At 43.3% G+C, this 144,179-nt stretch overlaps 1 long non-coding RNA gene and 1 other non-coding gene across 3 annotated transcripts; one reads left to right on the top strand and one right to left on the bottom strand.

Moving 5' to 3' along the window:
* Positions 1-71,787: 71,787 nt before the first annotated feature.
* On the bottom strand, positions 71,788-71,857 carry TRNAA-AGC (transfer RNA alanine (anticodon AGC)). Its single transcript has one exon. It is a non-coding gene; the product is annotated as a tRNA-Ala (tRNA).
* Positions 71,858-83,840: 11,983 nt separating this feature from the next.
* Positions 83,841-141,293, top strand: LOC133369216 (uncharacterized). 2 transcript variants are annotated; one of them, XR_009758839.1, is made up of 4 exons: positions 83,841-83,927; positions 85,221-85,264; positions 97,868-97,983; positions 140,297-141,293. It is a non-coding gene; the product is annotated as an uncharacterized LOC133369216 (long non-coding RNA). The 2 variants fall into 2 exon arrangements; XR_009758840.1 differs by lacking the exon at positions 97,868-97,983.
* The last annotated feature ends 2,886 nt before the right edge of the window (positions 141,294-144,179 follow it).

Here is a 144,179-nt window from a genome sequence, read left to right as displayed (position 1 = left end):
TTTTCGGGGACCAGTTTCATCTCATCCCAAATGTGGGCATTTGCCGCAGTTCATCAGGGCTCCTAGGGGGTGTTTTGAGAAGTTGATTCAGAGTGCTCACAAGCGCAAGCACCCCTTTTCCATTCCTGAGCCTTGCAGGTAGGTTTGAGCTGACCCAGATCTTGAGCACCCATTGCTGCCACCACTGCTGCCCCTGAGGAACCAGGGATGCCACCAGGTCAGGGCACTGAGGCAGACGTCCAGGGCCTCCCTCAGCAGAATGAGCAGGACCCCCAGATGTCAAAGGGCTGGCCTGATCTGTGGTGAAGCAGTGTGCACGGTCATCTCAAGAGCCGCCTCTTTGGCAAAGACCATCAAGGCCAGAGTCTAAACCGGGTGGGGAGCTTCAGGCCTGGGGGCCAGAGGAGGCTCTCCAAGCCTCTCCATCTGGCTGGCCCTCCAGACTCTCCCCAGTGTCCAGCCACACCTGCTCTTTCCAGGCCACACCCATTTTGCACCCTCCCTGAGTGTTTTTGTCTGGCTGGAATATGTCCATGAACTCTCACCGTGCCTCTTGGTTGCCTGGAGGGAGGACACAGAGGAGTGGGTGGGAATGTGTAGATGCTAGCCTACTGTGCAAAGGTGGCGCTTATGTTCGTTGCCCACTTTTGCCTCTGGCCCTCCCCAGCACTGGCATGTGGCCCCCGAGAAGTTGCCCAGAAGGGAACGTGGCCCCCAGGCTGGAAACAAGTGACCTAACTGCACCCGTGCCCAGGGGCAGCAGTGAGGAATCCGCATGCCTGGTGGAGTGTCCATTCCTGCCCAGGATGGGAGATGTCCCAGCATCCCTCAATGGCAGTGATGCTGCTTGTGTCAGTTTCCCCCAGGGATGCTGAGACGTTCCCCCAAGGCCCATCCTCAGCAGATCTGCCATGCCCGCTGCCACTGTCTTTCCTGCCACTGCAGGAAAGTTGCTGGACCGTTGACGGATGCGAGTCAGTGGAAGTGGCCCAGGCAAGCGCGTCATGAGCTCCTTCAAGCCTTTTGCAAGTGACAGAGCCGGGTGCCCGTAAAAGCCTTGAGCTCAGCGGCAGAGCGCCTGCTTTGCATGCAGAAGAGCCCAGGTCCATCTCTGGCACCTCCAGGTAAGGCCGGGAAAGGCGCCTGAAACCCCGCAGAGCTGCTGCCAGACGGTGTGGACAATTCTGAGCTTCCCAGGCTCCTTTTTTAGAGTGAGAAATGAACCCTTGGGCCTTGAAGTGTGGGCTCGCTGGGCTGAGAAGAAAAAAGATCAGCTCAGCTCAGATATGCCACTGATTTAAAAAAACCAGATCAACTCAGGATGGAGCGTCCTGGAAAGCAACAGCAGGCCCAGTCAGCGCTGGAGCAGGCCAGCTGTCACAGCACAGGGTCCCTGTGGAATGTAGGTTGGTGCAAGGAGAGCTGAGCCCCACCCTTTCCGCCACTCTGGGTTGGGAGAAACCGCAGCTAGAAAGCTGCCCTGTGTCCTTGGGAATGCGTTCCCAGAAATATCCTGGGCAATTACAGGGAGCTGCAGTGCAAATGGGGATCTTCGAAGAGCAGCCGGAAAGATCTGCATCTGCTTAAGTGATAGTTATCCTTTTGCCAGAAATGCACACACACACACTGGCAGGTCTATGTAGCAAGAGCTTAGCACAGTCGCTGAGAGGGTGAGGGCCAATCTAGTCGTCATGGAGGAGAGCTGTGATCAGTTGCCCAAGCTGATTTCTTTTTAGACTTACAAGCAGCAACAAGAGCCCCCAAATTGGTTCAGAGCTATGGGGCTGGAGAATGAGACTAATAAATTAGGCTAAAGGCATCCAGGCAAGTGGCCATCATCACTGCATCTTTTGAGAATGAATTCCATAGTGCTATCTTGTGTCTGCCCTCAGTTTTCCAGGGTTCCCCTGTATTATACGATCCCTGGTTAGGATTGTTATGAGGGGAGAAGGATCTCTTTGTATCCACTTTCTCTGCAACAGGCATACTTTTATACACATCTATCATCATGTCTTCTTCGCCTTTCTCAGGTGAAACAGCCCAAACACTGTAAGAGACACACTATGCTGCTGTTTCCAGTGTGTCTCCACCTCTCCTGAAAACGGGCACACAACACTAGTCAGATCCCATCCCTTTTTAGTGTAAAACCTGGTGGGAGCAGCCTGAGTGCCATTAAAAAAAATATCTGCTTCAAAGATTTTGCAACTGATCGGCAGATCAGCCCATTCCCCCTTCAGGTGTGGGCAACTGTAACGCTTTGCTGTAGACGACGAGTCTGTTCACAGCCAAACTTTTCCTCATAGGGGAGTTGCTCCACCCCCTTGATCATTTGGCTTACCCTTTTCTGCACACATCATGGCTAGTTTAGCCCTGAGCTGGGAATCGGGAAGTCTTGGGTTTAGATCATCTTGCCTGTGCCTGTGTGTGATCTCACTGGGTAGCCTTGGATGTAGGCTGCGATCCTATGGTCTCTGGGAGGGCATCCCAGAGGTCATAGGATATTCCTTAGAGGGAACACCAATGATCTGCTGTTGGAGCCACCTTCCTGGCTGCTGTTGAAGCCTCTGATGCCCTGGCCCAAATGATGTTGGATCTGACAGTGATAAAGCAAAAAAGGGAATGTCAGGGACGCTTCAGGCAGGACTGAGAAGCAGCCTGAATCCAAAGGATCAAAAGCTGCCTTGGTCCCTTGACGTTCTCCTGAATGGGGGGGGGGAGGAGGAGAAAGGGAGGTGTTCCACTCCCGCCCGGCCAGCTTGAGCTTGGCAGGGCTTTGAGCACAGTGGTTGAGCTGCCTTCAGGCTTTTCAGGCGTCTCCACCTAAGGATTGCACCCTAACTCCCCCCCTCAGCCCCTTCCCCTCTGCAATGTGGGGATCCAGCAATGTTTCAGGATTGCAGAGTGGTAACTCAATTGTGTCCAACTGGGGAGAGGCTGCTGCTGTATCTGGTGATGTGCTCCCCAGAGGAAGCCCCTCACCCCAGCCAAGAAAGGACTCTTCTTCACAGGGGCAGGCTGCTTACTGGTGGGGTGACATGGAAGAGAATTGTCCCTTATGGGGGTGCGTGAGAGAGGCCCAGGTGGGAAAATGGACAGAGAGTGCTTTTTCCAAGAATGCTTCAATGCTTGGATTGTGTGGGGGAAGGCAAGGGGGCCTCAATGAAACCCACAAACCCCACCTCCTCCCCCAATTTCAGCCAAATCATTGCCCCCCGTAGCCTTTTATAACAGTAGACAAGGGAGCCAGCCCCCTCTGCCCTCTGTAATCTGAGCACCATGTAGTACTCCTAATCATAATGGCGTAAACTAAATATTACCTACGACAGTATGCGGGAAGATTCATTTGTTCTGTTTTGCCATTTATTGGTGCAGCTCATCCTGTTAGGCTGTGTTCCCACTAACCTGTCTGTAGCACGAAAATGACAATTTTTCTCAGTCTGGAGTCATGCAAGTTCATCCTCAACATGCTGCTTTTCAATCAAGATTGGTGCTAGATCCTGCTGTCCACAAGGGTGGGGGTGGTTACTTAATAGGCATTTGAAAATGCTCCCCATGCTTAGGGTTTCCACACCTTTTCCTCTCTGACTGTGCCCCAGGTGAAGGAAGAAAGGTGGTGCAATGAGCTTTTATTTTCAGAATGAAAGCAGTTTCTCGAGAAGCGCTTTTCAGGGACAAAAAATATGTAATAGATCTAGTATGTGGACTATGTAGAAAAAACAAGTACTCGGTGTCCATTGATTCTAGAAAAAAAATGTTGTGTGTGCACCCTTAGTCTTCCCAGATGCCAGTTACTGAGTATAGACCCAGGCATCCTAGGGGTACTCCATATTAATGTGGGCTTCTGTGAACTTTTCATGGGGCATGACAACTGTTGCAAAAGTGTGGTTTTCTTAGGGCGCTTCCAGACAACTTGTTCATTGAGCATTCATCCTGCGCGGGAGGTGAGATGACGCCGCGTCAAAGCAAGTGTTATCCCACATGCTCCAGTGCCTTTTCCTGTCACTTATCACAGCAAGTCCGATCTTTTGGGGGAAGCGAGTTTGTTGCACAAGACCACACGTGTCATAAACACAGCACTTTGCAGGAACTGGTCAAACCCCATCACTTTTGAAGTCGCGTGGCTATCACAACAACGGTGATCCCTGGGAGACCTTTATCATGACAGGAAGAACGGTCAAGGAAGCCTGTTAGAAGACTCTTCGCAGTGGCCAAGACAGGTTCCTTTCCTTGCTCCATTCTTTCTTTGGCTAGAGTGGGTCTTGTGGCGAGTATTATTTGTTCATAGAGTCCACACTTTCCATGAAAGGAAGTCTTGGTGGTGGTGGTTGGGGGGGGGATAGTTTCTAGTCAGATTCTAGTCTGTGGATAAAAGCACAGACACAATTCTGGACTTGCTTTCATGGATTTATTGAATGCTCAGTGCTGTCACTGTAAAGAAATATGTATAAAACAATGAAATACCAGCCACGAGTATTTCTCTGGAGAGTGGTTACATGATTAGAAGCAAGTATCAGGCAGAAGTGTTTACCAGACATCACATGAGAATGCGTCACCTCCACTGCCAGGCCCCCACATTATCGCAAAATCGCTCTTGTGTCGTGTGTCCCCCCACCAGGCAACCACCCGCGCCGTTCCCTACCTCGCCCTCCCCGCCTGCTCTTCCCCTTCTCCTCCTCGGCTGCGCCACAACCTTTAGTCGGAGACGGACCTTCCGATTGGTTCCGCACAAGATGCCAGCAAACTGCTTTATTTTCCAATTGCAACTCCCCACCTCAATAAAAAGAAGCCTCCCCCCAAGCCATTCACACATACACAGACAAACGTCTAGAAGTGCCCTTGGTTTGTTTAAAGCATTTTTCTGGCTTAACCTGGCTCGTGTGGTGTAGTGGTTAAGGTGCTGGACTACGACCTGGGAGACCAGGGTTCGAATCCCCACACAGCCGTGAAGCTCACTGGGTGACCTTGGGCCAGTCACTGCCTCTCAGCCTCATGAAAACCCTATTCATAGTGTTGCCATAAGTCGGAATCGACTTGAAGGCAGTGCATTTACATTTAACCTGGCTAATATGCAGCCCTGGTGATTAGGACTGTAATGATTCTCGATTATCTTAAGCCAGAGTAAAAGGTTGCAATCTTCTGTCATAAAAAAAGTGGAGAAGGCTATAGCACAGGTTTGCCTTCAGGGCATAGTATACTTCCTCAGAGTTCTTTTCCACTTACACACCTAAAAAACCCAGGAAGATGCAACGGCATCATGACGGCAACCTCAATAAACACATCAGGATATCGCTTGTTCCCCCCACCCCCTCACGGCCCCTGCTGAAACTCAGCATTGCTGTTCATAAAGGGGGGGGGGCTTCAGGAGACTGACAGGAGAGGCCAGTTTTACAAAGAAACACTCAAGTGAGGATAAAACATTGATTTGCTACCTGCTTTTCTCACTTTTTCCAATGACATGAAAACACAACCCGTTCACCCCACCCCTATCCTAGCAATCTACATGGAACCTGCAACAATGAAGCCAAAGTGAGGAGGGGGACATTGTGTTACATTGGTGCATTTCAACGGGACATGGTTACTGAGGGAACGTAATAGAGTAAACCCACTGAAAGTAACCGGCATGAATAACGGAGGTCCGTTAATTTCAGTCGGTCTGCTCAAGTAAAACTTAGATGGATACAATTCAGAGTTTCTATTCATAGTGCAATGAAAAAGGCAAAGGAGGCAAAATGGATTTATAAATACATTTATTGTAATGTTATGCCAATTGGATTGTGATTTTATTCCAACTGAATTGTGATTATGGCAGTTGAGTTGTGATTATATCTTGATTATTTGCAGTCTTAACTTAACAGCTGACCTAACAAGTGACCCCTGCCGGATGCACAGAGGAAGGCGAAAAATCTCAAGGGATTCTGGCCAATCTTCCTGACCCCCAAAATGGCGATCAGTGCTATCCTGGGCACGCAAGCAAAGTTTTGTACTCATCGTCAGGACACAGATTCAAGGTCACTTAAAACCAATGTTTTATTGTTAGTTTTACTCCTATATATGATCAAAATAGTCATCAAGTGGAAACAGGGATAATCTTTTCTTAATTTCAATGATTGGTGAAGCTGTTATTGCCACTAAATGTCAATAACTGATTATCAGAGCCAATAACTGATTATTAGGCAGAGGGCATGAGAGTGAATGAATATAGATTTCTATGACCTTTTCCTGGGTGGGGTGTTCTAATGGTTAGAGTTGCCAGACCTAGCACGTGCCAGATGTTCAGAGGAAAGCAAAATTCCTCCAGGAATGTTGGACAGTTTGCCTCAGAGGAAAATTCCTTCCTAGCCCCAAAAGTGGCGATCAGAACTACCCTGGACACGTGGGCAAGGGCCTAAAGGAAACAGCACGGCAGAGGGGGTGAAGGTGGCCAGCGGGCCTCAAAGAAGGAGAAGAAACTCCCTTGGGTGGAAGTGCAGGAGGCCAGTGGTCCTGGAACAAAGAGAAGAGGGCACCCTTGTGTGGTTGTGGAGAAGGCTAATGGGTCTAGAAAAAGAGCCTTTCTGGGATGAAGGTACAGGGACCCACTGGACTGAACTTACTCTTAGCTTGGGAGATGCTCCTTCAAGCTAACTATAGAAATTTATTTGGGGGGGCAAGGGATGGTAGGAATGATGAGAATGATAAAATATCTGTTTATATATCACAGAGATTTTTAGTGGCTGATACCTAAAGGCCGCTGGATGAGGAAAAGAGAATCTGTCAATTCCTGAAATTCGGGGGGGGGGGATACTTTTTCTGAAATAATATCTTTTGCTGTTGATGTTTTCAAATCAACCTTCCCTTCCCTCCTCCACATGCAGCGACCCTCACTTGTGGACTGAGGAAAGATGAGTGCATCGTAGTAGAAAGATCGCTGGAGATGTAATTATTATTATTAATTATTATTATTAATTAAGCTTATAAACCGCCCAACTAGCAATAGCTCTCTGGGCGGTGAACAAAGTGCCACATCATGCACACGTGTATGTGAGTTAGGGTTGCCAGGTCAGAAGCATCCCAAACCCTGAGAGTTCAGTAGCGGCCCCTAGTGATGTCAATAAGCATGATACATTAAGCATCAGCCACAGTTCCCAGAGCTGAGAAGGGGGCCTGGATGAAGAAATTAAATTCAGGACCAAGTCACATATTAAATGAGCATGTTTAAGCTGCCCACTTTTATATTTTGAAAGGAAAGCAGGTGTGCAGGACCCTGATCCAAATTATCTGGATCTAGGGCCTACAATAGTTTCCCACCAAAAACCCTCCTGGTTGCTATTTGCTCCCAGAGGTACTGCTTACTGCTAATAGGACCTTCGGGCGCGCGGATAACATCCAGAAGATTCTTGTTGAGAATAGGGTTGCTAGGTCAGAAGCATCCCAAACCCTGAAATTTCAGAGGAGAACCCTAGCGGTGTCACGGGGGCAGGCCCTAGTGATGTCATTAAGCATGATACATTAAGCATCAACCAAAGTTGCTTGGAGCATACCACTCAAACAAAAGAAATTTCTCTGATTGGAAATTAAGATAGAAATCTTAGCTAAATGAGGGTGTTCCCAGGTCCAGCTGAAGTGACAGGATCATTCCTTCTCACCTGCTTATGGAGTCTGGGTAGGGAACATTTAATCTAGCCTACTTACTTCTGGCAAGAAGGATTTAAGTGCCCTCAGGCCAGGCCAGTCACCAGAAGGCCATTATAGGAAGAAGGGAGCCTAGTGTTGTGGAGATGTTGGATGAGAGCATTCAGGAGTAAAGATGGATGCCCTGAAGGCTGCAATTCTAAACACATTTACTAAGGGACTAAGTCCCATAGAACTCAACAAGACTTACTTCTGAGTAGATATGTTAGGGTTGTGCTATTGGTACATGAATCCCACCACAGAATCATGGGAATTGGAGCTTGTTAAGCATGGTGGGAGCTATAACTGTGAGTGGCAAACTACACTTCCCAAGATTCTTTGGAGGAAGTCATGTGCTTTAAATGCAGGTTGGATATGCTTTGAATGTATTATGTGGGTCTGCATTACTTTATGAACTTTGCCTGCATATAAATAATTTAAATTAAATTTTAAATTGGAAATTACCTACAAAGTTTACTGGATGACCATGGGCTACACACCATCTCTCAGTCTAATCTGCTTCTCAGAGTGAAAACAACTGAGGGGGACCATGACCACACCAAGGAAGAAGGGCACACTTAAAATGTAAAGGGAATAATAATGTACAAGCATAGTGTGAAATCAGATACTTATCGGGACATAGTGTGAAGAAATATTTATATAAACACGACTGTCAAATATGTTTATTGTTTACACCAGCCTTTCCCAACCAGTGTGCCTCCAGAAGTTGTTGGACCACAACTCCCATCAGCCTCAGCCAGCATTGCTAATGGTCAGGAAAGATGGGAGTTGTGGTCCAACAACATCTGGAGGCACACTGGTTGGGAAAGGCTGGTTTACAGAATCTGTAATGATATTTATAGTGCAATCCTATGCATGTTTACTCAGAAGCAAGTTCCAATGTATTCAGTGGAGCATACTCAAACAGGGAAGCGTACACAGGACTGCAACCTCAAATGATAAGGAATTGTATATGAAATGCTTTCTCTGTTGTACACCGCCCTGAGAGCCCAGGCTATGGGCGGTATAAAAAATTAAATAAATAAATAAATAAATAAACTTCACTCACCCAACCCAAAATTCAGAATCATGCCACTTTAAGCTGTTTTGCAACTGTTTTATGTTTGTTTCACGGTTATTGGATTTTAAATGGCTTTATTTCTTGTTGTGAGCTGCCATTGTTTCCAACCCTTACCTCACTGGGTTGTTGGAAAGATTCCATGTACACACACACTGGAGATACCCCATATAACAGTTTATTGTCCAAACCAGTTGGCCATTGCAGACCATTTTTTTTAAAAAAAAACATCAGTATTAGTTTCCTACAAAACAAAAACAGTGACACCTAGGTAAGCTCTGCCTAATTATTTTAAAAATAGGATTGGAGGTGAGAAAAAGATTTACAACACAAACACAATCCTTTGCTATGTTCACTCAAAAGTCCCATTGATTTACACACAATCCTAACCATGTTTACTCAAAAGTAAGTCCTATTGAATTCAATGGGGTTTACTCTGGGTATGTGGGATTAGCATTGCAGTTTTACTCCCAGAAAAGCAAGTACAGAATTAAAGCTTCATATTGGGAAGGTTTTCAAAACAGGCTATGGATTAGACAGATAAACTGCCCTCTTCAACAGCCCAGAAAAAATTAAACTTGTTTGACTCCTCATAATTAGAAAAGTATCATAAAGTTGCATGTACACTTCTTTTAAATTTCTGTTCAAAAATTATTTGAAAGATAAAATGTATAATATGCAAGTAATTAAAAAAACCCTGCATGTACACTTTTATTATGAACATAAATGAAATTATTTACACTAAACAATTGCCTAACAAGATCCTGCTGTAACATTTTGTTTTACATCTGCTGACCTCCACACAATTTATAGATTTTCAGACAAGCAGGAAAAGATAACTGCTTTCTGGCCTTGCAGTGGGCCCTATTGCCTGGGGATCAACAAATCCCTTGTCAATCACAACTGTGACTTTACTTATTGGCTAAAAACATGAAAGAGTGATGTTAGAGCAGCCAGACATGAATGAGCTCATTTAACAGAAGTTGCGTGGGGGAGGAGGTGGCTGACGTTTGGGTGTATATGTCTTGAACCAGACCACCTAGAAACCTTTTTTTTAAATGGAAGCTGAGAGTCTGGACATTTGGATGACTCACCCAGAGACCTGGAGAGGACCCTAAAAATTTGGAGTCTCCAGGCAAAAAATGGAAACCTGGCAACCTACTTGAAAGGTAGGTCTGAAGAGATAAATCCTTCAGGGGGAAAAGTCCCATTTGCAGATGTTTAAGGAGGTCAGAGGATGAAGAATAGAGGTACTTTTTCAAGATTTATACAAAGAAGCCAGCGGGCGATGAAAAGAGACCCTCTGAGAGGATTGAGCAGCTCAGTGGGCCAGGAAACGAGACCATTTTGATAGGTCTGAAGAGTCCAGTGTGCCTGGAAAACAGATTGTTTCTTCTTTTCAAAAAAGCATTGTTAATTGCTTTTTAGATAGCAAAACAAAACTATCCTGGAGGAGTACAAATGCCAACCCAGAAGCAAACTGGGTAGACCCTCAGGTTCTTTATTTTTTTTAAAAAAAATTATCCACAATTGTCTTTAAGCTTCAGGAGGATGAAGCCCATGTGGACCACAAAAAGAGAGTCTTGTGAGATGTTTGTCCGAGAACACTGGTGGGATAGGAAATCCTTGAAGCGGTTTGCCTGAAGAGGCCAGTGGGCAGGAAGAGAGAGGATGCTGTATGTTATTGTTTTGCCTGTATGCTCCTAAACTGGGTTGCCGTATTTTAAGAGTAATTGGTTTTAACATCTTAATAGTTTTAATGCTGATTTTATATGTTTATATGTTTTATATTTTTATAGGTTCTTAATGATATCTACTTATTTTTATCTGGAAGCCGCCTTGAGTTCCAGTTTGGAAAAAGGGCGGGGTGTAAATACAGATGATAATATTTGAGAAGCTTGTCAAAAGAAGCCAGCGGGCTAGGAGAGTGAGCTCTTTTGGAGGTTTTCCCAAAGAGGCTGGCAGGAAAGTAAAACACCCTTTATGGAAGTTCCTCTGAAGAGTCCAGAGAGCAGGAGAACATTTGGGAGGTTTGCCTGAAAAGGCCCATGTCTAGGAAAAGAATAACTTTTGAGAAGCTTGTTTGAAAAAAACAGCAGTCCAGGAAAAGAGATGGTGAAGTTTGAGCAGGCCCATTTTTTAAAAAAATGTGCTTTCAAATTCAATTGACATGAGAATAGAGGCTCTGCAAGGCATGCTAGGTGTGCTGTTTTAGCCTGGAACACCTTCCGCTCAGCTAAATCTTGTTGGTGGCAGGCAGGAATAAGGCAGAGTATGTCTCTTTTTCCACTGCAGCTCTCATTGCGGTATTAAAGTTGTTTAAATACAACCATACACATAAGAGCATAAGGAAAGTCCAGGACCCTGTTCTGGCAATGCATAAATAGCCTCTGTAAAGACTGATCCGCCTCAAAGACTTTTCTGTATTTTTCTGGCTCTCTAAAGAATCTCACAGGGACATGTTTGTAAGATTCCAATTCTTAGACTAAGGGTCACTGTTTTGAGGTGGTCATCTATGCATTTTCAAAGATGAAATACACGACTAAAAAAAAGAGGATGAGAGGTCACAGATTTGCATAAAAATGTGTTAACCCAAATATATCTATTCAAATTTAGAAATAATTACTATTATTTTAATTTAAATGCATCTCTCTGTAATGGGGAATTGTGCCTGCTCAGTCGGCTACCCAAACTTTAACTGTGGATGAAGCAATATCAGGGCCCCAGCTCTTACTCCCTTAATAGTTCTTAACCTTTATAGAAGATTTGTGCAAACAGAGGACTGTCCTCTGTAAAGTAGGACACAGGACCACCCTATTACTGTCTGACTTTGGCCCTGAACAACTCTACAGTTTCTCATCATCACCAGGACACAAGGTCACATAAAGTAAATGTTATCTCCTGCTTGCAGTCAGAATTGTTGCCAAGTAGCAATAGGATTCATTTTCATCCTTTCAACGATTAGGGAAGCTTATATTGTCACCAGGTGTCAATAACTGGGAATGAGGGCTACTGAATATGAATGAATGTAGACTTGTGTGATCTTTTTATGAGAAACACCACTGCCCTAGGCATGTGGACAAGGGCCGTCAGCCACTGGGAAAAGAGACCATCTGGAGTGGGAATGCAGGAGCCTGCGAGTCTGGAAGAAAAGAAGCGGCTACTCAGAGTGAAGGTGCAGGAGGCTAGCAGGCCTGGGGGGGGGGAAACACACGAGTGGGGGTGCAGGATGTCCATAACTATTGACCACAGGCATGAAAGCTACTCGGTGTGAACTAACATAGATTTTGTGGGGCATCCCAATGGTTATAGCTGCCAAACGGTTGCATACTTAACAACTGTAAAGTGCGGTTCTGGCTGAAGTGTGGATTCTAATCAGGAATGGTGATGAGGAGGTCTGCAGCTGGTGCTGGAGGCCAGCAGCACCAAGGAAACCATCTGCAGCGAGGGTGCAGGGGACAAGCAGCCCTGGAAATGAGACTGTATTGGGGGCGGTGGAATAGAGAATACATTGATTAAGCTTCCTCTACACCTGGAATATGCCTTTTCAACCTGGAAAAAATGACAACGTAAAATGCCTCTTTCTTTTGTCTGTCCTGTGTTAATTAATTCATTGCTCTTTATCTCCTGCTTTTTCTCCAAGGATGAGAGCCAGTGTGGTGTAGCGGTTAGAGTGTTGGACTATGACCTGGGAGACCAGGGTTCAAATCTCCACACAGCCATGAAGCTCACTGGGTGACCTTGGGCCAGTCACTGCCTCTCAGCCTCAGAGGAAGGCAATGGTAAACCCCCTCTGAATACTGCTTACCATGAAAACCCTATTCATAGGGTCACCGTAAGTCAGGATCGATGTGAAGGCAGTCCATTTCCATTTCCATTTTTCTCCAAGGAACTCAAAAGTATTATACATGATTCTCCCCACTTATCCTCACAAGAACCCTGTGTGGTAGGTTAGGTTGAGAGATAGCGGCAGGACCAAGGTCAGCTGGTGTGCTTCCTGGCCGAGGAAAGATTTAAGCTTGAGTCCCCACAGTCCTTGCCTGATAGCCTAACCATGACACCACACTGGCTCGAAATCCAGTTCCAGAATTATGAGAGGGAAAAAACCTTTTCTGCATCATGCATAATTTTATAAAACATGGCTTTGAACACATGGAGGTGAGATCCAGCTGGTGTCATCCTGACTCTGCACCTGCAACAATTTCTACATACTTTGGCCAGTTACCCAGCACAGGGCACATGTCTGCAATGCAGTTTGAGAAACTGGGCTCCTAACAATAGCGGCTGGTTCCCATTGGACCTGGTGGAGCTGCTAGGAGGTCATAGGGTGTGGCAAACAAAGTTTCACATCCCCACTTTTCTCTCTTAAGCATTACAGTCTTACAAACAGCACCTAATGAAACAGAGAAGTGTCTTACTTTGGTTCAGAAAGGATCCCTGCTGTCTCAGCATTCCACCTCGTGGCCTAACAAGAAAAATCTCACCTTCTGCAGAAAGAGCATCCATTGCATTTTCACTTTGTATAAGCAAAGCAGAAAAACTGCAGAAGGCTGTGGAGGAAGAGATGTCGGTGTGGAGGAATCAGGCTGAAAACACTTTCCCTGTTCTGAAAACACATATATGTCAATGTTAATTTTCTGGAGGAAGCTCTGAAAGAACAAACAAAGCCTTAAAAAAAAAAAAAAACCTGACCCTGCAAGATTCCAGAATATTGGGGCAAAACCAGCCGTATGGTGAGCATCTTGTTGAATAGTGCCTGTGACATCATCACCAACATATACCCTCCCTTACTATCCCCAGAGAAGTTTTGCAACAGTTTAAAAAATGTGTGTAAATTGGGGGGGGGGGGAAGTGAGTGGTGGACATATTTATATATCCTGCAGAAAAACATTACAGATCAGGCAGGCAGCCTGAAGGGTTAGGAGAAGGGCAATCCTTATGGACGACCCAGCATTCAGTTTGCTGCCTGTACTGTACATGTGTAAGGCAATTTGGGAAGCCAGGTTCATGCTGAAGGTGAAGAACTTTCCATGACCACGATTAAGAATGCAGTATTTCTCTTCATCCCGTATTTGTTTCCAGCCTTTCAGCCTCCAGCAGAGTTATGTAAAAGCAAAGCTCCACGTGCTCCAATGCTAGCATGACCCAAATTCTGGTTTCAAGACCCCGGGACATACACCACACACTCATTTTCAGCAGCTGGGGGAAAAAATGCTATAAATACACATTTTGCAGGGAGCCTGTAATACAGGAAGGCCAGTGTTTGTTAACAGGCATCCAATGTCCTTTTCACAGCTCTCACATTCAGCTTCTTGGCATGTGTAAATATTGTTTCTGTGAAAAAGCCACTGCTGTAGGGTTTGTCCAAGGAAAGGGAGAGATTTAGGACAGTGATAGTTGGGGTGCATTAAAACTGGGGCCGCATCCAGACTCAGTAATTTATAAGTGAGATTCAGTTGCATACCAGGGAAATTCAGATTGTGCAAAACCACTTCCAAAAGCAATTAGACTTTTTTTGTAAGGAAACTGATGGGGAAATTCTCCAGAAAGTGTGGGATAATGATTGCTCAACACAACATTGTCTAACCTCCCCACAAACAAATCAGAACAAATGCTCAACAAAGAACAGTCTCCCCAATGAGGTGCGCCTGGTGCCTACTCTTCTATCTTTTCGGCGCCAGGTTAAAACCTTTTTATTCTCCCAGGCATTTTAATTGCTTAATGTTAAGTTAATTTTATATCAAGTTGTTAAATGCTTAAGCTGTCTGTTTTAGGGATTTTATCTGATTCTTTTTTACTGTATTGTATTTTATTCCTTGCTGTGAACCACCCAGAGAGCCATAGGCTAGGGGCGGTATAGAAATGGAAATAAATAAATAAATAAATAAATAAACAACCTCCCTGCAAACCTCCCTACAAATTTTGTTCAAAAATATCAGCATGAACGCTCGCTGAACAGGTCATCTGGAGGTGACCTGGATCCCTACTATATCAAGGTTCAAAAGCCTTGAACTATGGGAAAATGTTTGTGTCATCAAGTTAAGAACCATTGATGTTATAGGGATGCTAGTGTGGCTAACTCTCTATGCTCTTTACATGTATTTACTACATTTATATCCTATCCTTACTACAAGGAGCTCAGGCACATCTGGTTCTTCTCCACCTTTTGTTGTTACAACAACCCTGTGAGGTAAGTTGGACGGGGAAATAGTGACTAGCATGCACAATTAAAGTTGATATGGAACTCTCGTGTAACAAACCCACATCCTCAAAAAAAAAAAGGACTTATTGGGAGAAGGAAAGTAATGGAAAAATGCACAGAAAAATATGGGATAACATTTCCTTCATGCAATGTCCTATAAGCTTCCTGGAAACAGCCCTGAAGCCAACCTTCCTTGTTAGGTGGGGCAGCCACATTTCTAGGTGGGGCATTAAGTTGGATTCCTGCATTGAGCAGGGGGTTTGACTCGATGGTCTTATAGGTCCCTTCCAACTCTTCTATGATTTTTTTTTGGGGGGGGAGGTGCATAATACCAGCTAATCCAGACCCCCCCCTCCACTGGTGGAGATGATGTGAGGGCCAGGCCAGGAGAAGGGAAAGGAAAAGGCAGTGACCTTCCCCTCCTCCTCCATGCAGAGAGTGTCTCACCTTACATAATGGGCTATGTAAAGGTCAAGTTAACAGAACATTTAGTATGAACACCAGGAATTAAATTACTGGCATATTTTTTGCTTCTTAAGAAAAAAGGATGTTAAGGATACAGTGAACAAGGGTATACCAAAAGATGTAAAACAAAATGAGCTTGACTTTGCCTATAGCTCAGAGCTTGGAAGATTACTTTTAAAAATAATAAATTACAGTTACAATTACATGGCCTAAAAAGTAGTAATTACTGTTACAATCACAATTGCTCTGGAAGTAACTGATTATTTTGTCTCAAAAGTAATCACTACAATTACATGTCAGTTACTTTTTTTAAAAAAAAATTGCCTACAAGGTGCTGCCCTTGGCTGCTGCACATCTAAGTAGCCTAAAACAAAATTAAAAATAAACACACACAGACAGAGGGTAGTAGAATAATTTTTTTATCTGTAAGATTAACAGAATGGCATAACAAAACCTCACATCCCCCACTCACCCCCAGCAATGATGATACCTCAACACACATAAAATTCACTTGAAATAACATTTTACACTTGAAATGCTGCTTTTATAATACATTTCTGTTATGTCTCAAAAGAGTAAGAGGCTCAAAGTGCACGTCAGACAAGGAATGTCTTTTTACAGTTGCCACCAGTACTGAACAGGCGTTCTACTGCGGCGCTTGAAGGCATGTCTGTGTTGTGCTGCAAAAAACACTGCAGCACACGTGGAAAGCCATGGAGTGATGACACTTCCCTGCTGGGAGACCTCAGGTTCCTCAACAGTTCCTCATCAGCAGTGTCCACTGCTGACTTCTTGCCCTGGGGCAAAGAAGTCATCTTCTGAGTCATCTCCTTTCCGGTCTTTGTCTGAAGACTGATCACTGTCCTCATTAAGTACACCCATCTTTATTTCAGCTTTCAACAAGGCTTCCATTGTGTATCTAAGAAAGAGAGAGGATATGTTAACACATATATGTTAGGAAACCACCATCTGCTCTTCATTTCCTGATGCTTGTCATGTCCCCTGGTTCAGGGTCCAGCCTGAGCCTGTGGGTGATGACATGGAAGGTAGGAAGGTGACCAAGTCACCACACTCATGGGGCAGCACAGCAGGCCCTTAAGGATTACCTGCAGCACCCAAGGTTGTGATGAGGAGCCCCAGGAAGAAAAGGCCCAGCCCCTGCCTACCACCTTAAGCCCTCTGATGCCTCCCTTGAGACAACATTTCCACCCAAAGGGCTTCCCTAATGTTCTTACTTGTTGGTATGAGTGGTTGCCTGGCATGATCCCAGCCACTCTCGTTTGAAGCAAGGGTGTAGGCTGGCTGCCAGAAGAAGCCTCTTGTCCTCCCAAATAGCTGCAAACCGCTTTTGTAGCACTTCGTGCACACCTCTCAGCAGCCGAAAACAATATGTGTACCTCTCAGGTTTGTTTTCCAGCCCTTCTAACTTGCGGTCCCCTGGAGGGAGCACCTTGCTTTCCTGGCCCAGGAGCGAGCAGCTGGCGGCCTCCTCAATGGCACACATGGGCAGGAACCCTCCGCCTGCTCACCAAGTTAACTTCATGCAGGCAAGTTGGGGTGCAATGAGGTGGAGCTATGATTACGGGGCAGCCCACTGCTTGGTCAAAGCGACCTGTGACCACTACACCTAGATAGTCCAGAGATGGAGGCGTGAAGCTGTTGCATTTATTGTGGCCTTTATATCCCCCCCTTTCCATACAGAAGCTCAAGGTGGTATACATAGCTCTCTCCTGCTCCCTATTACCCTCGCAACATGCCTGTTGTTGGGCAACAAGGATTCAAAACAAAAAGGAAAAAGACAAAGTACCTTAAATGTCATAGACTGGGATGGTACTGAGAGCCATTTACTTACTGTGTCATTTATTTATTTATTTATTTGATTCTGTAATTTTATTTCCCATCCTTCCTTGTTTTCACTCCTAGGGCAACTGATAAATCATCTTGTTACATGCACCACATTTCTCCAAAGGGTAAGAATTTCCAGGAGGTCACTGGTGGCTTATTGGCCTTTAAAACATTTGCTTGAATTTGCAAATATGCAGGTTGAGCAGGGTTGGGAGGGAAACCCTCAACACCAAGAGATAGGCAGAGTCCACTGCTCCCCCATCAGATTTCTAGGGAGACAGCCAGCAGCTCCGAATTCAACCAGCTTACAGAGTCCAAAGCTCAGCTCAGCATCTTTCTCAATTTATCTCAAAACTCCGATGGTTTTAAAATCTGAAATATTCCAGAAAATGATCCTGAAGCAGTTCCTATGGCAACATATTGCCTGTGTTTGCCTAACAAAGCAATTTCTTCAGGACTATAAAGGAAGCATCCAGCTGTACTCCTGGATCTATTAACTCTTGCCTGTCCAAGCCCTAATCCTATGACAATTCCAAACAGTGAGGTACGAGAGAAATGGAATGCAGATAAAGATTGTGATGATTATGTTATTCACAGTGCCTGTTCACAAACCTTCAGCTGTTGCTGATAACATAGGCCAGTGTCATAAAGCCAGTGTCATGAAGTCTGAACCTTGGTGGTTCTCAGTTGACGACGGAGAGTCATGACAGCACCAGTTCAGGAGCCAGACATAATTCCTGACCCTGATGCTGGTGAGCCAGATCCCTCAGCACCATGGGCTATAGAGCCAGAGCTGGGACCCTAGTGGACACCTTCTCCTGGGCCCAAGAACCGAGTGCCTCTCAGCTGACCTCACCAGTCTACTGGTGCAGGGATCGCAGAAGAAGTGCCTGCCTGCAAGATCAGAGGGCTGGCCCTTTACGGACTGTAGTTCTCAAAAAGCAGGTGGCGCCTCAGAGAGATCGACTGGAGGCAGGCAGAGGCGCAAAGGCCCTGGCTTCACCTCTAGCCTCTGTCAGGGCCGGCTGCTCACTCTGTGGTGCCACCGGGCCCGATGAGCTCCTCTGCAAGACCCAAACAGGAGATAGACAGATGTAGCTTGTGTGGTCGGTAGCGTCAAGGAAGGATCCCTTTGCTGCGGTGGAAAGTGCCAGCCTTGCGGCAACAGGTTGGGTGGGGTTCTTCCTCTTGCAGCTGGTGTGGGCCCTCCAGTAAGGTGGGCTGCGGGAAGCGCATCTGACCTTGGGACCATGAGAGGAGAGAGATTTTAGTCTGCGCCTCCTCTCCAGGGTAAGGCCAGGCCACTCACCAGTCTACTGCTAGGAACGTGGGAAGCTGCCTTGTAGCAAGTCAGTTCAGACCAGGGCTCTCTTTAGCTTCGTATTGTCAGCAGTGACGGGCAGCTGCTCTCCAGGACTGCAGGCAGGAGTCTTCCCCAGCCAAATCTGGAGAGGCCAGGGATTGAACCTGGCATGTGCAGTACCACTGAGCTTTAGCCCTTCACCAGACAAAATCATGAAACACCACAGCCCCTAATTCCTTGAAAGTGGAATTTGCTCTTTAAAAGTCTGTTTTTATCATTTTAAAAAAATGAGTATTTTTCTGAGTAGTTGTGTTTTCGGGGGTTGTAAAGTTTTTTAATGCCACTCAGTGTGAGAGACTGAACTGGTATAGAGGAGTGGTTGCGTTGCTGATTGTATGATATTATATCACCCTAGATGGGGTGAATGGATGAGCTGGTTGTAAATTGTGCTTCATGCTGCCAGGAGTGGTAGGGCAGTGGCAAATCCAGAAGTGGAGGGTCCCTTCACAGTAGTCACAGACACGCCCTGTTCTAAGATATCATATAGAATAATCTGGCCAGGCTTGAATGCTGCTTTCTGCTTCTCTGTCACTATCACCATCTGACTGTCCTTCCTCGCTGTCCGAGATATTGTTTGAATTACTGAATTTGGTGTTTACATGCATATCTCCAGCTGCTGTCAAACTACCTGATGATGTATATAGTATGCTGTCATCAGGATTCACTGTCTCTTCTGCAATTACAGAATTCCCACTATCCATGGCTTGGCTTTTTAAAGTAGGAACTAATAGGAACTCCTTTCACTCTGACTGGCTCCAATCATCACGAACCAACAAGGAAGAAAGTTAATGCTGATTGGCTCGCAGGATGCTGGAGACATAGGGGTCCTGCTGGGACATGGCTCCCAAAAATGTAAGGCCCCCTGAGGCCTTGGACGACTATACACTTGGCCAGTTTTGTTTGGTTTGCTTTTTGTAGACCAGATGTTTGCTTTGTGATAAATGGTTGCCTGGGGATTAGCCATGTTCACATGGCTTGTAAACCGCTTAGTGTTCTCTCCTTTTTTTAATGTAAAGCAGTATAGAAATAGAAATAAAGCAATATGAATAATACTGTTTCCAGCAGATGTCCCAAATGCAAAGGAAGAGAGAGAAAGCCCCTAGGGTCGGAGGTAGGTTGCCTCTGAACAAGGAGGGTTCATTTAGTTGTCATGGCAACCACCGACAGACAAACCAACCGCACAAGTCAAGGGAAAAATAAACAGCCATGAAGAAAGAATATACTGCGTTTTTCACCTTTTAATAAAATTAGCCAAATACTATAGTGCCAAAAAATGCATTCGCAATACTTATACAAGCATACGATAAAAGTTGCATTTATGGTAAGGTCAAATTCTAAAATTAAGACCATGATAGACTACACATTTATCTAACTCATTTTTAAAGCTTCCAGCTACCACTACCTCCATGCAGTAATGAATTCCCTATATTGTGTATGTATTAGGCAGCATGGGGAAGACATAGTTCTAATGAGGACTATTTTTTTCTTTGGTAGAATGCTTGGTTTTCTTAAGAATGAGTTAGGAGTAGGAATGTTTGAGGAAGCCTGTCTCTGTGAACAGACCCAATAACATATCTCTGGATTAATGTGCCAATTGGAAGGTAACTATCCTTAGTATTTCACACTTCTCTGCATTCTCTGAATTTTGCGATGCAGATGTTGTCTCAAACCCTTCCCCCCTATGCATTTAAAAATGTTTTAAGGAATAAATACATTAGGAATATGTATATTGAGAGGAAATAGATATTTAAATCTGGATTTTTGTCCAGAATTTTTAAAAACAAAATTATCACCTTAATGCTGAAACAGTACAGAATGGGCTTATGACCTGCAAAACTGACACAGCCAGAAATAGGTATCTGTCCATACTTAGTTAGGGGGTATTCACAGAGCATGTCACTCATCAAGAAGGGAAGGGGGAGGGGAGCTGTGATAAAGGAATGTCTGATCATTGGCTAAAATGAGGTTGAGTGACAATGGTGGGTGGGTTAAACAGGGCCTGTTAGAAGAGTGACACACTTAGTGTCAATCAAGTTCAACCCATAGGGGATTTGGACTACAACTCCCAATAGCTGCAGCCACCTCAGCTGGAGGGTCTGGCCCTTCCTGGCACTCATGCAAGTACTTCATTCCATGTGCCTCCCCATAATTCATCCTGAACAGCCTTACATGCAGCCAAGTGGGTGCTTTGGTGATGATCCTGAAGCTTCTACCTGGCCCGCCATTCTATGAGCCAGAGGGAGCTGGGAGGTGGCGGAGAGCCATCCAGGAACCCAGATAGCTGCTGTGGGAATGTCATAAGAAGAGCCCTGCAGCTGGGCCAGGCCAGTGGCCCCCTAGTCCAGCATCCTGTTCTCACAGTGGCCAAGCAGATGCTCATTATGAGAAGCACAGAAGCTGGACCCGTGCACAGCAGCACTCGCCCCTCCTGCGGTTGCCAGCCACTGACATGCTCCAGCAACGTTCTATCCTGTGGAGCAGGGAGGTCTAGAGCAAATGACTCTTCCAAGGTCACTGACAGTTTGGAGATTTTCTTCTGGGGGGGCTCCTGCTCCTCCTCCTGAGGGGACCTTAGGTTTGAGGTCTGGGCAGGACTGAACCTTGACACCTAGCTGTCCCTTGATGCTACAGTCAACAGGCACTACAGATGGGTATGATGCAGCATCTCTTCTATCTGCGTGGCCAGTGCAGCTGATAATAACCCGATTACCCCTTCCCGCCCCCAAACAATGGGCTCAATTCAGCATGAAATTCTCCTGCGCAAGTTCTACTGAAAAGAATAGAAGCTACAGAGGAAACCGTCTTGCACACCTCTTTGAAGTAGGCATGTATAGTGGCTCCACAGGAAATCCAAGCCATGAGGCTTATCTGTGGATAATCTGTGCATCAACAGAGCAAAATGGAGCTCTCACGAGGTGCAGCAGCCACCGCACAGAATGCCTTGTGGAGCTCTGTGACTCAGGTGTGTGTGTGGGAAAACACTCCTTAAAGTGCCCATAATATTGTCTCTTGTCAGATAAAAACTGTTTCACTATTAGGAAAATGCAGGGGTGGAGTGGGGGTGAGTTGTAGGAAGGGCAGGAAAACTTCATTTTCCAAGGCTACTAGGACTTCATGGTCTCCTGCCAGAGTCTCCCCATGACTACTTCCGGTCACCAGAGCACTGTCAGTAGAGATGGGGAAGAAACTTGGTTCAGTCTGCATTTCAAGCTGAATCTGTTAAGCCATTCTTCAGAATTTGCACTTATTAGAATTTTGCAAAGCAGTTCGCCAACCAAACGATTCTTATGTTAGGGGAAAGAGTGCATATAAATGAATATATGAGTGAAAATAACATACAAAAATGCATTATAGGATAAGAAACAGCTTGCAAAAATGTGTACATTAGTCAAAACTGCTACAAAAATGTGTTTATTAGGAGAAATTAGCACTAAAATGCTGGAGAATTTTCATGAGATTGCTGCAGAGTTGTGGAGAACTGAATTTAAGACTGGAAAAAATGATAAACAAAACTGACAGATCTTTCCATCCCTAACTGTCAGTCAGTTAACTGGTGGTATTAAGGAACAGGGAAGAGGATTTTTTGGGGGTAGGTGGGGTCTGGTGAAAAGTTTGAGAAAATATTACAAGCTCCCTGAAACTCAGACTTCTGTGCCCGGAAAAATGAGCTTGGCCACATCTTTCATCTTAATGGATTTTGATCAAAAGAGCATCCTGGTAATGTTATGCCCAGGGGCTGCCTAATGCTGGAATCCAATGTAGTCCAGCAGATGGCACTGTGACTCTGTCATTTGGTGGCTCCCTGGCACTTTAACTTGCAAGCGTTGTTTCAGAAGCTTATTCAGGTTCTAGTGGCCTGAAAGTCAGGACCATCCAAGATCTCCACTTTTGAAGAAACAACACACACACACACACACACACACACACCACACATGCTGTAAAATGTAAAAGGGGGTTCTAGGTAATGTCATGAAAACTGTTTAAATTATAGAATCATAGAACTGTAGAGTTGGAAGGGGCCTATAAGGCCATTGAGTCCAACCCCCTGCTCAATGCAGGAATCCAACTTAAAGAATGTCTGATAGATGGCTGCTCAACTTCCTCTTGAATGCCTCCAGTGTTGGAGAGCCCACCACCTCCATAGGTAGTTGCTTCCATTGTCACACTGCTCTAACAGTTAGGAAGTTTTTCCTGATGTTCAGTTGAAATCTGGCTTCCTGCAACTTTCTGTGTCCTGCACTTTGGGATGACAGAGAAGAGATCCTGGCTGTCCTCTGTGTGGCAACCTTTCAAGTACTTGAAGAGTGCTATCATTTCTCCCCTCAGTCTTCTCTTCTCAAGGCTCAACATGCCCAGTGCTGAATAGAGGGGAACCAATACTTCACCGAGACGTGAGAGACATCCACCCAAGACTCTTGAAGGGCAATACCATAAGTCTGCTTTCACCAAGGTGGTTGTGCTGCTTGGGGGGTGATGTAAGTCAAATTCCAAAACATGGAGAATACCAAGTTGGGGAAGGTGGATCTAGCGAGTGACCTCCAACCTGGAAGCCCATTTTTATTAATAGCTGAAGTTCTCTCTGCAACAACAGGGACAGTGAAGGATCAAATGTCTATGATCACACGCCATATGGTAGACTTTATGGAAAGGGAATTCAATTTAAGAGGAGATTTCAGTGCAGTTGTGTATTAAACAGCAGGAAATAGAGCTCAGTTCACTCCTTTGTCTAAAATGTTTGAAATAGGAAGAAGTTCATTTAAGTTGAACAGATGTTTGACAGTTTCTCAGTCAGCAATTTTGTGGATGTCCCTCATAAGTGCTGCTCTATGTAAATGTGCTCTTTATGACCCCAGAATGGTTACAAGCAATAACAAAAGCAGAAATAAGTCCCAGGGATATCTTAAGACTTTGCTAAAGCTTTGATACTGCTTTCAGAGATTAAGCTATAACAAACATCCCAGCATTTAAAACACTTTACTGTTACAAAATGTCTCAAAGAGGTGCCATTATATTTTCAAGAAAATCGGGTAGAGAGGGGTGTGTGGTCCAGAATATATTTGGAATGCTAGAAGAACTGTGGTCAGCTAATGTGCATTCTGTCTGTACTGCTTTGTACAGAAAAAATAAGAGTGAAGAGAGATGTAAAATGTTTAAAGACCTACAGCAATGTGGGCAGGAGTGTAAGACACTGAATATAAGGTCCCTGCCAACATTAATCAAATGCTTCCCCTTAATTAGTCCTGCCCTTTTACTGCTTCCTGTTGAGCATGAAAGCATTGGAAATTACGACTCACCTCCTTATTGTCAGTTCCTCTTCCCATGTAGTGGGAAGTCTTTAATTGCTGATTTTTACTCATTATTTTTTTCTTTTCATTTTTTTGTAAAGAAACATTTCAACTTTGCTATAAAAGATCCAATGGGTTTTATTCCATGAAGTCCTACTGAGAGTAGACCCACTAAAATTGTTGCTAAGTTAGTCATGTGTCCATAAGCTTCAATAGGTCTACTCTGAGTCATTTCATTCATTGGCTATCACTCGTGGCCGAGTAAGATGGTATTCCAAGAGAAGGTCTTTCACATTGTGTCTGTAAGTGACTGTGGAGGCCAATTCTGGATCCACACAGCCTACCGCAGTGAGGACATAAGTTTCCAGATGGAAGATGGTCACGATGAGGATTTGCTTGATGTGCCTTCCGCTTAGCTCGTTTGTCCCATTCGCCTTGTATTCGTGCTTCTTCAAAGTCCTTAGCACCTTTGATAATAGCCAACCTCCATTTGGGACGTTCATGGGCCAAGACTTCCCAGTTGTCGACGTTCATGTTACATTTTTTTAGATTCGCTTTAAGAACATCTTTAAACCTCTTTTGCTGTCCACCGATGTTCCGTTTTCCATCCTTAAGTTGGGAGTAAAGTAGCTGCTTTGGAAGACAGTGATCAGGCATTCGAACAACATGGCTGGTCCAGCGAAGTTGATGTTGAAGGATCATTGTTTCAACACTGGTGGTCTTTGCTTCTTCCAAAACACTAACATTAGTCTGTCTGTCTTCCCAAGTAATTTGCAGAATTTTCCGGAATCTTTCAAGAAGTTGGGAGTAGGACTAGCATGGAATACCACCTAGTGAAAGGAAATAAGTAACACAATCCAGCTTGGCCCTGGAACCAAAATAAAGGGGCAATTAACAAGCTATTTATCAGTAATTTCACTGCCCCATCTTGCCAGAAGCAATGAAAGGGGCAGAATTGGCAAGGAGTAAGCTTTCAATTATAAAGGCACAAGAGCTCTGAAGAGCCTCAATAGTGCATTTTGTGAACACTTTGACTGGCATGACAATTATCTTTTAAATGTCAGAAAACACCACAGATTAGGTCTGGGAAAAACACACACGTATGAGAATGACACTGAAAACACTGGAATGCAACAGGCTGCCAATAATATTGCCTGGAGTCTCTCTAAAAAGTGAGTGAACAAGTGATGGCAATTTGAGATTCGTATGGAAGCAGCCATGGAGAGCGTAACCTCATTGGTTAGCCTAACGGAAAAGAAAAATAAACATTCTTAACTAGATGGAGATTTTCAAAAATGGCTTCTTGAGGATTTACGCCTGCAAGTATGGTTTTATGGCCTGAGAACTGGGTTTGGACTGAAAGTTCTCTTTATCATGAATACACTTTGTAGCGAATCCTGTGGTCTGCGTGGGGATATTGCACACTCATTGTTCCTTTCAAGTTCATTTTTGAATTATGGTATGGGTTCAATAGGTGGAGGAGTGAAATATGACCTTTGCGTGTTTTGATTCAAACTATTATGTTTTAGGATAAAATACATACACTTAGATCAAATATGCTTATAAATGCATATTCTGTTATGAAATATGTTCCAAGATATGTGTTTATATACAGATTTTTGTGCAGATTTCGATCCATCCGATCTCAATTAAAAAAGACATAACTTCCCCAGAAGAAGCCCTCCCTGCTGCATATCTGTATTATACGGCCACGAGAGTGGATTTTTCACATTTCGCAATGTTAAATGGAAAATACCCCCATGCCATTCTGAGGCTTCCCATAAGCTCATTTCAAAACAAAACCTTGCAAAACACATAGTCCTGAGCTCAGAAACGCTGGCTTAACAACCCTCTAAATTTTCATGGCAATACACAAAGCAGTCAGAGAGAATAGAGAGTTCAAAGTCTAAAAAGAGAGGGAAAAAACCCAGAGCCCTTTTGGACTTTTTCCTGTCAGAGTTCTCATAATCTGTTGAAATTCATCACAGAGTACCTGTTATCCTATTACTTGCCCCATACTCTGACCTTCATCTTCTGCAGTTTAAAAGTTTTAAAAAATGCCTGGCTGATTTTTAATTAATTTAAGAAATTATGGCTTGAACTCAATGATAATGTCGGGCATGCTCAGCAAGAACCAACTGTCAGTGTTCTAAAAGCCAGACTCACAGCTGCTGGGCTTGCCTAATCAGGGGGCCACACCTGCACCAGACTTTGATTACATGTGAGACAGTCATGGCTTCCCCCAGAGAATCCTGGGAAGTGTACTTTGTGAAGGGTGCTGAGTAGGGTTGCCAGGTTCCTGGCCTGAGACTGATCCTGTATCTTTAGGAGAAGAGAAAGTCAGCCAAGTGCAGTTGTAATGGGAAAAACCAGAAGGTGGAATTCTCCCTTCCCTCTGCACAACTTTTAAAGATACAGAAGACCTCTTGGAGGCTGGGCCTGGCAACCAAGAGGTCTTCTGTATCTTTAAAATTTGTACAGGGGGAAGGGAGAATTCTACCTTGTGGTTTTTCTCATTATAGTGTTGCAAGAACACCTGCACTTGGCTGACTTTCTCTTCTCCTAAAGATACAGGATCAGTCTCAGGCCAGGAACCTGGCAACCCTAGTGCTGAGAGGAGACTCCCTTTCCCCTGACAGAGCTTCAGTGGCCAGAGTGGTTTAACAGTCAGCCACTCTGATTGAAGCTCTGTGAGGGGAACAGGGCATCTCCTAGCAACTGTCAACACCGTTCATTAACTACACTTCCCAGGATCCTTTCAGAGAAGCCACGACTGTCCAAAGTGAAATAAAGGCCTGGTGCGGTTGTGGCCAGGGACAGCTTTGGTTTAAATTTAGGTGGGAGGCTACATGTGTCTGCTGTAGAATAAAATGGTGGGGAAAACCCTGAAAAGCAATGATACTGTTCACAATGTTTTCTTTTTGGAAAGGAAAGGGGCTTCCCCTCTGCCCAGTGCTCACCCACCCAATCTCCTACCCTTTGCCTCCTCCTATTCTCCCTGCCCCTCCCCCACGTCAGTGTTTGACTACGACCTGGGAGACCAGGGTTCAAATCCCCACATAGCCATGAAGCTCACTGGGTGACCTTGAGCCAGTCACTGCCTCTCAGCCTCAGAGGAAGGCAATGGTAAACCCCCTCTGAACACCGCTTACCATGAAAACCCTATTCATAGGGTCACCATAAGTCAGAATCGACTTGAAGGCAGTCGATTTCCATTTTCAAACATGATTGCACAGAAAGAAATCCCACTGAACTCAAAAAGTATACAAATGATTAAACCCACCTCCCTCCTCCTCCCTCTTGCCCCTTCCCTCACCCTTCCTTTGCCCCTCCCTCCCCATATCCATTCCCTTCCAATCCCCTCCTTCCCCTTCCCCTTCCCCTTCCCCCTCCTCCTCCTCCCCTTACTCATCCCCATGGTCAGTTTTACCTATCTTAAGCATGATTGCACGGGAATAAATACCATTAAACTCTATAAGCATGCAAATGATCAAACCTGCCCTCCCCCTTCCTTTGCCCCCCTCCAATCTGCTCCTTCCCCCTCCTCCCCCCCTCCTCCTCCATGGTCAGTTTTACCTATCCTAACCATGATTGCATAGGAGTAAATCCCATTGAACTCAATAAGCATGCAAATGAGCAGACCTGCCTTTCTCCTCCTCCTCTCCTCTCCCTTCCTCCTCCCCTCCCCTCTTCCTTCTTCCTCCTCCCCTACCCACTCCAGCCATCCCTTCCTCCTCCATGGTCAGTTTTACCTATGCTAAGCATGATTACACAGGAGTAAATCCTACTGAACTCAATAAACATGCAAATCAAACCTGTCTTTCTCTGCCCCTCCCCCTCTTTCCTGCTCCCCTCCCCCCTTCCTCCCCTCCCCATCCCTTGTGGTCAGTTTCACCTATCCTAAGCATGAGTGCAGGGGAGTAAACCCCACTGAACTCAATAAGCATGCAAATGATCAATCCATTTTCAGCAAGCCTGCACAGGATCCCATTTCTTACCTCCCGGATTAAAAAGCAGAGAAATTCACTAATAGGCAAAAAACCTTGCGGTTTAAGAACGTACCTATAGCCCACAGATATTTCTATCAAACTATTAAAAGCAGGAAAATTGGGCAGCTATAGTGAATGCACCAGGGGAGCAGGAGACCTGACCTCCTCTCTGAGATATTGTACCGCCCTACAAATTTGTCAAAATGCAAACACAATTTGGGTTGGTCTTTTACAGTCCAATCCACTTCCTGTATAGCTTAGAAGAATTTGGTAACATGTGCCTCTGAGCATATGGTGAGTGGTGGCAACACCTGCAATCAGCCCATATGATAGAAAGAAGACGTGCTGTGCTGACCTTATTTTAGCAGGGAAGAAGCAACATTATTAAGACAGTTGATATAGTTCAGAGGGTCACTTTAAATATATCTGATTTACTTTGCAATTTTAGTGAAGTTTCCTATAGGAAATCATTTTCTTTTGCTTTTATTTCTCTGAATATGTGAAGTACAGCAACACTTTGCAAAATTTACACTAAAAAAACCTCAAACATATTTGTGGAATAATGGCACTGACCATTCTGCAAAATAGTCTCTAGCAGACTAGATACAACAGTGGGAAGTGAAATATATTCTAGCAAAATTCTAGGTGTGCTCTATGTTTTTAATTGGCCATGCCCACCTTTCCTTAAGTGGAGCATTTTAACCATAGCAGGCTGAAAACATGCATCTTGGGCAGGACAAGTTTGTTTTTTCCAACAGCTAGAGTCATTGCTTAAATAGCAACATATTGTAATCAGTCTGATTTTACATCAAACTGCAGTTTCAGATTCAACTGTTAATGCACCCAAAATACAAATAGAACATAACCTTCAATTTGAAACACAAAAAGCTGTCTTCATCATCATATGACACTGACCAATAAAAAGGCTTTGAAATTAATAATAATAAATTTGACACAGATTTCTAAGATAAATAATGAGGGAAATAAAATTTTCTAGATTAGATCTCTGTAGAAACATGAGTAAAACAGGAAAGAAGCAAAGTAAGAGCAACAACAAGCATTGTTGTTTTTGTTATGTGCCTTCAGGTCGATTACGACTTATGGCGACCCTATGAATCAGCGACCTCCAAGAGCATCTGTCATGAACCACCCTGTTCAGATCTTGTAAGTTCAGGTCTGTGACTTCCTTTATGGAATCAATCCATCTCTTCTTTGGCCTTCCTCTTTTTCTACTCCCTTTTGTTTTTCCCAGCATTATTATCTTTCCTAATGAATCATGTCTTCTCATTATGTGTTCAAAGTATGATAACCTCAGTTTCATCATTTTAGCTTCTAGTGACAGTTCTGGTTTAATTTGTTCTAACACCCAATTATTTGTCTTTTTCGCAGTCCATGGTATGCGCAAAGCCCTCTTCCAACACCACATTTCAAATGACTTGATTTTTCTCTTATCTGCTTTTTTCACTGTCCAACTTTCACAGCCATACATAGAGATCAGAAATACCATGGTCTCAATGATCCTGACTTTGGTGTTGAGTGATACATCTTTGCATCTGAGGACCTTTTCTAGTTCTCTCATAGCTGCCCTCCCCAGTCGTAGCCTTCTTCTGATTTCTTGACTATTGTCTCCATTTTGGTTAAGGACTGTGCCAAGGTATTGATAATCCTTGACAAGTTCAATGTCCTCATTGTCAACTTTAAAGTTACATAAGTCTTCTGTTGTCATTACATTAGTCTTCTTGATGTTAGCTGTAGTCCTGCTTTTCCGCTTTCCTCTAACTTTCATCAGCATTCGTTTCAAATCATTACTGGTTTCTGTTAGTAGTATGGTATCTGCATATCTTAAATTATGGATATTTCTCCCTCCAATTTTCATGCCTCCTTCATCTTGGTCCAATCCCACTTTCCGTATGGTATGTTCTGCGTATAGAGTAAACAAATAGGGTGATAAAATGCATCTCTGTCTTACACTCTTTCCGATTGGGAACCAATCAGTTTCTCCATATTCTGTCCTTACTGTAGCCTCTTGTCCAGAGTATAGGTTGTGCATCAGGACAATCAGATGCTATGGCACCCCCATTTCTTTTAAAGCATTCCATAGTTTTTCATGATCTACACAGTCAAAGGCTTTGCTGTAATCTGATTTTCTTCTGAAATTCTTTGCTCCATTCCATTATCCAACGTATGTTTGCGATATGATCTCTGGTGCCTCTTCCCTTTCTAAATCCAGCTTGGACGTCTGGCATTTCTCGCTCCATATATGGCAAGAGCCTTTGTTGTAGAATCTTGAGCATTACTTTACTTGCGTGGGATATTAAGGCAATAGTTCGATAATTACTGCATTCTCTGGGATCCCCTTTCTTTGGAATTGGGACTTATATTGAACACTTCCAGTCTGTGGGCCATTGTTTAGTTTCCCATATTTCTTGACAGATTTTTGTCAAAATTTGGACAGATTCAGTCTCAGTAGCTTGTAGCAACTCTATTGGTATGCCATCTGTTCCTGGTGATTTGTTTTTTCCAAGTATTTTAAGAGCAGCTTCCACCTCACATTCTAAAATTTCTGGTTCTTCATTATATGGTTCCTCCGTGAATGAATCTGTCATCCTGTCATCTCTTTTATAGAGTTCTTCAGTGTATTGCTTCCATCTTCCTTTTATTTCATCTCGGTCAGTCAGTGTGTTTCCCTGTTGATTATTCAACATCCCCACTCTTGGTTTAAATTTCCCTTTCATTTCTGTAATGTTTTGGAATAGGGCTCTTGTTCTACCCTTTTTGTTGTCCTCTTCTATTTCTATACAGTAACTATTGTAATAGTTCTCTTTGTCCCTACGTACTAGTCGCTGTATTGTTGCATTTAGAGTTCTAACGGTATTTCTATCTTCTTTTGTTTTTGCTTTCCTTCTCTCTTTAAGAGTTTCTTCAGTCATCCATTGAGGTCTTTCTCTCTTTTTAACTAGAGGAATGGTCTTTTTGCATTCTTCCCTAATAATGTCTCTGACTTCAGTCCATAGTTCTTCTCTGTCAACTAAGTTTAAAGCCTCAAATCTGTTCCTTGTTTGATCCTTATATTCTTCTGGGATGTTATTTAAATTGTATTTTGGCATTATGATTGCTTTATTCTTCTTCTTTAGCTTTACTCTAATTTTCGATACAACCAGTTCATAGTCTGCTCCTGGTCTTGTTTTCGCAGAAAGTATGGAACTTCTCCATCTTCTCCTACCAATTATATAATCAATTTGATTCCTGTATTGACCATTTGGTGATGTCCACATGTACAGTCATCTTTTCGGTTGCTCAAAAAAATTGTTTGCAAGAAACAGATTATTGGCTTCACAGAATTCAGTGTCTTTCTCCTGCTTCATTTCTATCTCCTAAGCCCCATTTCCCCACAATTCCTAGTTCTTCTCTGTTCCCTACTTTTGCATTCCAGTCCCCCATGATTTTCAGCACATCTTGTTTTGATGTGTGATCAGTTTCTTCCTGTACTTCTGTGTAAAATCTCTCCAATTCTTCTTCTGCGTTTGCTGTTGGAGCATAGACTTGGATGATGGTTATGTTAATTGGTTTCCCATTTAATCTCATTGATATCACTCACTCAGACCGTGCGTTGTAGCTCCTAATTGCTTCTGCTACATCACTTCTCACTATTAAAGCAACCCCTTTTCTTAATTTCTCATTTCCTGCATAAAATATTTTGTAGTTGTCTGATTGAAAATGTCCCATTCCCATCCATTTTATTTCACTCATGCCAAGTATTGTAATGTTGATATGTTCCATTTCTTGCTTGACAATTTCTAACTTTCCCTGGTTCATGCTTCTCACATTCTGTGTTCCTATTGTGTGCGTCATACAACTCCAGACTCTCCTTTCGCATCTGTGCGCATCAGCCTCTGGGCTTCCTTTTGGCTTTGACCCAGCTGCGTCATTAGTCACAGCGCTACTCGTACTTGTCCTTTGTTCTTCCCCAGTAGCTCGGTGAGTACCTTCTGACCTGGAGGTCTCATCTTCCAGCACTATCTTGTGTTGCATTTTGGATTCTCTGTTCATAGGGTTTTCATGGTAAGAGGTATTCAGGAGTGGTTTACCCTTGCCTTCCTCTGAGTTTGGATGCATCCTAGTCTGGTGTTTCAGCTTTGACCATTCCACCTTGGGTGCCCCTGCTAGGAGTCAAGCATCTTGGTCTAGACTCCTGATGGCATTGCCCTCAGCTTCTTCAACACTCTCAAGCCCCCTCACCATGTTAAGGTGTGCATCGTAAAGGGGGGCAACAAACATACAAAAATATAATTCTCCATCTTTGGAGATGGCAGGTGTTGCCACCACTCCCCATCTGCTCAGAGGCACATGTTACCAAATTCTTCCAAGTTACACAGGAAGTGAATTGGACTGTGAAAGACCAACCAAAATGGTGTTTGCATTTTGACCAATTTGTAGGGCAGTCCAGTATCTCAGAGAGGAGGAGAGGTCTCCTGCTCCCCTGGTGCATTCACTGCCCAATTTCCCTGCTTTTAAAAGTTTGATAGAAATATCTGCGGGCTATAGGTATTTCTTAAACCACAATTTTTTTTTGCCTATTAGTGAATTTCTCTGCTTTTTAATCCGGGGGGTAAGAAATGGGATCCTGTGCAAGGTTGCTGAGAATGGATTGATCATTTGCATGCTTATTGAGTTCAGTGGGGTTTACTCCCCTGCACTCATGCTTAGGATAGGTGAAACTGACCACAGGGGATGGGGAGGGGAGGAAGGGAGGAGGGGGAGGGGAACAGGAAGGAGGGGGAGGGGCAGAGAATGCCAGGTTTGATTTGCATGTTAGTTTGATTTGCATGTTAGATATTAGTGAATTATCTAATTCACTGGTATCTGATTCACTTTTTCTGTCTTGGAGGCTAGCCCAGAGCAGAGATGCAACAGGCAGCTCCTCCTGCGTGCAGGTGATTCTGGTGTATCTTTACTCTGAGAATATCTGAAAAAATAATCATACCTGATGCAAAGATACAGGAGAATGACTTCCCCTCCCCTGAGGCTGATTGAAAGGAGCAGGTAATCATGCAGAGACATTATAGGCAGCCTTCTCCTCTCTGGGCAGGGCTGGTGCCAGAGGGTGGCCAGGTTGGGCCCTCACCAGGGGTCTCTTTGGCCCAGAGGGGCCCCTGAAGGGCCCCTCCTTAGGGTGGAAACACAGAGAGGGAGCTCCTAGCATCCCTCGCAATAGAGACAGTGCGGACTTCACACTACATCCACCTGCTGCACCTACTTCTCCGATCAGTGTAAATGCAGTGTACACTGTGCGTGCATCCTTGCCATCACCCAGGATGGTGCCCAGGGCTTCCCTAAGGGCCTGACATCCCCATTGCCATCTTAATTGATGGCAGGCATGCGCGCTATACATACATGTAATTCACATGGCATGAAAGGTAGGTGGGGCACGTGGGTGAGCTTATTAGCCCCACGTTGCCTGTATCAGAGGGGTGTTGGGCTACAGGAGCACGGGCATGGGCCAGGCTGGTGCCCAAGGGCCCAGTCATTCCTGGCATTGGCCCTGTCTCTGGGCTTATAGAAGCCTTCAATATTTAATTAATTCTCTACAACACACGTTCCATACTCTCATGACAAAGAGTTTGGGAATTATGGTTCTTGATGGATTGATGCAAATAACTTTGAATGGCAGTCTGAAGGTCCGTTACTATGCTGTCAATCTGGGATAGGGGGAGTTGACCCAACACTAGTGATGACCCGTAGAGGCAGCGCCATACATATCCCTGTCAGCCTCATGGCTCCAATCCGGGGGGGAGCAGGCTGACCTGCTCTGAGTCTACTCATCCACCCACCCACTCTGGCTCGGAGCCACTCCTGAATAAGTTTGGGGTTGGGGCTCATGTTCAAATAGGGTAAAAAACTCCCTAATTAAACATATGAAGGGAAAGGGGAGGGGGGAGGAAAATGTGGTCAATTTATCCTTTGCGATGATGGTTGCTGCATAGAGGCATCACTCAGGAGGGAACAGTCCTGGGGAATGAAAGCCCTTAGCAAAACAACATCTGTCAGGATCGTTCCCTGGACCTTGAGCAGAGGGTGCTATCCTGTGCAATGCTGGGGGATTCCCAGCATTGAGTGGGGGAAGAGAGGGAGGGATCCTGCACGATGGAGGAAAGCCCCTTACAAGCAGCACCCACATTCCTGGAGGATCGCTGCTTCTTCTTGCTGCCTGATGCCCTGCCCCCTGACAGCCCCTGGTTGCTCTGGCTCATTGAATCCGACCTGTAGCGATCTGTGGCTGTCAGAACCGGGCTCAGCTGAGGCCCCAAAAGATCCAGATAGGCCCGATTTGGCTCTGGCCTTGGCTGAATCTGGTGCACCGCCCTGCTGTACAGGGCAAGAGCCTACACCAGTCTCCCGCAACTGGCACTCTCCAGATGTTTTGTCCTGCAACTTCTATCAGCTCCATCTGGTATGACTGCGCTAGCAGGGGCTGATGGGAGTTGGACTTCAAATCATCTTGAGGGCACCAGGTTGGGGAAGGCTGACTTACACAGTATCATTCCCCATGACATTGCAAGGCTCTTGGTATATGTCTCTGACATCACATGCAGTGCCACTAGAAGCCTCTTGGGTTGCTTCTGCTGTGGGGTCACCTGTGTTCTCAAAGCACAAAATGTTGCAGCCTGAGTGCTGCGACAATGCAGTTGCCTGGCAAGGGAAGTGCTGCCTCAAACAAAGTCCACACTGACTAGGCATCAAACGCTCATCTTGTGAGCAAGCAATGCAAGCAGTTGCTGTTTGATTGTGTTGTGAAGCCCCCTGGACCTTCTGTCTGAAGGACAGCTGCCCCCAAAGAACACAGGCTGTGCTCATCCATGTTGTTAGAACTCACTGTGTTGGTTGTTCTAACAAACCACAGATGGCCACACCATGTTTGTGATGGTTTTCCTGTGGGAAACTATTGCATGATGACTCCAACAACTGGTGGACAACTAACCCTGTACACCTGGAGGGTTGTGTAATTTGCTGTCAATCCCCACTGATGAATGTAACATCTAGGCCAGCTCCACATCTTTGAAGATTATGGGCTGGGGTCTTTGCTGGACTGATAGCATAACTTATGCAACCGATTGCTCAAATGAAACCCTCTTGAGTGAGAGCCAAATAATTATCTATGGAAGAACAACCTGGTGGAACTCTGCCAGTTCATTGCTGTGAATGCCCAGCCTTAATAACACTGAGCAGCGAGCACAGATTATATCAGCTTAATTACATATTACAGTGTAAGCCGCTAAACCACAAATGGAAACATGGCAGAGCTAACAATCAATATTATTAGCATTAACAGAATGAGAATTTCCCATAAAGGTTCCTTTACAGCTGGGACTGGCGCTGTTAAAGATCTCAGGAGAGCAAAGTCATAACTTATGTGCACTTTTTGAGCTAATGCACTGAGGTTCCAGTCAGGGCCGGCTCCAGGTGTGACTGGGCCCTTGGGTGCCAGCCTGTCCCAGGCTCCTTGCTCCACCCACCCCCCGAACAGTGCGGGACCACTCCACCTACTTCTTCTCTCTTTCTGCGAATGACCTGCGTGCTGGGCACTCAGGTCGCTGCCACCAACCAAGATGCATCTGCGCACATGCCTGCCATCGATTGATCACATCAGTGAGAACTATGAACATAAGAAGCTGCTTGGCGTTGCCTACACTGACTGGCAGCGGCTCTTTAGAGTTTTAGACCAGGGTTCTTTCCCAGTCCTATCTGGAGATGTCGGAGGTTGAACCCGGGTCCCTTTGCATGCCAAGCAGATACTCTACCACTGAGTCATGGTCCTTTAACTGGGAGGAGCTCAGAATGCAGAGTCCAGAGCCCAGGCACTATATTTCACTATACTTCATCCTTGCCACTTCAGCTTCCTAGTCACATTTTTAATTGGTCGGGCAGCCTCACTAGTTGGCTGGAATGGAAACTGGCTGGAAAAGAATTAGGATACTCTTGTTAGGATTCTTCCCCCCTCCCTTTCGTTAGCTTCTTCAGTCCAGCCTTTCCCCAAGCTGGGGTCCTTCAGTTGTTTTGGACTACAACTCCTATCAGCCTCAGCCACCACTGTTGTATGATGCTGGGGTTGATGGAATCATGGCCATGCCAGCTGGGACTGATGGGAATTGTAGCCCAAACAACTGGAAGGTGCCATGATAGTGAAGGCTGCTTTGATTTCCTCATTTAAAAAAAATGCAGGTCTCCTATTTAGTGCAGACTTGTGGGGTACTTTTCAACCACAACTGTACTTTTCATTGTATAATCTACACCTAAGTAGGCCTACAGGGATGTCCTTCTAGGACATTGTCACAAACTGTAACCCATATAATGTCCCCACATTTCAGCCAATCTGCATAAGGGTTAAAGATATTTATGACATAAATTATTATAACTGTTTGTATTTGCATGTGATTTGCACATTTGAAAAATCTTAAAATAAAAAGCTCAAAAGAGGGCATTCTAACACAGGCTGCAGGGTTTGGCTTCCCCCCAAAGCAAGAGCCAGAAGGACACAGCAAAAGTTGGAATGACAAGTTCCAGCACGCAGAGCAAGCCTCCTCCTTCCTTCTGCCTACTGTGCAAGGTACCAAAATCCCGATCTTTGCCAGAAGGATGCAGTTTAATATTTTAACCAGCCATATTAGAGCTACCAGGTCTCTGGTTTTTTTTGGGGGGGGGGCTCCAGCTCTCCAGCTAGCACCCCTTAATCTCCAGACTCTCAGCTTCAATTAAAAAAAAATTAAGTTTCTAGGTGGTCTGGTTCCCGAGATATACACCAAAGCGTCAGCCGCCCCCACAACTGTTTAATCTATTTAACTGATACGACGCTGAAGTTGGTTCCTAGTTCCCAGTTCCTTATTTGCTTGAAAGTTCAAAACACTAAAAAAGAAGAGTTGACAACTACAGCAACTTCAAACCAAACTTAACATGTCTCTGAACCCCAAAATATATGTTGGGGTACCCTGTATGATATATCACTGTGATCGGGGGACTCTCCCCGTCAAGAATAACAGTACATTTATGCAATCAAAGTCATCAGGCTTCTGATATTATCATAAATACATAATGATGTCATAAAATCATAAAAAATAAGTACCTGGGGGTGCCCACCCCAAAATCTGCTCTGGGCCAGGACAAATAATACACCCCATGAAAGGGAAGGATGTCCTCTATGAGATGCCATTGCATCCCGCCTGGTCCAGAGCTTCTGCTGGGCACAGGGGAAGGATGAGGGCATCTATGCAGACAGAAAGGGTAGAGAATCTTCTTACTCTTACTCATTTCTCAGACCTCTTTCTGAAGTGAAGGGTCAAATCTGTAAAGAAGTTTGGAGCAGCCACATTAAAAGATCAGGGCAGGGTATTCCAGGCAGGGGGTTGCCAACCTTGCTTGGATATGGATGTCTTTGCAGAGGATCCCTAGTCAAGCTTTACCAACAGCACAATCCAAACTATATCTACTCAGAAGTAAGTCCTGTTGAGTTCTATGGGACTTAGTCCCTTAGTACGTGTGTTTAGAATTGCATCCTTCAGGGGCATCCATCTTTACTTCTGAATGCTCCCATCTAACATCTCCACAACACTAGGCTCCTTTCTTCCTACAGTGGCCTTCTGGTGACTGGCCTGGCCTGAAGGCACTTAAACCCTTCTTGCCGAAAGCAAGTAGGCTAGATTAAATGTTCCCTACCCAGGCTCCATCTTTTAGCTAAGATGTCTAGCTTAATTTTCAGTCAGATTTCTTTTTTAATTGTATGCTCCAAGCAACTGTGATTGATGCTTAATGTATCATGCTTAATGACATCACTTGGGCCCGCCCTGTGACATCACTCAGGCCTGCCCCATGACATCACTCGGGCCCACTCCATGACATCACTCGGGCCTGCCCCATGACATCACTTGGGCCCGCCCCTAAAATCTCAGGTTTTGGGATGCTTCTGACCTGGCAACCCTAAGCCATATTTATGTCCAGAACAGGCTCCCATTTATTTATTATTTATTTATTTATTTATTTTATTACATTTTTAGACCGCCCTATAGCAATAAGCTCCCAGGGCGGTGTACAGCATAATAAAACAGGTTAAAATACAGGTGGATGTAAATACAATACACAATGAAACATAATTAAAATTTCCAAATTTAAATACAAATTTTAAAATTTTTAAAATGCCTGGGCAAAGAGGTAGGTCTTTACCTGGCGCCGAAAAGATAGCAGAGAAGGCGCCAGGCGTATCTCGTGAGAAAGGGCGTTCCATAGTTCGGGGGCCACCACTGAGAAGGCCCTAGCTCTAGTTATCGTTCTCCGTGCCTCCCTATGTGTTGGGACACGGAGAAGGGCCTTCGACGTCGAGCGCAGCGACCGGGCAGGTACATAGCGGGAGAGGCGTTCTGCCAGGTATTGCGGTCCGATGCCGTTAAGGGCTTTATAGGTAAGAACCAACACTTTGAATCTGGCCCGGAAACACATTGGTAGCCAGTGCAGCTGGGCCAGGACAGGTGTTATATGATCAATTTTTTTAGTCCCAGTAAGAACTCTGGCCGCAGCATTCTGCACCAGCTGAAGTTTCCGAACCGTCTTCATAGGTAACCCTACGTAGAGTGCATTACAGTAGTCCAATCTAGAGGTTACCAGAGCATGGATAACTGTGGCGAGGTTCTCCCTATCCAGATAGGGTCGTAGTTGGGCTACCAGCCGAAGCTGGTAGAATGCATTCCGTGCCACCGAGGCTACTTGAGCCTCCAGTGACAGGAGCGGATCTAATAAGACCCCCAAACTACGGACCTGCTCCTTTAGGGGGAGTGTAACCCCATCTAGGGCAGGTCGGACATCAACCATCTGGGCAGAGAGCCCCCCCCACCAACAGCATCTCAGTCTTGTCAGGATTGAGTCTCAGTTTATTAGCTCTCATCCAGTCCATTATCGCAGCCAGGCAGCGGTTTAGTACATTAACAGCCTCACCTGAAGAAGATGAAAAGGAGAAGTAGAGCTGCGTATCATCAGCATATTGCTGGAAACGCACTCCAAATCTCCTAATGACCTCGCCCAGCGGCTTCATATAGATATTAAAGAGCATGGGGGACAGAACTGAACCCTGTGGGACCCCATATTGGAGTATCCAGGGATTCGAGTAATGCTCCCCAAGCACCAACTTCTGGAGACGATTCCCAAGATAGGAGCACAGCCACTGCTATATTTAACACCACTATATGGGAGAGACTGGCACTGAGGCAAGGAGGGTGGCCATGTGACCTACTTTACAAAGGACAGTCCTCTATTCAAAAGACTGTGAGAGAACAGTCCTCTATTTGAAGGCATCTTCTAATTGAAGGGCTGCAAGGTGCTCCAAGGCTCACTTTAAAGATAAAGAGCCATAAAAGGGGAGGCTTGTAGGGACGATGGCGCTGCCCATCAGACCACCTGGACAGCATGAAGAGAGAGGGGCTGCTGGGTAACTGTAGACCCAAGCTGCACCACTACACATAATTCCCCTGGTCAGAGTCTTCCCCATTATGGGAAGATGTATTTTATTTCTTTTAACAGTATAGTAATTATTTCTAAGTTGGCATCCATACATATACATTAGCACATGTAAATGTTATGCAAACTAGTGTCCTCTCTTGTCTTCTCTTTTGGTGACACCTTTCCTCTCTTTTTGTGATGTGTAGCTAAAGGCACATTGAGAATGACTGATGTGCAAAGTTCTCACTGTTCAGATATGTAGCCCTTGTGTGACACAAACAACAGCAAGAGCAGAACCCCCTCCCCCCCAAGAAACCCTGCTAGAGGCTGCTGTTCAGTATCACATCTCTCTTATTTCCTCCTCCTTCATTAGCACTGGAGGTGTTCAGTGTCTGAATGTGCTTTACTTTGTTAGGCTGCAGGCCCAAGGCAAACCAGAAGCTGGAATTGAGCCACTGTGCTTCTTGCCCTTGCATAACCTTGGAGAAGAGCTTGGAAAAGTTACTTTTTTAATCTACAACTCCCATCAGCCAGCCCCCAGCCAGCATGGCCACTGGATTGGGCTGATGGGAGTTGTAGTTCAAAAAAGTAACTTTTCCAAGCTCTGCCTCGGAGCAACGTAAAAATATCTAGCCTGCCATCTACCAACCTGAGCATATGCTCAATTTATTTCATACTGGAAACAAAACATGGCGTTTAACACTGTTTTAATACCCGGTGCCAGTGGTGGGCGCTTGAGATGGTGGAATGCTCTTCCTACCCCTACCCTCTCCAGTTCCCTCTGTGCAGAAAGCTACAACTACCAGGATTTTTTAGAAGAGAGGGTTCATCTACACAGCAGTTTAGTGTGTGCGCTACTCACATCTCCTTTTAATTCACATGGTTCACGTGACATTACTGGCAAACAGAAGCTATCATGCAGTGTTCCCCCTGTAAATCTGTACTAACCCAATCCGCTGATAATACGAAAAGTTTAGAATGATACGGTTCCACTCTGCTCCACATGTCGTTGAAAATGGTTTGCTTTGATCATTTTTAGTGGGCAGGTGAATCATCCTTTTCAGCTGTTCCCCTTTCTCTGCCCACTAACTCTTCCATGAATTCCGTTTTGCTTCCAATGGTTTATCTAGCAACTTCTGACTGCTCTGTCCTCCCCCCTTCACCGTTTGCCGCAGCTCTCCCTTCTTTCCTCCCTTTCTCCCTGAGCAAACTTCCTTCACTTCTTTTGTTTCCCAAAAAAATTATGTGGTTTTTTTTTTAAAAGTCACCTCAAAAATATCGATATCAATATTGATAGTTTGAGAAAATATCAATATTGGTATTGATATTTTCAGAAAATATTGATATTGATACTAATATATTTTTAAAAAAATATCGATATTATGTTCATTTGTTTTTCCAGTGGGGAAAAATTAACTCAGAAAAGCAAGGGGCAGTGGAGAAAGGGGGGCAGATGACCCCACTTCTTTTCAACTGCCAAATTTCAGGAAGTGGGGGGGCAGGAGGGAGTGGAAATACTGCTCAGGTCAAAAATATCTGCACATGCCCAGTAACTGAGCAACCAACGGGAGTAAAAATGTAAAATTAGCAGGTGGGGCCACAAGGAAACAGTGACACTAATCCTTCTCAGAGGAACACCTACTTGTGTGAATGGAAAACAATGGATTTGAAGCTACATTTGAGCATGAAGTGTGGACCTTGCAAATCTATTACGATGGTAAAAGCAGTGTATTCGCTATGAAGAAATGCTCCTATGTGGATAAGCCCGAAGTCGTGACCATTAAAGAAGCATAAAACTGATGCAAGCTTGAAGTGCAAGGCAGAAGGGCTAAGACGAGGGAGGGAAAACCTGTGGCCCAAGCCCTCAGCCTAGTTTCTTGCAGGGGGCAAGGAGCAGGAAAGGATGGGGCTGGAGAGAAAAAGAGAGAGAGAGAAATGGACATGAGAGGAAAGAGCAAGAGAGAACATGCCAAGCTGCCTTATAGCGAGTCAGACCTTTGGTCCGTCAAGCTCAGTATTGGCTACACTGACTGGCAGCATCTCTCCAGGGGTTCAGGCAGGGGGCGTTCCCAGCCCTACATGGATATGTGCTGGGAATTTAGCCTGAGACCTTTTGCACGCAAAGCATGTACTCCACTACTGAGTTAGAGGTCCTTAGAAAGTGATGGGGGCAAGAAGGGGGTGGCCAAAGTGGTGTGTGTGTGTGTGACAGAAAGAGTGACAGAAAAGGCGCCACTTTTGCCTCTGGCCTCACACATCCTTGGCACGAAGCCCCCATCAGAGAAAAGGCGCTCATCAGGGGATAAAAGGTTCCCCTCCTAATGTCTTCTTGAATAAATTAAATGTGAAGCCAGATCTGGCTTTCTGTTCATTTTCTGATTTCAAATGATTTCAAACTGAGCTTGTAAGCTGAGGACCCACTCCTGTGCTCTAGCAAGGGCTGGTTTTCATCAGCACATCACAGGACACAGCCGATATTTAGGCAATTTTGTGAGCCATTTTGTCAGAGTTGATTCCAGGTTCGAAGAACACTAATCTGCTTTCTCCACCCTAGGCTAAGCAGTTAAAAACCCGGCTTTGCCTTGCCTGAGATTAATATAATCTATTGATTACGTAGAATGTCTTGTGCTTTTATGAAACACAGTTCGAGAACATAGCCTCTGAAGTAGAACTCAGCTGCCACTCCTTTCTTGTTGCAGCAGCATGCCAATCTAAATTCTTAGAAATGTGCTCTGGTACACAGAGATCAAATGTTGCAAGCTTTCCTCTTGCAATAGCTCTTCTCATATGGGACCCTACTGGACCACAATGGCCCTGGGGTAGACAGGCATTGCGAAAGAGCTAGGAACATGTCCCGAGGACTGGTGGCTCTAGTGCGCCAGTGTGGGGATCTGGTACACCCAGCAAGTTGTTCTGTGCAAGCAAGCCTATCATCTGTTGGGGACATCTGTGATCTCCATGGAATGTTCCCTGACCTAGAAGCCAACAAAGAGATATATGTATTTATTTATTTATTTATTTATTTATTTTATTGTATACCACCCCATAGCTGAAGCTCTCTGGGTGGTTTACAGTAACTAAAAACAAATACAATTTAAAATACATCTTTTAAAAAACAATTTAAAACACAATTTAAAACAATATAAAACACATGCTAAAATGCCTGGGAGAAGAGGAAAGTCTTGACCTGGCACCGAAAAGATAACAGTGTTGGTGCCAGGTGCACCTCGTCAGGGAGATCATTCCATAATTTGGGGGCCACCACTGAGAAGGCCCTCTCCCTTGTTGCCAGACTCCCAGCTTCCCTTGGAGTAGGCACCCGGAGGAGGGCCTCTGATCTTGAACGTCGTGTACGGGTGGGTTAGTATCGGGAGAGGCGTTCCATCAGGTATTGTGGTCCCAAGCCGTGTAAGGCTTTATAGGTCAAAACCAGCACCTTGAATCGAGCTCGGAAACATAAAGGCAGCCAGTACAAGCGGGCCAGAATCGGTTTTATATGTTCGGACCTTGGGTCCTCGGATGTTGTTGGACTACAACTCCCATGATCCTTGGCCATTGGCTAGGCTGGCTGAGGTTGATGGGAGTTGTAATCCGCCAACATCTGGGGACCTAAGTTTGCAGAACGCTAGTGTATGTAGCAGAGCCTTGCCAGACTGAGGGCACCATTCCTTCAGGGGCTGCGTGCTGGCAGTGGGCGGCCCACAGTTGATGATGGGCAGAGCCAGAGACAATAGTTGTTTTGGATTAACTAATTTGGATTAAAGACTACCCTCCTCTAATTCACATCATGGCTACCTCAAATTAGAATATCCAAATATAAACAGGCCTGCTCAGAAATAAGCTCTGCAGGGTTTGATGGGGTTGTTCTCGCATAAGCATACAGAGTATTGTTTGTAGTACAGCAGACCAGCTAGTGTTTTGTAAAGGAAGAAAAGTAATTCATTTCTGACTTCAGTGTGCTATGCATGCCCCCCCCCCCCGCCAATGGCAGAAGCCTATCAATTTGTTCTCAGACAGTTGCAGGGAGGGAATCTTATTTTCTCCAAGAAAAAAAGTAAGCAAACAAACAAATTTGTTTTTATCTGATAAAATAGTGCTCCCCCCTGCCAGTTGTTCTGAAGCTACATAGACAGAGAGGGAAACATCTTCAAAAGCCAGGAACGATCCAGAGGGAACAATCCGGAAGGAACAAACTCTGGTGCTATGAAAGAGTTTCCAGAGGGGTTGGGCGCGCCACTTAACATGAGGCTGGGCTGCATCCCAGGAGGAGGGATAGAAAGGCCTGCCAGTTTTGGTTCTCTCCATTTCAGATCTCCACATTTCTGCAGCAATTTGCATTTTTTAAAAAAATCCTCATGAAAATTCTCCAGCATTTTAGTGCAAATTTCTCCTAATAAACACATTTCACTAATGTACACATTTCTGCAATCAATTTATTGTCATAGAATGCATTTTTTATGTTATTAGTTAAACATTTTATGCACACTTTCTCATAATATATGCATTTTTGTAAACATTGTTTGGTTGGCGAACTGTGTCAGTTTCAAAGGATGACTGTGTTTTGGCTCTTGTTCTGCTTCGGAAAGTGCAAATTTGGTAAGATGCAGCTTGAAATGCAAACTGAATCAAAACTTTTGCCCATCCCTACCTAGGAGTGGGAAACCTTTTTCAGGGCAAGGGGCACATTCCTCTTCTTGGCATTCTTCTGAGGGCCACATGCCAATGATGGGAGCAGTGAGAGGCAAAAGTTAGATCAATAAATATACTTTTTACCTTTGTACAGTAGCTTAGTTTCTACACTGTCACATGCCTCCTCCATCCATCCACACTCTCTCACACGCCGCTCTGTCCTCCATCTAGGCAAGCAAGAGGCGTCGTCAGAGTTCAAGGAGACTTTTCTGCAGCAAAGCAAGGCCAGAGGGTGTGTGCCTGAGGGAGGGGATGTGGGGTGGAGAAAGTGCCGAGGGCCTGATAGAGAGGCTTGGAGGGCTCCATTTGGCCCCTGGGCCTGAGGTTCACCACCCCTCATGTAACCCAATGGTATATCTATGCTGTAAACAAATGTGGTTTATGCTTGGTTGGGGGAATGCCAAACCCTCGCTGTCTAAGGTGGCGTTTTTTACTGAATTCCTCTCTCTCTCTCAAACTAATTACCCCAAACTTTGATCCTGATAACCTAGTTGCTCATTGGAAAATAATATTTTTAGTATTGAGAGAGAGAGAGGAAAAAAATGATTATTTTTGTTTGTTGAATCACAAAATACACCTGCAGCATAGATGGCTCACCTATTTAGACTTAAGGACCATGTTCGCCTTTGGCCAAGACTCTGGGTATACGCATAAATGTTTTAATTGTGTTTTTATTTTATTTTGTTTGTTGCCCTGGACTCCTTTTGGGGGAAGGGCAGGATATAAATGTAATTAAAAAAAACAAACAGCAGTGGGTGTGTTCAGTCCCGAGTCTCTCATGCACACACTTGCATGCACAGACACACAAAGGACATGCACAGGCAGGCAGACAGACACACACCACACATGCACACACAGATGTACAACTTCCCTTTGTCAGCTGATCCATGCAGATCAGTTGGGAGGGATTATTGCCTCTTTCGAAATGATCAGTCTGATGACCAAAGAGGAGACCATTTATCTCCATTAGGGACCTGGGATCTGCCCACCTCAGGGCTGTGTCTGCTTTTAATTTTTTATCTTTTTGCTGCTGCCACCAAAATCAGAGAACACAATACTTGGCTTAATGGACCAATGGTTGTGACTCAGCATAATAGCTTCATCTGTCATATCACAAAGGAGCACAGGTGCCAAAATGTTTTCACCCAACTTTGGAAGCTATACCTTTGGAAAACCACCTATGGACGCTGTTTATGATATAGCCTGCCCAATCCTCTCGGCGTGAGCTGAATAACATGAGCAAACACACTCATTTTCACCAGTGCTGCTGATATTTATCTGAAGCCTGCAGAAAAGGCCTCAGAGGATTTTCTAAGTTCTCAAAGCTGGGTGTTTGTTTTTTGGCCTTGTTAACCAGGTGATTCATGACTTTCATGATAATGATTCATGAATTGCCACCCAGAGTCATGTTTTCAAATAAAAGCTGTGGGACATAATAGAATCCATACCCCTAAACATTTTTTTATTGGAGATTACCTTTCCAGTATGGTTTTATGGTTCATTTTTAACCACTAGAAATGTGTCAGAATATTGTATTAGGATTTTTATAAAGTTGAGTGGAGAGTGGGCACCATGAGAGCAAATATGGATTAACGGACACAGAGGACATGAATTCAAATGCTCATTCAGCCCTGAAACTCACTTGGGACCAGTAACATAGTGACAAATTCAGAAGTGCAGGATCCCTTCATGTTAGTCACAGTCACACCCCCTCTCCCCCTTTTTGCTGTGGGATTGAGATTGAGGTCCTTATTAATGCCTTTTCCAACAGCAACAGACACACCTAGGAGCGAATAAGCATGAAAGAGGAGAGTGTTAGCTACTGAGAAGAACCTTGTCAGTGGCTGACTTACTCTGATAGGTTCCAATCAACAGGGAAGGACAAGGAATGTTAGAAGATGCTTCTCAAAGGCTAACACACTCATGCTGATTGGCTCATAGCATGTTGAAGATATAGGGACCCTGCTGGGACCCTGCTCCTAAAAAAGCAAAGGGACTGAGCCACCACCCACCAAGCCCCTGGATGACTACACTCCTGCTTGGGATGGTCAATTTCTCCTCCCTTCCTCACCTAACATGCGGAGTCCCCAAGATAATAAAGTTACACCAACTTAGAAATGGATGAATTTGTCAATTTCAAGTTTCTTTTACTTTCTCATTTTTCTACATTTAAGTTCATTTCTCCACACATCCACATCAGTTTGTGATTTTTTTTCTTAGAAAGTCCTCATGAAAATCCACCAGCATTTCAATGCGAAATTCTCATAATATACACATTTGTGTGTGATTTTGCCCTATACATATTTTTGCAAAAGAATTCCCCTTAAAATAATGCAGTTTTGTATGTTATTTTCACTAATACACACCTTTTTATCAGCATTTCACCCTAGTATGTGCATTTTTGTTTACGTTAGTTGATTAGAAAACTGCACTGCTGAAGTGCTTCCTTTGGAGGATGGCTGTGTTTTCATTTGTGTATTGTTTCAGAGAGTGCAAATTAGGTAGGTTTGCTTCAATGCAAATTAAATGACTTTTTTGCCTTAGAATTTGTATGCCACTTAATTGTAAATAAAACATCTAAGTGGTTTACAAAAAATAGAATTTTTAAAGATGGAATTTCTTCCCCTTCCTTACACCAAAATGAGCTCATCAGAGGAAAGATGATGCACAAGTGGAATAAACAAACTTTTAGAGCTGTAAAGGCCGTCCTGGAGGCATTCTGGGAAATGGGGTTAATGTATTCCTTTGGTCAATCTGTACTAGGAATGGGATTTGCTTGTTGGTGCAGGTCCAATTGCATTTCCTCAATGTGGCATGCGGTTCCATTCCATGTTTGTTTGCTTTTCACTATCTTCTGCTTTTACCATTTTGATTTTTTTCCTCCCCAAAATAACAATATTGTTATAGTTATTTCTATAACAACGTTTTCCTTTTGTAAAAGAAAGGAGCTTTCCCTCTGCCCAGTGCTCACCTTCCCAATCCCCCTTTGCCTCCTTCTCCTTCCAAATCCTCTTCCAAGGAAAGATCACCTAGTTAGTTTCATGTTAGCAAAGCAAAGAGTAGGCTGGATCAGTTTCATGTTAGCAAAGTGAAGGTGCAGGCTGATCAGTTTCAGGAGTAGCAAAAGAACACAGACACAGACCACCACCGCCACCACACACATGGATCTGGCTGGAGGGAGAGAAGCTGATTTCCCCTCCCTTTGCTTCCCTGATTTTGCAACTCTCCTTCCCTTCTGTCCCGCCTTCAAGACTGTCGGTAGAAAGGAGCTGATGTGGAGAATTGGATGGGCAAGCCACTCTCTCTCGCCAGCTTTTGCAGGGCTTTGCACAACAGTCCCACCATCTTCTTTCCAGGTTGCTAAAGAAACTATGCAAGGAAACAATGGATGTTAATGCCTCCCATTGCCCTGACTCCCAACCAGAGAAGCAGACTCAGGACTCAAATACTGGGTTTTTCTGCATGAAGCTTTATTCCAGAAATCAGAACTGGGATCTAGCATCTCATGCTAGGCCTAAACCAGGATTCAAACAGGAACAGGCATTACTAGATATTGGAAGTAACAGTATATGAGTTGTTGCAACAGCAAATGCAAGCAATGCTACTTCTATTTATACAGAAAAAGGGAAGGCACTTAACACTCTGAATTTGTGTTCTTTCAGCACAAGGTGCAAGGTGGGGGCTACATCAGGGGAATGGACAAAATTGGGCTACTTGTAACCATCTCTTCTCTAACCTCTGCAATGTTGGAGACATGCCAGTTTCTGACTCTGCTGGGTTGATTTCATTTCCCCCTGCCTGAGAAGTTTCAGTGTTTTTGTTAGCACTTATCTCCTCTGCCATTATGCTTGGCCTTGGTGCTGGCAGACAGTCATCAGCAGCCAGCTTCGACGCTTCTAGACACATCCTCTGTAACCCCCTCATTGCCTTCATCAGTGCTGGCAATGTGCTCCTCAATGTCAGTAGCCCCTTCTTCATCCTCCCAACTTTGCTAGAGATTCTCCTTGGGGTCCATGGCATCCATGAACACCTCACTGACTGAAGTTAAAGGAAATACGATAACAAAATAATTATGTTCTATGCTGTTGTTTAAGAAAAATAATCAGGTGTTGGGAAAAGCCACAGATGTTCACAGCATTCAGGATCAGTCCACAAAGAGAGCAAATGTGTGAACTATCTGGAAGTCCAGCACCAAGTGAGATTCCAGTGAAATTCTTGCCCATTCCTAATGTGTATCACCCTTCAGTATACCTATCCTCAGGGCAGCTCAGTCACACCTATAAGAAAATACAATAAAAACTAAGCATAACCTTAGATGAATCATAAAAAAAAGTTAAAATGTCAGGTAGAACTGGCAGCAGTAAAATCATTATATGGATAGCGGTTAAAAGCCTGGGGGGATAAAAATGCCTCTACTGGGTGCTGAAAGCATAACAAAGTTTATGGACGACTGGGCAAGACTCCCTGGAGAGAGGATTTCTTAAATGGCACTGCAGTGGCTGAGAAGGCCCTCTTCCCATTTGCAAAAGTGGCCAGCACAGTGGGTGGTAACATGCCGCCATCCTCCTGACGGCTGAGTCACTGCCATGAATTGTGATGGTGAAGGGGTGGGCAGGCTGGTGGCATGGCTGGGATTATGTGAGTGCAGCAGAGGACCCAATCCAGCACCTTTGCTAGTGGGCCTGCACAGCCCTTCCTTTCCTCTCATGGCAGGGCACCCACAGCGTCCTTCACAACATCGACTGTAACTTTTGATCAGCTGTTTTTCTATGGTTTTAATTATACATCTTTGTAAAGTGACCTGAAATCTCATGTGATGAAAGGTGCTGTGGAGAAAAAGAAAAGAATTAAGAAAGAAATACACTGGAAGAAGTCTGGATGCTGTATAGGTCTTGAATCATGCGGCTACCAGAGTGGCTACCAAAGTGTTACAGATCCAAACTTGTATCTGGTCCTCCTCCCTCCCTCCAAATAAGAGCCATGTGCATCTGCAGTGTTGTGTCACATATAAATCCAAGCTAGTGTGGCAATGTTTTATTGGCTCCATAGCATCAGAAGTTGCAAAAATAAAAATGAAAAATGTGTAGTGACAAGCTGTTCCCCACTCCAGCCTCCACATTCCATTCCTTTCACTATTCCATGAGGTCTTCCCTCTACCCTGTGTTCTGAATTCTGGTTTAATTGGGAAAATTTCTAAAGTTAAATTGAGAATTGGACTGTGTGCAGTTTGCCTCAACACTGCAGTCAAAAACTGGCATCTCTCTGCACCGTTTGGCGCCAGGTAAAAAACCTTCCTCTTCTCCCAGGCATTTTAGTATTTTAGTATTTAATATGTATTATAGTATGTATTTTATTATGTTTTTAATTTTTGATATAATTAATTTATTTTAAACTGCTTGATACATGCGGTTTTAATTGTATGTCAGATGTCTTGTCTGTTGTAAACCTCCCAGAGAGCTTCGGCTATGGGGCGGTATATAAATTTTATTAATAATTAATAAATAATAAATATTTATGACTGTGTACACACGACAGTTTGAAGTGGATTCAGTGTGTCCCATGTTTTTTGAGTTATCCATACAACATTGTCCTTATCCAAGTGGCAGCCCACAGCTCCCCCCTTAATTTGGATTTTCCTGATCCACGAATAGTGTGGTAAGGGGGGGGGAAATCCAGCATAAAATCATGTGTTACCCGACTGTGGACATAGTGAAGTTCATTGTGTGAGCATTTGTTTTACATGTGTAATGATAAACAGCATAAAAACATAAGAAACATAATGGGATCCTGTACAAGTTTGCTGAGAATGGATTGATCATTTGCATACTTATTGAGTTCAATGGGATTTGCTCCTATGCAATCATGCTTAGGATAGGTGAAACTGACCATGGGGGAGAAGGAGAAGAGGGACAGAGGGAGGGATGAAGTGGGCAAGGGAAGAGGAAGAAGGAAGAGGGGACGGGAGAAAGAAGGGAGGAGGAAGGGAGAGGAGAGGGGAAGGAGAGGAGAGAGGGGGAGGTGGGAGGGGAAAGGCAGGAATCAGCAGGAAAGGACAAGGAAGGACACAGGGACCTGGCTGGGACCCTGCTCCCAAAAAAGTAAGGGGCCTAAGACCCCCTGAGACCCTGGAGTACCCCACTGATCAGGGGTTTTCAAACGGTAGTCTGCAAGCCACCAGTGGTCTGTGAGCTTCATTCAGGTGGTCTGTGGCATGTCTGTGTATTTGTGGCTGATGATGGGAGACGGCACATCCATCACATTAAATACTCATATTGAATTTTAATTGTATTTTTATTGCTTCTGTTATTTCTTGTGTTTGATTACAGTACAGTTTGAATTCTGTGGAATTCAAGTACTGCACCTTGGACAGCGCATTGCAACTGGTGTAGTTTCCTGCTTGATTGTTGTTTTCCCCCTCCCCTTCCTCTTCCTTCTTGCTGTGCTGCCTTTCTGAATTCTCCATTACCAGGTGGAGCAAGCAGGCATGGGGATGTTTGCCAGAAGCTGAAAACTATGGACTAAAAGTAACCTCCATATTTTCTTTCTGATTTCCTAAGCTGTGTCTGTATCACTGTATACATGAAGTGTTCATGAGTAAACTATTTTTATATACTTTACTGGAGAAAGCGTGATTGTTTTATTCTGCTAGACTGTGTGAATCAGGACAAAATGTGGAGAGTAGGACTGTTTATTGAGCATTCCGTTTTTGTCATTTTACCCTGGTAGGGATAGAACCACACAATTGTTTTATTCCACAAACCCCAACAATCCCCTTGTGCCTTCATTGGATGCCTGAGTGGGTTTATTTGAATATCCCTATTGTAGTACACTATATGTGGCATCACAGTTTATGATGATCCTTGAGTTGTTTTGGACAATCTATTGCAGAGAGAGAGAGAGGAGATGGCAGAATGAAATGAGAACGAGAGAGACAAGGGGGTTCCCTGCCCATTTTTGGTTCTAGCCTTGCTCACCATCTTCAGTATGTGGCCCCCGATAGAATCATAGAATAGAATCATAGAATAGAATCATAGAATCATAGAGTTGGAAGGGGGCTTGTAGGCCATCGAGTCCAACCCCCTGCTCACAGCAGGAAATCCACAGCTAGAGCATCTCCTGCAGATAGCTGTCCAGCCTCTGCTTGAAGACATCCAGCGAAGGGGATCCCACCACCTCCCTAGGCAGTCGGTTCCATTGCCGGACTGCCCTTACTGTCAAGAAGTTCCTTCTAATGTCCAATCTGAATCTACGCTCCTGCAACTTAAAACCATTAGACCTAGTCCTACCCTCTGGGGCAGCAGAGAACAAATCTGTACCCTCCTCTATGTGACAGCTCTCATGGGAATGTGGTAGAACCCCCCCCCCAGCTCTGAAGTAACATCTCAAATGAAATGGCTGAAGTGTATTGAAAATCTACGATTATGTAGACTGTGCAAGTATCACCCTGGAACAGAACCAGTTCATTGTTTAGTCCTGGGAACTGACAGGATCAGTGCTCTGAGCCGAAATCTCTGGTTTTGGCATGTGAGGAGGTGTGTGCTATGTGGCAGCAAGGCTGTGCAGTAATTATTCAATAATTTTAAACGTGGCAATTACGATGACAAAATTGTATACACCTCACACACCCTCTTTTGTTGGCTTTTCAGATTTTAAGACTGTCTGCGCCAGACAATAAATGTTGTGCTGTAAAAGATTGCCCCTCCCCCCTTTTTACTTCTTGCAAACTCCTCCAAGGAGTCATTAGGCAGAAGTCAAAATGTTACATGAATCAGGGAGGAATGTGGACACAACCTTCTCCTGCCCAGAGAAGGAAAAAGAGGAGAAATGTGTTTTGTTTACCCAAAGGAAAGCAGAATGCCCTGGGCAGAACAGCCTGAGGTGAAGGACAAGATGGTGCCCCCCCATTCCACATACAGAAATCTGGTGATGGGATCACACCATCTGCTGCACTTGAGGCCACAGGCTAGTGTAGCAGGCCAAGGACAGGCTGCGGTGTGCAAATCTTCGTCATCTAGTAGAGAGGAACAGTAGGGATGTGCACCAGATTTGGCCTAAGCCCAAACCCAAAGGGGAACATTCAGGGGGATCTGGGCTTTGCCCCAGTTAGGTGGAGAGAGCCCCAAATTGCTACAGGTCAGTTTGGGTCACCCAGCAACAGGGCAGGCACCAGAGGGTGGCCAGGTTGGCCCCTGGTTGAGGGCCCCTCCTTAGGATGGGAGGGTAGCACTCCCATTCTGCATCTGCAGCAGTGTCGGCTCCTGACCCTGGTGCAGATTGCAAAGAGGGAGCTCCTAGGCACAATCCCCATACAGCCCGTGAGGGCTTCAATAAGCCTGCACGCACGCTTCCATAAGGGGCTGAAGCTCCCATCACCATCTTGATGGCAGGCATGTGTGTGCAGAGGTAGGTGGGATGCATAGGAGTGCTTATTAGCCCCATACTGCCTCTATGGAGGGGGTTTGGGTTATGGTGACACGGGTCTGGGACAGGCTGGTGCCCAAGGGCCCAGTCGTGCCTGGTGCTGGCCCTGCCCAGCATCTGGGGCTTTCAGCGGGGGAAGAGGAGTTTCAGACAGGACGGAGATGCAGGCATTGAGGAGAGGGGGGGAAAGAAGCAGAAATGGCAAAAAGGCTGAGGAGAGGAGAAGGGATCTACCAGGCTGGCTGCATCTTCCTGGGAGAAGGTGGGGTTGGGTGGGTCGGTGGGTGGGTGCGGTTGAATATTTTTGGATATTTGGATGCAGGGCAGGTCTGTAGCCAAGGAGGGCAAATGTGGATGCCGGCTTCCACAGAACTGTGCCTTGTCCCCCTGCAGATTTTTGGGAGAAATTGTCTTCTTTCTAATTTGTGACATGACAGACTACGACAATCTCCATTTAAAGAATGATACCTTGTTTTAAGAACAGGAACAATTTAAGAACAGGACCCTCTGAAAAATTCACAACAAAAGCCTCATCTAGAAGAGCCCCCAAAAGTCTGCTCCCACAAGACTTTCCCTGACTGCGGATGAAATTTTCAGGATCACAATAACCCTATAATTACTAAAGTGATCCTGGAATATCAAGAGTTAAATATTAGAACTTTGTATTATGGACTAGAGTTAGACTCCACCCTTTGGCCTTTCCTTTGCCCTGCTTTTCATTTTCATTTTCAGTTGTGCCGTCTACCAAGCCAGCAATCAAGAAGCATGCTTGTTGGCCGACAGTAAGATGTAAGAGTTTGTTTATTCTGCAGTTATTATAATGAGTACAGCAAGAGTTCTCTACAGGGCTTGTGACATATATTGAGAACTCCAGCTCCCATCAGCCCCCCCCTCAGCAAAGTCAATGTTTGGGTCAACTATAGGAGTTGTAGTCAGGCAACATCTGGAGAGCACTACCCCAGTCCTTCCCCCACAAAACTACAGTTCCCAAAGTTCTCTGGGGCAAAATAACGGTAATTAAAGTCTGTTGGGTGGATATGCGTGTGGTTTGGTGGCAATAGGTGAGATGGAGGGGAGGGGAGCAGGCAGGGATGGAAAGATCTGCCCATTTTGGTTCTCTTAGTCTCTCATTTTTCCAGTCTGAAATTCAGTTCTGCAGCAATTTGCATTTTTTAAAAAAATCCTCAGGAAAATTCTTCTGGATTTTAGTGCAAATTTCTCCTACAAGACACATTTTTAATGCAGTTTTGACTAATGTACACATTTTTGCAAGCAATTTCTCCTTTGTCATCATTTTTGTTTGTTGTTTTCACTAATATTTTTATTTTTATGCAATTTCCCCCCTAATATATACATTTTTGTAAACATGGGTTGGTTGTAGAACTGTATTGCTAAATCTGGGTAAGTGTGAATTCTGAAGGATGGCTCTGTTTTGGGTCTTGTATTGTTTCGGAAAGTGCAAATTTGATATAGTCAGCTTTAAATACAAACTGAATTGAAATTCTCCCCCATTCCTAGTAGCAAAGGAGGCTCCTGATGTTGAGTGGCTACCACGGTGTAGGGTGCTGTGCTCCTACCACCAGCCACTGTGCGACTTCCCTGCTTGGTCATCATGACTCTCTAATTATATGCCGTTCTCCTTACGTCACCTCCTGGAAAGTAAAATTCTTCATGTTGTGTCAAACATGGGAGCTCACCAAATAGGAAAGCATCAAGAAGGCATTTTCACCCCACAAAAATGAGAAGAGATGAGGGAGGCATATTGGAGTGAACTTGACCACATCATAACTTGAGAGTGAATTACTAGGCTCTCACTGAGGCCCCCTTATTTAGGTGCACAAATCATTTTCATATTTAATAAGCGTACCAGGCACTTTCCCATTAACCTAAGCTCTCAAAAGGACATTTTGAAAAGTTAGACTTGGGCAGGGCCAAAGGATGGCCTACTGGATGATCATTTTTAAAGGTTTTTCCCATACCAGAAGCAGTAGCTGTGTTCACAATGTGCTAAAAAAATCAAAATCAAAACATTGTTCCTGTTGTTGTTGTTATGTGCCTTCAGTTTGATTACGACTTATGGCGACCCTATGAATCAGTGACCTCCAAGAGCATCTGTCATGAACCACCCTGCTCAGATCTTGTAAGTTCAGGTCTGTGGCTTCCTTTATAGAGCCAATCCATCTCTTGTTTGGCCTTCCTCTTTTTCTACTTCCTTCTGTTTTTCTCAGCATTATTATCTTTCTTAATGAATCATGTCTTCTCATTATGTGTCCAAAGTATGATAACCTCAGTTTCATCATTTTAGCTCCTAGTGACAGTTCTGGTTTAATTTGTTCTAACACCCAATTATTTGTCTTTTTCGCAGTCCACGGTATCCACAAAGCTCTCCTCCAACACCACATTTCAAATGACTTGATTTTTCTCTTATCAACTTTTTTCACTGTCCAACTTTCACATCCATACATAGAGGTCAGGAATACCATGGTCTCAATGATCCTGACTTTGGTGTTGAGTGATACATTTTTGCATTTGAGGACCTTTTCTAGTTCTCTCATAGCTGCCCTCCCCAGTCGTAGCCTTCTTCTGATTTGCCTCCATTTTGGTTAAGGACTGTGCCGAGGTATTGATAATCCTCGACAAGTTCAATGTCCTCATTGTCAACTTTAAAGTTACATAAATCTTCTGTTGTCATTACTTTAGTCTTTTTGATGTTCAGCTGTAGTCCTGCTTTTGTGCTTTCCTCTTTAACTTTCATCAGCATTTGTTTCAAATCATTATTGGTTTCTGCTAGTAGTATGGTATCATTTGCATATCTTAAATTATGGATATTTCTCCCTCCAATTTTCACACCTCCTTCATCTTGATCCAATCCTGCTTTCCGTATGATGTGCTCTGTGTATAGATTAAACAAATAGGGTGATAAAATACACCCCTGTCTCACACCCTTTCCAATAGGGAACCAATTGGTTTCTCCATATTCTGTCCTTACCGTAGGCTCTTGTCCAGAGTATAGGTTGTGCATCAGGACAATCAGATGCTGTGGCAACCCCATTTCTTTTAAAGCATTCCATAGTTTTTCATGATCTTTGCTGTAATCTATAAAGCACAGGGTGATTTTCTTCTGAAATTCCTTGCTCCATTCCATTATCCAGTGTATGTTTGCGATATGATCTCTGGTGCCTCTTCCCTTTTTGAATCCAGCTTGGACATCTGGCATTTCTCGCTTCATATATGGTAGGAGCCTTTGTTGTAGAATCTTGAGCATTACTTTACTTGCATGCGATATTAAGGCAATAGTTCGATAATTACTGCATTCTCTGGGATCTCCTTTCTTTGGAATTGGGATATATATTGAACACTTCCAGTCTGTGAGTCATTGTTTAGTTTGTTCCTAGACAATCCAAATTCAGCACTGAGAAGGCTGGATTCTGCAAGCTATATTATGCAAATTGAACAAATCTGCATAGCTTATTTTATGTGTCCTGCCATTTTTTACTTCTTTGCATAATTTATTATGGTTTTGTTAATTCTGGGGAGGTAGAAGGTATCGGAGCCAGCCAAGTGCTGCTGGAAACCATTGGGAATCTATTTCATCCACCTCTCTGGCTAGGATTTTAGCACCAGATGCCCACATACTTGCAACCATGAGGGTTAGAAACAGTATTAAAAAGGAAAGAAAAGGAAAAGGAAAGCTCAGATTTTCAGGAAGCACAGTTCTGTGCTGCTTCCGCACTTTAAAGAATGATGACATGCCCCTACATGGATCTTGGGAGAGCTATGTATTTAGATTTATGTACCACTTAATCAAAATATTTTTCTAAGTAATTTACATAAAATGGCATAAAATATTCTTTTACAAAAGCAATAACAACAGTTATTAAAATAGTAGACATAATAAAATGATCAAAATAGAAATAAAATCATCGGTTTTAAAAAAAATAAATCTACATAATACAATATAGGCTTGCCTAATGTAGGCAATGTAGGCTTGCCTAAACAAAAAAAATTCTAGCAGGTCTCGCAAACAATAAAACGGAAGCTCCTGCCCATTATCAGTAGGCAGGGAGTTCTAGAGAATAAGTGCTGCCACACTAAAAGATTGATATGTTGCAAGTGCAGAACAAACAGTATGTGGCCCTGCTGGTTCTGCAGAACAAAGTGGTCTAAGTGGGTACCTGTCTGAGTCCGAAGGCAGACAAGGGGATGTGCATGGCTGCTGCCAGAGATAGCTTCACTCTGCTGGTTCCCCGTGTGAACATCTGGGAAAACAAAATACAAGATGTGATTGCATGCAGGGGGCGGGGAGGATCCTGTCCCCTGCAAGCATCAGCTAAGGAAATGGATCTGGGGAGGGGAGAGGCCTCTCACCTTGCTGTTGTAACATCACACATTTGTGTTAGTTTGTGTTATAAAGGAGAGAACATGAGGAGGATGCACAGCTGGATTTTTCAGTGGCAGACCCACATAATCAGCCATACCAAGTTCTAGTCTTAGTTTGCACAGATTTTCTCTCTCCAAGTTAACACAAACGGGCTGCTTTTCCAGCTTGGAATGTGCATAAAGATGTTTTAAACAAGTAGACTACCGCTACTTTTCAATACCTGCTCATTTTCATTTGCTTTCTGTCTTTAAAAATATCGGGATGGATCTAGACTAAGTTAGTTGCACAAAGTTCCACTGAAATCAGTGGGACTTGATTTAAGTCATGATGACTTACTTTTTCACACTGATGTCAACAGAACCTAAATTGTGCATCTTTATTTATTTATATATGGCACATATCCCACCTTTTATCAATTGCATGAACATGAAATGTCTTATAAACAGAGTAAAATACATAAACATATTATCAGAATGGTTAAAATGTAACAAAATAACAACCGACAGCAAGCAATCTACAATTTGACATTAATTCAGCCCCAGCAGGAATTGCAGTGGATAACCAGGTCCATCAGCATCAGGTCAATGCCCCCTAAAAACCTGGGAGAATAGAAATTATTTAATTGGAATTCAAAGCTGGCCAATGATGACACAATAGTATATCAGGGGGGGTGAGAATTCCATATAGAATCATAGAATAGTATAGTTGGAAGGGGTCTATAAGTCCATCAAGTCCAACCCCCTGAGCAATGCACAACTGAGGTGCCACCATGGAAAAGGCCCTATCCCAGGACACTGCACCATGAGCCTTGCCTATGGGGGAACTATGTAAGTAAGTAAGTAAGGTTTATTGTTCATAGCCATTGGCCGCCACAATACATATAAAATAATTACACTTGACAAAAAGATAAAACATACATCAACAAAGGGTATGATATAAATATCTAAAATGCATTTGAAGAATTAAAAAAACAAATGATAATAATTAAGATTGAATAATTTAAACGTTCATTCTAGGACCATTTACAGATTTGATATAAGCAAGTTAAGGTGACTGGTTTTGGGATCTCGCTCTAATTTTAGCCGCTGCTAAGGCGAATTTGGCTACTTGTGTAGTTATATACGGATCCAAGCCAGCTAGGAGTATGCAGATTTGCTCCATAAGAGATCTGTCTGAGAGGGTTAAAAGAATAGGCTGGAGAAATTTAAGCCTTGGGGTGTCATACAGCAAGCAGGTTAATAAATAATGGCCAATGTCCTCAACTTCCCCTGACTTGCATGGACATAGTCTTTGATGCATTGGAGTATTTGTGTATCTTTCTTCCAGAAAGGCCGAAGGCATTGTCTGGAAGCGAAGAGCTGTGAACGATTTTCTTAAAGATCTAGTAGTTAAAAAAACAAAATAATGTTCCATCCCAAAACCTGTTTTGAACAGAGGATACCATAGGGAGAAGGCCGAATGAGTAACAGTGTGCAGGTCCCATCTTTTAGAGTAAAGGTATATTCTTTCCCTAAGAAGGGACTTCGCTCACTGCGATGGAATGGTAGGTAGGATGTCTATGCTTATCCCATACATCGCAAGTATTATCTTGGTCCTTTTGAACCATGAGAGCGGAGATGGATTTTGTATTTGCTCAAGTAAGCATTTCTTGGGCAGGCGTGATTCGCTCATGCAAGCCAGCTTGAGCCAGTACAGGGCAAGGGCAGAATGTGCCATTGATTGTAGCGAGTAAAGTCCGGTTTCGGTCCTCATTAGTGCTATTGGAGTGCCTTGGGGTACAGCCAAGATGGATCTTAGAAAGGAATTCTGAATGAACTCCAAGGAAGAAGGATTTACATACCCCCAAATCTCTGCTCCATACAGGAGCTGGGGCACTATTTTTTTCTTGTAGACTTCTAAAACCGGAGCAAACAGGCCCCCACCTTTGATGTTATAAAAGCGAAGGAGCGAATGAGTGGAAAGGGAGGCCTTCAATTTAACTGCTGAGAAATGGGGTTTCCAAATGAGATTAGCAGAAAATCTCAAACCCAAGTATCTGATACTATACTGTTGTTCTATCTTTTTGGCATTTAAATTCCAAATGTGAGTTTTCCTCTTCCTGCCAAAAACTACCACCTTCGTTTTATCATAATTAATCACTAGGTGTTCCTTAGCACAGAAGTTGCCTAAACTTCTAAGTAGCCTTCTCATCCCAATTTGTGTAGTTGAAATTAAAACTAGATTGTCTGCATATAACAGGACTGAAAGTTTGGTGTCTAAAATTGTGGGAGGGAAGTAGTCAGGGCCACGCAGGTGTTGAACAATATTGTTAATATAAATATTAAAAAGAAAGGGGGCTAAAAGACAGCCCTGACGAACCCCTCTAGAAAAAGGGATGGATTCGGATAACTGACCATTCGCTCCCAATCTCACCCTAAGCGAGGTATTAGAATATAGCAAGTGAATTAAATAAAGTAATCTCCTGTCAATATTGGTATTTAAGAGCTTTTGCCACAATCTCTCATGATCTATAAGGTCAAAAGCAGAGGAGAAATCAACAAAAGTGGCAAATAGTTCTTTCCTGCCAGTGAAGGCACATTTCTGTACTAAATGCAGGAGGGTGAAGCATTGATCTATCGTGGATTTTCCTTTGCAAAATCCTGCTTGTTCTTCAGCGAGGACAGAGTTTTCCCCGGCCCATTTTTCCAGTTTGTCCAATAGGTATTTAGCATACAGTTTGGCAGCCACATCTAAGAGACTAATTGGTCTAAAGTTTTTTGGGTTTGCTTTAGAACCCTTTTTGTGGATGGGTACAACTATACTTACATCCCAACCCAGTGGGGTTTCTCCACGCTGATTAATAAATGTAAAGATTTTAGCTAGGATTGGTGACCACCAATCTGGGTTGGATTTAAATAGTTCTGCCGGTAACATATCTTCGCCTGGAGCCTTGTTTATTGGAAGAGACTTAATCAAAATTGCTATCTCACTAGAGGTAACTGGGTCCCAGATCGGACAACCCTGGAGCGGGGTCAATTTTAAAAGCGGAGGAATATCTATTGAAGGTGAGGAATTGGTCAGTGAGAAAAGATCGGCAAAGTACGAGGACCATTGTTCCGAGGTTATTTGATTATCCAGAGGGGTATAACCCACCTTAAACCCATTTGCGATCAACTCCCAGAACCTTGCCGAATTCTTTTCCAGGGAGGCGAGCCCAAGTTCCCTCCACTGATGTCGAATATAATTTCCTTTTTTTTGGCGCAGTAGGTTTTTATATCCCCTACGTAGGAAAATGTAAGTTTTAACATTTTCTAGGGAGTCAGCCTGCCTTAAGTTACTTATAGCTCTTGCAAGAGAGCGTTTATAGATAGCACATTGATTATCAAACCATCCATGTTTTCTCTGGGTGGATGGGCAGGAGGATCAGAGTAAGGGCCTAATTGTCATTATTATTGTATCATAAGATTCCAGTGGATCTGACGATGACAATAATTGATCTCTGAGGGATAATAGACTCGGGGAATTTAACTGTAAGTTTATGTTTTCTTGCAGGTGGCTGTTCCAGCGGACTCTCCTATCACACTGAGCACGTAACCTCTCATGGTAAGTAGGTGGAATAGATATAGAGATCGCTGGGATAGTGAAATAAGCTTGGAGGGGCATGTGATCACTCTCCGCTCTTGCCCTTGTTGGCTTACTAGGCCGTACTACCAATGTGTTTTTTCATCAAGTCTGAAATGTTTCAAGATGTATGGGAATGGTTCTGTGTTATCAGCTATGCCTGGCCTGAGAGAGCAGACATTCAAGGCCAGACAGGTTGTCATGGTAACGGGAGATAACAGCTGGGAAAGTGGTGACAGCATGCTGTTAGTTCTTCCTTCTTCTGTGTGTGTCTTTGAAGCAAGCAGTTCTACCTAGTTCTATCTTGAAGGGGGGGGAGAATTCTACTTGTATCTATTCTCTTATGCCTTTGGCCGTAATGTCTTAGTAAAGACTCTTAAAACTTTCTCAAGCCTCTGTGATGCTTCTTTACTATCTTAAATCCAACGTAATGTGTTGTTTCACGCAAGAACTGCCAACCATTAACAGGGTTATGGGCCCAGATCCACAGCGCGTTACACAGGAATAAGTGGCTGGTCTGAACGGCAGACGGAAATCCAGAGGGCAGCGTGATTGATTGTGCCAGACAGAGGTGAGCAGAGATGGCTGTAAACTTGTCTGGAGGCTTGCCGATGGAACGACTTACGGAAAAGAATTATGGCAGTTGGAAGCCAAGGATGCGTGCTTTTCTAATAAAAGAGGATTTATGGGAAGCTATTGAAGGTACACCCCCTGCACCCCTTACAGCGGCCTGGACACGGAATGATGAGAGGGTGCAGGCTTTTATTACTCTGGCTCTATCAGACTCTCAACTGCTACACATGAGAGATGTTACAAATGCCAAACAGATGTGGGACGTGTCGGAGGCCCTTCATGTGCAACAGACCGCGGGATCTAGATTGTGTTTGGCATGGAAGCTGTATCAGATGCGCTTCACGGGTGAGTGCGAAATGAGTGAGCATCTCACGGAATTCTGTTTGCAGAGCTGACGGACCGAGGGGTCGAACACAGTGAACTTCAGAAGACCTATTTGATCCTGGCTTCACTCGATGGGAGTTGGAATAATTTTGTTATGGGAATTGAAGCCATGCCCGATGGGGGGCTCAATGTTGCATTTATTGAGGAAAAGCTGAGCCAGGAATGGCAGCGGAGACAAGAGGAGAAGAATAGTGCCGTGCCGAAGGAGGCTGTCGGAAGCAAGCAGGATTACAAGCAGGAGCAGCAGCGGCTAAAGGCTTGTTATATTTGCGGAGCTCATGGGCATCTCCAGAAAGACTGTGCAGTCAAGCGAAACTCCAGGGATGGAGGCTGGAAGACGCATAGCGGCAGTGTGAACTTTGTTTGTAAACAGAAGTCTCAAGATTTAGGACCTGTTGACTGGATTCTTGACAGCGGTGCGAGCCATATATTAATTACAGACAGGAGTTTGTTTTATTCGTCTGCAGATGAGCAGGACTTTGTTCAACTAGCGGATGGATCGCGGAAAAATGTGGAGGCTCGAGGACTGGTGAGATTTGATAAGCTTGGAATACTGTCAGATTGTTTGTTTGTACCAGAACTGTCTCATAACATGTTGTCTGTGAGAAAACTGACCAGTTGTGGGTTTTCAGTGTTGTTTGACAGAGACAAATGTTATGTAATGAGGGGTGATCAAGTGTGCTTGCAGGGAAGCCTGAATGATTCCCAGTTTGTAATAAAGAGCAGTCAAGCAGGGTGTGCTGTGTTAAACGTTGAGGCACAGACACATCAAGGCTGCGTCCATGAATGGCATCAGAGGCTGGGGCATGCAAACTTTGACACAATAAAGAAAACCCCGATGCATAGTGAAAACATGCATTTGAAAGACTGTGGACAGTTAATGATGGATTGTGATGCGTGCCATAAAGCGAAAATGACAATTGCACCCATAAACCGGGAGGCTGAAAGGACCACATCAGCTCCCTATGAACTCATTCATGTTGATTTATCAGGGCCAATAAACACTTCACAAGGAGGTGCTAAATTCTTTTTGGTCATAATAGATGATTTTTCGAGATACACTCATCTTTATTTGCTCAAGCATAAAAGTGAAGCTGAGCAGAAGCTGAAACTGTTCATTAAGAGAATCGAAACTCAACATGGCACCACAGTGGGGGCTATATGCTCAGACCAGGGGGAGGAATTCATGAGTAAAGCATTGCATGAAGTGCTGGCAAGTAAGAAAATAGCACTTAAACCTTCCAACGGAACTGCTGAGAGAAAAAACAGGGTGCTTCAGGAAGCAATGAGAGCCATGTTAACGGATTCCAGTTTAGGGAATTCTTTCTGGGGAGAGGCAATTATGTATGCGAATTACAATCACAACAAGGTGTTACACAGTGCACTTGGAATGTCACCTTATGAGAAGCTCACTGGGAGAAAGCCAAAAGTGCAACACATCCAGAAATTTGGAGCTAGATGCTGGGTCCACATTCCACAGGGAAAAAGAAGGGGCAAACTTGCACCCAGAGCCCAACAGGGATTTGTTCTGGGATTTCAGAATGCATATTTCACAGTTTGGATTCCAGAAACACAGCAATTAATTCTGAGCAGAAGCATTAAAGTTGCAGAAAAGCCTTGGGATCAAAGGCAAACAGTCATTCTTACAGGGTCAGCTGACACACAAGCACAAACACAAGCACAAACATTTAAACCAAACCTTGACATAAAAGTGGAAGGCACACAAATTCCACTTAGGGATCCATTAAATGAACTCATTTGTGGGAAACGAAGATCAAAGAAACGCAAGGCTGAGGAAATGGAATATCCTACGCAGGCTGTACCAAGCACCAGCTCAAATGGGGGGGCTGAGAGAGCAGAAGCTCTAGTGCCTTTGAGATGTTCTGAGAGATCAAACATTGGCAAACCGCCAGAAAGATTTACGGTGGGATTAATAACCAGTCCTGGAATGCATAAGGAGGTTGAAATAGATCCTGAGACATTGTATCTGACTTGTGTTCAGCCAAAGTTTGATTGAATAAAGTCCTAGCTAAATGTACAGAGATGTTCTGAGCTGTACTGAAATGTAAACTGAATCTGTATGATGAAATGTATTACCTTTGTATTGTAGAAATGTATTACATGGATTTACAGACATGATGAAAGGGGGAAATGTTGGCTTACTAGGCCGTACTACCAATGTGTTTTTTCATCAAGTCTGAAATGTTTCAAGATGTATGGGAATGGTTCTGTGTTATCAGCTATGCCTGGCCTGAGAGAGCAGACATTCAAGGCCAGACAGGTTGTCATGGTAACGGGAGATAACAGCTGGGAAAGTGGTGACAGCATGCTGTTAGTTCTTCCTTCTTCTGTGTGTGTCTTTGAAGCAAGCAGTTCTACCTAGTTCTATCTTGAAGGGGGGGAAGAATTCTACTTGTATCTATTCTCTTATGCCTTTGGCCGTAATGTCTTAGTAAAGACTCTTAAAACTTTCTCAAGCCTCTGTGATGCTTCTTTACTATCTTACATCCAATGTAACGTGTTGTTTCACGCAAGAACCGCCAACCATCAACAGCCCTAACCTCAAAAGAAACAAGGTAAGGGACAAGCGGTTTAGAGAGAATCATAAAATCAATGACACTCTTGCCCTTGGGTCCGATGTATGTATATAGATCAGATGTCAATCCCGTAAATACCCCATTACAGATAAATAGCTGAAACTTATAAATCAGAGCAAATAAAGAGAGCCCTGCTGAGTTAATAACTGGGTCCCTTGAAGATCTTGTAGGTAGAGAAGATAATTCCTCGGGGTCCAGGGCAAATTTTCGTCTAATTTTAAGATTATTTGGCCCTACTCTTGCATTCAAATCGCCAGCCATTAGAATTAGTGGATCTGGAGTAGATTGATAGAGAATAGCGAGAATCTGGTCTAAATCGTCCCAAAAAGTGGTATCCAGATATATAGAGTTCGAGGGGGGACAATAAGCATTAATCATAAAAATTTTTATCCCAGTTGGCCAGGTAATTAGAGTGGTCAAAATATTACTAGAGTTACCCACTTCTAGTTGGGTAACTGTAGGGTTAAAATCTACCGAGATTAATGTCGCAAGACCACCTCTCGACCTTCCACCTGTTACAGATTTTCTTGCCGGGATCGAGAGGGCTACATAACCAGGAAGAGACAGGACAGCTGGGCTAGGTAACCATGTCTCTTGTATAAAAAGTATTTGAAATTGCGTACAAAATTCTTGGAAGGAGTCGTCAATAATTTTGGCCGTCCAGCCAGCTATGTTCCAGAACAAAATTTTGAGGGTTGAAGAGGCCGTTGATCACTCAACCTGCGAAGGTCATGGATCTGGGGTAATGGTTAGCTCCTCCTTCGATGGTAATGGTGTGTAAGTCTCTTCGTGGTGTACTATTACTTCGCAGGTATGCGACGGCCTACTAACATTTGATGTAGTCCGCACCCTGGGGTTTAAATGTGTATTTGGCTGATATTTCGATGGAGAGCCCTGTTCTTCTTTTTCCAGATATCTCATATCCGTCCAAGAAGAAACCGAATGAGTGTTAAGGTACACCCTCTGATGAGAGTCAAGTACGTTTGGACCAATGCAACAATCAGGATCGGCTGGGGAGTCTTGAGGAACGGTATTACTCTCCATAGATGGAACTACTTTCAGTAAATAAGGGGCAGGTTGTGTAAGTCTAGTTGGATTTGCTACCGCTGCAGTTTGAGCCATTCTGTCCTGCAGGTGGTTATGCAGTCTTTGAAGTCTGGATAGTATGTCCAACTGAGCAATCATTGGTAGGTCAGTAAAAGCTTCTAGAAGGTTCTCTTCTTCTTCAATAGAAAAACTGTGCAGTTCTTTTTTGTGTATATCAAGTGGCTCCGAAGTCTGATTTAGACCATAGGTCTTTGGAGCTGTACAGAGTTGAGAGTCATACGGTGGCTGGGGGTTTGTAATAGGCTGCATCGGCAGGTTAGACTTTTCGATGATAGATGACTCCACTGTTTTATTTGATATGTTCCTTATTGAGGCTTTATGGGGGTATTTATCTTTCCCATGCTCAAAGTGGGCGGTTTAACTCTGTGAGACTGAGTCGCCCGAGTAAAAAGCGGATAAGGGTCAACTAAGTTCTGGAAGTATCTTTGAGCGATTATTCCATGGGCATATAACATCTGTTTACATGCCAGAAGGAATTTTACTTTGTCAGACAACCTGAGTGACAACAGTGTCTTTGTGTTTGGAGGGTTACTACATAAATATTGAACTGTAGAAATGTCCGCCTCTTTTATCTGTTCCGGTAGAATCGACTGGAGAAATCTGACAATATGAGCTTTCCGATGAAATTGCGAAGGACGAAGCTCAAACGAAGGACAATTTATTAAAACAATTTTGTGAGGAATCAAAACTAGGTTCCAAAGCATGTCCTTTTTTGCTGTAGAATCAGTAAGTAAAGCTTGTGAACTTGGATAGAACGTATGTGTATGTGACTGTGACGATTGAGGACCAGGCGCACTAATAGGCGAAAGGGTAGAATGGGCGGTCAATAAACATCCTGTCTCCACAATGGAGATAGATTGGGGCAAATGATTTTTCTGAGCCTGGGAAAGATTCCCTTGTGGAGTCCTGGATTTGACTGAAGCTTCCAATATTTTAAATAATTTGGAAAAGTTCATCTTTTTATTCCGAGGGGCCTTGAAATTCTTGATATTTTTAGATTTTTTTGCATTTATGGTCTTTTTGTGTCGGGGCTTAGCAGAGCGTAGCCTCTTAAGATTGGCAGATCTTCGATTTCGATTTCGATTTGGACTTTGAGTCACTGCCCCTATGGCGTTGAGGGCCGGGTTATCAGGCTTGAGCTGAGTAATCAGTTTTTTACAATCTTTTACCAAGGTTGTAAGAAGATTGTTAGTCTCAGTGATATATTGTTTGATACAGAGGATTTCCCTCGATATTACAGACAGCCTCGACTCCACAGAGTTATGGTCCTCAGATTGGTTAAAGGTACAATTAGAGTGGATTGAAAATCTAGGAGATGAGTCTGGTTTTAGGAACCCTGTTGAATTCAGTTCCTTAGGGTAATTTCCCAAAGGTAGAAATTTCTCTGGCAATTGGGATGAACATCTGGCCAGGATTTCCGCCTGCTGTAGCTCAGACGCAAGATTTCTTGCTGAGAAAAGTTGTTGCTCCGATGGAAGAGAGCTTTTCCAATCAAGCGACCAGTCCAGTATCTCCACCCTTGGATTCTCAACAGTGGTTTTATAGGGCAAGCCAGCTGTACAAGAATCCTCATTTGGGGTCGGGCTCGAATTAGTTAAAGGGTCAAAACCATGTTCTTTCTCCTTTAAATTAGACTGAAAAAAGTGTGTTATTTTCATCTGCATTGCCTTAGGAGATGGTGTTGTTTTCTTCTCGGTTAAGGGAATTTCAAGGTCTTTATGCATCTTCCTAGTAAGTACCATCTTACACTGCCTTCAGTTAGTTTTATCCATAAAATTTGTCTGTGCAGTGTATGACTCGGGGGAAAAAATCCCCCCCCTTTTTATAGGTCGTAGCAAGATGTTATATTTGCTCTTAAGGATAAGTTTACATAAAACACAGTCAAAACTCAAAAAGGGCTCGAGGTCAATAGCTGGAAACAAGTATTGTCGACTCCTTTGATCTACAGCTTTTTCAGCTTTCCCAGGAATGGGGCGTGAAGGCCGAAGCACAAGTGACGGAGTGGAGTGGAGGAGTAGAAAGGATAGCTAACTCATTAGAGTTAGGATATTCTATTGCAAAAGGAGAGTCTTATACCATATAGCTATGTGACAGCAAGGTCTTATAGCATTGAAGGTCAGATTAAATTGCAAAAGAAGGGAGTAGGATAGAGACGACCTGTTTCCTCGCTGTCGGCCATCACCGGAAGTCTGGGGGAACTATGAGAAAGGCCTCTCCTGCAGAATTTAATACATGGGCAGGCTGATATAGGTTAAGTCTAGATGCAACCCGCTGTCAATTAAGAAGGTTATCATTTCCCTGCAACTTGAACATTTTCTTCTAAGGAGCTCAGACGAATAAAACTTAAGTGAGTTGTTGGCTTGCTTCTCTTTTTTTTTTTTTTTTTTTTTTAATAATTTTTATTCAAATTTTCATACAACATACAAAACTAAACATTCAAAGACAAAAAACAAAATCAAAAATAATTGAACAAAAAGAAAAAAAAATAAAGAATAAAATATTGACTTCCCATTTGTCACATATCAAATCAGTTATAAGTCTATAATATATAACAATCCTGTCTCTTAAATCATATTATAAAATCACTTTCCTCCAATAGTTATCTTACTTAATCATCAGATCTCATAAACATTACTTTGTTCTTTCCACAAAAAGTCAAAGAGAGGTTTCAGTTCTTTAAGAAATATATCTATCAATTTTTTTCCAAATAAGCATATCAATTAATCCATCTCATTACTAATTATAATAATCTTATTGTCATAACCATAGTCAAAATAAACATTTCAAACAATCCGTCTCATCAGAATCTGTTAGGTTCAATAATTTCAATAGCCATTATTCTATTATCCCTATTAGTTCCATCTTCCATCTTCCATCTTCGATAGTCCTGTTAAATCCAGTAATTTCAGTGTCCAATCTTCCGATAGTCCTGTTAAATCCAGTAATTTCAGTGTCCAATCTTCCATTATCAGTATTCCATAATAATCTTGCTGTCATAACCATAGTCATACAATAAGAGTCTGATGGGAATTACCTCTATCCCAGATATTATCTTGCCAACCATTCTGAATAGGTTGCTGAAATACTGCTGTAAGATCATATCTCTGTTCTTTTTTTCAAAATGCACTGGCTCATCTCTTGAAAGTTTTTCCATTGTCACATGGCTGCAGTTAATTCCATCCATCACATCATTCCAGTCCAGAAGATTATCCATGCCATTGATAACTTTCTCTCTAGAATCTTCCTTAGTTTCTTCAGAGATAACATTAAATTCCAAACAATAGATTTTATTTCTAAAATCCATAAGCTTCAAATCTTTTTCCTGTTCCACGTTTGTTCCAGTCTCCAGGGTCTCCTCTCTCACAGGGACCCCTATTTCTTTAAGCTCCTGTGACATTTTGCTCAATTCAATTATTCCAGTCTCCAGGGTCTCCTCTCTCACAGGGACCCCTATTTCTTTAAGCTCCTGTGACATTTTGCTCAATTCAATTATTCCAGTCTCCAGGGTCTCCTCTCTCACAGGGACCCCTATTTCTTTAAGCTCCTGTGTCATTTTACTCAATTCAATTTTCGGCTCCTTACAACCCTGTCGCAGGTCTTTTTCCTGTTCCACGTTTGTTCCAGTCTCCAGAGTCTCCTCTCTCACAGGGACCCCTATCATTTTGCTCATTTCAATTTTCAGCTCCTTACAACCCTGTCGCAGGGTTCGTTTCGTTATCTCAATTTCATCCATTATTTTCTGAAACATAGATACTTCCAGGTTCTCAGCCACTTTCTTAATTGCCATTTTAAAAGAAAAATATAAAAGAACCACTTCTTATTTCAGCAACAATTGGGTTAATACTCCAAACTTGGTGACATCACAGCGTAAACAGAACAGACAGCCTTATCTCTCCATGCTTAAGTAAACAAAATGCAGTTCCCAGGATCGAAACAATTAATGGCGTCGTGAGAAAACAGATTCGTCAAAATAAAATGAACTAGGAAAAAAGTAATCTCAGACAATATAATATTCTTCAGAATAAAAATCAGGAATAGAAATCCCTCTTCCGTGTATATCTTTAGGGTGCAAATCCAGGACAGCTTTTTGCAACAAAAACAGAGATAAGCTATTAATTAGTGAATAGCAGAGAGAAGTTATGGCTCCCCGGTGAGATGTCAAAAACTGATCAATCTGGCAAATCTCTTTTAAACAGCAACAATTTAAGTCAAGTAAAAGAAAAATATAGAAAGAAGGGTGCTTGCCTGTTAGTGCGTTCTCTCTTTGAAGAAAAGATGAACGTTCGCTTTATCAGATAGAGCTTGTTGTTGAAAATCCGTCCCACCTTCGTCGGCTGGACCTCGTCCCATAAATTAATGAGATCTGGTCGTCCCAACAAAAATAGGCTTTGAGGTTAATCTCTTCGTTTCTCCCTACCCGGGAGAAGTTTAATCAGTCAAAAAAAAAAAAAAATCTGACTGATATATCTGAATAAGCTTCTTTTGAGGCAGGAGCCCGTCTCAAAAGCAGGCACAGGCTAAGTCACCCTTCCCGGAAGTGCTAGTTGTTGGCTTGCTTCTCCAATGTTTCTATGTGATACAGGATCCCATTTACTGATGCACCATAACTGACACGTATTAGGCTTGATCAGATGTCACTGCTGGTTTATTTCAGCCTCAGTAGTTCCCCTATGTCTCATCATATAGGACTGATCTGCCTGCTGTGTCGGATGCTAGTCCATAGTACCCTGTCCGTGTGTAAATCATTACTATAATGTTTTTATGCTCACCTCCTCTCTCCACCAGCCTTCATTTTTATATTCTCTCTTATTCATATATCTTTTTGATAGATTAAAAGATCTTTAGATCCAAATATTGAATGAGGGAAAGGAAAAACAACTTCCTAACAACTCTTGATTGCAAAAGGGTATACAGTAACCGATGCTGTTCCACAGTTAAGGTGGCTGGGGGTAAGACTGCATCGCACAGGTGAGCAAACCCTTGTGCCCAGCAGTTTTGACGGCTGTAAACCCACTTTCATACTGGGCTGCCCACCAATTTGCAAATGAGCCTCTGTTGCATGATCAGCCACATTACAGTGAAGGCTGCAAGGGAGGTCAAAAGGCACCTTTAGCACCACTTGCCGAAATAGTCAAAGAGGCTGAACCTAAAGGCACCAGGGCTGTCTCCGTACTCCAAAGAGCCTCCATCTCTAAATACTCAGGCAAGTGTGTTTGAAATTATGACATTCAGGTTGACATGTGTTTTGTGAAATGTGCTTTCACTCCTTCGCTGATAGCAGGAAAGGAGTTGGAGTTACAAGAACAGAGAGAGCCAGAATGGCAATCCATTCACCCAAGAGGGCCATATTGTGCATTTAGCTGCATTGTCAGCAAAATGAATGGAGTCTTCAGGGCATTCTTGTGAACACACTAAATGATATATGACAGTAAATGATTGGAGCATGCTGTTACTCTTCTGCAATTAACTTGCAACATTGGCTTTAAGTCCTTTAAAATTACAGATAATGCTGAGCTTTGGAAAACAGACACTCTTTAATCAGAATGCCTCCACAGCAAACCCCAAATCAATGAACAGCGGTTCTTCATGGATTGCACATGGGTGTTCTGTCTTTCCTTTCAGTGCAGCTTGCTTGAGCAGGAGATGCTTATGGTGGACGGTGTCCAATTGATTTTTGGTTCTATTTATTTGTGAGCCAGTGTGGTGTAGTGGTTAAGGTGTTGGAGTACGACCCAGGAGACCAGGGTTCGAATCCCCACACAGCCATGAAACTCACTGGGTGACCTTGGGCCAGTCACTGCCTCTCAGCCTCCTGAAAACCTTATTCATAGGGTTGCCATAAGTTGGAATCGACTTGAAGGCAGTGCACTAGTGATATTGCTTTGATCCAGGAGGTCTGAGTGATCATGATGATCTCTTTGCATGCCAAGCTGCCATGTGCCTGTATGCTTTTGCTTGTATCTTGTCCCAACATCCTCCTACACTCTTGTCCTCCGCCCAGGCTCATCCCTTGCCTTGACTGCACCCTTTGTCTCTTCCATCCACTCCCAGGTTCCTGCTTTCCTTCATGCCACCCCCAGATGCTGAAGATTAACATCTGCCTTTGGCAGAAAGCCTTCCCATATGTCACAAACACAAAAGAATCCTGAATAACCACCCATTCCATGAAGGCTCCCAGCAATAATAGGACCTAGTCACGCTATTCTGCTTCTGCACATCTCAGATGAAGATTGCTGCAGGGCAGAAATGTCTTTCTTGGTGACCCAGTATGGAGGTGATGTCAGGTGCAATTGCATCACTGTATGCTCAGTTCGGGGCAACTAAAAGTCACAGAGCTGTGCTAAATATTATCCCATTTAGGAACAAAAGAACATAGGAAACCGCCTTATACTAAGTCCGTCCCTTGGTCCATCTAGTTTAGGTCCATCTAGGTCCCAGGCTGTGGTCTGAAGGCACATCAGGCCAGCTCCCTATTGAAGCTAAGCAGGGTCAGGTCTGGTCAGTGCCTGGATGGGAGACCACCTGGGAACCATATGTAAGCCGCCTTGGGTCTCTATCATGAAAAGAAAGATGGGGTATAAATGTAATAATAAATAAATAAATAATTATTTCATTGTTGCCTACACTGACTGGCAGGGGCTCTCCAGAGTTTCAGATAAGGAGACTTTCCCCATCTTACCTGGAGATGCCGGGGATTGAACCTGGGGCCTTCTGCATGCTAGGCAGATGCTCTACCACTGAGCTATGTCCCTTTCCCCATTTCAGTTTCTGAGCTGAAAATAGCCATTTTTTAGTAGTAGGAGGAGGTAGCAAGATAGGAATATATATCTCTGAGAAATATTATGATAGTCAGAATGTTCACATTTCCCCCCAATTTCTACAGGGCCATTATCTTTCTGATTTGTTTCAACAGTGGTACCACCACCAATTTTTCCTCTGGTTGGCACCTTTTTCTCCTTTCTGGCTGCATCATATCGGAAATCGCAGCGTATCAAGGAGCACACAGTAAAGAGGATGATACCGCTTTCTGAGGGCAAATGAATCTAAATGAGAGAAAGAAATTAAAAGAGAGCAATGTCAAATAATATGGGGAACATTTTTGCAAGTATTATCAGAAAATTGCTGAAAGGAGTCATTTTTTACTCTGCTGAATGTACCCCCGTCCCCACAAAAATAGTCCTAAAAACACACATTCATTTACTGAATGAAAGAGGTCTCTCTCTCCCTGTCATGTGCATGTGTGGTCACGTCTAATTTTTATCCCAAGAATGGCTTTAGGGGCATTTTTAGTGCCAGGAATGTGCTCTGGAACAGATGAAATAAGGAAAATGTTATAGGAACAACATTTGATGAATGTTGACATCCAAATGTGAATGTTGACCATCTCAGATAAATTTTGCCGACTGTTTGAAAATATTTTCCAGAAAGCAGAATCGACACATTTGTCTACCCCTAATCTGTGTGTACTCGAAGGGCAGTTCCACATGACCTGTTTATTGAGCATTTATTCTGATTTGTTTGTGGGAAAGCTAGATGAAGTGGCATCAAAGTTAAACTACAGAATTCACTCATGTAAGAGGCAGCGATGGCCACCAACTTGGATGGCTTTACAAGAGGATTAGACAATTAATGGAGGATAGAGCTACCAATGGCTACTAGCCACAATGGCTATGCTTTGCCTGCACAGTTGGAGACAATATGCTTCCAAATACCAGTTGCTGGAAACCGCAGGAGGGGAGAGTGCCCTTGTGCTCAGGTCCTGCTTGCGGTCTTCCCATTGGGGCATATGGGTAGCTGCTGTGAGAAAAGGATGCTGGATTAGATGGGCCATTGGCCAGTCTTATTTTCTTATGGTCAAAGCAAGTGCTATCCCACACTGTCTAGTGATTTCCCCATCACATTTCTTTTTGCCAAAAGTGTGATCTTTTTGGGAAGTAGGCTTGTTACCCAAGAGCTCTCAATCAACTATAATTGTGCATCCCGAATTTACCAGTATATGATTGAACTGTGGCTGTGTACAGTCCATACTTTCAAAGCACTCCCCCACCCCCAGAATTCTGGAAACTGTAGTCTGCGCCTCACAGACCTACAATTCCCAGCACCAATAACAAACTAAAGTTCCTAGGGTTCTTTGTGTGTGTGTGTGTGTGTGCAATATGCTTTAAATATGCTGAAAATAGCAACAATCTGGAAGCACCTACGGTTGTCTTAAAACTTACAACCAGGAGCTTTCAAGCCTTACTAGGAACCTGTGTCTAATAATCCTGCATGTCAGTCACATTATTTCACTAGCTAAGCAGGGAGCAGGGTGGAAGGCTCATAGGAGTGAAAGGTATTATCTTTCAAATTTGTTCACAGACATCATTATAAATAATTGACAGTGCATTTATTTGGGGATCAGAGAGTAACACTGCAATAATCTGACTGGCACGGAGCAAAATGTTATATAGTAATGTTTTACTCTTGTATTCTTTTTAACAGCAGTGGTTAATTTAATCTCTCTCTGGGCTTGCTTAGTGTACCTAGGTTATGGGGCAACTATTATATAACTGTTAGGGATGCCAGGTGGTTAAAGAATTATTTTCTAAAACCAACTGCTGTTTAACAGATGTCTACTAATCAACCAATAAAATAGCAATAAATGTGCATATCACCAAAATCTCAACAGAGGTACATTTTTGAGATACAGAATGAAGTGCAAGGTGCCCTCCAGATATTTCGGCCTGCAACTCCCATCAGCCCCGGCACTGTAGGGCTGGGCTGGCTGTGGCTGATGAGGGTTGTAGCCCAAAATATCTGGAGGGCACCAGGCTAAGGAAGGCTGATTTTCAATTTAGTTTGGTAAAAAAAAGACCTACCAGCAATGAATGTTAGAAGAAAAGACCACCCTGTATGTTTCCTATTACTGTATCATCATCATCATCATCATCATAATCCCTCCCTTCCTCCCAAAAGAGCCCAGGGTGGCAGGAATTGAGGGTCGTGCTACTTACTACCAGTGCAGGCTGGTGGCTCCGATGTCAGTGGGGCAGTGGACAGCTCCTTGAATGTTCAGACTAAAACCCGGAGTGGTTTCACTGCCCTGCTGACATCGGAGCTACCAGTCTCCACTGCTTACTACCAGTAGCACAGTGGCAAATTCAGAAGTGCAGGGTCCCTTCGTGTTAGTCACAGCCACTTCTCCTCTCACCCCTTGTATGCTGCAGGGTTGAGATTGAGATCCTTATTAATGCCAGGGCTGGTCCCAAAGGGCAGACAGGTCGGGCCCTGGTCAAGGGCCCCTGGAGCCATGGAGTAACGCTCCTTTTCCACCCTCCGTGGCAGAGTAGCTGCTGCGGATCGCAGGGAGGGAGCTTTTTCCACCTGCGCGTTTGCTGGCTCCACCTACCTGTCTCTCCTGTCTTTTGCGGCTGTGCCGGCTGTGTGCACAGGACTGCCATTAACCAAGATGGTGGTCGAGGTTTCCCTAAGGGGCTGAAACCTCCAGTGCCATCTTGGTTGATGGCAGCAATGAGCATGCATAGCAGCCCGCGCAGCTGCAAAAGACAGGAGAGATGGAGTCAGTGAACTGCCAGTGAATGGGCAGGCGGAAGAAGCTCCCTCCCTGTGAGAGACAGGTAGGCACGTGTGTGTGTGCATCTGTATGCATGCGAGCCGGGGCCCAGGACAAGCTGGTGCCGGCCCTGATCAATGCCTTTTCTGACAACAACAGACACACCTAGGAGCCAATAAGTGTGAAAGAGGAGAGTGTTAGCTACTGAAAAGCATCTTCTCAGTGGCTGACTCACCTCTAGTCACTCTGATTGGTTCCAATCAGCAAGGAAAGGATAAGGAAGCATGTTAGAAAACTCTTCTTAGTGGCTAACACATTCCCCTTTCATGCTGATTTACTTTTAGGATGAGGGAGACAATGCCTACTAACAGTGCTGTCTTTTCATCTGGAAAATACAGAGAGTTTTTTTTTAATCAGAGGCAAAACCTGCCAGTCCCCTCTCATTATGATGACTTGCCTGAAATGGATGAAACTTGCCTGAAAAGAAGATTGCAATGGAGCACCCTGGGAAAAACTGAATTCCCAAACAGGGTGCCAATAGTCCTGGGAAAACCTGGAAGTGGATCTTGGACACATGACTTTCACTACATGCTAGAGTTACCTGTGTGTTTACTGGCCCTTTAACAGCAGTTTGGTATGCTGGTATTGCCAGGTAATAATGCCATGTTCATGCCATGGGACGCTTTACCTGTTGCTTTCTGCGGATCAAGCTAATGCTCACCCTAATTCTTAGTGCATATTGAACCAGCACACAAAGGTGCAAGGGACTGGCTGACAGCAGCAAAAAGACAGCAGGAAAAGAGAGGAAAGAGGAGGAACTGCAGGGGTGTGTGTGTGTCCCAGCCAAATTATGACATTTTAAAAATGCGAAAACCCCAATGGAAAAGACACAGGAGCAGGTCAGGGAATGATCAGTTGGCAAATCCTACTACAAAGGTGGGAGACTGGATCTGGCTAATTAGCTGATTGCCAGGCGCTTTGCACATGGAGCCAGGCGAGCCCCAACAAACCACTTTTGGCTCAGTTGCATCTTTACCTGCTCCATACCTGATGTCATATACAATGGCAGGTGTAAGGCAGGTGGCTGGGGCTTGACCATAATGGCATCATGGGCCAAATGGGGAGGACTGGGGGGGCCTAATTAGGCCAGTGGGCCAGAGGCTCCCCACGCTTGCCCTCCGAGCTTACAACTCACCCCATATTTACAAACCACTTCTACATGATCTCATGTTCACTTACACACATTTGCATGTGAAAACCTGCAATAATTCATGTCATGGCACATACAGTGGATGGTGAGGGAGGAAAACATGCTTTCACTTGCTGCCCTCTTCTTACAACCATGATTTGTTTCCAGCCATAGATTTTTTTAATTGCCCCATCATTGTCTCCTATCAAATTGGAATTGCAGGTTTTGAAATATTACAAAAACCTTGAGTACCTGTTTGAGCCAAGGCAACAGTGGTATGAAAGGACACACTGGAAGTGACACAAGCCTCAACATTGTTACGTTTCTGATGTTCATTGAAAACTTTTCTCCCAAGCCTTCCCAACGCAGCCTATTTTATTTCTGCAGTTTTTAATTCGTACTGGCTTTTAGGTCTTAATGCATTTTTAAAAAATTGTCAAAGGGTGCCATAGGCCCACCTATGACTGAGTGCACGTGAAATCAGCTGATCTGTCCATCCTTGGTGTGTGTGTGTATAATTAATATATATATATATATATTGTTGCATGCACCCCAATCTCTGAGTGGAGAGAGGCTTCCAGGGGTTTGGTTTCCTTGGAATGAAGGTCAGCAGAGGCTGTGGTGTTTTTATGATATATGGCTTATTTACACACATGCCTGATGGAGGGGCTCTCAGCATCCAACAGATCTTGCTTCCCCATTAGGTTTCTAGGGGACTCCCCAAGCTATATAATATGTATTGTCTGTCTTCACAGTCTTAAGGAAGACCTTGCCTTTTGGTGCCACTAGATGGCAATTAACATCTGTCAGATAATGCAGGGTTTATTCTAAGCTTTTTTTCCCTTCTGCACAAGCAACCAACACACTGCCAATCCCCAAACTAGTCAAGTAATTTCAGAGGTGTAGCTGTCTGGGGTCTCAGGGGTCTTAGACCCTTTACTTTTCTGGGAGCAGGCCAGGTCCCTATGTCTACAGCATCCTATGAGCCAATCAGCATGAAAGAGGAGTGTGTTAGCCGCTGAGAAGAGTCTTCTAACATGCTTATTTTTTGCTGCTGATTGGAGCCAATCAGAATGAAAGGAGGTGAGTCAACCACTGTAAGACTCTTCTCAGTAGCCAGCACTCTCCTCTTTCATGCTTATTAGCTCCTGGGGACATCTGTTGTTATGAAAAAAGGCATTAACGCAGCCGAAGCTCTGCTCATGGCCGGAGTTCAATTCCAACAGAAGGAGGAAGTCGAAGCTCTGGTAAAAGGGGTCGAGATCCACTCAGCCTTCCATCCATCCATGGTCGGTAAAATGAGTACCCGGCATACGCTGGGGGGTAAAGAAAGGCCGGGGACGGAACTGGCAATCCCACCCCATATATACGGTCTGCCTTGTAAACGTCGCAAGACGTCACCCTAAGAGTCGGAAACGACTCGCACTACAAGTGCAGGGACACCTTTACCTTTTTACATTCTCAACCCTGCAGCAAAAAAAAAGGGTGTGTGGCTGTGACTAACATGAAGGGACCCTGCACTTCTGAATTTGTCCCATAATATGTTATTAGCAGTTCTGTTTTTGTGACAGTACTGACCAGTACAGAGTCCCGGCACCTCTCCTTTCTTTGCTGTCCATGCCAGCCATTTTGGGCTGGCACCCACCATACTTTTATCAAGAGGTGAATACTGGCACCTCACTTTTTAAAACCAACAATAGCGCTATTAGTTATCTTTGTTTTTGTGAGAACGAAACACACAACAATTTCTGTATGACAAGAAGAAATTTTGTTAAAAACTGAACAGTGTTTTGGACCGCTATTTTTGGACTCTTGACATGCCATTGACAATTCAAATCTGGATTGTCATACAGCCATGCTAGCTGGGCCTGTTGAGAGTCCAGAACACTGGGAGGGCACCAGCTTGGAGACAGCTGTGCTACAGCCACAGAACTATGTTTTAATTGTGAAGCATAGTGGTTGATAATATTCTGCAGCTCCTGCTTTCCCATAAATGTTTGATTTCTCTTCTAGAAATGAGAAATGGAAAATCTGTTTTATGGGAGTCCCCATACAGCTTTTTTCCACACCTGGTAATTCAAGGGCAGAGGTATCACTGAATTATTAAGACTGAGAAAAAAAATATCTGTAGGGCTGCTACGGCCAGGCCAGGCTTAAGAGCAAAACTGGGCTACTTTCCACCTGGTGCTAGATTACTATGTCAAGTTAGCTTGGCCATTGAATTAAAATAAGTATGCTTCTTGTCACATTTAATATCCTTGACCTTGATAAAGCTCTGCATATGGACAATATTTTTTGCAAAATAATGTTTTCCCTAAAAAATATATTCATCTTAGTAAGTCCCTGTAACTCTGTTTGCCATTAATTAGTGGAAATACATTCTGTGGGTTAGAAGCTTGTGAAGCACCCTCCTCTTCTTCAGAAGCCTTTTGGTGCCTGCAGCAGCTTTCAGCTCTGACAGCAGTTACAGGCACCTTTGAACTCTCTCAACAGTGCCACCACTCACCCCCTCGTCTTTTTTGGCGATGTGTGCTGTTTCTTTGAGAACAATCTGCTTTCCATGCAGAAGGTCTCAGATTCGGTCCCCAGCATCTCCAGATAGGGCTGAGGATGTCCCCTGCCTGAAGCCCTGGAGAGCCATTGCCAGTCAGTGTGGACAATACTGAGCTACATAGACCAATGCACCTAACCCGGTCTGGTAACTTCCTATGTTCTTTTTCAATAAGCCCTTTATTCAGAACCATGAGGACTGGAATCATACTTTATTTTTAGGGAAAGGGCTGTAGCTCAGTGGCAGAGCACCTGCTTTGCACGCAGGAGGCCCCCAGTTCGGTCATCCAGGCAGTGTTGAGGATGTCCCCTGCCTGAAACCCTGACGAGTCACTGTCAGTCAGTGTAGATACTAGTACTGAGCAATGCATCTGTCCTGGTACCAGGCACCTTCCTGTGTTTCTGTGTCACCCAGAGAAGCCGGGCAAGGGCGATGATAGTGACAAGGCAGTGACAATTGGCATAGGAATCATCAGATGAACGGACAGTCAAGGTGTCTGTCTGTGTCTGTGTGTCTGCATGGACTAACATATGTGTGTAAATGGCAACCAAGAATACACTTATAAAAACAGGACAAGCCATGCATGTGGCAGAATGGGGAGGAGTCCTCACTGCATCAGCTTTAACGACCTTCATGAACCCTAATGACCTCGCATTAGGGAAGTGGGGATTCCTAGGAAGCCAGGAATGTACCTGTGACTAGAACGCATGCTGGATTTACCTTTTATCTATAATACACACGTGTGTCTAGTATTAGCAAGATAAATTTTTTAGAAGATGGTAAAAGATAAAAGGAGCACATTTATGATGGTAGAGGAGTTTACAATGAACTAACAACTAAAACTGACCATCCCAGCCATCTCTAAAAAGATCCACTTGTTCTCTTTATCGCTAAAAAGAAGGCAGTGTGACTGGAGTATCAGTTGTAAAGTTGAGGAGGCAAAATTGTTTTGGTTTTTTTAAGCATGAGTTGCTCCATGCAGTGATTTTGTTGCTCAAACTGTCCCAAGTTTTAAGCAGCAGACTAAGGATCTGGAGCTAAAACTGTTGATAAGGAAATGGCCTAAAGCACAGATTTGTTTTATATTGTTTTAAATTTTTAAATTGTGTTTTAAATTGTTTTTTAAAAGATGTATTTTTAAATTGTATATGTTTTTAGTTACTGTCAACCGCCCAGAGAGCTTCGGCTATGGGGCGGTATACAAGTTTAATAAATAAACAAATAAATAAAATAAGGCGGTTGGTGGCGATGGCAGTGGCTGTTGAAAAAAATGGGAGATCCATTTCACTTGTAGACCTCTTGCATTCATGGGTGTGAAAGTCAGAATCACCTGCCCTGAAAAGAAGTCACATCTCTGTGTTTCTGCATCGAGAGTGGTTGAGGGTCCCGTCATGCTTGCCCCAGATGCATGGCAGGCCAGTGGAAGTGATTGGAAAGGGCATTTCTATTTCCAGGGCCTTGGACTCAGGTTAGCCTCGGCTGCAGCATGGGGTGGGGGTGCATTTATGTATTGCCAGAAACAACACACACAAGAGGACGCTGATTTACATCAAAATGGGCTCCTGCTGGGAGGAAGGGCGGGATACAAATTAAATAAATAAATAAAAACGAGCAGGGCCAAGGCAGTACATCATGCACCGACGCAGTGGACAGCCTCTTTGTGGGTGGGAGACTTACCTTTTTGTAATTAATTTATTTCTCAGTGCAGCTAAGGACTGGCTGACTCAGATCTGTGCTATCTGGCAGCTTTGGTCCAGCAATTTTTAACACCAGGAAGTTGAAAGTGTTCCTCTGTAGGAGATTGATGGAGGATGGTTTGGCTTTGATCGGTCTCCTCCTCTTCTTCTGTTACTTAAACACGCGAATCCCTTTATGCCTTTGTCTGCCAGTTCTACCAGCAACCCCCCTCGCTGGATGCAGTGCATTTCATTTCAGAAGCTGCAGAAGCCCAGCCCTCTTTGTCAGTTGAGTGCCCACTTTTGACAGGAGCAAAATCCTTCTGAAAAACCATGGATTTTGCTCAGGGAAGGGCTGCCGGATTTGGCCAACATTCATCCATTGCACAATGATTTGGACTCATTCCCATATATTTAGTCGCTTCTCGATGCTTATCTCACTTTTCCAGTGCTGTGCTTTGGCACCCTACACAAGTAACAACTTTGACTTCCCAGATGCATCTTGCAAGAGCTTCTCTGTCTGTTTCATTTTGGCCTTATCCCAAAGTATCAAGAGGAGCTTGGGCTTCTATGTAGACACATAGAAGAATGGCGTTTTCTGTGGCCTGGTACTAAAGTTACCCCTCATCTGCAGCACTTGTGGGGGGTGCATTTATGCATTGCAAAAAAAAAAAAAGTACAAAAGAGTACACTGATTTGCATAAAATCTGTACATGTTAATTGATAAGTACAGCTGCAAATTTAGGGATAATTAGGGCAATTTAAATAGAGATACAATACATCTCCCCATAATGGTGAAGGTGGTGAGTAGGTGATCTGTGTGCCTGCTCAGCCAGCTGTCCAGGTGTTAAATGCTGAGGGCATCTTCAAGGCTTCCTGCTCTCCCTCCTTAGGGTTTTTTTTAGCATTAAACCAGACTTGGACCAGATAGTCCTTCAACTAGAGGACACATACAAAGCTGTCCTTTGATACCCCATCAGAGAGAGGACACTCCTCTGCAAAGCAGGACACTTGGTCACCTTGCTGTAGCAGCAACAAAGGAGTGGGTGTCATTCAATAAGACAGAATGGAGGAGGGGGGGTGCCCCAGAATGACAAAAGAAAAACGTAGGTAGGAAAGAAGAAAGATTTTTATGCAATCCTACACCCAGGACTCCAGTCTTCTACACTCTACCTAAGATCCACAAAGGGATTCTACCTCCTCCGGGGAGACCAGGCTGTAATTCCCTTCTGGAACCCTTGTCACAGTTTGTGGACCATTTTTTGAAGCCATTTATACCCATTTATACCCACCATCCCTTCATTTGTACGGGACTCCACGGACTTCATCAACAAAATACAACATATTCATGTAGAACCCCAAGACATCTTGGCCACAATGGATGTGTGTTCCCTTTATACAAGCATTCCCCAAGAACAAGCCGTTGACATGTGTGATGTTCCTGCTTATATTGTAAATATGGTAAGTGCTGGTTATATAGAAGACATATGGTAAGTGGAGTGAAAGAGGAGGGGGAGTACATGAGCTGAATGCTGAATGATTGGCTGAGCGTTTGAATGGCTGGGAGTATAAATGGAAGAATGACAGTTGAATCTTGGGGGTGAATTGTGGGGCGGTGAATTGAGGAGGTGGATGGTGTTTGGTGTTGTTGAGAGTGAGTCGGAGTTCTGAGGCAATTAGTAAGAAGTCAAGTACATAACAGAATATAGATGAACCATACGTTTGTGAAACATTCCTTAAGTAATCTTGTTATTTCTAATTCTTAATAAATATATTTCTTGGTTAAACATAAGCCTGATTCCTTCAGCTGGGAAACACAAACCAGGGGGAATAGCAAAGTAACCAAGGCTGAACAGTTTGTATCGAATGGTGGCAGCGGCGGATTGGAGGAAAGTGTATCCAGTCCCACAGAGAAACCCAGGGCTGTATGCTTCAGTGCAAGAGGCTGCAGGGGGGTTTGGAAATTACCTATACCCATAGACACAAGGTATCAAGATAGCCAGGCAGAGACTAGGCACAGTCTAAAGGTTATAAGAGATACAGAGTGTGGGGTAGTAAGGCCTAGCAGGGGGATCTGTTGAAATCTGTGCTAGAGCTGTAAAGGGTAAGAAGAAAACCTGATGTTCCTGTCTGCTGGTAGCCACAAGTGAGAGCTTCACAGGTGGTGCTGGGGAAGGACGTCACAACATTATCCAAGATACAGTGGAGAAAAGGACTTTAAAACATCCCCCCACCCACTTTCTCTGCTCCTTGGCAGAATTAGCAATGGGAAAGAACTATTTTAAGTTTGGTAATTGTTTCTATTGGCAAGTCAAAGGTGTGGCTCTGGGATGCCCTATGGCCCCAGAGGTAGCCAATTTATATATGGGAAATTTTGAGCAGGAGGTCACTTCCCCATATAGCCCCTTTACGGCTCATTTAAAATGTTGGTTCCGATACATAGACGATGTCTTTCTAATTTGGAGGGGTGAAGTAGACTGTCTTCAGGCTTTTTTTGCATGGGTCAACAACAGGAGTGGTTATATACAATTTGATGCACACTATAGCGAGAACAATATCAATTTTCTGGATCTCCAAATTATTAAGCGTGGAAACCAGCTGCACACATCACTTTACAACAAACCTACAGACAGGAATACGTATTTGAGATATGATAGCTCACACCCCAGAATAATTAGACAAAATCTTCCCTACAGTCAATTTCTTCAAGTCAAACAAAATTGCAGTTCACGTGAAGACTTTGTATATCATTCTCGGTCCCTTAAACACCAGTTAATAGAGAGAGGTTATCCACAATACATTGTAGAGGACAGCTATAGGAAAGCTTTACGTCAAAGACCTCCGGATCTTCTACACCCTAAACAGCGATCAATTTCAGGACTTTTGCACTGTAACTTGACATTTAATAACATCACCAACAAGCTACAGAATAGTATTCAGAAATATTGGTATTTGGTACAACATATTCCTGGCTGCTTTGGAAAACCCATGGTCTCCTTTAAGAGAACTAAAAACAGCCAAGATGTACTAATCAGAAGTACTTTTAGAGACAACACTCACCAACCTAGGTTATGTATGAGCTTACCTGCACCCACTGGACATCATCCATGTGGCCATTGTGTCTATTGTAAACACACCTCCAAAAGGGTACATTTCACCAACCCCCACGATCAGCAGCAGTATTCCCAGAGCTTGGAAAAGTTACTTTTTTGAACTACAACTCCCATCAGGCCAATCCAGTGGCCATGCTGGCTGGGGCTGATGGGAGGAGTAGTTCAAAAAAGTAACTTTTCCAAGCTCTGATTCCTTAGCACATTTTTCCACGTGCAATACATCCAATGTTGTTTATATTATACAATGCAGCTGTCCCAAGTTATACATCGGCCAAACTAGCAGATCCTTGAAAGTACGAATTGGAGAACACTTGAGCAACATCAGATGTAAAAGGAGAGGCACACCTTTAGTAGATTATTTTGTAGATTGCAGACATACCTTTACGGATTTTGAATTCTGGGCTTTGGAAAACACACATGGACATAATCCAAGTGTACTTTTAAAGAAAGAAATAGCATGGATCCTGAAATTAAACACTCTTTCTCCATATGGGTTAAATGAAGATATGGACTTTCTTCCCCTTCTGTAATGGTATGTACTTTAGATATGATCCCTTAAGAAAGACTGCAGCGAATGGCCTAATTAGCACTCCAGCTGTGACTATTCAGGACTGACTATAACTAACCGGATGATTTCCAGCAGATCATTGTTCCGATGATCATGGTATTGATCACCAACACCCTCCTAAAAGCATTTTTCTCTAAAACCACCATATGTATCCAGACATTCAGTAATTGGTATGTGAGTAGAGAAGTCTGTTTTTTATATTCCCACCATGTTCTATATTAGAAACTGTATGTAAAGACCTAAAACAAATTGTACAATTATTTTATTCTATATTTGTTTCTTCTAGCCCCTGATGAAGGCTGTATATTGTTAGCCAAAACGCGTTGGGCTTTTTACAAGATCTTTTTAAAAATACACGCTCCTCATTAAACTTTTGGTATTTTCCTACCTACATTTTTCTTTTGTCATTCTGGGACACACACCCCTCCATTCTTGTTTAAAGACTCAATTTTAAGCAAGAAGTCCTTGGTGTCTTTGATATACGATGGGAGTATCAATTCCACAACAATACTATACTAGCTACTTTAGATGTCACATCTCTTTACACCAATATACCACATAATTTATTTATTTATTTATTTGTTTCATTTATAGACTGCCCATAGCGAGTGGCTCTCTGGGCGGTGTACAAAAAAGTTAAAATACAAAATATCAACAATAAAATCAGACAACAAACAATAAACACAAGCAGCAACTAAAGAAAAAAATAAAAAATAAAAAATTTAAATTATAACATAAACGCTTAAAATGCCTGGGAGCATAGCCAGGTCTTAACCTGGTGCAGAAAAGATAGAAGCGTAGGCGCCAGGCGTACTTCTTCGGGGAGGCTGTTCCACAGTTCGGGGGCCACTACAGAAAAGGCCCTAGATCGAGTAACTGTCCTCCGGACTTCTTGATGGGTTGGTACCCGGAGGAGGGCCTTAGATGCTGAGCGAAGTGACCGGGTAGGTTCATAGCGGGAGAGGCGTTCCACAAGATATTGCAGTCCCATGCCGTGTAAGGCCGTGATGGGATTCAGGCTTTAAATGAGTTCCTTAACACCAGAGATATGAACAATTCTCCAACAGAGGTTCTCACAACATTAGCTACGCTAGTCCTGACTTGTAACAACTTTACATTCAATGGAGAACACTACCTGCAATTACAAGGCACAGCTATGGGGACTCGCACGGCTCCATCATATGTAAATCTCTTTATGGGTAAACTTGAACAGGAGATCCTCAAAATGGCCATCAACAAACCATTATATGGTGGTGTTACGCCCAACTAGGGGCTAGGTTCGTGCTCCCCAAGTTCGAGTCAATTAACTTGGAGACGAGACGAGGATAGAAAATATGCCAGCAGGTTTATTGCACGTTTGCAAACGGAGAGCAGCAAGCATGGGCTAACTCTAACGTTCCTCTTTACATGTTACGTTTTTAAAGGTTCGTTGCATGATACATGTTCATTTGTTTTTCTTCCAGGCGAGGGCTTATCTGTTCCATTTCGGGCATGGAGATTGCCTAAGGTAAGTAACTAACACTGCATATTTATTCAAGGGCTGTGTCCTTGTTGCAACACTTATGATTGTATCAGCACCTATGATTGTATCACCATCTCTGATCGTATCAACCTTTAATATCAGATTGTATCAACCTTTAATATCAGATTGTATCAACCTTTAATATCACATTGTACCAGCATTTAGTATCACAATCCCCTCTCAGAAGCCTCAAAAAGACCTTTGGTCCTTTTTGAGGTCTTCTACACTCTTTCATATGGTTCGGCATTTTGTATAATACGTTGGTACAGGATCCTTTCATACCTGATTTGTTGTTTTATCAGTATTCGGGAGAATATCTTCATTACACACGAGATAATGCATGGCATGGTAATTAGAATAAGCAAAAAGATGCATCCTATGATAAATAAGTGTCTCAACCATGCCCAATTGGGTAGCCGATCAGTGAGCCAATCCCAGTTCAAACCTTTCCATTCCTGTACCTGTACATGTGCTACCTTCTCTGCCTCTTCCGCTAATTGATGAATGACATTACTGCTATCATCTATCTGCATACAGCAAGTCCCGGAGGTCGCATTTAGGGCCGCGCAGAGCCCCCCTATATGTAGGAAGACGATATCCAACCCCCTTCTGTTATTCATCTTCTCCCTCCTCAACTGTTGGACTTCCTTAGAAAGGGCTAGGATCGCCTGGCCAGTGGCATTTGTAGCTATTTCCACTACTGCCTGTAGGCGAATTATGCTATTGGTCATGGAGCGTGCGCCTCTAATTCCTATAGCACTCCAGGTGAGGGGCTCATAATAGTCAATTAAATCCTGAGGGGTCCAGTATTTTTGCCCCCATTTTTGGTTCCCGGCGTGTAGGGCGCTGCGGGATTTCCGGTCCTGGGGGGTGAGTATTGGGGCCCCTGTGTCAAATTTCTGAAAGGCCGGTATTATGTATCCCAAGTAACAGCTGCCTACCCATCCTGGGGGTAGTGCGGTATACGCCTGACTGCCGCATATGAAATAATGGTGCTGGAGGGCTCTCTTACCTCTCCATGGGAGGGTTTTTCCATTTTGTCCCTCTGTGGGTTTGGAGCTGTTGGGTTCTGATCGGGCTCCTGTTTGGATGTGGTACCACCCACCAAGGAAGGGGGCACTAAAGAATTTTGAATCGGTAGTGTTATAGCTGCATTGGATAAAGGAGGAGTTAGATGTTTTGTTTAGACATCCGTCACTTCGGTTATACCAACTGTTTTGGAGGACCCATGATTCTTTGGCATACCAGCTACTCCCATCTTCCCGCCGCCATTTAAGGGAGGTGGAGTTATCCAGGTTGGGCATTGAAATGCTGCTCATTGGGTTTCGACATAGAGTCCGGGTGCAATCACCTGTCTGATGAGGAGGTCCCCTAGCGCCCTTCCTCCCATGTGCGTCTGCGTGTGTGCCTTCATTACGATATGCCGCAAGAGGGGCCGGGGAACTGCGATCTGCCCCGTAGGCAGCTGGAACCAACCTGATGCCAGCAAAACTCCCCTTTGTCCTAGGAGCTGATTTATTTCGGCGGGCGAATACTGAGGCTCATACGCTGTTAAGGGCATGGTCACAATCGCTTGGAGCGGGGGCTCTTCTCTTTCGTTCCCTATGGCTGCTTCTTTGGCACATGAGTCTGCTGCCGTATTTCCCTTTCTATGTTCAGGAGATCTTTCCCTTCCATGGGCTAATATATGCATAATAGATACCTCCGCGGGGAGCCCCACCGCTTGCAGTAATTCTTTGATCAAGTCTAAATTCTCTATTGGCTTCCCGCTGCTTCCCGTGTATCCCCTTTCCTTCCATATGGTGGCGAAAGCACGCACCGCATTAAATGCATATCGGGAATCGGTATAGATATTCACCCGTTCTCCCTTTGTCATTTTCAGGGTTATTATGAGGGCGGTTATTTCCGCTTGTTGTGCTGAATAATGGTCCGGGAGCCGGCCCTTTCTCACGCACTGGCCATCTTCCACTATCGCGTATCCTGTACATCTTTTTCCATTCACTACTCTGCTGCTACCATCTATGTATATTTCCCTGGCTTGGGGAAGGGGATTATCCGTTAAATCTAATCTGGGTTTAGTTTGTATCTGTAGGGCAGCTTCGCAATCATGCACGAGGTTCCCTGGTTCTGGTAACAGGGTGGCGGGATTCAGGGTGTTACAAGTCCTTAATTTCACTCCCTGCCTTCCCAGGAGCTGCTGCTCGTATTGGGTGAGTCTACTTGGGTTAAGGATTTTGGATGCTTCTGACCCCAGTATTTTTACTAGGTCGTGTGGTCCTGTTATCTCCATGTCCCCCCCCATCATGATTTTGTCAGCCTTTTTGAGCAACACTGACGCTGCCGCCACCGTCTTCAAGCAGGCCGGCCAACCTTGTGCCACTGGATCTAATTTTGTGGAGTAGTAGCCTATTGGGACTTGTTTGAGGCCAAATTTCTGGGTCAACACTCCCGCTGCCATCCCTCTGTTTTCCGACACATATAAGCGGTACGGTTTCTTAGGATCCGGGAGGGCCAATGCGGGGGCTTGTTGTAGCGATGCCTTTAATTGGGAGAAGGTGCCCTGACATTCTCTCGTCCATTTCCACCCCTCCTCCATTTGGGCCTTCTCTAACATCTGGTGCAGGGGTCTTGCGACTTCTGCATAGCCGGGGATCCAAGCCCAGCAGAAGCCAACTAAACCTAAAAATTGTCTCAGAGTCCTTATGTTATGAGGGGCGGGCAACCCGCAGATGGCCTCCTTCCTCTCTGTCGACAAAACCCTTCCCTCTTGGGACACTAGGTATCCAAGATATGTCACTTGGGGCTGGCACCACTGGACCTTTTCCCTTGTGACCCGGTACCCCTTTTCTGCCAGGTAATTTAGTAGGTTCACTGAATCTTCCTCACATTGTGTCTTGGAGGTGGTTTAGGAACGTGGCCGGGTCTTCCTGTTTTCCCTGTCTCACTGGAAGTCTGGCAAGGTTTATTGGTTTGGGGATGGCCGTTCGGAGGCCATGGAGAATGAGCCTCCTGTAATCCCGTAAGGAGTGTGGCGCCCCTCCCCTTGCATCCCACTTTGGTTCCTCTGTCGGGAGGGCCTCGTCTACCAGAATTCCCCTTGTCCCTGCATACGCAAATTCCTGGGCTGCCTGTTTCCGTGCCTGGGATAGGACCAGTGTCTGTTCCTCCGTGCTTAGGAGGATATTCATCAGGGTCTGAATATCTCCCCAGGTGGGATTGTGGCTCGCGGATATTGTCTGCCACAGATTAACCATTTTTTCTGGGTCCTCTCTTAGGGTGGGCATCTGATTGCACCAATTAAAGAGATCGGACGTGGTGAATGGCACATATACATAGGAGGGACCTTGGTCCATGGGTCCTGGCACCTCCCTCATGGGGGCCTGGAACTGGGATTCCGGGGTCTTTTGAGGCCTTCTTTCTCTTAATGTCATCCCCTCGCCCTGCTTCTCTGCTGCCCAGGAATCCTTGATTTCCTGTGACATTTTGAGCCTATGTTGTTTTGCTTGGGCTTGTTCGGGGGGTCTATCGGCTCATCTTCGATCAGGGATCGACATGCCCCTAGAGGGGGGTAGTACGGTGTGGTCGGGTCTGGTCTAGATGGGGAGGGGGGAGACATTTCCTTTTCTCTTTCTGCCCTTCCCCTATAAGGCGGGGGACAATCGGATTCGTCCTCACTCTGCAGGACCGGCGTTTTTTGTTTCTGGGGGGTTGTTCCGCATTGTGACAAGGCCATGGCAAGCGCACATTCTGGGGGGTTCTTGTCCAACTCCCTCCACATCAGGGCATATTGGATACAGTCCCATTGGTGTTGATCCCGCAATACTCTAAGTACTGTCTCAATTCTGGCTAATTCAAACGTTCCCTGAGGGGGCCATCCCACATCCAGGGAAGGCCACAGCTTTTGACAATAAAAAATCAGTTTCCCTTGTTCGAGGGGGTAAGTGGTTTGTTCCTGGATGGTCGGAAAGATACTGAGCGCACACTGGAGGTATCAACCTTTAATATCACATTGTACCAGCATTTAGTATCACAGTGGCGATACATTGATGACATCTTTATGGTCTGGACGAATAGTAAAGAGAGTTTGGAACAATTTAAAAATTACATCAACTCTATCCATCCCTCTATTAAGTTTACATTTAATAGTACAAATGACAATCTGCACATCCCTTTTCTGGATGTCCTTCTTACCACTGAAAACAACAAAATAGCCACTGATCTCTACAGCAAACCCACTGATGCCCACACCTATTTAAATTGGAAATCCTGTCATCCTAGGCATATAAAAAAGAACATTGTGTATAGCTTAGCTCTGAGAATCAAACTTATTTGCAACACTAACGATAAATACCAGAGAAGGATCAGTGAACTTAAAGAGCACCTTCTTTGAAGAGGATATTCTCCACATGTTATGAATTGCAACATCCACCGAGCCTCCATTCTGTCCAGAGAAAACCTCCTCCATCATAATGAGGTGTCAAAGAGCAGAAAGCAACGGATTCCATTTGTGGTAGATTTCCATCCAGCATCTCCTAACTATCACCGAGCAATCAAGGAGAGCTACCCATTGCTGGCAAACTCTGAACATCTTACTAGAGCCATCAGCAGGCCTCCTGTTATAGCATTTCGCCAACCTCCTAATTTGCGCAGACTGTTGGTGAGAGCTGTGCTTAAGCCACCTATCACCAATCTAGGGTCTCATCCTTGTCACTCCAAACGCTGTATCACCTGTGTGTACCTCAGGGAGACAGCCACTTTTACAAGCGCTAGGACAGGCAGGACATATTACATCAAACAGAACATCACCTGCAGGTTCTGCAATATAGTTTACATCATCGAGAGCAAAAGACCAGGATGTCATATCCAATACGCAGGAAAGACCACAACTGACCTACACACGCGCTTCAGGAACCACAAGTTGGCAATTTTGACAAAAAAAGTGGAGCAACCAGTTGCAAAGCATTTTAACATTGAGGGTCACAGCCTGTTGGACTTTTCCATCACAGCGATAGAGATGCCAGCAGATCCAGCAGCATTGACCAAAAGGGAGAACTTTTGGATTTACTCTCTGGACACATTGACACCACATGGCCTGAACCTGGAGGACAGTACCAGCATCACTTAGCTTCTGCTAATGCAGCCCCTCTGAGCATTCTATCCTCAAAGCTCTATAACTGCCACCTTAGTAACAGCATTTGTATGTTGGGAGCTGATGAAGGTGGAAGCTGAAACATTTTGTTAATATAATAAAAACCTCTGTTTGGTTAATCACAATTACGTTCATATATATATATTAGGTGATTAATGGAATCCTTATAGGGATCCAGAGCAAGTTTGAGTAAAGTTCTGTTTGTTGCTTTCAAAACTGTATTATCTATCTATCTATCTATCTATCTATCTATCTATCTATCTATCTATCTATCTATCTATCTATCTATCTATCTATCTATCTATCTATCTATCTATCTATCTATCTATCTATCTATCTATCTATCTATCTATCTATCTATCTATCTATCTATCTATCTATCTATCTATCTATCTATCTATCTATCTATCTATCTATCTATCTATCTATCTATCTATCTATCTATCTATCTGTATAATAAGTATCTGCCTGCTTTCGGGATGGAGGAGAAAATCATTCAGTTTGCATTTTAATATGGCCTTATCTGATTTGCACTTCCTGGCCCAATATGTGAACTGAAACACAGGTATTCTTCAAAATTCCTGCTTCTCTGAATTTTACAGTTCAGTTCGCCTCTAAAAAAAGTGTATCAAAAAGCATGTATTAGAGAAAAGTGTTTATAAAAACATGTATGTTATTGAAAATAATGTGCAAAATGCATTGTATTTTAAATGCAGACAGAAATGCATGCAAATGTTCATGCAGACTTTTAAAAAATGAAAGTTCACAAACGAATATGGAAATGGGGCAAACTGAACTTAAAATTGGAAACATAAAAAATGGAGAGAATCCAGATCTGATTTGTTCATCCCTAGTATGTTTAACCTTTCCCCCTTTAATCTGCAACTATCCCCTCTCTGGGTTGCATGGGGAAGAAGCTGACCAAGGAGCGTGCAGAGGAACCGGGTCAGGCAAAGGAGGAACCCGTCCTCACACCAGACATTTCATACCTGCAAATACTCATGTTGCACTAGTCCAGGGACTGCAAATGCACCACCCATGGATGCTGCTGTGCCCCCTGTACCTCCTAAGGTGCCCACAAATGGTCTTGGTAAATATCCCCTCAAAAATTCACAGTGCAGAAGAGACTGTTTGCTCTTCCTGCTTCATTCCTGTTTCACTGCCTTGACTCCTCCTACACTGAACATGCCACCTTAAATGTGTCTATATTTCATCGGATGCCAGCAACTGGGCCCTCACCATTCTGAACCGAGGAGAGGTGGAAAGAGCTTCTGTCTGTGAGCAAGCGCAGTGGCAGCTGATGTAGGTGCCTTTTACCCACTGATGGAGGGCTGATGGGCAGTGGGCATTCCTGCGCTTTTGAAGTTCTGTGTCATTTTCTGCTCTTTTAGATGTGGCAGTCATTATGCCACATCCCCACAGCTGCCTTTGGGTGTTATGCCACAGCCCCATAGCAGCAATTCTTTGGCTATCATCTGAGGAATTTCTCAAAATTCCAAATGTCTTCATAGGAGAGACTGGTGGCACCCACAGGCAGCATGTTGGCTTAGTCTATGGCTCTAGAAGGCAAAATATTAAACTGGTTATAGTTCAATGCAACCCCCTCTAGGATGCACACCTTAGCATGATGAGGGGCTTTGAGAGTGTTGAAGAAGCTGAGAGCAATGCCATCAGGAGTCTAGACCAAGAGGCTAGACTCCTAGCAGGGGTACCCAAGGTGGAATGGTCAAAGCTGAGACACCAGACTAAGATGCATCCAAACTCAGAGGAAGGCAAGGGTAAACCACTCCTGAATACCTCTTACCACGAAAACCCTATGAACAGAGAATCCAAAATGCAACACAAGATAGTGCTGGAAGATGAGACCTCCAGGTCAGAAGGCACTCACCGAGCTACTGGGGAAGAACAAAGGACAAGTACGAGTAGCGCTGTGACTAATGATGCAGGTGGGTCAAAGCCCAAAGGAAGCCCAGAGGCTGATGTGCACAGATGCGAAAGGAGAGTCTGGAGTTGTACGACGCACACAATAGGAACATGGAATGTGAGAAGCATGAACCAGGGGAAGTTAGAAATTGTCAAGCAAGAAATGGAATGCATCAACATTAAGTGAGTGAATTAAAATGGATGGGAATGGGACATTTTCAATCAGGCAACTACAAAATATTTTATGCAGGAAATGAGGAATTAGGAAGAAAAGGGGCTGCTTTAATAGTGAGAAGTGATGTAGCAAAAGCAATTAGGAGCTACAACGCAAGGTCTGAGTAAGTGATATCAATGAGATTAAACGCGAAACCAATTAACATAACCATCATCCAAGTCTATGCTCCAACAGCAAACGCAGAAGAAGAGGAATTGGAAAGATTTTACACAGAAGTACAGGAAGAAACTGATCACACACCAAAACAAGATGTGCTGATAATCATGGGGGACTGGAATGCAAAAGTAGGGGACAGAGAAGAACTAAGAATTGTGGGGAAATGGAGCTTGGGAGATAGAAATGAAGCAGGAGAAAGCCTTATTGAATTCTGTGAAGTCAATAATCTGTTTCTTGCAAACAAACTTTTGAGCAACCAAAAAGACGACTGTACATGTGGACATCACCAAATGGTCAATACAGGAATCAAATTGATTATATAATTGGTAGTAGAAGACGGAGAAGTTCCATACTTTCTGTGAAAACAAGACCAGGAGCAGACTATGAACTGGTTGTATCGAAAATCAGAGTAAAGCTAAAGAAGAACAACAAAGCAATCATAACGCCAAAATACAATTTAAATAACATCCCAGAAGAATATAAAGTCCAAATAATGAACTGATTTGAGGCTTTAAATTTAGTTGACAGAGAACCAGAAGAACTATGGAGTGAAGTCAGAGACGTTATCAGGGAAGAATGCAAAAAAAATACCTCTAGTTAAAAAGAAAGACCTCAATGGATGACTGAAGAAACTCTTAAAATAGTTAAAGAGAGAAGGAAAGAAAAACAAAAGAAGATAGAAATACGGTTCGAACCCTAAATGCAACTATACAGCGACTAATACATAAGGACAAATAATACATAATACATAAGGACAAAGAAAACTATTACGGTAATTATTGTATAGAAATAGAAGAGGACAACAAAAAGGGTAGAACAAGAGCCCTGTTCCAAAACATTAGAGAAATTAAGGGAAAATTTAAACCAAGAGTAGGGATGTTGAATAATCAACAGGGGAGCACACTGACTGACAGATAAAATAAAAGGAAGATGGAAGCAATACACTGAAGAATGATACAAATGAGATGCAAGGATGACAGATTCATTCATGGCGGAACCATATAATGAAGAACCAGAAATTTTAGAATGTGAGGTAAAAGCTGCTCTTAAAATACTTGGAAGAAACAAATCACCAGGAACAGATGACATACCAATAGAGTTGCTACAAGCTACTGAGACTGAATTTGTCCAAATTTTGACAAAAATTTGTCAACAAATACAGAAAAGAAAACAATGGCCCACAGACAGGAAGTGTTCAATATATATCCCAATTCCAAAGAAAAGGGATCCCAGGGAATGCAGTAATTATCGAACTATTGCCTTAATATCGCATGCAAGTAATGTAATGCTCAAGATTCTACAACAAAGGCTCTTACCATATATGGAGCAAGAAATGCCAGATGTCCAAGCTGGATTCAAAAAGGGAAGAGGCACCAGAGATCATATTGCAAACATACATTGGATAATGGAACGGAGCAAGGAATTTCTGAAGAAAATTACCCTGTGATTTATAGATTACAGCAAAGCCTTTGACTGTGTAGATCATGAAAGACTATGGAATGCATTAAAAGAAATGGGGGTGCCACAGGATCTGATTGTCCTGATGCACAAGCTATACTCTGCACAAGAGGCTACTGTAAGGACAGAATATGGAGAAACTGTTTGGTTCTGCATCGAAAAGGGTGTGAGACAGGGGTGTATTTTATCACCCTATTTGTTTAGTCTATATCATACGGAAAGCAGAATTGGATCAAGATGAAGGAGGTGTGAAAATTGGAGGGAGAAATATCAATAATTTAAGATATCATATGCAAATGATATCATATTACCAGCAGAAACCAGTAATGATCCAAAACAAATGCTAATGAAAGTTAAAGAGGAAAGCACAAAAGCAGGACTACAGCTGAACGTCAAGAAGACTAAAGTAATGACACCCTAGTCAGAGGCAGCATGCTTCTGAAAACCAGTTGCCAGAAGCCTCAGGAGGGGAGAGTGTTCTTGCACTCGGGTCCTGCTTGCGGGCTTCCCCCAGGCACCTGGTTGGCCACTGTGAGAACAGGATGCTAGACTAGATGGGCCACTGGCCTGATCCAGCAGGCTCTTCTTATGTTCTTATTTATGTAACCTTAAAGTTGACAAATGAGGACATTGAACTTGTCAAGGATTATCAATACCTCAGCACAGTCCTTAACCAACATGGAGACAATAGTCAAGAAATCAGAAGAAGGCTAGGACTGGGGAGGGCAGCTGTGAGAGAACTAGAAAAGGTCCTCAAATGCAAAGATGTATCACTGAACACTAAAGTCAGGATCATTCAGACCATGGTATTCCTGATCTCTGTATGGATGTGAAAGTTGGACAGTGAAGAAAGTGGATAAGAGAAAAATCAACTCATTTGAACTGTGGTGTTGGACTGCAAAAAAGGCAAATAATTGGGTGTTAGAACAAATTAAATCAGAACTATCACTAGAAGCTGAAATGATGAAACGGAGGTTATCATACTTTGGACACCATGAGAAGACATGATTCACTAGAAAAGACAATAATGCTGAGAAAACAGAAGGGAGTAGAAAAAGAGGAAGGCCAAACGAGATGGATGGATTCCATACAGGAAGTCACAGACCTGAACTTCCAAGATGTGAACAAGACGGTTTATGACAGATGCTGTTGGAGGTCACTGATTCATAGGGTCGCCATAAGTCGTGATCGACTTGAAGGCACATAACAACAACAGTTCAATGCCAAGGAATGCCAAAATGAATATACACACAGTATACCGCTTACCTTTGCCACATCCCCTAAAAAAAAAGAAAGAAAAGAAAAGAAAAGAAGAAGGCATGGTGTGTTATGGCAGAATTCTCTACCCATGTCTGGCTTCAATTGTTGGCAAATCTCTCATTTTCACATTATTCCATTCTTAACTTCAGTTCTTCACATTTTCAGATCAGCTTGTGACTTTTAAAATAGAGTCCTAAGGAAAATTCATGAGTGTTTTGGTACAAATTTAGTGTATACAATTTTGTCTAATGTACACATTTTTGCAAAGCATCTTTCCCCTAATGTTTATATTTTCCCTAATACAATGCATTTTTGTATGTTATTTTCACTAATATATGCATTTTTTATATACATGTTACCCTAGTATAAGTATTTTTGTCTGCATTTCTTGGCTGGAGACCTGCACTGCAAAATTTGAGAAGTGCAAAATTTGAAAGATGGCTGTGTCTCAGTTAACGTACTGTTTTGGAAAGTGCGAATTAGGTAGATCCCCCCTTAAATATGAACGGAATCTACTTTCTCTCCCCCTTCCCCTAGTTGTCCACACATTGGCCTCACTTATATATTCTCATATATTCACTTACATATTCTTGGCCTCACTTATATCCATCTGTTGGGCTGAGACATGAAAGATGATTGTCTGTCTGTTCAGTTGTAACAAGGGATGAATGGTACTTTCAGTTTTGGTTTCTCATTATTCTAATCTTCAGCTCAGCCCATTTCTGCATCAGTTTGCTCCCCCCCCTGAAACAAAGAAATGAACATAACAATCATTTTGAAGCACAGAAAGACAATAATAAGCAGTTGGAGAGATTAGACTAAACAAGGGTATCATGCCAAAATGAAAATTGAGAGGGATGAGAATGCACTGAATTATCACTAATGTTGACATAGATAATAAACTGAAACCAAGCGTCTTGAAATATATCTCTTTGGATTTCACCCTTCTTACATTGTTCAGTCAGTTTTTCATCAAGCGCTAGTTGCCAGACTTGGAAGTACCACCTGCGGGCAGAGAGAGAGCTCAGATCCTTCAAATTCAGTGCTATTTCCCTGCATGCTGCAACCAATAATTTGAGTATAAGATCCTTTCATGTCAGCCTGTAATTACTTCCAGCTCGGAAGATGGAATGAAGCACTAAATCTGAATTCAGCACCGCTGTCTGTTGCACAATTTGACTGATCTGAGTAAAGATTTTCCTCCAAAAGTCTTGCATGCAAGACTATCAAAAGTGATAGAATGTCTCCCTCTCTGTGTCCCCTCTGCAATAGAGCAGTGACATATTTCTGCTGATGTAGCTTATCCTGACAGAGGCTCACTGCCACTTATACATTTTTGTGGAAGTGGATAAGTGAGCTCCAGACCACATACCTGTCCATTCTGCCTCTGTAAACTGGGCATCCAAGTCTGGTTCCCTAGAAGATTTCAGCTCACCTTTCTTCAGGGTAATTATAGTCTAGCAACATTTTGTATATGGTAGAAACAAGACCCTTTACACTATTAACATCACCATCACACAGACCTTTGAGAAGGGTTAGTGAGCAAGAGCCCCCCTCTGCATGGAACATTGAGCGAGTAAAGGAGGTCATCTCCAGCTTCTTGAACCAGGATATGTCCTGCTCTGGAGTCTCCCATCTGTTGTCATGAATAGGTCTACCCTGATCGTACAGATTCCCCATAAACTGCAAACCTTTCTCTGTGCAACCAGCAAACTATGCTTATTTATCTTTATGGCAAAACCTGGGTTGATCCAGAAAAACATGATTAATCCCTTCCTTAAACATACTTTTCAAGTCTGGAGTTGTTGGACCAAGGAAATAGCTCCCAGCCACCCCCAATTTTACCAGTTTGCTTTTTTTAAAGGCTGCATGAAAATTCATATGCATTTTGCAGAACTGCAGTACACAATTTGGAGACAAGTAGATTTTGAATGATAGCCTGTGCTTTAGTTTGTGTATTGGATTGGGAAGTGTGAATTCAGACGGTTCACATTTAAATTTTCCTGACGAGGTGTGCCTGGCGCCATCACTGTTATCTTTTCAGTGCCAGGTCAAGACTTTCCTTTTCTCCCAGGCATTTTAGCATGTGTTTTTAACTTGTTTTAAATGTTTAAATTGTGTTTTAAATCGTTTTTAAAAGATGTGTTTTAAATTTGTGTATATGTTTTTAGTGTTTATAGGTACTGTAAACTGCCCAGAGAGCTTCGGCTATGGGGCGGTATATAAATACAATAAATAAAATAAAATAAAATAAATAAATAAATGCAAACTGAACTAATTTCTCCCCCATCCTGAGATTCAGCCCTGTGTGGCTTGCAAGTATTGGACACACAGAGGGAAAGACTGCACATTTTGTTGTGCACACTTGATTAAAACATGCTGAAACTGGCCATTTTTATTTATCAAGGGAAAAACAGATGTGAAGGACCTTGATCCAGATCGACCCATTCCAGAGCTGGGGCCTGTGCCATTTTCTTAACTAAAGTTATCAGGTCTCCAGTTTTTTCCTGGAGACGTCTCTGGGTGAGTCACCCCAATTTCCAGACTCTTAGCTTTAATATACAAAACATTAAGTATATAAGAGTATGTTTACAAAGTATATGTGCCATAGGTAACGATGAGCGCAAAGGTAAGATGATTGTGAGGTTTCATTCCAGCCTTGACAGGTTATGGAAACTTACTCTGTGATAGTCAGTGAGGCAAGTGCACCTTACACCACTTCCATGCTCTATCTTTGGGAAGATTGAAAGCCCCTGGGGAAACCTGCAGTCTCTACTTGTGCAAAGACTGACATTGATTTGTGTGTGTTCAGTACTGGTTGCTCTAATCCCTGCCGTTTCAGGTTTTTAGCCAATAAGTGGAGTCAGGGTTGTGATTGACAAGGGATTTGTTGACCTTGTCTTGCAGGGTTTTTTTTAATTATTGCAAAAAGAGCATATTATCTTTCAAATAATTTTTGAACAGAAATTTTAAAAAGTGTACATGCTACAGCTTACGAAGCCACTGCAATGTGTTATATTTTTTCTAATTATAAGGAGTCAAACAAGTTTAAATTTTCCTGGGCTGTTGAAGAGGGCAGTTTATTTGCCTTATTCACAGCCTGTTTTGAAAAACTTCCCAATACGAAGCTTTAATTCTATACTCAGTTTTCTGGGAGTAAAGATACAATGCTAATCCCACATTCCTGGGAGTAAACCTCATTGAATTCAGTAGGATTTACTTTTGAGCAGACATGGTTAGGATTGTGCTGTAACTCAGTGGGACTTTTGAGTGAACATAGCAAAAGACTGTGTTGTAAATCTTTCTCTCCCCCTTCAACCCTTCTTTTTTAAGCAGTTTGGCAGAGCTTACTTAGGTGTCACTGCTTTTATTTGGTAGGAAAATAATACTGATTTTTTTAAAAAAAAAACTTTTGTAATGGCTAACTGGTTTTGACTATATATGGGTGTATGCATTTTTATATCTCCAGTGTGTGTATATATGGAACCTTTCCAACAACCCTGTGAGGTAGGGCTGGAAACCAACGCAGCTCACAACAAGAAATAAATCAATTTAAAATCCAATAACAATAAAACAAGTATAAAACACTTGCAAAACAGCTGAATTTTGGGTTGGGTGAGTGAAGTTCCTTATCATTTGAGGTTGCAATCCTGTGCACTTTTCCCTATTTGAGGAAGCCCCACTGAATATGTTCAGACTTGCTTCAGAGTAAACATGCATAGGATATAAATATCTTTATAGGTTGTGTAAATAATTTCTTCCTACAATGGCCTTCTGGTGACTGGCCTGGCCTGAGGGCACGTAAACCCTTCTTGCCAGAAGTAAGTAGGCTAGATTAAATGTTCCCTACCCAGGCTCCATAAGCAGGTGAGAAGAAATGATCCTGTCACTTCAGCTGGACCTGGGAACACCCTCATTTAGCTAAGATTTCTATCTTAATTTCCAATCAGAGAAATTTCTTTTGTTTGAGTGGTATGCTCCAAGCAACTTTGGTTGATGCTTAATGTATCATGCTTAATGACATCACTAGGGCCTGCCCCCGTGACATCGCTAGGGTTCTCCTCTGAAATTTCAGGGTTTGGGATGCTTCTGACCTAGCAACCCTATTCTCATAGGAAAATCATCCCTAGCAACCCTATTCTCAACAAGAATCTTCTGGATGTTATCTGCGCACCCGAAGGTCCTATTAGCAGTAAGCAGTACCTCTGGGAGCAAATAGCAACCAGGAGGGGTTTTGGTGGGAAACTATTGTAGGCCCTAGATTCAGATAAGAAGCACAATCTGGATCAGGGTCCTGCACACCTGCTTTCCTTTCAAAATATAAAGGTGGGCATCTTAAGCAGGCTCATTTAATTTGGTCCTGAATTTAATTTCTTCATCCAGGCCCCCTTCTCAGCTCTGGGAAGACATGCTTTCTCTATGTGTTCAAATGTGTAAATTTGTGTGTGAATGAAATAAAGCATGGCTGGTAGGATTGCCATCATCAAACTGGCTGAAATCACTTATGACAATCCAAGAAGCATTGCCATCACTTCCAGTACTTTTCATTTGCCCTCACTGAAATAATCCTGTTGCTAAATTAAATTGACTGTGTAGCAGCAGAACATTATTCTCTTCACTATGTGGTTCCTGATTGTTTGGGATCACATAGTACGGGTGTGGGGAACCATTAGCCCTTCAGATGTTGCTGAACTACAACTCCCATCAGCCCTAGCAAGCATGGGCAATGACCAGGGATGATGGGAGTTGTAGTTCAGCAACATCTGGAGGTCCAAAGGTTCCCTGTCACTGACATAGTGAATGAGAAAGAAGCCATAATCAAGGAAGAAAACTGGCACTGAAGCAGTGACCAATCTGACTGCAAAAAGATAAGTATTTGGATAATGTAGACAAGGTTTGGGGGAGCATCGTCCCACCCCATGTATACTTTTTACACCAAATATGTTCATGGGTGAATATTCAGTGCCAGAAGAAGGAAGCTTGCACCACTGAAAGCAATGGGATTTAATTAAGGGCCAGACTAATGTGTGCCTAATAAGGGGTTGGCACTCATGTACTTCACAGGCAGTACGTGAACAGGAGAGGCTTATTTCTTCACTCCCTCCCCATGGTGAGAATTGTTTGTTAACAAGAGATGGGCCGAATCCCAAATGACTGATTGCCAGCATAATTTAAGTTCCCCACCTGTGAGTCAGAATAACGAAAGTGGATGAAGGATGGCAGAGTGAGGGGCTGTCAAATCACAGACTTGATGGTTAAATTGCCAATGAACATGATCCTTTTTTTTTAAAGCGAGTGTGGTAGAAGTTCTTTGTTGAGATGGTGGATGTTGCATTGTTTTATATTATTTGTTTGTTTTAATCATGTTTGGAGTGCTGTTCCTCTTGATTATACTATTATATGATTGGTGATGGCAATGGAGCTCAGCAATACAGGTTTGTGACTTGTGGTACCCGTGGGGGTCAGCCCCCGGGCCCTGCCTCTGCTGCATGGCTAGGAGTCTTAGGGTGGTATTTAATGCTAGTTCTGCTCAGAGTAGACCTATTAAAGTTAATAGACACGGCTAACTTAGGAATTCATTTTAATAGGTCTACTCTAAGGAGTACTTAGTTGACTATGACCCTTAGAAATGACGTCTTTTCCTAAGGCTCCTAGGCAAGTGTGTATCCAATCTCCATTCCGATTGAGGTGAGAATCGGGCTCTCTTGTGCCTGTGATGACTTAAGGAAAAACAAGATGTGTAGCTGCCTGCCCCGTATTAAGCACAAGTCTCATTTGGTTCTGGCTTCTTGTATTGATTTCATTTCAATTTAACTGCAACTAACTTTCTCTGGACGGGGCATATGTTAAGCACATGCATTGCATGGAATAATGCAATTTCCAATGTTTCAACAGCCTGGCTTACATTATGCCTTCTGGCTTTGCTATTCATGAGAAAACGTGTCCGTCCCAAACCCATGTGGATAAAATCTCTCCCACACCCTGTAATCTCTCTGTCTCTTCATTGTTTTTTATGTGTACCTGCATTTGAAAGCTCCAGTATAATAATATACTGACACAGATTAAGATCTCATCAGTATTTTGGTGTAGCTGATGCAGCTGATTACATCTTTGATTCTCAGAATTTATTTATTGAAAAGCACATATAGGCACCCACAAAACCTCCAGAGTTGGGAAGTTCTTGGACAGCTTTATCTTTTGAACACGTCAATGTTGCTAATCTCAGGTAGGCTCTTTGTATACCAATGGTGACAAAGCTGTACGCCCTGAGCCAAAGGGCAGACTCTAAAAGCTGGTGGCTTTGACATTTCCGTCTGTGAATGAATAGTTCAAGTCCAGCACGTTCAAGGACACAAGGCCCTTCCAACTCAGCAAGCAGTACAGACAAATGTATAGGGCAGCCTTCCCCAAGGTAGTGCCCTCAAGCTGGACTGGCTGGGGCTGATGGGAGTTGTTGTCCAAAACATAGCTTGGGGAAGGCTGGTGTAGGAGGAAGTCAGTATTGTAGGGGCTCCAGGCTAATTAGGAAAATGCTTTGGGGGGAAAACAACGCTCCTTTCGCAAACTTTTTAAAGTAGGTTTTAATGTGACTAATTTATCATTGTTTTGTTTGATTACAAGTCATCCTGTGTAATAAAAGGATCTTACAAATAAATGACAATGTTTTATGATGAGCTTCTCTCACACACTTAACATAAAAAGTGCATCTGTAGATCAGCTTGCCTGATCCAAAGGATGGGGAACCCTGGGCCTGGGCAGCAGATCGGGCCTGGAATGGGTCCTGCGTGGGCCTGTGAGGCTCTTTTCCCCAACCAACATCCATATGATGCCATATGTGACATCAGGTGTGGGGTAGGTAGAGATGTGGCTGTTCCAGGTGTGCAATCCTTGCAGAAAGATGGTGTCAGAATGTGGTGTGTGACCACATTCCTCTTGTGGAAATTGATCCCATAGCCAATCTCTGCAGAGACTAGGCTTGGTCACTGCCTGTTAGCTGACAGGGGGTGAGCTCAAGCCTGCTAGGTGGCAGCACTTCAGATCACTGTGCAAAGCTCTTTCATAGAATCATAGAACCATAGAGTTGGAAGGGGCCTATAAGGCCATCGAGACCAACCCTCTGCTCTGTGCAGGAATCCAACTTAAAGAATACCCAACAGGTGGCTGTCCAGCTGCCTCTTGAATGCCTTCAGTGTTGGAGAGCCCACCACCTCCCTAGGTCATTGGTTCCATTGCCGTACTGCTCTACCAGTTAGGAAGTCTTTCCTGATGTTCAGTTGAAATCTGGCTTCCTGCAACTTGAGCCCATTATTTTGTGTCCTGCACGGAAGAGATTCTGGCCCTCCTCTGTGTAACAACCTTTCAAGGACTTGAAGAGAGTTATCAGATCTCCCCTTGGTCCTTTCTTCTCCAGCCAGATCAGGTTCCCCCCCCACTTCCTACTGAAGCAGACCATTCATTAATTTAGTCCGGTGCTGTCTACTCTGGTGGCTCTCCAGGGCCCCAGCGTTTCAGCTACTTGAAGTCCTTTCAGCTGGAGATTGGTCCTAGACCCTTGTGCATGCAAAGTGCGTACTAACTCTTCTCCGGAGCTATGATCTCTCCCCATCGGTTGCAAGGGGTAAAAGCCCCTAAAGCAGCCTTCTCCCAACTGGTGCACTCGGATGATTTGAGCTGCAGCCCACATCAGCCATGCTGGCTGGGGCTGATGGGCATTCCAGTCCAAAACACCTGGGGAGGTGCCAAGTTGGGGAAGGCTGCCCTAAATGTAGACTGGAACTCTGTGTGCCTTTTTAAAAAGCTAAAAACCTGCCAGTTAACTTTTTGCTAGCCAAGCAGTGGGATTTCCGCTTTGATTGAAGCACTGTGCACCAACATCCTCAGTTAGCTGTAGGGTTGTATGAGGACTCTTACATTCTGGTCCTCAAGATACCATTGAAACATCCGAAGCTCGCTGTAACGACATTGCAGGGCACTTCCAAAATAAAATCGCATGCATCCGTAGGGACCTAGACTCTGATATTATGACAGATGAATCCATTGAAGTGTCCAGAACATGGTCTTGTCTTTCGTTATTGGATGAGTTTCAGTTGGTGCAGCTTGAGGAAGTGGACAAGGTGCTTGGAATGGTGCGGGTGACCACGTCTGCTCTAGATCCTTGTCCATCTTGGCTGGTCAAGGCTAGCAGGACTGGTACCACCGGCTGGGCCAAGGAAGTGATAAATGCCTCCTTGAGTGAGGGAGTAGTCCCTAGCAGCCTCAAGGAGGCAGTAGTGAGACCTCTTTTGAAGAAACCTTCCTTGGACCCAGATAACTTGAACAATTATAGACCGGTGGCGAATGTCCCCTTTTTGGGCAAGGTTCTGGAGCGGGTGGTTGCCGGTCAGCTCCAGGTGCTTTTGGATGAGACCGATTATCTAGATCCGTTTCAATCCGGTTTTAGGCCAGGTTTTGGCACTGAAACAGCCTTGGTCGCCCTGTACGATGACCTCTGTCGGGAGAGGGACAGAGGGAGTGTGACTCTGTTGATTCTCCTTGATCTCTCAGCGGCGTTTGATACCATCGACCATGGTATCCTTCTGGGGAGACTCACGGAGTTGGGAGTTGGAGGCACTGCTTGGCAGTGGTTCCGCTCCTACTTGGCGGATCGTCGCCAGAAGGTAGTACTTGGGGAACATTGCTCGACACCTTGGACTCTCCATTGTGGAGTCCCTCAAGGGTCGGTTTTGTCCCCCATGCTTTTTAACATCTACATGCAGCCTCTGGGTGCCGCCATCAGGAGTTTTGGAGTGCGTTGCCACCAGTACGCTGATGACATGCAGCTCTATTTCTCCTTTTCATCTTCTGCAGGTGAGTCTGTGGATGTGCTGAATCATTGCCTGACCGCGATAATGGACTGGATGAGAGCTAATAAACTGAGACTCAATCCAGACAAGACCGAGACACTGTTGGTGAGTGCCTTCCCTGCTCAGATGGTGGATGTTTACCCTGTTCTAGATGGGGTTACACTCCCCTTGAAGGAACAGGTTTGTAGTCTGGGGGTTCTTTTCGATCCTTCCTTGTCTCTTGAGGCGCAAGTGGCCTCGGTGGCAAGGAATGCGTTCTACCACCTTCGGTTGGTAGCCCAGCTACGCCCCTATCTGGACAGGGATGACCTCGCCTCAGTTGTTCATGCGCTGGTAACTTCTAGGCTGGATTACTGTAATGCGCTCTATGTAGGGCTGCCCTTGAAGACAGTTCGGAAGCTTCAGCTAGTGCAAAACGCAGCAGCCAGACTGCTGACGAGGACCAGCCGGTCAGCGCATATAACACCTGTTCTGGCCCGTTTGCACTGGCTACCTATTTGTTTCCGAGCCAGATTCAAGGTGCTGGTTTTGACCTATAAAGCCTTACACGGCATGGGACTGCAATATCTTGTGGAATGCCTCTCCCGCTATGAACCTACCCCGTCACTTCGCTCAGCATCTAAGGCCCTCCTCTGGGTACCAACTCATCGAGAAGCCCGGAGGACAGTTACTCGATCTAGGGCCTTTTCTGTAGTGGCCCCCGAACTGTGGAATAGCCTCCCCGAAGAAGTAAGCCTGGCGCCTACAGTCCTATCTTTCCGGTGCCAGGTTAAGACCTGGCTATGCTCCCAGGCATTTTAAGCGTTTATGTTATAATTTAAAAAAATTTTTTTTTCCTTTTCTTTTGTTCCTGTTTGTGTTCATTGTTTGTAGGCTGATTTTATTGTGATTTTGTATTTTAACCTTTTGTACACTGCCCAGAGAGCCATTCGCTATGGGCGGTTTATAAATGAAACAAATAAATAAATAATAAATAAATAGGCTTGCCAGGCTCAGGGCCTGAGACTGATCCTGTATCTTTAGGAGAAGAGAAAGTCAGCCAAGTGCAGGTGTTCTTGCAACACTGTAATGGGAAAAAACACAAGGTGGAATTCTCCCTCCCCCCTGCACAACTTTTAAAGGTACAGCAGACCTCCTGGTTGCCAGGCCCAGCCTCTGGAGGCATTCTGTGTGTTTAAAAGTCGTACAGAGGGAAGGGAAAATCCCACCTTGTGGTTTTTCCCATTACAGGGTTGCAAGAACACCTGCACTTGACTGACTTTCTCTTCTCTCAGGCCCTGAGCCTGGCAACCCTAGTTGGTTGGATTGTCTGGGGGATTGCACTACCAGCTTTGGTCTCTAACCCACACAGTCCCCCATTGTGCTTGGGCTACAGATGCAGAAGCTTCCTTCCTTGCTCACAGAGCTTCTGGCTCAATTAGGGAAAATGTTTTTATCCAACAACCAGCGAAAGGTTTGATATTTTGCTAAATTGGGGTTCATTTGTGATCTGTGCTTAAGAAGACAACACAGACCCCATGATTCTTTCTGGAGCAGGGCCCAAATTGTATGTTCTTCCATTTATTCCACCCCACACTTTCTATCAGACCAAGCCTTGGAATTATCATAGAATGGTTTCAAGTGACCATCAGCCTAGTCATATAGCCTTTATGATGGTGACGCCATCCTCCACTGATGAATCCTCAGGCAAGTATCTGGAAGCCTCTTGCAGTCTGGTCTCCACCTGGATACTGGACCCAGGGCCAATCTGTATGCTCCTCTATCTCCACACTAGTCTTATAATGTCAAGCAGAGCTTGTACCTTGGGTTTTCAGTTTCAAGGAGGACTGCATCATAGCGCAGTAGCAGAACACCTGCTTTGCATGCAAAAGGCCTCAGGTCCAGTCCTCAGCATTTCCAGGCAGAGCTAGGGAAAACTCTTGTTGGAAGCTCTGGAGAATCACTGCCATTCATTGTCAACCATGGCTCAATGGTTTGGCCCAATATCAGTGGTACCTAGCGCTCACTGGTCCTGGTAGGGCTGCTAAGAGGTCATGGGTTTGGCCAAGTTGCTCTGTTTTTCTTCCCCTTCTCTTCCCTTGAAAAGATACTGTGGGCTTTTAAGCACTGAAGTTTTATAAACAGTTAGTACCTAACTAAACTGAAAGGTGTGGATAGAGAAAAGTTCTTCTCCCTCTCTCATAATACTAGAACTCGTGGACATTCAAAGAAGCTGAATGTTGGAAGATTCAGGACAGACAAAAGGAAGTACTTCTTTACTCAGCGCATAGTTAAACTATGGAATTTGCTCCCACAAGATGCAGTAATGGCCACCAGCTTGGATGGCTTTAAAAGAAGATTAGACAAATTCATGGAGGACAGGGCTATCAATGGCTACTAGCCATGATGGCTGTGCTCTGCCACCCTAGTCAGAGGCAGCATGCTTCTGAAAACCAGTTGCCGGAAGCCTCAGGAGGGGAGAGTGTTCTTGCACTCGGGTCCTGCTTGCGGGCTTCCCCCAGGCACCTGGTTGGCCACTGTGAGAACAGGATGCTGGACTAGATGGGCCACTGGCCTGATCCAGCAGGCTCTTCTTATGTTCTTATGTTCTTTTTTTTTTTTTCTTTCAATAATTTTTATTCAGATTTTCATAAAACATACAAGACGAAATCATAAAACATTCAAAGACAAAAAACAAAATCAAAAATAGTTAAACAAAAAGAAAAAAAGAAAAAAACAAAAACAAAAATAAAAAATAAAGAGTAAAATATTGACTTCCCATTTGTCAAAGATCAAATCAGTTATAAGTCTATAATATATAACAATCCTGTCTCTTAAGTCATATTATAAAATCACTTTCCTCCAGTAGTTATCTTACTTAATCATCAAATCTCATAAACATTACTTTATTCTTTCCACAAAAAGTCAAAGAGAGGTTTCAATTCTTTAAGAAATATATCTATCAATTTTTTTTTCCAGATAAGCATATCGATTAATCCATCTCATTACTAATTATGATAATCTTATTGTCATAACCATAGTCAAAATAAACATTTCAATTAATCCATCACATCAGAATCTGTTAGGTTCAGTAATTTCAGTAGCCATTGTTCTATTATCCCTATTAGTTCCATTTTCCATCTTCCATCTTCAGTAGTCTTGTTAAGTCCAGTAATTTCAGTATCCAATCTTCCATTATCAGTATTCCATAATAATCTTGCTGTCAAAGCCATAGTCATATAGTAAGAGTCTGATGGGAATTACCTCTATCCCAAATATTTTCTTGCCATCCATTCTGAATAGGTTGCTGAAATACTGCTGTAAAATCATATCTCTGTTCTTTTTTTCAAAATACACTGGGTCATCTCTTGAAAGTTTTTCCATTGTCACATGGCTGCAGTTAATTCCATAGATTTTCTCTATATTGGGCTCCATCACATCATTCCAGTCCAGAAGATTATCCATGCCATTGATAACTTTATCTCTAGAATCTTCATTAATTTCTTCAGAGATAACATTGAGTTCCAAACAATAGATTTTATTTCTAAAGTCCATAGACTCCAAATCTTGTTCCTGTTCCACGTTTGTTCCAATCTCCGGGATCTCCTCTCTCACAGGGACCCCTGTTCCAGTCTCCAGGGTCTCCTCTCTCACAGGGACCCCTGTTCCAGTCTCCAGGGTCTCCTCTCTCACAAGGACCCCTATGTCTTTAATCTCCTGTGTCTCCAAACAATAGATTTTATTTCTAAAGTCCATAGACTCCAAATCTTTTTCCTGTTCCACGTTTGTTCCAATCTCCGGGGTCTCCTCTCTCACAGGGACCCCTTCCAGGGTCACCTCTCTCACAGGGACCCCTATATCTTTAATCTCCTGCTTCATTTTACTCAATTCAATTTTCAGCTCCTTACAGCCCTGTCGCAGGTTTTGTTTCGTTATCTCAATCTCATCCATTATTTTCTGAAACATAGTTATTTCCAGATTCTCAGCCACTTTCTTAATTGCCATTTTAAAAGAAAAATATAGGAAAACCACTTCTTATTTCAGCAACAATTGGGTTAATACTCCAAACTTGGTGACATCACAGTATAAACAGAGCAGACAGCCTTATCTCTCCATGCTTAAGTAAACAAAATGCAGTTCCCAGGATCGAAACAATTAATGGCGGTCGTCAGGAAACAGATTCGTCAAAATAAAATAGACCAAAAAGAGAGTAGTCTCAGACAATATAATATTCTTCAAAATAAAAATCTGGAATAGAAATCCCTCTTCTGTGTATATCTTTAGAATGCAAATCCAGGACAGCTTTTTGCAACAAAAACAGAGATAAGCTATTAATTAGTGAGTAGCAGAGAGAAGTTATGGCTCCCCAGTGAGATGTCAAAAACCGATCAATCTGGCAAATCTCTTTTAAACAGCAACAATTTAAGTCAAGTAAAAGAAAAATATAGAAAGAAGGGTGCTTGCCTGTTAGTGCGTTCTCTCTTAGAAGATAAGATGAACGTTCGCTTTATCAGATAGAGCTTGTTGTTGAAAATCCGTCCCACCTTCGTCGGCTGGACCTCGTCCCATAAATTAATGAGATCTGGTCGTCCCAACAAAAATAGGCTTTGAGGTTAATCTCTTCGTTTCTCCCTACCCGGGAGAAGTTTAATCAGTCAAAAAAAAAAAAATCTGACTGATATATCTGAATAAGCTTCTTTTGAGGCAGGAGCCCGTCTCAAAAGCAGGCACAGGCTAAGTCACCCTTCCCGGAAGTCTTATGTTCTTATGTTCTTATGTGTCTTACTTTAGTTCAGAAGGGGCCACTGCTGTCAGAATTGCTTCTCTGCTTGGAGAAACATTTTGTGGCCTCCACCTGCTCTGGTTCTTTGCAATGAAACAGTGGACTCATAAACATTTCAGTTGTGTCAATACTTAGCACCTTGGCTCAGAGGAGGTCACTGCTGTCACAATTTTTAATGTGGGTTCATGGCATAATTTCTTAGGATAAGCCCCACTGGGTTCCATGGGAATTGCTTCTTGATAAGTATGTACAGGATTGCAGTCTAAATTGGTTAACCTTAAAGGTGCCACAAAGGCTCTTACCATATATGGAGCAAGAAATGCCAGACGTCCAAGCTGGATTTAGAAAGGGAAGAGGCACCAGAGATCATATTGCAAACATACGTTGGATAATGGAACGGAGCAAGGAATTTCTGAAGAAAATCACCCTGTGCTTTATAGATTACAGCAAAGCCTTTGACTGTGTAGATCATGAAAAACTATGGAATGTTTTAAAAGAAATGGGGGTGCCACAGGATCTGATTGTCCTGATGCACAACCTATACTCTGCACAAGAGCCTACTGTAAGGACAGAATATGGAGAAACCGATTGGTTCCCTATCGGAAAGGGTGTGAGACAGGGATGCATTTTATCACCCTATATGTTTAATCTATATGAAGAACATATCATATGGAAAGCGGGATTGGACCAAGATGAAGGAGGTGTGAAAATTGGAGGGAGAAATATCAATAATTTAAGATATGCAAATGATACCATACTCTTAGCAGAAACCAGTAATGATTTAAAATGAATGCTGATTAAAGTTAAAGAGGAAAGCACAAAAGCAGGATTACAGCTGAATGTGCAAAAACTAAAGTAATGACAACAGAAGATTTATGTAACTTTAAAATTGACAATGAGGACATTGAACTTGTCAAGGATTTTCAATACCTCAGCACAGTCATTAACCAAAAGGGAGACAATAGTCAAGAAATCAGAAGAAGGCTAGGACTGGGGAGGGCATCTATGAGAGAACTAGAAAAGGTTCTCAAATGCAAAGATGTATCACTGAACGCTAAAATCAGGATGCTGACCACTAACCTCAGTAAATGTCAGGAAGCCATCCTAGTTCCTCAGCTAATGGTCTATCTGCTCTGGATTCAGCCAGCTCGTCTCCCCTGGCTCTGCACTCTGGGATAGAGTAATGACACCTCCCTTCTTTCTGTCTTTAAGTGGGGGATGTACTTTTACTGCCACTTCTGGCTGCTGTGGCAGTAGAAATGGGAGAAAAAGTCTTCTGGGCTGAACCCAAATCCCCCCCCCCCAATTTGCAATTCATAATCCTCTTTGCAAGGCACACGATTTAAAGACTTTTAAAGACTTTTTATTTTAAACGTGTTTTGAAGTTGGTTTGTTTTTGGGATGTTTTAAGATGCTTTTGGTGTTTTGTCTCTTGCTTGCCACCTTGGGCTCCTTCTGGGAGAAAGGGAAGAATAGAAATTTAATAAATAAATGAACATGGGTTGTAGCAGTGGCAGAAGAAATGGAAGGGGAGATCTTCTGGGTGCCCCCCACATTCCTGTTCCAATGCTATCATTCCAGGGGCATTTGGGAGGAGGTGGAATATGGCAGCTGCCAGGTAACTAGAAGAGCCTCACTTCTGTTGCTGGCACCCGCCATCCTGTGCTTGAGCTTGTAAGAAGGAGCAAGGGGAAAGGGCTGAAGAATTAGGGAACTTTCCAGCCCCCAGTTCTCCTCAGAATTATTTTCTGCACATTTTGATGGAGAATATATCCTTTGAATATCTTCTGGATGTGAGATTATACGGTGAATATTTAACTTCTGTAGCTTTTGCAAGAAGAGTTGGTATGGGTTAGTAGATGACTGCTGGCATGCAAATGTGGTCAATATTTGATAGTATCTGAAAGATGACTTGAAAGAGTTTAGCACATTTTCATTGTTTCCATTCAGTCAATCGAGACAGTCTATTCCCTACTGATCAGGCAGGAAGCAGGCATGGACTCTTCATTCCTTTGTTCCCCAAATGCAATCCATTGCCAAGTCATGTTGAGTCTCCCTTTACCACCTTGCAAAATTATGGCTGCTTTCCTCTGCCCTTTCAGCAAAAACTCTCATCCACATCCTAGTAACCTCTTGCCTTGACAGCTACGGACTTCTTCTCTCTACCTTCCATTGACTCATCTTTGTCCTCTTGCATCCATCTAGTATTTTGTTACCAAAATAATTCATCTCTGTCATCACCCTAACCATGTGACTCCCTTCCTAAACTCCTCTCACTGGCTTTCAGTCCACTCCCAGGTTCTGCTCAAGGTTTTTTTTTTAAATCCTCATGACAATTCTTCAGCATTTTGGTGTGAATTTCTCCTAATAAAGCCATTTTTGTAGGCGGTTTTGGCTAATGTACACCTTTTTGCAAGCAATTTCTCCTAATGTAATGCATTTTTGTCTGCTATTTTCACTCATATATTCATTTTTATGCACATTTCCCCCAAAATACGCATTTTTGCAAACATCAGTTTGTTGGTGAGCTGCATTGCAAAATTCAAGTAAGTGCAAATTTCAGATGGCTGTATTTCGGTTCCCATATTGTTTCAGAAAGTGCGAATTTGATAGATACGACTTGAAATGTGAACTGAATCAAATTTCTTGCCCATCCCTAATGTTGGACTTCAATTCCCATCAGCCTCAGCCTGTGTGGCCAGTGGTCAGGGATGCTGGTGGAAGTTGTAGTCCAACAACACCTGAAGGGCTCCATGTTGGCTACTCATGCTCTATGCCAGGGGTTCGGAAACTGTGGTCCGCAGATCACTAGTGGCCCATGAGTTTCATTCAGGTGGTCTGTAGCATGATTGTGGATTTGTGGTTGATGAGGGGACATGAAATATTTATATTGGTTTTTCATTGTATTTAACTGCTTCTTTTATTTCTTATGTTGTATTACAATTTGAATTCCATGGAATACAATGAAATACAATATAAGGAATAAAAGAAGCAATAAAATACAATCAAAAGCCATACAGTGTCTAGCTCAGCGTATTACAATTGGAGCAATTGTCAGAAAAATGACGAAGCTCTCCTCCAAGACCCTCAGCAATTTTCAAGTGGTCTGCAGGGGGTGAAAGTTTGGGGACCCCTGCCCTGTACCATATTTTAAGTAAGCTAAAGTACGTGAATTTGAAATAATCACGTATTCTTCCTCCTACCTCCATTTCCCCCATTCTCTTGCTGTTTCCCTGTGACTATTTCAATTGTAAGCCCCTTGGGGCAGGGACCTCTCATATCTGTTCTTTGGAAAGCACCATGCACATAGATGGCCATATATCTTCAAAGGCAGGACAGAAGCTCAACATTCAGATGTTTAATTTTGAGGCCATGTTTTGACAAGAAAATCCAGATTTAGAAATTTCAACATTCATCGTGAATTTTCCTCTCTTTGTTTTTTGGAAAATTGTGTTCCATTTCTGAAGCACACTTCACATGCCCTGTCCTGCCCTCCTGTGGGCAACATTACAGCAATATCAATGAAAGCAGAGGAAGTGGTTAGCTGAGGCTGAGAAATTCTCAACGCCTTCTTTTCTGTGCAGATATGACAACCCTGGTGTTAGCCAAGGTCACAATGGTCTGACTGTGCACTCCGCTATCTTATAATGCTACAGCCAACAAAAATGGGGTGAGACTAAAAATAACCTTAACAAAATCAGCCCACAGTCCTGACCACTCACTAGACATGCTGAATATTGTTTCCCTTGGGTTATTCTGCTCTGAGGTTACTATGGGTCGAAACGCAGGTTGTTTGGGAGAATGGAAAGTCAAGCATGATCAGAGTCTAATGCAGGAAGGGGGCCTGACAGTTCTGCCTTCAAAGCCATTCCCAATAGCATCAGAAATCTAAACTTTGAAAGAGCCATGTGAAAAGGTGTGAATGTTCACGGAAAGCTGTCCTATGGAGGGATGGACAGATCTGTCTATTTCCATGTCTGTTTCACGGGTGTACATTCATAAGTCCATTCTTGTTTCTGCATTGTTCTGCAATTTAGAGGGGAAAAACACACTCATGAAAATCTTCATTTTTGAACAGGTTTTCACAAACTTTGCATTTTATCCTAAAGTATCCATTTTTGTCTGCGTTTCAACCAAGATACATTTTTGGTGGTTTTTTTGTTTTGTTTTTGTTTTTAAATATCAACTGTACTGCAAAATTCAGGGATGGGCAAATTCGAAGGTTATCTGAAAGCATTCTGAGCTGTATATTAGTGGGGAAGTAAAAACCAGGTTGGTTTGCTTAAAAATGTGAACTGAATAAAATCCCCAAACATCCTTGCAACACGCACACACACATACACATGCACCCACCCACCCACCCACACAGGCTTCCTTTTTAAATTATTGAAACTTTATTTCATATGTATATTATAATAAATTTCAATACATTTAACATTTAAATATTAGATTTAATATATATGAAAATAATATATATGGTGTACCAAAAACTTTAAGTAGATTTTATAAACATATAATGAAGTGGATAAAATTGTTGACCATCATTTTACATTTAAACCTTTCATGACAAGTGATTACCTTAACATTCAATTTATAAACACAGTCAATCTATAAATACATAAAATCTACACCTTGCCCTGAGATTCTTAGTTCTCTCTTTATATATTAAGTTACCAATAGTTCTCTAACATTTTTTCCTTTTAACAAAACTCTGAGTTTAATAATATTTAAGTGTTCCTATATTTTTCTTATAAGATCTATTTATTAGGTTTCCAGTTACTTTTTCATAACTTTGCACACAGAATCCTAACCATTGTAATGATATATAGTGCTTGATTTTAATGTTCTGGTCTTATATAGGTTTTTACACAATTCAATAAGTACAAAAGGGGATCTAATGGAACTTCATATTTGAAGATTTCAGTGAGTACAGTACATTTGCCATTACTTCTTCACTTTACACCATTTCCACCATAAATGGAAGAAGTCACCCTCTTCTGTGTTGCAATGCCAACAGGCTTCCTTTTGCCCAATCTAGACCTGAAGGGTCTTGCTTGAATAAGGAGACTTGAGGCCATTGCTTCAAGTGCAGTAGACAGAAAACTGTGCCATGTTGACTGGGTAAAGGCAGGATTTATACCAGGGCTGGTAAATCCAGAGGCTTCTTATTTCCTACCAATCACAGCACACAATATTGCATGCATCAATTCAATTTTTTTAGTACTAAAGATCTGGTGATACTCAAAGAGTGCTCCCAGTTTTTCCTATGCAAGCTTAAAGATTTTTGCTTTGCATTCTAACATGAATTCAAGGTGAGGATCCAAAGGAACTACATATGGAAGGAATGTATGGATGGTTAATTTAATAAACTGAAACTAACAGGAATGTCCATCTCTCATCATAGAAGAATTCAAATATTACATGGTTAGCGTGGTATCAACTATCTACATTTATTAGAATGCAATACGTCATACGGCAAAGCACCAGAAACTTGACAGATTTTGAAAGAATGGTAGTTAACATACCAGAGAAAGATAAAGGGCAAATAACTACCCTATATAGATTGCTACTTGAACAGGATTTAGGATCACGACAAGGGCTACGAACTTGCTGGGAATCTGACTGGGCTATCAAAATTGATGAAGAATACTGGACAAAAATGTGGGGGAAATTTCCTTTTAAAGCCATAGCTAAATACACAGAAATATCACTCAAAATCTTACAAAAATGGTACCTAACGCCATCCAGAATAGCAAGGATAGACAAGTCCTACTCACCATTGTGCTGGAGAGGATGTGGGGTCCGCGGATCCTATGTTCACATGTGGTGGGACTGTGAACGTATTCAAAGATTCTGGATGGAGGTTTTTGAAGAAATATCCATTATAATGGGAATGAAAGTAATAAAAACACCGGAATTGGCATTACTTAATAAATTTGATGGCCAAAACCAAACCATATCACATAAAAAGCAAATTGAGTATCTCTTAATAGCAGCACTCATGTTGATAGCTAAATGCTGGAAAGAGGCAAAAGGATTAAACATTGGGAAGTGGTATAGCATAGTATGGGAAATAGCACTCTCAGAGAAACTTACTCAACGTTTGAGAGTAGCAAGAGGACAAAAGAAAAAAGATAGTTTTGCTACAGAATGGTCGTGTTTTATTACACATGCAAACAAAATATCAGCACCAATACAGGTTCCAATTGCCTTTAATAGCTTATGGCTATAATAGTTTCTCTGGAGATCTGGGATCTGTCCTCTTGTTAATTAATTATTATCTAAAACTGCCTAATAACCAATGTTAAGTAATTTGTATTGTATGTGGATAGTGATAGACTGAGTAGTACTTTTATATGTCATGTACTTTTCTTTGCGTATATGGTTTCTGTATTATGTGAATATTTAATATTCAATCTTTCTTTATATATTTCAAATAAAAAACATATTTTTTTAAAAAAGAAATGTCTATCTCTGTTAAGTAATGTTAAATTACTTTTAAAAACACAGCAGAACATTCAGAACAGAGAGAGTTTGTCCAGTGGAAATGTCCATCCCCCCTTGGCAGTCTCATTACCAATGTTTTGTCCATAACCATCTTTATTGGGTAAACAACCTTACTCTCCGTTGGATGGATTATGTAATAAAATTAGTGCTTCAAGGAAGCCAAAGCACAAAAGCCAACATTTTGACACATAAAATAAGTATAATGGTAGATGAAAACCAGACTTTGGCAGTGGCTGTGTCCTGGCAAATTGATTTGGACCTCCTGATGTTTTTGAGGTACTCTGCCCATAAATCAGGCACCCTACTTAAGAAATTCAGTCAAAAGGAAAGTGAAATGTGCAACGTGAGTGTGTTCACAGAAAGCAAATGGCTCTTTAGGCAGGCTGTTTTCCCTTTCTTATGTGTCACAAATTCGGGCCTGAGTGATTAGCAGAGAGAGGGTTGCTCGCTTGCCTCCTTCAATGGGTTTTGTAAATGCGATGTACACGGCAATCAGCATCTGCAAAGCCAAGAGGCCCCCTTGAAATGTCTTCAGTGTTGTAAACAAACATTTCCCTGGTAATCTGCAGAATGCTATTACCGAGTTGGCAGGCTGCCAGATCGCAGAGTTTCATGTCAAGAATCTTTCACAAAGGAAAGGAGAGAACAGAAAACTAAACAACTGTTTGACCATGTTTGTAATCAGCTAAAGGTCTTTTCCATGCTGTTAAAAACACACAGATATCCGTCATAGAACTCCTGTGGTCTTATAGCATTATTCACTTGTTCATTTCCTTAGAAAAATACTAAATAGTTGTAACGGAATTTCCCAATATTTTGAAATTTGCCAAATTTTCCACATTTGTATTTTAGATTTTGATGTCAACATTTGACTTCCACAACCAACACTCCCAGGATCTTCCTCAGGCATATTCAGAGAGTGGCTTGGGTCTGTTTATCCAAAAAGAAGTCACAAGACAAAGTTTCTAAAAGTGACAAGACATGAAAGGGGAAGCTTTAAACCACTTCTCATTTGTGACAATCAATTTGTGCTGATTCAATTTGTTCAGATAAAAAGAGAAAGAAAACCTTCCCTAATCACAAAAGGTCAAGAATCTTATGTTTTCCAAGTTTTTAGCAATTTTGATTCTCATCAGTGTTCTTCCAGTATTATTGGAAGAGCCTCTTCATATATTAACCTGCATAAATCAGGCAGGAAAGCAACATAGGTGCACATTATTGAGTGGATGTGAATTATTATTATTATTATTATTATTATTATTATTATTGGATTTATATCCCACCCTTCCTCCCAAAGGTGCCCAGGGTGGCAATGCACAGGTTTGCCATTTGGCCCAGATTTATTCATGCTTTTCCAAGCTCATGCTGACTCTGGCTGATGGGAGTTGTAGTCCAAGACACCTGGAGGGCACCAGACTGGGGAAGGCTGATGTGCAACATCTTGCATGCTAAACCCAAAACACAAGGCACAATCCTGCTGCCCAGCTGAAGCGCTTTGAAACTCCACAGTAAAACAGTGGATAAATGCTGGCAGCCATAAAATCTCCTTGCAAGTTGACTCCTAAGTTGTGCTAGAGCTTTCTGCTCCCTTATGTCCTCAACATCTCGAGGACTGCCTCTCTCCATATGAACCAGCCTGGACCCTGCGGTCTTCATCAGAGGCCCTTCTCCATGTGCCTCATCTGAGGAAGGTGTGGATAGTGACCACATGAGAACTAGCATTTTCAGTGGCAGCTTCCCCTCCGTGGAATGCTATCCCCATTGTCAGCTTTAGGTACCAGGCTAAGACATTTGTATTTACCCAAGCCTTTGGAAGTTAAACTAGCTTCTATTGTGGTGCTCATCTTTTAGTGTGTGTGTGTGTGTGGGGGGGGTAAGGCTTGTCCTTCTTGGATTGCTGCATTGAACAGGGGGTTGGACTCAATGGCCTGATAGGCCCCTTCCAACTCTACTGTTCTATAAGTTGTTGGATGAGCATTTTGAGAGTTTTGTACTCTACTTTTTTTAGTTTTAGGGTTTTAATGGATTTTATTTTGTAAACTGCTCTGCAGCTTTTTTGTATAAAGTGATTAACAAATGCACATAACAACAACAACAACAATAATCACTTCTTGTGGACACTATGCCCATGATGGACTGGTGCCAGCTCACTGTGGTTTTAGTAGCAAGCACATTTGTCTAATTTTAATAGTTTTAAAGAGAAGTGGTTTATCAACCCCGTATCTTTACATGGTTGAGTACCTGGACAAATAAGTGCCACCTGTGAAACCCACCTAGATTTTCTGTCCTTCTTGACAAGGATAATAAGGGTCACACGGTTTCTGCTGCTGCTCCCTCCTGCTAAGAAGAGAATGTTTTAAAAAGACTTATTCCATGAACCTAGAACTGTAAAACAAGTAGATGGTCCTGTAGCTCCATTGCAACACATTTGAGTTGATAGTGTGTAGGAATGGGTGAATCTGCCAATTTTAGTTTCTCTCTCATTTTTCCAGTCTTAATTCTCCATGTTCCCATTGGTTTGCATTCTTTTCTTAAAAAGTCCTCATGAAAATTCACCACTATTTTAGCACTAATTTCTCCTAATACACACGTCTTTATACGCAATTTCACCTAATATACACATTTTTGCAAATCAATTTTCCCTAATATAATGCATGTTTGTATACATTTCTATGCAAACTTTACCCTAGTATACACATCTCTTTACACATTACTTGGCCAGGGAACTGCACTGAAAAATTCAGAGAAGTGAGAATTTCAAACGATGGCTGTGTTTTGGTTGGTGTATTGTTTCAGAAAGTGTGAATTAGGCAGACCCACCTTTAAATTCGAACTGAATCAAATTTGTCCCCCATCTTCAATAGTGGGAAACAAAAACAAACTAGTTCAGAATCCAAGCATGGATAGCAAGGGCCTGCATTTTGGGCCCATGCACACATTTGCAAACTAGAGAAATTGTTGTGGGCACCAGGGCTGGTGCCAAAGGGTGGCCAGGTTGGGCCCTGGCCAAGGGCCCCTGGGGCCACAGGGGCCCCTCAATAGGGTAGGAGAGCAGCATTCTCCTTCCGTGATCTGTGGCAGAATCACTGCCACAGATTGCAGGGAGGGAGCATGCAAGCATGCCATCAACCGAAATGGCTGCAGAAGCTTCAGCCCCTTAGGGAAACCTTGGCTGCCATCTTGGTTAATGGCAGCCCTGCCCACACAGCGTGTGCAGCCACAAAACACAGGCGAGAGAAGTAAGTAGAGCGAGGGAATGGGCGCACAGCTCAGAAGCTCCCTCCCAGCAATCCACGGCAGCAATCCTGCCACGGATCGTGGAAGGGGAGTTCAAGGCAAGGTAGGTAGGTGGGGCGTACATGCGTGCATGTGCCGGGGCCTGGGGCAGGCTGGTGCCCAAGGGTCCCAGCATGCCTGGTGCCAGCCCTGGTGGACACCACACATCCTGTAACAAACACACACTCCAAATGACAATGAGCTACAATAAAACACTTCTTTCAATCCTAATTTCAGTGGGGGAATGGGCAGGAGATTTCCCCTCAATAGTCAATCAGCATTCCATGCCCACTGAGTGAACTCAGTCCCCAGTGGGTTGTTGTAGGGGTGCCCTCCTTGCAATTTTCCCCTTAATGGTTTTGTGTGCTTCTGCAAACCCTGAGGTCCGTCAAAGCAGGGATAGAGGAGAAATTCAGTTTCCTTCATTTTAATATGAGCCCATCCATTTTGCACTTCTTGAAACAATATAGCAACCATAGCACAGCTATCCTTTGAAATTCCTTCTCCGAATTCTGTGACGCACTTCTCAAACCAGAAGTGTATACAAAAAATGCATACATTAGGAGAAATTGTGCATAAAAATGAATAGGCTACTGAAAATAACATAAAATGCATTATATTAGAGGTACAAATTGTGGCTGATAAAATCTAATAGGGGGGGATTTGAGTGGATGGGTCCAGAGAGTGGTTAATGCCTCATTACGGGAAGGAGCTATGCCCACTGCCTTGAATCAAAAACTGGACAGCTACAAAATGTGAATGTATATCAGGCTATTAACTCGATTCCCCCTGAGGCTGTGAAACAATCCTGTAGATGCAACTCATTTTAAAAACAACACCACATGCATTGTGTATGTTCCCATGGGGATTAGCAACAAAAATATTGACAATCAAGGGAATTTAAGAAAGTGCTTAGTGTGATGCCTTGATTCTTTCTTTGCTAAAAGATGACATATTTTAAGACATGCTCCAGTGAAACCAACATAGATAAGCAGTTTTAATGCTGCCTTCTATAGACATTTCTACAACTCAGGATGACTAAGGGACTGATTTGGGGCTGTCATACCACCACATTTTTCCTTGGACTACTTGGCTCCTTTCCTGTGCCTTCCTGCCCCCAATGTATGAGCCACTCCCTGAGGCCGTCTGCCTTACTGATCCAGAGCTCTGATCCAAACTGCCCCACAGCATCTGGCTGGCCAGAATGTTGGCGTAGATGGACATTTGACCTGACCCAGCTTGGTAGTTCATGGTTTTTTCCACTAAGATTTTCTGTCAGGGCTAGGCCATGGCTGTTGCTGGTCGGTGGCCCTATCCAAACTGGAGTGTCTGTTCTGGAATGAAGGCGGCACTGCCCTGTTGAACAGGCAAAGAGAGAAGGCCAGCTGGACTTTATTTTATTTTATTTTAGCCAAGCCAGAGGCTCCCTATTTCCTGCCAATTGGATGGTCACTTACACATCACCAAAAAAAGCTGATGTATCTATCCTAGATAGTAGATGTATCTGTCCTAGATGGTAGGCGATCACAAATATCTCCTGTACCAGGGGTGGGCACTTGCCCATTATGAAAAAAGAGGACAAAGGAGAACACTGGTTTGCATAAAATTTGCATATGTTAATCTATATGGAGAGATGTACATTTAGAAATAATTACTATAATTTAAATAGAAACACAATACATCACTGCACAGTGGGGAAGACTTTGGTCAGGTGACCTGTGTGCCCGCTCAATCTGCTGTCCAGATGCTGTTGACGGGCAATTTCAAGGCTCCTGATGCTCTCCCTTCTTAGGGCTCTTGATCTTTAAACCACTTTGGCTGAGCAGCCCTTCAAATAGAGGACTCTCCTCTACAAAATAGGATATATGGCTACCCTTCCTACCAATGCCAGGTGCCAATGATGCACATTCCTGTTCTCTCTGGGCCTGAAGAATCCCTGAGCATGCCTGGTCCACAGTTAGAGCCAAACTAGATGTGGCATGGATCATTCATGATAATAATTAAATCTGCTGCACTGTTGTTATCTTTTAAAAGAAACATGGCAGCTTCAGGAGAGCCCAAATCAGGGTGAGATTGTGGTGTTGGGAGGAGGAGCCATAATCTTCCCCCCCACATCATTTTTCTCTATTAAAAGTCCCTTCCCCCAAAATTGCTATTTGCCACATGGGGAAAAATATAGATAACAATGTTTTCTCCTATAGGGCAAAGAGCAACTCTGGGAGGAAATAGGAGGAATGGTGTGGCTGGGGCTAAGCCACCCTTTCTGAGCCAGTGTGGTGTAGTGGTTAAGGTGTTGGACTCTGACCTGGGAGACCAGGGTTCGAATCCCCACACAGCCATGAAGCTCACTGGGTGACCTTGGGCTAGTCACTGCCTCATAGCCTCAGAGGAAGGCAATGGTAAACCCCCTCTGAATACCGCTTACCATGAAAACCCTTTTCATAGGGTCCCCATAAGTCAGGATCGACTTGAAGGCAGTCCATTTCCATTTCATTCTGAGCATCACAATTCTGATCTGATCTGGGCACTTCCCTGGCTGCTTCTCTCTCTGTCTCTCTCTCTCTCTCTCTCTCTCTCTCTGTCTCTTGCTGAGATCCTGACTTACATCTAGTTACAACCGTGGATAGATTGCAGTCTATTGCAACCCCTAGAAGGAAGTATGAATCTAAAGGGCTACCCAGCTGCAAACCCTGGGGAAAAAAAGATACCACAAGGACTGTTGCTCAGTGGCTACAATATCCGTTTTGTACACGCAAGTCCCCCAGTTTAATCCCCAGCAGCATCTCCAGGTAGGGCTGGGCGTGTCCCCTGCCTGAAATCCAGGGGAGTCCCTGCCAGTCAGTGTAGGCAGTACCGAGGTAGGCGGTCTAATGGTCTGACTCACTGCAACGCAGCTTCCTGTGTTCCCAGTTTCAATCGCCCAGCAGGACTGGAAGAGACTCCTGCCTGGAACCTCAGAGAGCTGCTGCCAGTCAGTGTAGACAGTGCTGAGCTCGATGGACCAATGGGCCAACTTGGTATAAGGCGGCTTCCTCCATTCCTTGTTTTCTTGTTATTACAGTAACTGTAAGAAATGACAGACGGTCACATTATATAATCTCGGGGTCTAACTGAGTTCAATGCACAGTTTTAACAGTGTGATCTGGGAATATTGATGCTATAAAAGTTTAGTAGGAGTTGAGAGAGCCAAATAGATGAACTAAAGGTCTGGCCTCTGGACTGTTAGCTCTGATACAAAAATCACATCATTAACAAGAGTCCAGGGACAGGAGATGTGCTCAGTATTTCGTGATTTCTGCTGTTAAAGTGACGTCTCCCTAATGGGTCCAGAGTGCATGGACAGAGATGAATTCTGGAGGAGTAGCAGTAAAATTGAGCAAAGGGCTGGGATTCGCCCAGTATCTTTTTGTATCCAAAGAGAAGCAAATGATCATCAGTGGCCCTGTAACTGTTGTTTCCAAGTGTTGGCATTTTAATTAATTTTTAAAATATCAAATTTAACAAAGAAGAAATATTTTTTTAAAAAAAGGTAGATGACTATAAATAATTGTTTTGGTTAATTGTATGTATTTTTGAAAACCTAATAAAGATATTATATACTAAAAGAGGAAAGAAAAGAATCACATTGACAAAAACCTCACATTACAAAACTCACAGCTCACGTTAAGGATACACTAACTATCAGCACTTCCAAAAGTCAATATAAGCCCTCCAAGTGGCCAAATAGGTACCCACACAAGATTGGCGTTTATAGAAAATATGTTCAAATGTAGCAAGGAAGATGAGGACCTCAGACTATTGTGTAACAGACAGTGGGTGTTTATCGTTCCAGGCTTGAAGTGTAAATCTCCCGACAACCATAAGGGCTCACAAAATCCACTTTTGTTATTCTGCCGTTAATCCCCATGCTACAGAAATATAATTCCTGTAGTACATGAACATCTGCAAATATCAAGGATTTTGCCAATTCAAAATTGATATGGACAGTAACGTCAGACCAAACATAATATTTCACTGGACAAGCCTGTATCGTATGGCTCAATGAGGCATTTTCAGCATTATACCTCCAACATATATTTATATTGGACAGTGCCTTCCTATACAAATGTTGTGGAATCAAATATATCTAAAATTCTTGCTGGATCAGTCTCAATTTCAAATCTAGAGAAACCTTCTATATAGATTTTAAAGCTATTTTCCATTGTTGTATAGCATATTGTATAGCACATTCTAATGTTTTCCAACCGTATGCATTCACAGGCCCACATGTAAAAATGCTCTAGAACAGGGGTGGGGAACCTGTGGCTCTCCAGACGTTGCAAACTACAACTCTAATTATCCCTGACCATTGGAGGCTGCTGGGAGTTGGAGTCTAGGAACATTTGGAGGGCTACAGGTTCAGCAACCCTGTTCCAGAACTTTAATAGAAGGCAAAATATTTGCACCGGCAACCTGTTAGATGGCAAGTACTAATTTCTCAGGTAGGGCAGGCTCTTTCATTCCATTCACTAATTTCTTGAACACCACAACAGCAGGTATCTACTTGGTGATAGGTTCACCTTCAGCTTGCTTGGCAGAAATATTTTCTTCTTTTTTCCTGAATACAGGAATGCTCAAAGTGTGGTTGGGATCAGGGGTGCTCATGCAAGTCCTGCCCCAATGTGCCTGTGTGCATTGAATCTCCTCTGCAGTCTGCTTCTTCCCTGTGCTGAGCAGAGAAGGTCTGCAGGAGGTTTCTACTTTGTTTGCTTGATCAGGGTCCCCAACCACATGGAGGGCTCAAGTGAACACCATTAACAGCCCCCCCCCCAGTCCTTCCTCACTCGACATGATGGTCAGGGACTGAGCATGTGAGACATGTGTTTGTGGAGCAATGATCAAGCTTTCAAAAGTGTATTTGATGTGGCAGGAACACTGAGACACAGATCCCCAAGACACAGTCCCTCCCCCCCCCAAAAATGCTGCTCAGATCACCCTTGCATCAAGACCACGCAAATGCCAGATTTCTGCCTTGGGGAAAGGTTTTCATAGAGCAAATCACACTTAAGGCCTGGTTTACAGATGCAGCAGAATGAGACTGTAAGAGTCCTGAGATAGTAGAATGGACTGAACCAGTTCAGACTGTAGTTGTGTAATCAGCTTTTTGGGTTGCTTTTCTTCTATAAAGTGACCCCTTTCTAAAAAAAACTCCTTGCAAAGAAGACATCTTGCACAGCAAGGAGATTACGGGGAGGAGGGATTGTTTTTTTAAAAAAAAACATGGTCAAGTACCTGCATTTTGAAATGGTACAGTCTACTCCACCATGCCAGTACTCAACCATTTCATCCTGCTGCATTGGGGCTCTGTGCACAAGTTTGGATCCAAGTGTGGAGGCCAGGGAGTAGATGGGTGGGACCAGGGGGTGCCATTTGACTCCTCCCTTCACGTATTAATATACCCAGATTTGTCTCCTTTCCATGGGGTTGGGGTTGATGTCATGAACCTGGGCTAAAACCTTATAGATCCTTTTTACTCTTATTTCACTAGTTTGGAATGAGAAATCTTCCCCCAGTCACATACAATTCAGTCTATTGATTCAGAGTGCATGGAAGAGTCAACTTTTTTTTACCCCATGCAATTATTGATTCCAGCTGATATATATCCCCCCCATATGTGATCTTATATGGGGGGGAATACAGATTGCCAAATATATATTGCTGAACAAATCCCAAGTTCATTTCTCTGCCCAGAAGGGGGAGCCAAGTTCCTGGCTTTTATGCCATCCCACAGCAGGGATGCTGGAATCATTTTAGCTTGCTATTGCGCACACCATGTGACTGGCTGGATTATTTATTATTCCTTCTTGCTAATTCAAAGAACAGAATGAGAGAAAGAAGCATCAGTTAAATTGCACTTACAGTATATCAAAATTACAAAACTGCTAGTGGAACACTTTCATAAAACTGTCTGTTCCACTAGACTCTAGAGATTCCAGTTCTCAGTGTAGTTCCTCTCTATCTTCATGAAATCTCACTAATCTTACTAGATGCTTACAATTTGCCATATGCAAGATAGCCCAGATCCTCTTCAGGTCGCCCATTCTTCTGGATGAGGTCCCTTAAAACTAGTGCTGGACCAAAGTATTTTGTCCCAGCAATTTCCATTACTTTCCAGGAGCAGCAGGAGGGTGGAAAACGGCTCCCCCAGATTTTTGCTAACTCAAAGAGTTGGGAGAAATTCCAATATTTTTCAGGGCACTGGCTTAACAAAGTGGTAGAGGGTTTCACAATTTTTCTTTTTACTAAAAAAAAAAAAAGGGGAAATGCTTTGCCACAGCAAACAAGCAGGTTCACGGCAAACCTCATTGTCAACAGCATGGCTTGATGCGAACGATACTACAATATGGTGCACTGTCATTCCCAGCGTCAGCAGTGGCTGGTTCCTATTCAGACTGGTAGCATGGAAAGCAGGGAGGCCAACAGTGGGGGTGCCAGAGCCAATGAGAGGCAGAGCCAACCGATTCCGGTTTTGTCCCCTGCCCATCCTTCTCCTCCCTGCTCAGTTCTACAAGGAGGAGGAGGAGGAAGCTGGCAGTGGGGATGGTGAATCTACCCAGTTCACCCTTTCCAGAATAATAGGTACACTGAGACACAGCCATCCTTCAAAATTAGCACTTCTCCAAATTCGGCAGTACAGTTGTCCAGCTAAGTAATGCGTACGGAAATGCATATAACTAGGGTAGAGCATGCAAAAAAGGCATATATTAGTGAAAATTACATAGAAGAATAATTTAGGCAAAATTGCTTTGCAAAAGTGTATATTAGGTAAAAGTACATTCAAAAATGTGTATACTAGGTGAAATTCGCACTATGGTGTTGATGAATTTTCATGAATACTTTTTTAAACAAAACATGGCAATGCGGAGAACTGAACTTAAGAGTGGAAAAATGCGAAGCTGACAGAAATGGGCAGTGATAGATTCACCCATCCCCATCTGACAGGCAGTGCCACCCCCTGGACTGGTTGTAAATAAGAAGGCAGACAGGTGGGGTTAGCTGAGGGCAGGCTGAGGTTGGTGGGGCAGTGCCCCCATTTGCTGTAATGGAACAACGTCCTCTGCCTGGGGATATTAATGGTTGGAAAGAGATGGGTGCTGTCACTGGGAGTTCATGCTTTGAAAAAATGCATGAGGGGGGCACAGTTGTGCCCTGCCACTGATGCATGTGCTGCTCATGCCACCGACCCATCACCTGCTGTGTGGTGGGCCCATGCACACATACTGATATAGGTGCACAGAGCTCCTCCCCAAGATTCTGGGCAAATTCAGGATATTTCTCAAGTGGAGTAGCTCTGTATAGCTATACATGTATGTATATGTGTAGGGTCTTTTCACATGAATGCATCACTGGAACATGGAGTATAGGGACAGAATGAAGCTGAAAAGTCAGTCTCCCAGTTTTACTGCTTTATCAAAGAGATGGAAATAGCAAAGACCTACAGCAACATTGCCAGGTACGTATCGGAGAATGATTTGAATGATGAATTTCCTAATAGGTTATACCTGACTTTTCAGATTTCAATATTCAGCACTAGTCCTACTCAGAGCAGGCCCACTGAAGCTTATGGACATTACTAATTTTGGTTCATTAGTTTCACTGGGGTCTACCCTGCGTAGGACTTAGTTGAATACGACCCTCTTTTCCAAATAACTGGTAATAAAAAAGGCAATTCTGATCAACACAACTGGAGACGCGGTCACTTTTTATTTTTATTATATTTATTTATTATATGATTTATATCCCACCCTTCCTCCCAGCAGGAGCCCAGGGCAGCAAACAAAAGCACTAAAAACACTTTAAAACATCATAAAAACAGACTTTAAAATACATTAAAACAAAACAAATCATCTTTAAAGAAGTTGCTTTAGTGTGAATGCCTGTTGATGGTGACTTGATAAAGAATGTAACATTTGATCATGGAATCGAGTCTTTTTCTTCCACGAAAGCAAGGATGCTATTCCATGGGCAAAGTAATCCAAGTCATGGGAAGCTAGCGGGATGGAGGGCCAGTGGAGGAGGAGTTTGGTGGGGAGCTCCGCGGCATCCATTTGTTTTTCGGGAGCCGCCAGGCTGGCTGAACGCTGGCTCAGTGAGGAGCTGTGCATGGGGATCAGGAGGTAAAAACCGGCTCTGATGAATACTCCTGCTGGAGAGTAAGTACTCTCCATTGACTGCCATTGTAGTTATTTACCTATGCTGGCCTTTTTGCCAGCAGAAATGTTGGGCAGGAGATGCTGGAGCGCTCCGAAGGGGAGTTGTATATGGTGGAAGTCCTCTCCCCTTGGCTCCACCTCTGCCATGCCCCCAGAATGCCCCATTTTTGGGGCTTCCACCAGCTTCCAATGGGCTTTCCCTGCAGACTCCCAGCTAAGCCAGTAGGGTCCAGGCAGCACCATGGCTCAGCCAGGATGAGGGGCTCTGCTGGCAGAGCCTAGCAGCGCTGGGAGCCTGCTGACTTAGCCAGGGGTCCGTCACATCCAACTCCCCCCAGACTGACACAAGTACAAGCTGGAGAGCTCCCTAAAATACTTGTACAAGAATTTGTTGTACAAAACATAGTGTGTGTCTTAGGGATGGACAAATCTGTCGGTTTGGGTTTCTCTCCTCAATTTTCCCATCTTCAGTTTGCTCCTTTTCTGCATCTGTGTTTTTCTAAAAAATGCAAACTAAATGAATGTGCCCTCTGTCCCTCAGGTGCACATTCAAATTGCACAGGTGTGAGTTCAGAGTTGGGGGGGCACTACAGACCACTAGAGAGGGGCCCAAGATGGCCTTGATCCAGCTCTTCAGGGAACTTCTCTTAGATTTAGGACATTCTTCTGAATATCAAAGCTAAACCTCTTTCTTTCTCTTTGTATTCTTTCTCTTTGTAATTTGAAAGGGTGAACAATGTATTTATTTGTCTTTGTTATTACAGCCTTGATGATTTTCAGCAACACCCTTTTTCAGTGAGTCAATACAATTCCAGTATTGGTGGTGGTGGGGAATGCAGAATTCTCTTCTTTATCTCAGGATTGCTGAAACCTTTCCCTCCTACATGTTTACAAGCTCAGCCAGGTTTGAAACTCCCAGTCATTAAGGCTGTCAGGACATTCTGATAAATAGTTTCAAGTAGATTGTAATTCTCTTAATGCAAGCGGTAAGTTGTTGTGGTGAATGATTGTTTTTCTTCCAAAAGCTCCCCTGAACTGGTTGGGTGGTTAAACACTGACATAATCTCAGCAAGTGCCTTCTGAGCCCAGATCAAGAGGGACAAGGTGCTTCCATGAGCACTGAACTCATTGAGGAGTCCTGGGCATAATAATGACCTATGAAGTGGCAGCTTGACAAGATGTTCGCCCCTTGAGAGATGATTTCAGACAAGCAAATCTGGCTGCTTTCTCACAGCTCTCTTTCCTATGTTTTTTGTGGGGGGGTCTTAACTGACATAGGAAGGCTGTAGGGACATATGAAGCTTCCTTGTCCTGGGTCAGATAATTGGTCCATCCAGCTCAGTACTGTTGACACTGACTGGCAGTGGCTCTCTGGGGTTTCAGACAGGGAGTCTTTCCCAATCCCTGCCTGGTGATGCCAAGGATGGAGCCTGAGACCTGCATGTGAAGCGGGTGCTGTGTCACTGAGCTCTGGCCCTTCCGAAAGAGATATAAAAACCTGAAAAATCTTGCCCTGCCCCACCAACAATCGATGCCACTTCAAAGTAGGGATGGGTGAGAATTTCAGTTCAGTTCACATTTCAAGCAGAATTTATCAGATTTTCACTTTCCGAAAGAGTATGAGAACTGAAACCCAGCCGTCCTTTGAAATTCGCATTTATTCAAATTTTCCAATGCAGTTTGCTAACTAAACAACATTTACAAAAATGCATATATTAGGGGAAAGTGTGCATAAAACTGAAAATATGAGTGAAAATAACATGCAAAAAGGCATGATGTGATGAAAAATGGCTTGCAAAAATGTGCACCTTTCTCAAAACTGCCTACAAAAATGTGTTTATTTGGAGAAATTCACACTAAAATGGTGGAGAATTTTCATGAGGATGTTTTTTAAAAAAAATCACAGATTGCTGCAGAAATGTAGAGGACTGAATTTAACATTAGAAAAGTGAGAAACCGGGAGAACCAAAATTGACAGATTTTCCTTCCCTACTTCAAAGTCTATTATTTATTTAGTATTATTTTATGATTACATTTGTATCTCACCTTTACTCCAAGGAGCTCAAGATGGCATACAGATATGGTTCCCCCTCTCCTGATTTTATCCTCACAACAACCCTGTGAGGTGGGTTAGGCTGAGAGACAGTGACTGGCCCAAGGTCACCCAGTGAGCTTCATGGCCAAGCGAGGAATGGAACCCTGGTCTCCCAGGGCCCAGTCTGACACACTAACTGCTATAGTAGACTATCGACGTATTTCTGTACAACCGACGGAGGCCAGTGTGTTCTGTGATGTTGCAATCCATAGCCTTGTTTCTTTTTTTAATGGGAGAGTTGAACTAAAACAGGCCTCAGGAGGGGTCTTAGCTCTGCAGTGGAGTTCCTACCTTGCATTCCAAAGGCACCAACTCCTATTCCAGACCTGCAAGAAAATGAAACGTGTGTGTGTGTAAACTTTATTTTATTAACGGGATTTCTGTACCATCCCATTCTCTGAGTGGCATACATAAACATTGTTTAAATACAAAAAGAACAGGAAAAAACCAATTACAGTAATAAATGCAGTCAGAATAATTAAAAAAACAGTTATACTATAAAGCACAGGACAACAGAGATTAAAAAAACAAAGGGCTCTTATGAATTTTAAGTACCTAAGAAAAGTCCTGCTAGATCAGATGAAAGGCCCATCTAAGTCCAGCAATCCTGTTCCAACCAGAGCCTCCATGGAAAGTCCGCAAGCAGGACATGAACCCAGCTGCACTCTGCCCACTTGTGGTCTCCAGCAACACCAGGCAGTCACAGGCACACAGCCACAATGGCGAGTTGCTGGGGATGAAAGATCTGTTAATTTCCGTTCTCACCATTCCTCATTTTTCCAATTTTAAAATCAGTTCTCCACATTTCTGTGAATTTTTGTGATTTAAAAAAAAATCCTCATGAAAATTCTTCAGCATTTTAGTACTGAACAGCACATGTTTGTATGCAGTTTTGACTATGCACACATTTTTTGCAAGTGATTTCTACTAATATAATTCATTTTCGGATTTTGTTTTCACTAATATATTCATTTTTATGCACCCTTTCCCCAAATATATGCATTTTTGTAAACGTTGCTTGGTTGTAGAACTGTATCACAAACATGGTGTGAATTTTGAAGGATGGCTGTGTTCACTGACAGTGTTTAATAAAGCCATGATGATGGTGATGATGATGGTGATGATGATGATGATGGCAAGGCAGGTGCCTTCGTTGTACTGTTTTTAATACCAGCTAAAAAAAAAATTATTTAGACAAGCCTACCTAGACATGTCATATTAAGCATGTATATCTGTTTTTAAATTTTTTGATTTTATTTATATTTTGATAATTTTATTAATTTCTTATGAATATTTTATACTATTTTATGTAAACTGCTTAGAGGGTTTTTTGTGTGCATATATAAATCTTGTCAAACAAAATAAATAAAATAATTCATTTTAATGTAAAAAATCATTTAATCATAAGGAGTTACTTTATACCAAGGCAGACCTTTAGTCTGTCTAGCTTGGTATTGTCAACACTGGCAGGCAGCGGTTCTCCATGGTTTAGGCAGGGGGCATTCCCAGCCCTACCTGGAGATGCCAGGGATCACACCTGGGATCTTCTGCATGCCAAGCAGATGTTCTATTGCTGAGCGAAAGCCTGGGAGAATTAAAAAAAAGTGTTTGAAAAATTATGCAGCCACGAGAGCCAGCATGGAATTTTTGCATTCCTCAAAATTAAACTGAAAATACCCCCATGCCATTCTGATGCTTCTCATAAGCTCATTTCAAAACAAAACCTTACAAATCTTATAGTCCTGAACTCAGAAACACTTGCTTTACAACCCTCTAAATTTTCATGGTGATACACAGAACAGTCAGAGAGAATAGAGAGTTCAAAGTGTAAAAAGATCCTTGGGCAGCGGGTCTGCCACCGCCGGGGTCCTCTCATGGATGGGTTCCTCATTGCTCATCTGCTGTGCCCACTGGCCTGTGTGTGCTGTTGTTTAATGCCAGATTGGTACGCAAGACCACACTCATCAATGATTGGCTTGTGGATGAAGGTGCTGATTTGGTGTGCATTACCAAGACCTGGGTGGGTGAGCTGGGAGGAGTTGATCTGACCCAGCTTTGCCCACCTGGATACTCGATGCAACACCAGCACAAGCTGCAGGGATGGGGGAAGGAGTTGCTATGGTCTACAGAACTTCCATCTCTGTCACCAGGAAACCACTCTGTTTCTGAGGGATGCTAAAAGCAACAAAAAAACTTTCTTCAGGTATGTCCATAGTAAAAGACAGAGAAAAAAAATGGTGGCACAGCTACTCAGTGAGGATGGCAAAATGATAACAGATGACAAAGAAAAGGCAGAAGTCCTCAATTCCTACTTTGGCTCAGTCTTCTCCCAAAAAAGGGTCTGTGGCCCTCCTGGGAAACATGAAACAGAAGGGATAGGATTGGAGCTTGAGATTGACAGGCAAATGGTCAAGGAATACCTAATCAATTTGAACGAGTTCAAATCTCCAGGGCCCGATAAACTGCATCCTAGAGTATTGAAGGAACCGGCTGAAGAACTCTCAGAACTGCTGTCTATTATTTTTGCGAAATCATGGAGGACCGGTGAAGTGCTGGATGACTGGAGGAGAGCTAATGTTGTCCCTATCTTCAAAAAGGGCAAGAAGGAGGAACCGGGGAACTACAGACCAGTCAGCCTAACATCAATCCCCGGAAAAACTCTGGAGCAGATTATAAAACAGTCAATCTGTAAGCACCTTGAAAGCAATGCAGTGCTTACTAGGAGCCAACCTGGATTTATGAAGAACAAATCCGGCCAAACTAATCTTATCTAATTTTTTGATCAGGTAACCTCCCTTGTAGACTGTGGGAATGCTGTGGACATAATATATCTTGACTTCAGCAAAGCTTTTGACAAAGTGCCTCATGATATTCTGTTCAGCAAGCTAGCTAAATGTGGGCTGGATGGAACAACTATCCTGTGGATGCACAGTTTGCTCCAGAATTGTACTCAAAGAGTGCTTATCAATGGTTCCTTCTCAAACTGGGTGGAAGTAATGAGTGGGATACCACAGGGATCGGTCCTCGGACCAATGCTCGTCAACATTTTTATTAATGACTTAGATGAGGAGGTACAGAGCATGCTTATCAAAATTGCAGATGATACAAAATTGGGGGGCATAGCTAATACCGTGGAAGACAGAAACAAAATTCAAAGTGACCTTGATAGGCTGGAGCATTGGGCTGAAAACAACAGAATGAAATTCAACAGGGATAAATGAAAGTTCTACACTTAGGAAAAAGAAATCAAATGCACAGTTATAAGATGGGGGATACTTGGCTCAGCAATATGACATGTGAGAATGATCTTGGTATTGTTGTTGATCACAAGCTGAGCCAACAGCGTGATGTGACTGCAAAAACAGCAAATGCTATATTAGGCTGCATTAACAGAAGTATAGTTTCCAAATTGCATGAAGTATTAGTTCCCCTCTATTCAGCACTGGTTAGGCCTCATCTTGAGTACTGCATCCAGTTCTGGTCTCCGCACAGGGGGTTGGACTTGATGGCCTTATAGGCCCCTTCCAACTCTACTGTTCTATGATTCTATGGAGCTGGCTGTGAGGGCCTGCACCTGGTGTTGGGCCAAGGAGACAGGAAACTATGGTTGCTGCTGGTGTACCATCCACCCTGCTGCCTGACAGGTTCTCTGACTGAGCTGGCAGAGACCATCTCAGCTGTGGTATTGGAGGAGCCCAGAAAGACAGTCCTGGGTGATTTCTATGTCCATGCTGAGGCTGCCTCTAGTGTTTCATCTTTGGACTTCATGGCCTCCATGACGACCATGGGGTTGTCTTAAGTTGTCACCGGCCCAAAGCAAAGGGCAGGGCACATCTTTGACTTGGTTTTTGCTCCATATGGAAGAAGGGGTGGTCTGGAGATGTGGGGGGGTGGATGTCACCCCATTGTCATGGTCAGACCACTTCCGGGTGAAGTTTAGACTTATGGCTCCAATCCGCCCCTGCAGGGGTGGTGGACAGATTAAGGTGGTCCACCCCTCGGAGACTAATGGAATCCACTGGATTCCTGAATGTCCCAGGGGAGTTCCCAGTAGATAGAGCAGGTGACTCTGTTGAAGTCCTTGTCACTCTGTGGAACAGCAAGGCGCATCTGGCTCTTGACATGGTTGCCCCCAAGCTCCCTCTCCGGCATTGTGGAGCCTGGTTTGCAACTTGGTACACCAGTGAACTAATGGTAATGAGACTAGCTGGACAATGGCTAGAGCACAAGTGGTGAAAGATGTGCTCTGAGGCTGATTGGGCATGAGTAAAACATCATAACCGTGCCTACTGTGTGGCGGTGAGGGTGGTGAAGAAGGCTCACTTCTCTGCCTCCATCACATCCTCAAGTAGCCATCCAGTGGAGCTTTTCCATATTGTCAGGGGTCTGTTGACATCAACTCCAGGCAATGGAGTTTTAGACCCTTCGGAGGCCCACTGTGAATTCTTTGCAAGGCACTTTGAGGATAAAGTTGCTTGCCTCCGTAGCAGTCTTGATGCCCCATCTACATCTCCTGTAGTCCTCAGTGAGGTGTCCTGTGCAACATCTGCTGCAACTTCTTGGGATTGGTTTCAGTTGATGCGGCCTGATGACGTAGACAAGGTGCTTGCGATGATGTGGACAGCAACATGTCCTCTCGACCCTCTCCTTTTTTGGCTATTAAAGCTTGCCGAGGGGGGTTGACCGAGTGGATCCAGGGTGTGGTCAACACATCATTGCAGGAGGGAGTGGTTCCAGCCACCCTGAAAGAGGCTGTGACCTGACCGCTCCTGAAGAAGCCCACCCTAGACCCATTGGTCTGCAACAATTACCGAAAAGTTGCAAATACCCCCTTCTTAGGGAAGGTGATTGAAAAGGTTGTGGTGCAGCAATTGCAAGTACTCTTGGATGAAACAGATTATCTTGACCCATCCCAGTCTGTGTTCAGGCCTGGTTATGGGATTGAAATGGCCTTGGTTGCCCTGATAGATGACCTTTATTGGGAGAAGGACAGGGGGAGTACAACTCTGTTACTCTTACTTGATCTCTGAACAGCTTTTGATACCATTGACCATGGTATCCTTCTGGTGAGATGGGTATTGGAGGCACTGTTTTACAGTGGTTCAGTTCACTATCTCGAGGATCATTTTCAGAGAATAGCATTGGGTGATTGTCTTTCAGCCCCCTGGCAGTTGTGCTATGGGGTGCCGCAGGGTACCATCTTATCCCCTATGCTGTTTAACATCTATATGAAGCCCTTGGAGGTGGTCATCAGGAGATTTGGGGCAAAGTGTCAGCAGCATGCTGATGATACCCAGCTCTATTTCTGTGTACCATCTGAATCGGGAGAGGCCGTGCAAGCCCTGGACCACTGCCTGGACTCAGTGGTGGGCTGGATGAGGGCCAATAAACTGAGTCTGAATCCTAGCAAGACGGAGGTGCTGTGGGTTGGTGGTTACCATCTTCAGATAATTGGTCAGTTGCCTACTTTTGATGGGGTCATACTCCCTCTGAAACAGCAGGTCTGTAGTCTGGGAGTGCTCCTGGATTTGTTGCTAGAGGCCCAGGTGACCTCAGTGGCTAGGAGTGCCTTTTACCAGCTTCGGCTGATAAGACATCTGCGGTCGTTTCTGGACTGTGATAGCCTGACCACTGTTGTCCATGCACTGGTAACCTCCAGGCTGGATTACCACTAACTAACTTATCAGATCTTTAACTTCTTTTGCCACCACAGGAGGCCACTCAGGCAGATCTTGCAGCAAATGCTTAATGCCTATTTCTAAGTCTATACACTCTTCAGTAGTTTCAAAAATGGACTGGAGAAGCCTGACCCACATGTAGGGCACAATTTGCGATTCTGCTGTCATTCATACTTCTCTATAACCTTTGCTACTAGATCCCATAATCTGTTTTCGTTCTTCTGAAAACAGGCTTGCCTCAAGTCCTTCCATAATTGTGCGGCATATTTCATCAGATGATTATATAAGTGCTGCTTTGCCACTAGATTATCTATATTCTCATTCATCAAATGATTGATCTAATGATTGGGGACAGGGCAGTTTGGCACCCCCAACAGGGTGCTGGACTGAGCAGAGAAGTTTAAACCTCTTCTCTACCCACTTAATGTGGTCTGCTTCTCCCACCCAACTTGTTCTTGCTGCAAAGATCACTGGGGTCTTGGACAGGAAAAACGGCTTGGGGGATTGCAACAGGCCTCCAGGCTGGGGATTAGCCACTTCTGCTCTAGACCCCAAGGGGTGAGGAAGAAGGGCTGGGGACGGAAGCCACAACTTGCAGGCCAGCAAGGGTGCTCTTGGTTTCCGAAATGAGTCTCTGCTTGAGGTTTAATGTGAAGTGTCTCTGATGCATCTAAATATATCACAGCCTTGGCCAGACAGAGGAAAGGAGGGGGCCTGGGAGGTGGGAACAATATCTAATCTGTGTCACTTAAGCACAATTAGAGAGATTTAGGTAAAAATAATCCCCTTCCCGACAGCAGATATTATTGCAACAGCTTGTCATCCCAGCATTAGTTCTCTTTTTCTTGGAACACAAAAGCTGATGTGAAATTGAGAATGTCGTCCAGATGCCTGCAGGCCTGGCAGGGTGTCAGACTGCCAGGCGTGACCATCTCCCAGCCTCTGTACTGTTCATAGGAAACAGAACCAATCCCAACTAATTGCATTTCAAATAGTGACCATCACTCAGGGTGACGCATGTGCATGGTTTAGAGAAAGGTTTTCAGAGGGGTGGGTAGAGCACCTGCTTGGCATTGCAAAAGGTCCGAGGTCCAGTGTCTGGCATCTTCCGGTGGGGCTGGGAAAGGCCCCCCACTGAACCCCAGAGAGCTGCTGCTAGTCAATAATGAGCTAGGTTAGGGGTTCCGAAACTATGACCTTGAGCTCCATTCAGGTGGTCCGCAGCATGTCTGCATTAAATATATATATTGATTTTTAATTGTATTTTATTGCTTCTTTCATTTCTTATATTGCATTTTACTGTATTGCAATCTAAGTTCTATGGAATGCAAATTGTAATACAATAAAGTACGTTATAAAACTGTATTCAACACTCCTAAACAAAAAACAAAAAATCCGATCATATTTCCCAAATCATACACAAACACTTTCAGGAGCATAGGGCCCTTATACCGAATCAGACCATCGGTTGCCCTCACTCAGAATTGTCTACTGAATGGAAACAGCTCTCTAAGGAATCTTTCTGGGGGTCTGGCTGGAAGGCGCATGAAGTCACTATGTTGCTGAAGCTAAACAGCTCTGGGCCTGGTCAGTGCCTGGATGGGCGACTGCTGGGTAGCGATGGAAGAATCTGTCAGTTTTCGCTCCTCTCAGTCTCTAATTTTTCCAATTTTATATTCGGTTCTTCACGTTTCTGCAGCGATTTGTAGGTTTTTTAAAAAATTAAACCCTCATGAAAATTTGTCAGTATTTTAGTGCGAATTTCTCCCAATAAACACATTTTTGTAGGCAGTTTTGACTCAAGTACACATTTTTGCAAGCAATTTTCCTCAATATATGCATTTTTGTAAACACTGGTTGGTTGGAGAACTACATTGCAAAATTCAGCTAAGTGTTGAATTTTGAAGGGTGGCTGAGTTTCAGTTCTTTTTTTAAAAAAATTGTATCTTTATTGAGCATCGAAAACAAAACAAGGCATGTCAATAACATTTCCCATTCAGCCTCTAACCCTCATTTAGCCTTTACCTTTCTCCTCCCTCGTGTTTCTCATGCTTCACTCTGAGCGGTGATCACTATTTGAAATGCAGTTGGTTGGAAGTAGCTCTGTTACCTATGAATACTACAGAGTCTGGGAGATTGTCAAGCCTATCTGTTTCTGTTCCACTGCCACAGAAGTGAGCCATTGCGGTGTAGTGGTTGGACTAGCAACCTGGGAGACCAGAGTTCAAATCCCCACTCAGCCATGAAGCTCACAGGGTGACCTTGGGCCAGTCACTATCTCTCAGCGTAACCTGCCTCACAGGTTTGTTGTGAGGACAAAACAGAGGGAGGAGAAACATGTGAGCCACCTTGAGCTCCTTGGAGGAAAGGTGGGATATAAATATAATAAATAAATATAGGACTGACTGATAAAAAATATGGTACAATCTCCAACATAATATTACATGACATCACATTTCATTCCATTCATTTTATATATTAACTTCAATTGCCTTTCATAATTTTCCTTAGGTAAATAAAAATAACATAATTGCACCATTACGTGTTTACTTCTACTGTTCAGCATCATTCTCTTTGGGTAAGTATTGTGACATCGATCATCCCAGAGTGCAGGGCATGGAATAATGGGCTGAAGTGAGAGGAAGCCAGATTTCAGCTGAACATCAGGGAAAACTTTCCAACTGTTTGAGTGGTACGACAGTGGAACCAATGCCTTAGGGAGGCGGTGGGCTCTCCAACACTAGAGGCCTTCAAGAGGCAGCTGGACAGGCACCTGTCAGGGATGCTTCAATCTGGATTCCTGCATTGAGCAGGGGTTGGACTCGATGGCCTTATAGGCCCCTTCCAACTCTATGGTTCTGTGATTCTATGAAAGAGCTCTGCACAGTGATTGGAAGTGCTGCTAACCAGCAGACTTGAGCTCACCAGCTGTCAGCTATCAGGCAATGACCAAGCCTGGTTTCTGCAGGGATTGGCTATGTGATCAATTTTCCCAAGTTCACGGACTTCCGGGAAGGGTGACTTCGCTTGTGCCTGCTTTTGAGACGGGCTCCCGCCTCAAAAGAAGCTTATTCAGATATAAATCAGTCAGAACATTTTTTTTTTGACTGATGAAATTTCTCCCGGGCAGGGAGAAACGTAGAGATCAACCTCAAAAGCCTGTTTTTGTTGGGAGGACTGGATTTCATTAATTTATGAGAAAAGGTCCAGCCAACAATGCCGGATGGACTTCCAAACTTTTGCTCTATCTGTTTAATGCGATACGTTTATCTTTTCTTCAAAGAGAAAACGGACTAACAGGCAAGCACCCTTCTTTCTATTATTTTTCTTACTTGGTTTAAATTGTTGCAGCAAAAGGAGATTTGTCAGATTGATCGGCTTTGAAGTACTTCTGGGTGAGCTATAACTCTTCTCTGTTATTCACGAAATTAACAGCTTATCTCTGTTTCTGTTGCAAAAAGCTGTCCTGGAAGTGCATTCTAAAGATATAAACAGAAGAGGGATTTCTATTCCGAGGAATGTTATATTGTCTGGGACTATTCTCTTTTTGGTCTATTTTATTTCGACGAATCTGCTTCTTCACGACGCCACTAACTGTTTTGATGCTGGGAACCAAATTTGTTTTGTATTCTTGAACATAGAGAGATAAGGCAGGCTGCTCTGTTTATACTGTGATGTCATCAAGCCTGGAATATTAACCCAATTGTTGCTGAAATAAGAAGTGGTTCTTCTTTATTTTTGTTTTGTTTTGTTTTCGTGGTTTTAAAAATGGCAATCAAGAAAGTGGCTGAGAATCTGGAAGTAATTATGTTTCAGAAAATAATGGATGAGATTGAGATAACGAAACAAACCCTGCGACAGGGCAGTAAGGAGCTGAAAATTGAACTGAGCAAAATGACGCAGGAGCTTAAAGAAATAGGGGATCCTGTGAGAGAGGAGAATGAGATCAGAGATGAGAAAAGAAAAAATTAAGGGAAGATACAAGCCCTGGAGATTGGAACAAATGTGGAATTGGAAAAAGATCTGGAGTTTATGGATATTAGAAATAAAATCTACTGTTTGGAATTTAACGTTATCTCTGAAGAAATTAATGAAGATATTAGAGATAAAGTTATCAATGGCTTGGATAATCTTGTGGACTGGAATGACGTGATGGAGTTTGATATAGTGAAAATCTATGGAATTAACTGCAGCCATGTGACAATGGAAAAACTCTCAAGAGATGAGCCAGTGCATTTTGTAAAAAAGAAGAACACAGATATGACTTTACAACAGTACTTCAGCAACTTACTCAGAATGGATGGCAAGAAAATATTTGGGGTAGAGGAAATTCCCATCAGACTCTTATATGACTATGGCTATGACAGCAAGATTATTATGGAATACTGATAATGGAAGATTGGACACTGAAATTACTGGACTTAACAGGACTATTGAAGATGGAAGATGAAATTAATAGGGATAATGGAATAATGGCTATTGAAATTATTGGACCTAACAGATTTTGATGAGATGGATTAATCGAAATGTTTATTTGGAGAAAAATTGATAGATATATTTCTTAAAGAATTGAAACCTCTCTTTGACTTTTTGTGGAAAGAATAAAGTAATGTTTATGAGATTTGATGATTAATTAAGATAACTACTGGAGGAAAGTGATTTTATAATATAATTTAAGAGACAGGATTGTTATAGACCTATAACTGATTTGATCTGTGACAAATGGGAAGTCAATATTTTATTTTTTTGTTTAATCATTTTTGTTTTGTTTTGTTTTTTGTCTTTGAATGTTTTATGATTTTGTTTTGTATGTTTTATGAAAATTTGAATAAAAATTATTGTAAAAAAAATTTTTTTTTCCCAAGTTCACACAGCAGGCTTGAAGACACCACCCTTCTGCAGGGATTGCAGGATTATAGATCCTTTCCAACTCCACTGTTCTATGATTCTATGATAGTCAATAAATTCATACCCTTTGAAGTAAATAGACCTTATTAATAAGTAACTTCCCCCCATCAACTGACCCTCCTTTTTTCTTTTCTGGACCTCTAATCCATATCAATATGGAGACAGTAAAGCGGGCCTGGCTTCAGGAAAACCACAAGTGCATATAAGCATTTGCGGGGCAATGATTATTTCCTTCCTCTTTAACAAAATCAATAAAGGACCTCCATGTTGTTGTGAATGTGCCATACTTCTTTTGCCCTTTAGCTATCCACAGTTCTCACGTTGTTTTGGAAAGTGTGGATTTGGTAGATTTGGCATGAAATGCGAACTGAATCAAAATCCTCCCCAATCCCTACTGCCTTGGGCTCCATGATTCTTTCAGAATATAAATGTAAAAAGAAGAAGACATATGTAGAAATGCCAGGACTGCACCTGGGACCTTCTACAAGCAAAGCAATGCTGTACTTGAGCTACAGCCTGCATTTCTTAATTTAAAAGTATGCCTTTCAGTACATTGCCGTTCTTTCTTTTCTCAGACAAATGGCTGATTTCTCAGGAGAAGAACCTCAAAACTTGTTAACGTTTCCATAGTAAGAAGAATAGACCCACAGAACTGGAGAGAAGATATTAGAATGTGTTGAAAGACACCAGCGAGAAGAATGTTGTCATTTTGCGGTCAGGATTTTCTCTTTGGAAAACTCAGGGCTCCTCACATTGGATACACCTTTTCAGTTGAGGAGTGGAATTCCATGTTTCTCAAGGATTCATCTCTTCTCATGAACAATATTTACAACTGCAGCATGCATGCCCCAGGCTGGGAAAAGTACAAGACATTTGCCACACCTTAGATAGATGCCACTGGAAAAACTGAGATGCTGTAGCTCTCAACTGACTCTGCTGGCGGAAGCAGGAGTGAAAATGCTGGAAGGGGCTGAATTTTTAATTTCTTCTTAATCTTTTTGTGTTAGGGAGAAAATAATTTTAACAATTCTATGGGTCTAGTCTTCCTACTCTAGAAATGATAATAACTTAGAAGAAGCTTATAAACCATAATATGAAAGAAGTGCAGAAAGAGAGAATCTTCTGTTAGAGATTGCAACTGCCCTAACAAAACTACATTTTCCAGGGCATATATATCAAGGCAGTTCAATGTCTGTACTATAAACATGACTTTTCATTAATGTTTTTAATTATTCTATTCTATTCATTTATGACATTTGTATCCCACTTTTCCAGCAAGAGCGGCACACTTGCTGAGGTAGCTAGGTTGAAAACGGACCTAACATCATAAAGGTGTCATATGGATCTAACTTTTCTGAGTTTCAGCTCTCATATTGACAGCGAGTGTGGTATAGTGGTTAGAGTGTTGGACTAGGATCTGGGAGACCAGAGTTCAAATCCCCACTCAACCATGAAGCTCACTGGGTGACTTTGGGCCAGTCACAATCCCTCAGCCTAACCTACCTCACAGGGTTATTGTGAGGATAAAATGGAGAGGGAGGAGAACCAGGTACTCCACCTTGAGCTCCTTGCAGGAACAGTGGGATATAAATGTAATAATAAATAAAATTAATATTCAGTTTAGCACATCAGCTTCCACATATTCCCTTTGTTTCAGTCATGGGCATTCATTGCTGTTATTTTGCTTGTCATCCACACCAGTGGGTGGAAAGGGACCGAATGTACCTGGGCGGTGTTTTTCTGTCTCTTGCCTCAGTCACTCCTCCCCCAGCCTCTGCTATCTTTTCCCAATCTGGGCATGTCTGCAGGTATTTCTCTATCTGTGTGCCCTGGGCTCCTACTGGGAGAAAGGGCAAGATATAAATAAATAAATAAATAAATAAATAAATAAATAAATATCCATGCCCACTTTCAAAAACAATAAGCCAGGAAGTTCACAAGAGGAGTGCTTGTCCAGCCCTGTCCAGTCAGTTAGGTTGCACAGTGTATAAAACAGGGGTTTTTAAATACTGAGGTCTCATGCAAGAGTTAAAAAAAGATCATGCTTAAGCCTTCCATATTCTTTAAAAAAGCTTGCTATATTATACCCAGGGTTGCCAGGTTCAGGGCCTGAGACTGATCCTGTATCTTTAGGAGAAGAGAAAATCAGCCAAGTGCTGACTTTCTCTTCTCCTAAAGATACAGGATCAGTCTCGGCAGCCCTAATTATACCTGTGATTGCAATCTCCCAGGTAACACCCCCATGTACATGGAGATCTCATAGAGATTTCCCCTGATCCAGCTGTGCCTTTGGCATGCAGGAATAACCGGAAATGCGTTTCCCCACCCCTCTGATATTGGGGGCTGATGGAAATAAAATGGCTAGCTGGTGCTCAGGTGAGGGGCAAATGTAAGTAGGGGTAAGGTGATAGAGATCATTTCAGTTAGTTGACATCACTGTCAGGCGTGGGAAAGTTCAAGCTGTGGCTGCAGAGGAGGAATCAGGAGAGCACTCAGAGGACATTCCTAATTTCTTTGCTGACAAAATTTGGCACTTTTTGAATTCAGCTCCCCCCCCCGTTATGTCTGGCAACCGAAAAAGTTGTCAAATTCAAAACACACAGAATTCAAGCCATGGTTATAGAGAAAGTATCGGAAGCACACTCAAAGTGAGCTTCTGAATCTTTGTGGCATTGGCCTGAACTTTCAATCACCTGACACCAACTGATCATATGATATCAGGAGATTGACAAGTGGTCGGCCCTGCCCACCTATCAAAGTGGCCCGCAGGAGGCTGTCCGCTTTTGAATCCAACTCTCTGGCTGGATCCAATTCTGATCAATAAAAGAAGGTGTCCAGGGTTTTTCTCTCTCAAACACATACACAAAGGGGACAACAGGATCATTTGGCCCACTGCAGGGGATGTGTCATCATAAACTTTATTCTAATGTGCTAGAAATGCTTTTATTGAAAACTAGGTGAGCTTGGTGGAAGTTAGAAAGAGGCCAGATCTTCAAATTGGATAAGAAATAGCAAGCCTCAGATTCTTACTCAAATTACTCTGTTTTGTCAATGAAATTATAATGCCATACTTATGCCTTTCTTGGCCCACATTATTTATTATATGGCTGCATTGCAGAGCTTGGAAGTAACTCGTTATTTTTAACGAGTTACTTGTAATTAGTTACAATTTTAAATAACGAGTGGGTAATTCCATTACATTTGGCAAGTAACGGAACGACTAGTAATTTCCCTACTTTTCAGCTGCAACTTTAACGTTTCCAAGTTAGGTTGGATGTTACTTGGGGGCGGGAACAAGGGGAAGTCAGCTCCTGGCTGTGATTGGTTAACACAAGACATATGCCTCACACTGATTGGACCTCTGCGCAGACTGTCTCTTCGCTCGTGATCTGTGTTAGGAGGCATGAGGGAAGAGGTGAATAGGCAGGGCCTGCTAGCGTCTGAGAGGAAAAAATGGACGCCAGAGGAAAAAGCCAGGGCAAGGACAACGGAGGAGAAGGCAGCAACAGAATGGCGAAGAGCTGTGGAGGTGAGTGACAATGATTTCTGTGTGTGTGTGTGTGTGTGCCCCCCCGCGGCCCCTTCCGCCCCCCGTGGCATTTTTGCCCCCCCGCCCCCCATGGCCCGTTCTGCCGCCCTGCCTCTCCTTGCCTAGGTATGCATGGGAACAAGGGGGAGAGTTCAAAAAGGGGGGGAAGGAAGAGAAGTAGGCCAGAGCTTGGAAAAGTTACTTTTTGGAACTACAACTCCCATCAGCCCTAGGCAACATGGCCACTGGATTAGGCTGATGGGAGCTGTAGTTCAAAAAAGTAACTTTTCCAAGCTCTGGCTTACTTCTCTTCCTTCCCCCCCTTTTTGAACACTCCCCCTTGTTCCCATGCCTACCTGTGTGCTGTATTTATCCAGACAGAGCACTCCTGCCTTTTAAAATGCCGGCTAGCTTTTTATTGTATATTTATTTGAACTCCATCTTTCTTTTTATTTGTATTTTTGTCCTGTTTAATCACAAGACTGAATTGTATGTGGGACAAAAACTGTCTCAGTAATAATAATAATAATAATAAAAATAAAAAATCATTAGGCGTATAATAAATGGCTTAAGGCTGATTTTTTTGTTCTTGGCAGAGATGAGGTGAGAAGTAGGGTCCTTGCAGCTCCTCCTCTCAGTCCCCCAGCTCTCAAACTCATGTTCTGTGAGAAAGAGAGAGATTCCCAGTCCCAGAGAGAGATAGACTGTTGACAATCTCTGCTAATATCTATACATATGTACATAACATGCATCACCTGAACTCACATGATCTAGAGTTACCTTAGATCTTGCAAGATTTGCAAATGAGAAGCAATAGGGTTTTATATTAGTTCTGATTGTCTATTGGGCTATCATAGGTTATATGTTTTTTTCATTTTCTATGGCAAAAACTCCAACTTCAGTGGAATTTATGTGATGTGTTCTAATCA

This window comes from Rhineura floridana, chromosome 13 (assembly GCF_030035675.1).
Source record: "Rhineura floridana isolate rRhiFlo1 chromosome 13, rRhiFlo1.hap2, whole genome shotgun sequence".
Classification (NCBI taxonomy): Eukaryota; Metazoa; Chordata; class Lepidosauria; order Squamata; family Rhineuridae; genus Rhineura; species Rhineura floridana.
Note: the sequence above shows the minus strand (reverse complement) of the source record. Positions and strands in the feature narration are given on the sequence as shown.